At 45.1% G+C, this 144,179-nt stretch overlaps 2 protein-coding genes and 1 long non-coding RNA gene across 6 annotated transcripts in view; 1 reads left to right on the top strand and 2 right to left on the bottom strand.

Moving 5' to 3' along the window:
• Positions 1 to 24,266: 24,266 nt before the first annotated feature.
• On the bottom strand, positions 24,267 to 64,191 carry DRAM1 (DNA damage regulated autophagy modulator 1). Its single transcript, XM_041738517.1, has 7 exons — positions 63,744 to 64,191; positions 49,062 to 49,129; positions 45,521 to 45,663; positions 39,778 to 39,955; positions 35,534 to 35,592; positions 25,764 to 25,856; positions 24,267 to 25,010 (listed from the first exon to the last, which is right to left on the bottom strand). The coding sequence occupies exons 1-7, from the start codon at positions 63,872 to 63,874 to the stop codon at positions 24,966 to 24,968; spliced, it is 717 nt and encodes a 238-aa protein (XP_041594451.1). The 5' UTR covers positions 63,875 to 64,191; the 3' UTR covers positions 24,267 to 24,965.
• Positions 64,192 to 81,939: 17,748 nt separating this feature from the next.
• Positions 81,940 to 98,942, bottom strand: LOC121481193. Of its 2 annotated transcripts, XR_005985216.1 has the most exons (5): positions 98,533 to 98,942; positions 92,609 to 94,268; positions 90,644 to 90,738; positions 83,188 to 83,280; positions 81,940 to 82,055 (listed from the first exon to the last, which is right to left on the bottom strand). It is a non-coding gene; the product is annotated as an uncharacterized LOC121481193 (long non-coding RNA). The 2 variants fall into 2 exon arrangements; XR_005985215.1 differs by lacking the exon at positions 98,533 to 98,942 and having other exon boundaries at positions 92,609 to 94,484.
• A 3-nt stretch (positions 98,943 to 98,945) lies between these two features.
• GNPTAB (N-acetylglucosamine-1-phosphate transferase subunits alpha and beta) overlaps positions 98,946 to 144,179 on the top strand; it is a 66,277-nt gene continuing 21,043 nt past the window's right edge. Inside the window, exons 1-8 of one of the 3 annotated variants that reach the window (XM_041738351.1) lie at positions 98,946 to 99,315; positions 120,457 to 120,542; positions 128,519 to 128,638; positions 129,694 to 129,735; positions 132,122 to 132,327; positions 136,927 to 136,991; positions 137,195 to 137,329; positions 143,964 to 144,125. In XM_041738351.1, the coding sequence (XP_041594285.1) occupies positions 99,199 to 99,315; positions 120,457 to 120,542; positions 128,519 to 128,638; positions 129,694 to 129,735; positions 132,122 to 132,327; positions 136,927 to 136,991; positions 137,195 to 137,329; positions 143,964 to 144,125 (933 nt within the window). In that variant the 5' untranslated portion in view covers positions 98,946 to 99,198. The remainder of the gene's footprint in view (positions 99,316 to 120,456; positions 120,543 to 128,518; positions 128,639 to 129,693; positions 129,736 to 132,121; positions 132,328 to 136,926; positions 136,992 to 137,194; positions 137,330 to 143,963; positions 144,126 to 144,179) is intronic. The other 2 variants (XM_041738350.1, XM_041738352.1) reach the window with 2 other exon arrangements.

A 144,179-nucleotide genomic window follows, 5' to 3' on the forward strand; every position in this document is an offset into this window, starting at 1 on the left:
TTGCTATTTACTGGTTTATTATAAAATGACTATGATAAGGACCCAGGTGAACATTCGGATAGAAGAGACAGATAAGGCAAGGTATGGGAAGCGGGCATGGAGCTTCCACGCTTTCTCTGAGCACGCTACTGTCACAGTACCTCCAAGCATTCACTAATCCAGAAGCACTCTGAACCCCCGTATTTTTGAGATTTTTTATGGAAGCCTCATCATCTAGGCATAATCAATCATTAACTCCACTTTTAGTCCCTCTCCCTTCCTCCAAGCTTCTAATCATGGCTTGGTCTTTCTGGTGATCAGCCCCCAACTAAGAGTCACCTTATAGAACAGAGATATTGCTGTCACCCAGGAAATTCCAAGGGATTTAGGAACTCTGTGTCAGAAATGGGGGTTGAAGACCAAATGTTGGAACAAAAGATGCTGCTACTGCTTTGATCACTTTGGATATCATAAGAGTTTTGGTGTTCTTTGCCAGGAACCAGAGTCAGAGATGAATATATATGTAAATATGTATATATATATGTATATATATTTTTATTATCTCATACCCTGGGCTCTGCTCTCTCTTCTCATTTCAGGACCCAGGCTAAGAGAGCAGTCCCTACATGGGACATAACTGGGAAAGGGCAGAAACCTCAAGACGAGTCTTAAACCTGCTCCAATATGATGAATGCCATATTTACCCACATTTAATTGGCCAAAGCACATCACATGGCCAAACCCAAATCCAGTGAGGTAAGGACATAAACTTTTCCTATAGGAGGTACAGTAAATCACCTGACCATGAGCAAGGAGGAGTGACCAGTGATTGAAAAAAATAATATTATCTAGCGTGATAATATACATTGATTATAAACAAATTGGAAAATGCAGAAAAGAAAATAAAAATTACCTGTAATTCCACTGTTAACACTCTGATGCATTTCCTTCAAGGCTCTGTGTCTGTGTGTTTGCTTGTTTTGACAAATTTAGTATTACATAACATACACAAGTTTACACCTGCTTTATAACCTGTTGGTTGATATAAAATTATATAATGAACACTTTCCCACATTAAAAAAATCGTTCTTTTAAAATATGACTTTAATTCCTGCACAATTTTTGTATTAGTTTGGATAGACTAGGTTTGTAACAATAACCAATAAAACTCAACTTTGTTACATGGCTTTGAACCACAAAGGTTTATTTCTTATTCAAGCCACAGGTCCAGTGCAGTTTGGCATGGTGGTTCTCCTTATCTTGATCATTCTGGAAATAAGCCAGATAGATTAGTTACCATCTCCAGTGTATCTGGCTATTATATAAGAAGGAAAGGAGAAAATAGGAAAGCATGCATTTGTTGTTAAAGCTTCTGCACCCAAGGTTTTCACATTTTATTAGCCAAATTAAGTCACGTGGTGTGACTTTTTTTCTTTTTAATGGATACAATATTTTTGCAGATCCTCCAATCAAGAGGTTGACTCTATTTCTCTACTCCTTGACTCAGCTTGGTCATATGACTTTGGCTAATGGGACAGTCACAAATGTAATATAAGTAGAGGTTTAAAACGTCCTTGTGTGTTGAGGCTTGTTTCTCTTAATGCTCTTAGAACAACCCAAGGTTAACATAGAGGATGACAGATCACATGGAAAGGGGAGCCATGCTGTCCCAGCTGTTTCAGCTACTGCACATAGGTAGGAGAGGTCATTCTCAACCATCAAGCTCCACCCAGCTTAGACCCCAGAAGAACCATCCAACCAATTCACAGATTTTGAGAACATTTAAAGCCACTAAATTTTGAAGTGGTATATCATGCAATAAGAGCTGACATGTAGGGATCCCTGGGTGGCGCAGTGGTTTAGCGCCTGCCTTTGGCCCAGGGCGCGATCCTGGAGACCTGGGATCGAATCCCACGTCGGGCTCCCGGTGCATGGAGCCTGCTTCTCCCTCCGCCTGTGTCTCTGCCTCTCTCTCTCTCTGTGACTATCATAAATAAATTAAAAATTAAAAAAAAAAAAAAAAAAGAGCTGACATGTAGGGATCCCTGGGTGGCGCAGTGGTTTAGCGCCTGCCTTTGGCCCAGGGCGCGATCCTGGAGACCTGGGATCGAATCCCACGTCGGGCTCCCGGTGCATGGAGCCTGCTTCTCCCTCTGCCTGTGTCTCTGCCTCTCTCTCTCTCTGTGTGACTATCATAAATGAATAAAAATTAAAAAAAAGAGCTGATATATATATATAGTGTGTGTGGTGTATTATGCAATAAGATATATATATATATATATATATATATATATATATATATATATACACACACACACAACTAATTTCATCTGAGAGGGAGCCATGATATTTTTAAAAAGTCTCCATGACCACCTCAGTAAGAAATCTTATGGATGTGCCATCATTTATTTAACCATTTTCTTTTTTTTTAAGATTTTATTTATTTATTCATGAGAGACAGAGAGAGAGAGAGAGAGACAGGCAGAGGGAGAAGCAGACTCCATGCAGGAAACCCGACGTGGGACTCGATCCCGGGGCTCCAGGATCACCCCGTAGGCCGAAGGTGGTGCTAAACCGCTGAGCCACCAAGGCTGCCCTACTTAACCATTTTCTTATCATTACAATCATATTGTTACCTAATGCATTATATCACCGTCATTATAACTGTAAATAACACTACCACGGACATCTCTGTGTATAAATTTTACCCATTTCTGATTGTTTCATTATAACAGATTGGTAGAAGAATAATTGCTGTCAAAACTTAAGCCTCATAATAGTGACCAAATACTAATTTATAAATCCAATAAAAGTACATAAGAATACCCATTTCTCTTCACTCTCATTCAGCACCTATGTGTGAGCTTTGACAAGCATCTTTTCTAATTTTCTTTTTAATATTTTATTTATTTATTCATGAGAGACACAGAAAGAGAGGCAGAGACACAGGCAGAGGGAGAAGCAGGCTCCTTGTGAGGAGCCCGATGTAGGACTAGATCCCAGGACCACGACCTGAGCCAAAGGCAGATGCTCAACCACCAAGCCACCCAGGCACCCCTATCTTTTCTAATCTAATGAGAGAAAAGTCTCATTTAAATTTTAATTTCTTTGCAAATTGGGGTTCACTTTGTTTTCCATATATTGTTAACAGTCAGTAGTTCTTATGTAACACTCTGAGTGTATATGATAACATTTCCTTATTTTTCTATATTAAATTAAACCCAACTTCGGTGCCCCACGGGACAACATTGGCAGAAAGTGCAACACCAGGTTTTTCCAAGTTTCTTTTCCCTCTCTTCGATGGTGGGGAACCTGAATGGGCATTAGAAAGGGGTAGGGCTCTGTGCTGGTACAGGGGAGAATTTATGAATGGGTGAGACCATCTGGGTTCCCCACAGCCTTGAAGGTAATGTTCAGTTTTCACATTTAGACATGCCTGTAATGTAGACATACATTCATCTACTCAGAGAGATTAGAGTGGGTCCCTCCTGCTCACATCTTTAAGGACCTTTTGCTTGCCCAACATCACTTTCTGTCAGCATCACAAAAGGCAAGATGCAGATCCTCAGTTGCCTTTATTTGGCAAAGATATAATTTGAGAAAGCTTGTGTGGCATGTGGGGGTGGGGAGGTGAAGGAAGGTGGCTGGAATGACAAGAGGTAATGTGTACACATTGCATAATGCTTTCCCCAAAGGAATGAGCAGATATCTCAGGAGACAAACAATGTAACTGTTAGAAGCATAATATAAATGTCAAAAGTCTAGGAAATCACACATAGAAGTATTGAAACATAAGTCATCATATTTCTTCTATAAATAAGAAAAAAATCACAATATTTTTAGTGAGTTAGAAAAGAACTGCAAAATCAGACTCTGAACCTCATAGACAGACTTACTATAAAGGCCCTCTCCCTATAACCACACCTCCCATCCCCACTATTTTTTTAGACCTTGCTCTTTGAAAAAGCTTCCTTTCCACTGGATGTTATGGGACATAGCTTCTGTCAGCCAATGAATCAACAACCATTCTCATCCCTTGGGGTGGTGGGGTGGATCCCCAAACCCAGTCACAGTCACTTGCCTCCAAGTAGCATATGTTTCTGTCTCCAACTCATTTTCAGGTAAAGCAGCTAAGTGACAAAACAAAGTCCTCATGAGACCCACTAAGTAACCACCTGTTGAGCCATGTGCTCCAATGTTATGGTGGTAGGTGGTACAAGGACATTGCCTGCATCTAAGACAAGTGAGGAACTTGCAAGAAAACACAAAAAAAGCTTGCTGATGCCAAACACACTATGAGGCAACATTCGCCTGTGCAGTCTGTGTGTTGTGTCTTCTGTAAAAGAATGTCAACAAAGGAAGGAAATGGAAACCATTCCCCAATTTGGGCAACCTCTCCTCACTCACATGCGAAAGCTGGAACAGTGGATACAATAGACAGAGGAGTGAGGGGGCCCCTGAAAAGGCAGATGGGAAAAAGGGTCAGCTCTCATACTTCAAACTTGCTGCTATAAAACAGAAGAGCTGTTAGGCTCCCCACAGAGCTGTTTTCCTCCTCTAAGTCTAACTAGAGTTTCTTGATGTAGCTATTCGCCTATAAAATTTCCTATCTCCTTAAGATTTAACTTCAGCTGAAGACCCTGAAGAAACAATGTCTCCTTTGAAAGAACTGAAGAGTCCAGAAGCTTCTAGTTTCAACCAGCCACTGTCTAAACAGACAGCCTGCTCTCCAGCCTGAGGGATGATAAAACTTCACAGCCTTGGAGAGAAATCCATGTCAAGAATGTCTGCATCTGGGGATCCCTGGATGGCTCAGCGGTTTAGGGCCTGCCTTCAGCCCAGGTCATGATCCTGGAGTCTCGGGATTGAGCCCCGTATCGGGCTCCCAGCATGGAGCCTGCTTCTCCCTCTGCCTGTGTCTCTGTCTCTGTCTCTCTCTCTCTCTCTCTCTCTCTCTCTGTGTGTGTGTGTGTGTGTGTGTCTCATGAATAAATAAATAAAATCTTTCAAAAAAAAAAAAAAGAATGTCTGCTTCTGAGAGCTAGCTCTGATTGCCCTCATCTCCATTAAAAAAACAGATGTGTGCTCATGAGCAAAGTAAAAATTCAAGGTCAATATACGTTCCTCTCCATCAATCTAGTTTGGCACTTGAATATGAGCAAATAGTCTATGGAGCAGAGTGGAACTTTTCTATAACATTGGTGTCAAGTGACAAGACTCACTTTTGTGTATTAGGTTAACTATTATATTAATTGTCTACGAGATAGACTTTTTCTGTTTCATGGGGAATGACTCGAGTTATGATAAATCTCCTGACATGGACGAGGGTATGATATCTGAGAGCTTGAGTCTGGATCCTGGTTCTGTTGCTTACTCTCTATGTAACCTCGGGCAAGTCATTTAACTTCAGTTTCTGTCTCTAAGATGGAGGTTCTAATAGCATGTATCTCCTACCTTGTCAGCACCAACCATGAAGCATGTGAGCTCATTCTAGGATTATTCCATGGCACCAGAGAAAGTAGGATCCAAGAAGTCTGGATACCTAAACTTGTCTTCATTCATTCTTTCATGGAATTTTTTACTGAGTACCTACAATGTGCTGCTAGAGACACAGCAGTGATGATGAAAGACGTACCTCAAGGCCCTCATTGAGTTTATGGTCTCCTCGTTTGTCGGCCACCTAGATGTGACCCTTCCATATCACCCTGTGCCCTGAGCATAGTGTTTCTCAAAGTAATGTAAACATAAGAATTACCTGGCATCCTCATGAAAAGACAGATTCTAGGACCTCGTCCTGCTAGATATCATGGGAGATCCTGACTTCCTTTCCCTTAGTGGCAAAATAGGGAGCAAAGCAACGCCTACCACAATCTTATTATTCATTCCAAGGGAAAGAGCATATGGAAAAGGGCTTTGGAAACCATTAAATGATTTTTCAGTGTGTGGCATCCAGGCTCTCTCTGGAGGTTCAGAGAAGCCAGCCAAGGGCCACTCAATCTGTGGTCTATCCCAGTGTCTTCTTACCTCACCTCCTCTTTCTGGGCTCTCTGGAGATGTGAATTAGAAGACATCCATCACCATTTTAACCTAATGAGCTAAAGGATCTCAGACTGAAACCAGACTCAAGTCCACCACCAAGGTGGACACCCGTATTATATTCCAGGAGTACCCATTACAGGGCTTCAGTGGCCATAATGGGTGGTTTTCAGGGGACTGCCCTGCCTTCCCTTGTCACCTGCTGAAAGTGGGGATTAACCCAAAGATTGGAGTGGTGAACTGTAGGGTCTTTGTAAGTTCTTGCTACTCAACTCCTGTCCACCTCCTCAGCTTCCTCTCCTCCTTCTCCTCCTCCTCCTCTTTTATGTATCCATCTGATCTCTGACTACCTCTTCCCTTATTTCAGTAATAAAATCCTCTAGTTTTTAACTGGCCCAGAGACATCTAGAATAATGACTATACTTTCCAGCCCCCTTGCTACTGTGATCAATGGAAAGTAAGCAGAAATGTCATAGGGCCACAACTGGGAACAGTTCTCAATAAATAACTGGCATCTGTTTCAACCCCTTTCTATCCTGTCCTGTCCTCCATTTGCTGCCTGGAACGTACGTGTAATAGCTAAAGCTCTGGCATCTATTTTGGATGTCGGTAACAAGACTACCCACAGGAGAACTGGAATAGAGAAGCAGCCTGGAGGCCGGAGCCCTGGGCAAAGCCTCTAATCTGGTCTTGAATTATCAACCTCTGGACTTTTACATGAGAGAGGAACACACTTCTGTCTATTTGAAGCCACTGTTATATTATGTTTCTGCTATTTATACATCCAAAATGAGTCCTGGGATCCCTGGGTGGCGCAGCGGTTTGGCGCCTGCCTTTGGCCCAGGGCGCGATCCTGGAGACCCGGGATCGAATCCCACGTCGGGCTCCCGGTGCATGGAGCCTGCTTCTCCCTCTGCCTGTGTCTCTGCCTCTCTCTCTCTCTGTGACTATCATAAATAAATAAATAAATAAATAAAAATAAAAATGAGTCCTAACTGATAAAGTGCTCAGGAGCTGGATTCTGGAATTAGACTGCCTAGGTTCCATCACTTATAAGTGCACAGACAATGGCAATTGGCTTCACTTCCCCTCCCCAGTTGTACAATGGGAATGTCAAAGAGAGCATCTACCTTCTAGGTGAGAATGAGCTACTACACATGAGGCGTGAAGTACGTAAAGCCTGGCACCTAGTAAACATTTAGAATAAAGGTATGCCTCACGGTAGCAAGACCAAAGGTTATTCTTCTCTTCAATGAGGTGTGGGTTTTTTTTTTAATGCTGCAGCAATGGCGATAACGCTAATAATAATATCTTTAAAACATTTATAAAGCACTTTACAAGAATTTTTGCAACATCTCTGTGACTTACATATTATTACTTTCATTTCACAGGGAAGGAAATGGAAGTCCAGAGAGGTTTACTAACATATGAAGATCACATAGCCACTAAGGGATTGTGATAGGGTTCCTTTCACTGTCCACAAAGCTTAAGTGCAAGTTTTGCTGCTGTGTCCTAAACACATAATTTTTGCGAAGGTATGCTCAAATTTTTCTATTTGTGAAGAATCAAAAAAAAAAAAAAAAAGTGCCCAAATCCCCTGTGTAAGAGACTGTATTCTGGGCCCTGACAGCCCTAGGTCCTGGTATGAGATCTCAAAAATGTTAACCCCAGATCATACTTTTAAAAAAGGGATCCAACTAGAGCTCAGCTTAGCCATGGGAGTAGAGGAAAAGCCTGGATCCACCTCAATTGCAATCTGGGTAACAAAGCCTGATTCTGAGTGATATTTTGGGCTCACCCTAAAAGGTCCTGGAGAAGAATCAAGCATCTGAGGCAGGGGTGAGGTTTCATGACAGTGCATGTGTTTTAAATTGGAGATTCTTTTAACAGAAGCAATTTGTTTTTTTTTAAATTAATTAATTTTTATTGGTGTTCAATTTACCAACATACAGAAAAACACCCAGTGCTCATCCCGTCAAGTGTCCACCTCAGTGCCTGTCACCCATTCCCCTCCAACACCCGCCCTCCTCCCCTTCCACCACCCCTAGTTCGTTTCCCCGAGTTAGGAGTCTTTATGTTCTGTCTCCCTTCCTGATATTTCCCAACATTTCTTTTCCCTTCCTTTATATTCCCTTTCACTATTATTTATATTCCCCAAATGAATGAGAACATACACTGTTTGTCCTTAACAGAAGCAATTTGGAGGCAGAACTGGAAGCTGCTGGTAACTGGAAGGTCATGGCCATTTTTCTACATTCCCTGTGGGCAAGGCTGGTAGCTCTTACTGCATTTGGGGGCATTTAAATTCGATGCTAGGAGGAACTTGCTCACTCTAACAAGTGTGAAAGGCAGACACAAATGCAGCTGTAGAATATCATTGTGCAAATTTGAAAAAGGTATAGAAATAAAATATTTGACACATGGAGGATACGGACTGAGTCTCACCCTAGTAGAAACTCAGCAGGTGAGTGTGCAGTAAAGGTACAATGGTTCTGAGCAGTGAACACAGAGCTGGGTTCAAATCCTAGCTTATAAGTGCAGTCAGAAATTTGGGCCCACCTCCTCATCCACTCGCATCCTTGTCCTCCACCCTCTACAAAAAGGCCACCCCAAGATGCCTACCTCTAAGAGTGACCATAAGGTTGAGACAAGGACAGGGACAGGGAGAGAGATAGGGACAGAGACAGATACAGGGACCAACAATATGGGAGCTGTTCTATACACATTTGCTTCATTCTTTTCTCGTGAATCTTGTCCTCTTCTGTGACTTTATGATCCCATACTTCCTGGAATTCTTGGGCACTAGAAATTTTCCAAAGAGATTCAACTGCTTAATTAGCTCTGGCCCAGCAGTAGAGCCAGAGTAGAAGTCAGACCAGCCTGGCCTGGCCAGCCCAGCCGCACCCCCATGCCACTTTGTTCCCTGTTCTCCTAGGGCCACGGTGGGATTGTCACAAATGGACAATGCTCTATGGAGCATGGATGCTCCACAGAGCTTCGGGAATCCACGGGTGCAAGGCCCTGGCTCCTCGGTGAGCCGCCTGTGGATGTGGGCGTCCGAAGTCTCCTAAATGGTTGAGACTGGGACCTGACCAGGGGCCTCAGAAAGGGCAGGCTCCAGGAGGGAAGTGCCAGGGAAGGACGAGGTGGGCTGGAGGCTGAGGACTCTCGGACGTGGACAGAGTGTCCTGTGCCAGGTGGCTGTCTCACCCTTCGCCCTCGTCCATGGGCTGTCCTCCCCAGTCGGGTGTGTACTTTCCCTTGAAGAAAAGGTCTTGTAGGTCTATATCAAGTCTCCTTTCTAGGTTGGGGCTCCCTGTAGGGCAGTGGGAGGGTGTGGGGAGTGAATGAGGGAGGGGGACAAGTGACAGTGCCATCCTGGAACAGGCCGCCCTGCTCTGTGTCTGCCCGGAAGGGAGCATACGGGCCCCTCAGGCCTCACAGGAAGATGACAGCAGTGAGTGGGGACGAGCCACGAGCCTCCACTGTGCCACATCATTAAAGGTCTGGGTGAGCCTTCTGCCCAAAGGTCACAGAAAAAGTATGAATTAAAAGAGAATCTACAGCCTAACACAGTTTATTCTTTTCTCCACCTATGTATTTTTTTTTATTTTAAAGTAAGAGACTTGATGAGGAATTCCTTGTTTGCCTCTGAGACCCTGTAAAGTTTCATCCAGTAACTTCCACTGTCAAGTGAGCTGCCCCACAGTGAGCACAAGCCTGATGAGCAGCTGACAGGACCTGCCTTATAGAATCTGTGTCTGTAGAGCACGAGCGCTCGGTGCTGTCTGTCCTGATACACTTCAGCTCTTCCTCCAGGGGGAGAGACAGAGACAGGGACAGAGACAGGGTCAGGGACTGAGACAGGGACAGGGAGAGACAGATACAGGGACAGGGGCAGGGAGAGGGATAGGGACAGGGAGGGAGACAAGGACAGAGATAGAGACAGGGACACAGGGACAGGGACAGAGACAGGGACAGGGAGAGGGATAGGGTCAGGGAGAGAGACAGGGACAGAGACAGGGAGAGAGATAGGGACAGGGATAGAGACAGGGACAGGGATAGATACAGGAACAGAGACAGAGACAGGGACAGGGACAGAGACAGAAAGACCTCAAGGGAGAGGGGCTGGCTCTCAGTACTTTCCATTCAGCTGGAGGTAGGATTAGGCAACTGTATACCGCACTTGGCCATTTCCAGGTGTTGGTGGACAGGGGCCGGTAGCGCAGTCCACCAGTGCCCCCTGTTGCCCATGTCAGAAAGATCACGGAGCAGCCTGAACCCCTAAACCTGCTCTAGGTTATCTCAACAGCCTTTCAACTTTTCTGACGAAGAAACCTCAAAAACCTGAAACTATAATTCCACCTTTTTATTTCACTGAGGGCAGTTTATGTCAATTACATTATTACTTTTGTTTTGTTTTGTGTTTTAAAGGATTTTATTTATTTATTTGTGAGAGACACACAGAGAGGCAGAGACACAGGCAGAGGGAGAAGCAGGCTCCCTGTGGGGAACCCAATGTGGGACTCGATCCCGGGACTCCAGGACCCCGCCCTGGGCCACGAAGGCAGACACTAAACGGCTGAGCCACTCAGGGATCCCCACATTATTATTTTAGAGGCTTAGACGATGTTAGGAAGGATCTTTAGACAACATATGGCCAACTCTTTTTTTTGTTTGTTTTACCTAAGGGTATCAGTTCTGAGGGCTATTGGCCACTATTGTGTGAAATCAAAGAGGGCCAGGAAATGCAGAGTTCAACCTCAGGTGAACTCTAAGTAAGCAGGCTCTTCTCTGCTGGCCGGCGCAGTCCTTTACTGCGGATGGTGTCCCCCCGGGGAAATGCAGTTGCCCATTAGCACTGGACCTATATGGGTTTCCTATAGGGCCCACACTCCAGGAAACACACATGGCTGGTGCCAAGTGAGTCTAAATGAATTATTCTACACACTTGGAAACTGAGTCCTTGGGAGGGGCCAGCAACTGAGTGGTGGCAGAGCCACCATGGGGACCCACTGGGAGGGAGGCTCTCGAGCTTCCATGCCTGCGTCTTCACCAGGGCACCCCTCTCCCTACAGGTGACCGTTCCCATTTCTGTCTGCATAAAGTGTGTCTGACGGTGGAAGGGGGAATGGCCCTGCCCTCAGCCAAGGGTACTGGGGAAGTGAAGTAGGCTCCGTTCAAGGATGCTCCAACTCTTTGTAGAGAATTTGTTTCTGGAATTTTCTATTCAATTCCTGTCTCTTGTGAAGAACTTTATTGTCTTATATAAAACTCCTATATTCCAAGACACCCCTTCTAGTCAACAAGTACTTATGCACACAGCTGTGTGCTAGTGGGATGCTGCAGAGCAGGGCAACGTAATACACCACACCAAGAACAAAGGTTTGGAAATCAGGTTCTGTGCTGCCATATTCTGGCTGTGTACATTTGGACAAGTTACTCATTATCTTTAAGACTCACAATATGGAAACAATCTAAGTGTCCATCAACACATGGATGGACTAAGAAACCGTACACACACACACACACACACACACACACACACACAGTAGCTCAGTTGGAGAAAGGAAAAAGGCATAACCAAAAACTTTAAATAACAATAAGGAAATGGAACAGAGATAGACTAGGTTTCGTGCCACCTACCAACACCAGTGGGCCTTCACTGGCTGCCTCAGAGTCTATGTTGAGGGGAATTCTTAAGTTCTTGCCAGCCTTGCAGGGAAGGAGCACCAATGTCAACTAGTGTTGCTTTTCATGAGAAGGGGACCGTGGACATGAAGTTATACTTGCCATTCTTAGAATAAACGATAAAATGTCACAAGTGACAGATTAGATGGAACAGCCACTTCCAGAGGAGATGGGAGAACTGCACTTGGGGGGTGGGTTTAGTATAAATGGAAGGAGATGAAGGAAAGCAGGAAGATGTAGCCGGCACCAGGAGCTTTCTGAGAAAATGTGCTAAGGATAAAATGCACGTGGCCCCGTGGGTGGCAATAAGCAGACCAGCCTGTCTAGAGAAAGGTCTCATGCTACAGATTAGCTCTACAAATATGGCAACCAGATACCGAGCCAGGGATCCAACATCAAATAAGCTGCCCCATTGTTCCCATAAATTTCCCTCAGATGCACTGGGACATGTGCCTAAATTTGAAGCTCAGAAAATGTGGACACCAGGACATCTCTACTACCATCTTGTCTATCAGGGAGCTACTCAAAGACTCCTCCCTTTGCTCAGGAGGACCATCCTTTCATGTTCAGTTCATGGCTGAGGCTCAAAACCCATCACTCCATGTACACTTTACAAACGTCTTCCATCATGTATAGCTGGCACTGACGCCCCAGGCCTCTGGGGTTCTCAGTCGATACACACACAGGTTAAAAAGTCTCTGAAAATGAAAAATGAATAATTAACTTACCAGAAACTGTAGCTGCCATGTATACCATGCACCTCCTCTATGCTCAGCACTATGCTACCTCTGGGGTGGGGGGGTTGGGGGGGATGGGAGGTATCAAAGAGATATTTTTTAAAACCACAAATAAGAATGGGAAGTTTTGAAAAATTCCTGTTTGTAAAATTTCATAATTTGGCCTAGTGCGATTTTATTCATCCATTCCTTTTTATGGAGTGTCTACCACTAAGCAGGGACTTCTGTCTTAGTTAGGACTTCTGTGGTTACCAGTGACAGAGAGACCTAACTCAAACTCATTTAAGCAAAGTTCAGGGTTATTGTAAAGGATAATGTGATGTCTGTGAAACCCAAAGATAGGAATGTGCCCAGGGCATGAGAACAATGGAAACCAGGAGCTCAAATCACCAAGGTTCTACTTTCTTCCTCTGGTCTTTGCACTTCATTCACTCTCTCCATTAGCTTCATTCTTCATTCCAGCTACTGATCAGCTTTCTTCATGGGGATCCCATGAAAAACATGGAGGCCAATAGCTCCCTCACTTAACAGTACATTTAATAGCTTTGGTCACTACAGAAAACAAAACAACACACACAAAAAAACAAAAACCTATGTTCATATTCTTTCTGGTTCCAAGTTGATAAGTCCCAGGGAGGGGCTCACTGAAGCAGCTGGAGTCAGGTAAACTCCAGAGAGTCAGGAAACAACATGGCAGGTCCTGTGGGAACCACAAAGATGGGGATAAGGGAGAGGAAGCTTCTGGAAGAAGGGGGGTGGGGTGAGGTGCTGGGCAAACAAAGCAGGAAACACCTGTGACACCTTCCCTGATGAATTTTTTCACGCCAAGTCCACATAGCTGTCAATCAACTCCATCCACGTCATAAGCACCTACTTACCCCCTTGCTGAGTATCCGCTCCATGCCAGACGCTGTGCTAGATTTTAAGGATGAAAAGATGGCCTTGATGCCTCTCAAGAGTGCTAGGTGTTCGGAGAATAGATTAGGTTTCAGACTACTCTAGGGGCTCCCTGTATAACTAGGGAGGGAAGACTGTGTATTTGGAAAACAACCAAGTGTCAAGCTGTGCGCTATGGATGATGAAAATAAAGGAAGGTAAGTGGGGTCAGGGAAGCCTGGATAGTGCGGGGGAGGTGGCTTGGAGAGAGGGATACATCTGATACATCTGCAGGGTCTTTAAAGGGTGAGGACGATTTTGTTTGTGGCTTCATGTGTTTCCAGTGCAGGATTTTCACAACATCAGACTAAGTGAGGCCCTCTGCTCATGGCTGTGCACATCTGGAGGCCTTCTGGAATGCAGCCATCCACAGTGGCCCAGTTCCTCTCTCACAGACGGGACTACCACCCATAGCTTTTTTGATAACCTTGTTTTTTTTTATTGCCATGGCTCATTGGATCAAAGCCTCAGAGTTTGATGCAAGTTCAGAATAATTCAAGGCTTAACTCATCTTTCGGTGCTTGGGGAACTGCACAAGCAACATCTGGTATGGCCTGCAGAGGGATTCTTCACCCAAAGAGTCTCAGATTTCAACATGTGAGCCATCCGGCTGAATAACATCATAGACGGGAAACAGCACTCAGAGACCTCATCTTGTAACAAGAGCTCAGTGTAACACCCCGTGGTCATGTTTTGCACACAATTATAATAAATGGTGCAAATTGTAGTAGGTTCTTTATCATCTCATTTCTTGCCAAAGGGACTGAATTCCATATCAATGGGGTTGAAATTCCCTTGTGGATTTCTTCTGGGACCAATCCACAGCACATCCCAGCACCATTACTAACTCCCTTCCTGTGCATGGACTAGCCCATAGGCTCACAGTTTAATGTTGTCACGGGGAAGCTCTCGGCCATTCCTTTGGTTAAATCCCATCTGTCACCTCCTTATCTTCCTGGGTTGGGACCATTCCTTATCTCTTGGTAAATCCTATTTTGGAAATCCCTGGCTCCGCCCTCTGTAGCCCATGCGGTAGTCCCACCACTCCTAGAGTTCTCTTCAAGGTTTTACCAGGTTCTTAAAGGTGAGATACTATAATAACTAACAGTTGGGTCGTTATGTGCCAGGGATGGATTATTACAGAGGCGCTGTTATCATTACCCATGACTCACCAGCAAGAAAAATGAGGCTCGGAGTTCCAGCAAATTGCCCAAGTACAAGATATGAACCCACATCTGTCTCATTTCCAAGACTGTGTTCTTCTTAAGAGATAAACATAGGAACCCAAGTATGCGGTAATGGGAGTCTTTCACGTGGATCCCTACTCCCAGGCTGAGGAGGGCAAAGGAAAGAAGAAAACACAGAGCATGACCCTGAATTCAAAGAATTCTGAGGCACGGTGAATTATGTCTAAAGCCAGAAAGGGTTGGTGAATATCGAGAGCGCTGGCATGAAAAGGGTCACTGGCAAGTTTTCAAGAAACGCTTCAATAGTGTAATGGACCTGGAGGAGGCTGAGAGCGGGCAGAATGATATGGACCGCACATAAAAGGAAGGGGCCACCAACAGGTGGTGGGATAGGTGGGGCGTTGGGCCGTACCTACTAAACTTGGACCCCCGGGGGTGGAGCTCAGGAACTGTTTTAACACACCGTCTGCGTGATCCCAGCACATGCTCAAGTTGTGACCCACCGCTCATGCAGTTTCTCAGCCTTGGCTGCACATTGGGATCCCCTGGATTCATGGTGGTCCTGCCCTGTTCCCAGGCAGTGGATTTGACAATGCTCTCCAGCTGATCCTAATGTGCAGCCAGAGTTGAGGAACCCCCGCCCCAGTCCAAGTGCAGAGGGAAGGGGTCATCCCAGCTGCCTCACAGAGCTCAGGTATCCCAGGCATTAGCTTAAGAACATGCTTTTCAAGGCCTTTCAAGGGCAGAAAGACAACGCAACAAGCCCACAGTGCTTCACAGGCATTGCCCCAGTGGCTCCTCATGACCTGTCCATGAGGCACCATCATTAGTTCCATTTTATAAATGACGACACCGAGTTCCCAAAAAGGTACCTGATTTGCCGGCCATGTCATGGCAAAAGTATGGCACAGCTAGAACTAGATAATTAAGTCTTCTTTGCCTCCAAAGTACTCTTTTTTTTTTAATTGCGATAAACCCACATGGCACAAAAGTTGCCACATTTACCTTTTGCAGGCATACAATTCAGTGGCACTGAGTGGAGTGGTATGATGTCATACCACTATCACCACCATCCACTTCCAGAACTTTTTCATCTTTTCAGATAGAAAGTCTGGAAAACTGTGTGGAGGTTCCTCAAAGAGTTAAAAATAGACCTGCCCTACGACCCAGCAATTGCACTGCTGGGGATTTACCCCAAAGATACAGATGCAGTGAAACGCCGGGACACCTGCACCCCGATGTTTCTAGCAGCAATGTCCACAATAGCCAAAGTGTGGAAGGAGCCTCGGTGTCCACTGAAAGATGAATGGATAAAGGAGATGTGGTCTATGTATACAATGGAATATTACTCAGCAATTAGAAATGACAAATACCCACCATTTGCTTCAACGTGTATGTAACTGGAGGGTATTATGCTGAGTGAAGTAAGTCAATCGGAGAAGGACAAACATTGTATGTTCTCATTCATTTGGGGAATATAAATAATAGTGACAGGGAATATAAGGTAAGGGAGAAGAAATGTGTGGGAAATATCAGAAAGGGAGACAGAACATGAAGACTCCTAACTCTGGGAAATGAACTAGGGGTGGTGGAAGGGGAGGAGGGCAGGGGGTGGGGGTAAATAGGTGATGGGCACTGAGGGGGGCACTTGACAGGATGAGCACTGGGTGTTATTCTGTATGTTGGCAAATTGAACACCAATAAAAAATAAATTTATTATAAAAAAAAAAGTCTGTACCGAGTAACAGTAACTCCCCATTCTCCTCTCCCTCAAGCTCCTGGTAACCACCATTCTGCTGTCCCCACGAATCGAAGTATTTCTTCTAAACCCCCATGTTTCTAGAGGGGCTCGAAGGAGAATCAGAGGGACTGAAGTTGGTCAGTTTGGCTCCCACCTGCGACCTGGGTTCTCAAACTCCTGACCAGCTTGTAATCCCCTCCGAACAGCACATCTCTCTTGCCTCTCTGCCACACGCGGGCAAATCCCTCCCCTGGGTGCTTTTCCCACCTTGCCTTTGTTTAGCACACCATCTCCCCCTCCGCGTCCCCCTCCTGGCCTGGGCCTGAACCAGGTGCTTCAGGGACCCCGCAGACCAGACCTCGCAGACTAGCATGTGTTCTGATCTCTCTGGCATTTTGGCACAACGTACGTTTGGATTTAGTGGGTTTGGGGTAGGGCCCGAAGTCAGGCCTCGGGGTGATGCTTGTGCACCGGTCTCCGAAGCTCATGTGGAGGGATGAGATCCGAGAGCGCCGTGCTTTGCTGCTGCCTGCTTTAGCGTAGTGTCGCCCCGGCTGTTCCTCCACCCACTGCAAATACCCGCAAACAGAAACCCGTCTTATGTACTATGATGTTCCAGAGGCTGGCATTGTGCCAGGCCACAGTAAGTCTCAAGAAACACTGGCAAATGGGTAAATAAGTGAACGTGCTAGAAAAATTAAAAGGAGCCAGATCTATAAAGAGCCTCACAAGCCAATCTAAGGAATTTGAAATGTACCCTAAAGCTATGGGGGAGCCGCTGAAGGATTTTAAGAGGGTGATACATCAGATGTGTATGTGCAACGTCTGCTAAAGGCCCAAGACAGAAATCAAGGAAATAGTGAACTACTGCACTAGTCCAAGCAAGTGATCGTGAAGGCCTGCACCAAGGTGGTGATGGAGGCAGTGGAGACAAGGAAGAAGATTGAAGACCATGGAAATGGGTTGACCCCACCTTCAGGGGTCAGGCACATCCAGTTCATTCTAGGTACACTGACCAAGAGTGTCCCTCTCATGCTCCAAAATGCCCTGGTTTTGGTGAACTATCTGCTCACCATGTAGCCAGGAGATCCAGTTAATGGGACATGGGGTGGTGTGGGGTGGGTGGCAGAGGGAGCAGCCCAGGACACGGCTCTCGGGTTTCTGCCCTTGGCAATGCAGAGGGTGTTAACACCGCTTGCCACCCTAGGCAGTCCAGGAGGACAGGCAGCGGGAGAAGCGTCTCCTTAAAATACTTGAGTCACAGAGCAAGTCACTGAAGCATGGTGAGTGCGGTGCCATCCAGCACAGTGAGAGTTACACAGGAGATACAGAATGGGCTGAAATTTTGGGGACGCCCATCAAAAGTGTTCCCACATGGAGAACATCCTCCCTTCTGAATTGTTAGTGTCAGAACAGTTTGTTGGGATGCTGCCCCCGTCTGCCCTTCAGACCAGTGGCAGGTGGGAGGAGGTCCCCCCTCTATGGTCCTCCATGGACCTCCTCCATGGTCAGGTAATTCCAGGTCCTCTTTCTCCCCATTTTCTTTCCTCCAAGTCACCACTGTGTCTGCTCTCGCCAGCAGGATTCACTGGGTCACCGTGACCATGGTCATTTACTCAGTCAAAACAGCGATGTACCCCAGGAAGGCCGACCGACGCAGTCAGAAGAACACATTCTCTGGTTCAGCCTGAGCCAAAGTCCAGGGAACACAGAAATGTCCCACCGCATTTATAAGCCACATGACCTAACTTCCTCCCTGACCTCTGGTCACACATGCCAACCCCTCGGCTTTCTCCTCCTCCCCCAAAATGTCAACGAGTAGGTAATTATTCAATAAAGCTCAGAACATACCTTTGCTTCTTCTCTTGGCCAGAGAAACCTGGGATTTTCCCAGTTTCGATTTCAAGGTGGCTCTTGCTTCAGGGTTCCAAGTGCAGTGACGCAGAAGAACAACCTTGCCTGCTGGAGCCCTGGAGGGAACTTCCAGACAAAACAGTGGCTTTTTGGGTATTAAGAGGAAATGACAGATTGGACTGCGTTCCATATTCATTTCAGTACATGCGTTAAGAGCTAGGGTAGCAGCTGCCAGCTGATCGGCCAACTCTAAAGGCCTCAGTCTTTGCCTTAAATCAGATGTCTTGGGCAGTACCTGGGACTTGCCACCCTGGGCCGATGTGTGCACAAGGAGAGTTCAAGGAGGCCAGGTTTGTCTTCCAGGCGTTCCTGTCACTAGTGCTAAGATCAGCCTGGTGGGCCAGACCTGGAACCCAGGGCACCCAGGCCTGAGACCGTCACTGCTTCCTGCTGCTGTGGGGACTGGAGGACTCTCTTGGGTGCTCAAGTCAGACCCCACACCCAGTGTCCGATAAGTAGGACCACTAAGGACTTCTTTTCCCAGCCTGACAGAAGCCCCTGGATCCCACCATGATTTCTTCCTTGGGAAGTAGAGCGATGATTCCAAACAGAAGACCACTCCAAGTCTACATTATGGCACCAATCAGAAGCAAAAGATACGAAGAGTTCAAAGTTCTAAGAAAACACACCTTCCCAAACCCCTGAATCATCCTGAAAGCCCCTTCACAAACCCCACAGTCCAAGGGAATCCTTGGCCATTTCCATCCTCCTCTAGGATTGTGGACATGTGCAGAAGAGCTCATTTCACACTCCCACCAAAAACTGGAGATGGCCTGCAAGTCTCCCTGCCCATGTTTCTACTTCTGATTCTAGTGCCCTACCCCCTGCCTCACCCCCTGCCTCCCAAGGCTTATACACATAGTTCAACTGGGATCCACCCTTTCAAAGCAACGCAGACATTTGATACATTTTTCTGAACTCTCCAGTTGAGAGTTTTGATTCCTCCAGGCAGTGGGTATTATATGACTGGAAAAGCTGACAAATTCACTCAGAATCACATGGTGATAGTTGATGATCACGTTGTCCTGATGGAAAAGGTTGACTTCGGAGTTACAGCCCGGGGTTGGGTCCTAACCCCATTGCTTGGTACCCAGTGACAATCTAACTGCAATAATATCCTCAGTAGTAAAATGGGGCTGACTGGGGCCCAGTTCCTGGCTCTCAGCACCTTCTGTGTGGTCAGATACTCAGCCAGTGTCAGCGGAATCTGAGTGATAGCAGATGGGCGAAACGGGTCCCTAGTGGGTAAGCAGCAGTCCCTAAGGCCAGTAACTAAGAACAGTCACGCACTATCCAGGTAGGTAATTCCAAGTAAGATTCTCTTTTTCAAAATGACAAATGGGCTTTTAGGACAGTGACACTTGGCGGATGGTGCTACCATAGTAGACACATGCATCTATGCCTTTGTCCAGACTCCCAGAATGCACCCCCAGAGTGAAGCCCATGCAAACCATGACTGGGGTGATGATGAAGTACTGCTGTAGGTCCATCGGTTGTAGAAGGAGGGGGAGCCATGCGCCTGGAGTGGAGCACTGTACTTCCTGCTCAATTTTGCTGTGAACCTAACCTGCTCTAAAAAGTGAAGTTTATGAATTTTTTAAATGGCATAAAAGATACATTTAAGCAAAATTAAAGCCTATTATTTCCAAATAAGTTTTTTTAAAGTTTCTCAAAGCTGGAATTTTCTCCCTCCCTTTCTCTTCCCTGTATTGCTGGTGTCCCCCACTCACTGGGTTACCCACCCCACAGCCACCACTGAGCCACCGGCTAAGGGAGGGCTGGGGCCATCTGAGTTGCCCCTGGTGTTTGTTGTCTTGGGTCAGTTTGCCTGGGCAGGGCAGGGGTGTTGAGGTTGGTGACCAAGGACCACAAGAGTACTAGGCCCTCAAGAAAGTGCAGGCGAAGCTGGTGGCCCCTCAAAGAGACACGGAGAGAAGGAAGTGGCTAGAAAGGACTGGATCAGATGAGGTGAGGACAAAGGGGCCACATCACAGGGAAAACCTGAGTGAGACAGAGAGGCTTCCGACCGCTGAAGGAGAAGAGCCAGAGCTGGGGCGGGAGGCGGGCCCGGGGCGGGGTGGGGGAGCTCTGCCGCGAGCGGGGGGCACCCAGGGCCCCAGGAGGACGCACGGGGAGCACGGGGGCGCTGGCAGGGCCCACCGGGATGCCCACGGGCGCCAGTCGGCTCGCGAGACCCGCCAGGAGGTGAACCGAGGGTGGCCCCCAGGTTGGGGGAGCTGGTGGCCGGGGAGGGTCGCCGACGGGAAGGAGCGAGTACACCTGCTCAGAGTAGAGGGCAGGGTGACAGGACTTGTCAGGTCGCAGCCCGTAGCCACTCATCCCCGCGTCACCGCCACGGGAACTGCTCCCAGAGCCCCTGCTCGGGGCGCGGTGAGGCCCAGGGCCACCCACGAGGCGGGGACCAAGGCGGGATCCAGCCGGGGGCTGCGCAAGGAACGGGGGCAGCGGGACACCGCGCCGGCAGGTGCTGACGCGGAGGCGCCCCCAGGACGCACGGCCTGGTTCCAGGGAAGCCCAAGGCCGTCCTACGTGGGGGGGGGGGGGGGCGTGTGGGGCAGAGGGCAAAAGGACATGTTTAACTGTGTTTCTGCTCGCATTTGCGTGAGAAGCGGGCGTCCGCGGAGGGAGGCACGTCCTGAGTGCGCGTGGGCCAAGGAGGAGCGCGGAGGCTTTGCGCCAAGGACCTTTCTAGACAGGTTTGATTTTTGAACCCCATGAACACGCTCACTGATTCCAGAACTTTAGAGTAAGAACAAATGGTCCGGAGAGTAAGCGCTGTGAGTGGGAGCGGGCGAATCCCCACTTATCTAGAAATTCCCTCCCGGTCCTGGCAGGGGGAGGCGGGGGAGATGGGGGGAGGCGGGGGGAGGCAGGGTAACAGCCGTATTTGCCTGTTGGGGGAACCTGGGTGACACTTATGAGGCAGGGCTCCCAGGGGTATGCCTCTGAAACCCTCCCCGACCCCATCAAAGGTAAGCCAGGTGCGTGCAGGGCGCGGGGGTGCAGCTGGCTCTGGGGAGCGGGGTACAGAGGGTGCTCCCGGCTGAGGGACCGCGGGCTGGGCACACCGGGCACCCCGGCTCTGAGCACACAGCTGGGGGGTCCGCCCGCCTCTTCTAAGCATTGGCTTTGGAGGTCAGCGCCACCCCCACCCATGGGGTCTGGCACTCTGCCGCCCTTCGTTTTAGAAGATAAGTCCCCTGGGGGCGGCAGCGGTCCACGGCTGCCCCTCCAGACCCCGAGGCTGTGGCTCGCCCTCTTATGCAACCGACAGGACGCAAATGCATGACAGCCTGGCCTCGAGAATGCGGGGCGTTCAGAGCCAGACCAAGAGTATGTGTGTGGGGAGACGCTGGGCCTGCCAGCCTGCCAGGCCCAGGGAGCCGGCGACAGGGGGCGACCACTGACCTCCCCCGCAGTCGGCCTTCCTCATTCCAGGGCCTACACACCAGACCAGCGTGTCTCCAGCTGAGCAAAAAGTGGGAACGTGGGACAGTGCCACATGCGAGGGATGTCAGGAAACCCAAACACAGCACAACACTGATGTACTTAATTTGGCTCATGAAATGCAGTTTCTGTGGAATTCTGTTAGTGTTTCAAAAGAGAGAGAGAGAGAGAGAGAGGGAAAGAAAGAAGAAAGAAAGAAAGAAAGAAAGAAAGAAAGAAAGAAAGAAAGAAAAGAAAGAAGAAAGAAAGAAAGAAAGAAAGAAAGAAAGAAAGAAAGAAAGAAAGAAAGAAAGAAAGAAAGAAAGAAAGAAAGAAGAAAGAAGACCCACTTGATCAGCAATCAGGAGAACTCGAGTCCCCCGAGCCCGCCCCAGCCCACAGCACCCCGCGGTTCCTCCCCCGCACCAGGTGGTAGTACCTGCCGGACCACCGCCGGGGCTCAGACAGGACACAGCCGCCGGGGGAAGCGGGACTCTGGAGGCACCTACACGGTTGCGTCCTCCTCACCCGAGGGGGCCGGGGCGAGCGTGATCCGGTGCCCCGGGTGGCACAGGTCGGCGGGGTCGGCGCCCTGCTCCCAGTCGCGTTGTCTCAGGAACAACTTTCGACAGCCGTCAGCCCTGCACTTCGGACCGTGTTGACCTCCCTCCCCCCGTGGGCGGCAGGTGACACAGGGCTCCCTACCTCCCTGACTCCCGGGGTGGGGCGGTTTGGACATGTGAACCGAGCCAGCCGGAGACAATGAGCTTCCCCTCCTGGGCCAATGTCCCAGCCGAGGGGCGAGACCCCCTGTCCTGGACAGGTTGTAGCCCTCAGGCTTCCAGAAGCCATCTCAGCCCCTCCAGGGGCAAACCTGCCTGAGGAGGAGGCCAACAGGGGGAAAGTAGAGCCTGGAGAAGGACAGGCGCTGGGGCCCCGTTTGGGCTCAGCCGCCCCTGCAGCCGCCCCACCGCCGCCCGGGTTAGTGGCTCAGAAGGCGCCCCCTCCTCCCTGCGGTGGAGCTGCATGTGGGGCGCCTGCAGCTCCCAGGGCGGAGCCGGATGCCAACTCCTGATACGAATGGTTGAGTCTCCACAGAAACGGACCACAGTGCCACATGCGAGGCTACACGGACAGAGGGGTTCAAGGCGCCCTGTACGGGTCCCAGCTGCACACACTTCACAGTGGGGCCTCGTCCACAGGTCGTGACAGCACTGAGACAAGAATTGCTAAAACACAGAAATATTCCATTTTATTTTACTCTTTCCCCGTGAGGCCCAAGGAGAAGCAAAAGCATGGAACTGAGCAATGATAGGGACGCGTGGATCGGAGCAGCTTTGAAGGTTCAGGGAGTCAGCAGAGTGGCGCGACCGAGGGACCGGGGCGTCCTCAGCCTGTCAAGCCAGGGGCACCGCCGTGTGGAGCCCGTCGAATGATTCCAGGCTGGAGAGACCCGTCGCCGAGCGATGGAGCCCGAGCGTGCAATGTCCACGGTGCACAAAGCACAACAGTGAGAGCGATGAGGTCACACACACTACACATCGTCGCCCCCCGCGGAGCCAGGGTGAACCTCCGGCCGCAGTCCTGCAGCGCCCCTGCCCCTCCTTCCTCCGCTCACGCAGGCGTCCATGCATTCAGCACCCATGTGCACCCGGAGGCACCCCGGTGAACGCCGGGGTACGAAGGTGACAATTACGACCCATACTGCACCCTCACGGAGGCCCCGGGCCCTGTCGCAGCGGTGCGGGAAAGAAGTACGATGGGGCCTGCCGTGAAGTGCAGGTACGGAGGGTCCGTGTGACAGGAGACGGAGCGCGCAGTCACCCTCCCGTGGTTCCACGGCGGGTACGTGCCATCGCGCATCTTGGCAGTAAGGAGGCTATTGGTTCGCTGTCATCGCCAGTGTGGCTGGGGCCGCAGGCTGAGCGTGCTACGGGCTTCCCGCCGCGGAGGCCGCGGGGCACGCGGTGGGTCGGGCGGCGCTCGGGCTGCTGGCTGCTTCGTCCCGGTCCCCGACAGCGCGATCCGCCGGCGGCGTCCGCTTCCCCTGCCGCCGGCGCAGGTCCCCAGGGGCCGGGCCCTTCGCTCTGCGCTCTGCGGGGTCCCCGAAGGAAGGCCTTCTCTCCCGCCTGCACGCTCCAGGCCCCTCGGTGCCCTGCAAGGCCGCCTTCCTGGGTCCCTGCAGCGCGGGCGGGAAGCACAGGCGGCTGACGGAGGAGCCGCGAACGGCCGCGCGCACCGCCTCCTCCCCGCCTCGGGCCGACGCTCCTGTCCGCAGCTTCAGCGGCGTGAACGGACTTCAAGACGCGAGTGTGCGCCCGGACTCAGACCCGGCGCGATCACCGAAGGCCGCCAACGGCGCGTGGTGGCGTCACACGTGGCCTTTCGAAGGCTTCCCGCAGAGTGGCTTTCGAGGAGGTTGGGGCAGCCGGAGGCCTCCGCCCACACCCCGCCTTCCACACGGGGTCCCTGGGATACTTCCCGCCTTGCCCACCCGGCCACGACGACACGCAGCCCCCAGTGGGGTTTCCCTTGTCAGGGGCGTCCCTTCGCCTCATTGCTGGAATCTGGCCAGCCGAAGCCACCCCGCCCCCCGGACCTGGCCCACTGCGGAGTGCCCCCTGGTACCCGGGGCAACAGTTGCGGCTCCTTAGCAGGGAGGCCCGCGGGCCCGAGTCTAGAACCTGAGGTCTTCTGGTTCGCTTAGAGCCGGTGTGTACGGAGAACCGGAGACTGAAAGGCATTTCGGTAGAAGCACCGTGCTGAGTCCGCTTAAAAATCAGAGTATCCTTGTTAGTGTTGATTTGTGAACTAAATCTTTACAATCATTAAAAATCAACCTTCATAAATGTTCTCATGGTATAAAATCAGATGGTCCATTTTCTAAAAATAAAATGTAAAAAACAAATATGCCCTGATTTGACTTGTTAGTGAACCCCTCAGTGTATTTCCGTGAATCACTCACACACAAAGAGAACACAAGACAGAATCTGTGCAAAAATAAGAGCTCTCCGTTTTCTGTAACACCTTATCTCTTCTGTAATGAATTTGTTAAAGGTAAAAAAAAGTGTCTACTTAGAAAATTATAAAAACATTGCTACAATGTCATAAATGCATTCTCTAGGAAAACATACCTTTGGAAATAGTACAACTATTGGGAATCCTTAAAGAAATTCAAGTCCTGGATGTACCTCAGGTACATGCCACTCAGGGCAACATTAACACCCTGTCTGTCCTCCCTACCACTTCCAGAAATTGTCTGCAACGCTCACTGACTGACATAGGATTCTTCTTTCTTCAAATGTCATCATTGATCTCTGTGGATATCCTGAGGGTGACACCCTGTTAAAGACAGAAGAAAAAGGTTTCAGAGGAGGTGAGGTGGTGCCAGCCAAGGAACGTCCACCAGCAGTGCACCCGCCCTCCACAGATGACCTCACGGTGGGTTCTGCACACTCTAAGTTGGGTCTTAGAGAATTTTCTTGACTTCTTATCTCCTTTTAGCTAAGAATTCACTTGTTTCGAAATGGAAGGTTTTTCTCTGTTGTCAAACTCTCTGCCTTGGGGAAGATTTTTCAACAACAGACTTTTGTTTGATAAAAGGACATATTTCCTATTATGTGGAACTAGTCAGCAGGGCCTCCTCAGAAAGCTAATAATAAAGGGTGTGGGACTATGAGCATCCCATAGCAGAGGATGTATGAAAATTTTGCTGTTTGGGAGAGCTAGGGAAGATGTTTCCCTTATGGGGGGTGCCTGGGGGGCTCTGCGAGTGAGCGTCTGCCTTTGGCTCAGGCTGTGACCCCGGGGGGCCTGGGGCCAAGTCCCACATCTGGCTCCCCACAGGGAGCCTGCTTCTCCCTCTGCCTGTGTCTCTGCCTCTCTCTGTGTCTCTCATGAATAAATAAAATCTTTTTTAAAAGATGCTTCCCTTGTGGAATAAACTGAACTGTAATATTTACGTATTTTTTCCCAAACATAAGAGTAAAAGGAAAGATAGTGCTCTTACTTTTCTTAAGTGACAGAAATGTTCTCTGGAGTTCCCCTAACCCTAATTGTCAGCGGTTCATGACCGTTGAATCGGTAAACACCTACCTGGAAATCGTGGATGAATGTTAGGAAGTAGAATATAAAACCAAAGGCCACTGTCCACTCACAGATCGCACTCACCACATGATACACATAATCCTACAAGCAACAATAAGACACAGGATTTAGCCTAAATCCATCCCCTGCAGGGTAGGTACCCAAATCAAGGGCTGGTCAGAGCGGAGAGAAAGTGGTGGCTGAGGCCTTGGGAAAGCGCAGTGAGCAAGGCCGAGGGCTGACCACCAGGGCACCTGCCCAGTGGAAGCACGAAGGCCCCTGGCCCGGGGGTTGCGCAGGCCCCCGCCGGCACCGGGCTGCAGACCCGCTCTACACACTCCAGGAAGGCAGAAGAGGAGCCGCTAAGCTGCTGAGGCGGGGAAGCCGATTCAGACTCCAGAGAAGAAAGAACCTTCGCTCAAGGCGTGACTAAGCATCCCAGAGCTGAGGTGCACACCTGGAAAACGTCTCCTGGGCATCCAGGCCTCATTAACTAGACACAGTGCTGGGCCGGGGGCGGGCCTCTCCGCAGCCCCGGGGGATGGTGGCGAGCGCAGCTCTGCTGCCCTGGGACCCAGACGCAGCGCAGAGCGAAAGCCAGGGGCGCAGGGACAGGTCAGGGTCCCTGGGCGCGGGGGTGACACGGGGGTGACACGGGAGGCCACGCGGGCAGCGGTCCCTCCTGCGGAGGCGGGAGCCTTCGTATCAACAACGGAAGTGACCGGGAACCCAGGCCTCATCCGCTCAATCCCACTTTCACCAAACGGGTCGCTGCAAAAGATTAAGAAGAAAGCCTGCGTGTGCGTGTGCATGTGTGTGCGTGTGCGAGACGCGGTCTCCTGATTTTTACATGCGGTCAATTACTTTAAAAGCATCTTTAGGGGATCCCTGGGTGGCGCAGCGGTTTGGCGCCTGCCTTTGGCCCAGGGCGCGATCCTGGAGACCCGGGATCGAATCCCACGTCGGGCTCCCGGTGCATGGAGCCTGCTTCTCCCTCTGCCTGTGTCTCTGCCTCTCTCTCTTTCTCTCTCTGTGACTATCATAAATTAAATAAATAAATAAATAAATAAATAAATAAATAAATAAATAAATAAATAAAAAGCATCTTTAAACACCATCTGAAGGGCCCTCGGGGGCGCAGGCGGGACGTGTCTGGACACGTCTAGATCCCAGCTCACGTCCGAGTCTCGGGTAGGAGCGTAAACCCCGTGCTGGGCTCCACACTGGGTGTGGAACCGACTTAAATGTAATAAAATAAACAATGTCTGAGTCAAAAGGACGCGTCTGCATCGTGCCTGGAGCCCAGGGGCCAGGCTAGGCCGGCGGCGGCTTCCACCCGCCTCTGCTCCCAGGGCGGCCTGTCCCGCTCCCCTCCGCTCGGCCACAGGCTCCCGGGAAACGAACACACGCGGGGCTGCGGGTTCTGCGGGGGCGTCAGGTCCTCTGATGCAGTTTCAGCCGCGGAGATTTCGGGGAGGTGCAGGCGCCCGAACGCTCGCGGACCCCACTTTGCTCCCGCTTGCTCGCCACCCACCCCGTGCGTCCTCGTGCAGCCTGCGGACGGCGTCAGGGCCTCGGTGCGCGTCCACCGCCACCAGGAACGGAGGCGGGCACCGGAGCCGCGCGGGCTGAGCGCAGGCCGAGGAACCTCTCCGTAAGGCACGAAAGGGCCTGGAAACCGCGGGGTGCTGGGCCGCGCGGCGGAGGGCAGCCCCCAGCGCCGCCCCGGGCTGATTCGCGGTGCAAGGGCTCCCCCCGGCGGCGCCACCGCACGGCGCAGCTGCAGCCGCCGGCCGGGGCTCCTTCCCCGACGACTCTCCTCCAAGAGTTGGGTCTGGCCCCTGTGTCCCCAGCCCCTCCAGCCTCCCGCGGGCTCCTGCAGGCCCGGCACCCGCGGCCCCTCCGCCTGGGACGGCAATGGTCCCGCTGCGCTCTCGGCACCCGCGCATGGCTCTTCCTCTCCCCCCGGCACGGTTCCCGGGAGCTGCGGGCCCCACCATTCGCTGGATTCTCCGCCTGCCTGCAGGTGGCCGCAAACGCCAGCCTTTTACCCAAACTGCCTTTTGAAAAACATCCTTAAAAAAGAAAAAAAGAAAAAGAAAAATACCCTTAACTCCCCTGTCACTTGAAACACAAGCTGCTGCTCTCACACTAAGTCTGCTGGAGCATCTCGAGCAGGTGTGCCTGGAGCATCTCTGAATGAGTCCCTGAGCACCTCTGCAGGAGTCCCTGAGCACCTCTGCAGGAGTCCATGGAGCACCTCTTGCAGGAGTCCCTGGAGCACCCGAGCATGAGTCCCCCACAATTCCAAACATTTGATCCAGGTGTTCTAAGGTTTGACTAGAAGTCCCGGTCAATCCACCCTAGGCCTGGTGGCTCCCAGTGCCCTGAACAAGGGTCTAGTGCCACGACAGACATTTCTCCTTATGTGTCACTCCCGCCTCATATTCAACAATCCTACCACCAGATCCCCCCACCGGCCCTCATCCGGACCCTGCTTCTGTTCATGGGGCAGAGTCTCTGCTTCCCCCAACAGGACACTTGGAATTTCTCTTTGGTGCATGTCCTTCTGTTGTCGTGTTTGTCACTTGCCAGTGCCCATTAAACATTTCCCCTTCTTATATCCACCTGAGGCTATCTTATTTTTTTTTTAAGTTTTAAATTTTAATTTCTGTATAGTTCACACACAGGCATATGCATTTCAGGAGTAGAATGTAGTAGTAGTTCAGCACTTCCTTGTATGACTCCGAGCTCCTCCTGGTTAAGGGCCCTCTTAATCCCCTCTCTTCTGTTTCACCCCGCCTCCACTTTGAGAGCCAGCATTTTGTTGTCTGTAGTTGAGTCTGTTTCTTGGTTTGTCTCTCTCTCTTTTCCCCCTTGTCCATTTGTTTTGTTTATTAAATTCCACATAGGAGTGAAATCGAGTTTTTTTGTCTTCCTCTGACTTATGTGGCTTATCTCTAGCTCCAACCATGTTGCTGCAAATGGTTGGAAGTCATCGTCTTTACGGCCGAGCAGCATCACACTGTGTATACACACCGCAGCTTTACCTGCTCACCTACGCAGGGGTCTGTGCTCCACTCCCTTGCCATGGCTCCTGGAAACCACGCTGCTCTACATGTACGGTTGCATGTAGCTCTTTGAATTAGTGCTTTTGTATTTTTTGACTACTCAGGCCTGTGATTACTGAATCATATGACAGCTCTAGTTTTGACTCTTTGAGGAATCTCCGTACTGGTTTCCACAGTGACTGCACCAGTTTGCCTTTCTACCAACAGAGCACGAAGGTTCCATTCTCTTCACATCCTCACCAACACTTGTTGTTCCTTGTGTTGTTGTTTTAGCCACTGTGGTGGGGGGTGAGGTGGGAGCTCATGGTGGTTGGGATGTGATCTCCCTGATGAGGAACACGCTGAACTCCCCAGGTGCATCCAGACTTGAGATCTAAACCTGAGAACTGCCTTCTCTGGCCACCCTAACCCCAGGCTCTGTCCTCACCCATTCATCCAGGGGTTACTTCTGACTAATATTCTTCCAATGTACTTGCCTTTGAAGGAAGGCTCTGTTCAAAGCTTATTCAGGCCCCCTGAATAGGAGGCTCTCTGCCTCCCCCCTCACAGCTCCGCATGCACTCCTCGCCCACACATGTTGCCCTGACTGCACCGATGCTCCAGTTCATCCTGAAACAAACTGCCCTCCATGCTGGAGCTCACCCCATCCTCTGATTCACAACCCCTGCTCTGACTTCCATACCCCTAACCCACATCGCCCCACCACCCATCAATCTGTCCTCTTGATTAGGAAATTCCATTAGGAATTTAAAATTTTGCAAATAATTTTGAGAATAATCCCCAAGAACCGGGTTCGACAATCATACTGAAGACAGGTTAAATGTTACCTTTTCTTTCGGATTCCACTCCAGCTTGGTTATAGAAATTAGTGAAGCACAGGCGATCACTAAGAAACGGAAATTGTTAAGGAAGCTCAAAAAAAAAAAAAAAAAACAAACCACCCTAGGTCTTTTAATGTTAAGACTATTCTAATAATCATCACACAGTGTTAAAATGTTAATACCAACATTTCTGCAATCAGATCGGCTATATTAGCTTCTTTAACCTCAAACCTTCAGCTCGATTGTGATAGCATTTCAGTTATAGCACAGACATACAGCCACTCCTCAGTAACATCTTTTCAGTCAGGTATAAAATTTTAATCTGTGGCTACATTTTGCTCCACTCTGCTTTTTAAATTTGGTCAAATGACTGACACAGCCATCTAGATGGCTTTTGAGTACTTTCCCCCTAAAATACGATTTTCCCTAAATTAAGGTATTGAATAAAAATACTATTCCCCTAGAATCCTAGTTACAAGGCAACAGCTTTAAGGAAAACATAACATTTCAAAGTACCAAAGCATCACAAATAACCAAGATTCATCTACAAAAACCAGCTACAGTTCATCTTTAAAAAAGAGACTTATTCTATCAAGTCACGGGGTAAGCAGAGCCCTTCCTTCCAGGCTCAAGGGTTTACAAATCAGAGCCATACATAGTATTGTGTATAATACTATTGGGGGTGCCCAGACAGGCCAAACAGTGCCTGGGACTAAGGCTAGAGCCTCCACGACCATCTGCACAAAGGCCGTGGCAGTCATTCCAATGGAGCTTATAAAGGCACAGGAAAAGCTGGGGATGAACTGAGATGCTCTTAAAATGCTTTTGCAAACAATTATGAATTCAAAGCTTTGAGTCAGTGTCAAGTTTAGAACTTCCTCTGAAAGCTAAGTCAGCGTCCTCCTCTCCCTGCCCTCCCTAAGCTCCGGTATTTTGCAATTCTTAACACTTCTCCATTTCTCAAAATGAAAGATTCTCTGATCCTGTTATTACCATATTTCTGTTTCTAAAGTTTAAAAGCCTCTGAATTCTTGAGTCTCATCTTCTGCGCATCAGGTACCACGCTGGTAGTGAGGAAGGGGGAGACAGAAAACTCTGGCAAAACAGACTTGGTGTCCGCTCTGAGAAACATCATGGCCTAGTGGGATGAAGCCCAGGGAAGGAGCTGCACTAAGACAGGAAAGAAGCTTAACTGGGCACGAGGAAGGGCACGAGGTGTGATGAGCACCGGGTGTTATGGGCAACTGAGGAGTCACTGGCCTCGGTCTCTAAAACCAGTGATGGACTCTGTGTTGGCTAACTGAATTTAAATTTTAAAAAAAGGGCACAATGATGACTTGGAGGGAAAATTATGAATTCAGAGTGGAATGGGGTTTGAGGGGTCAGCAAAGGCTTCCTGAGTTAAGCTAATGTAAGCTGAGGCTTGAGGAGCCATCTGGAGCAGCGTCGCCCCAGAAAGTAATGCCAGCCACATGCGTAATTTAAAATATTCTCCTATAGGCAGACAGCTTCTGCTCTGCCATCCTACCCAACTCTCCCTTGGGGTGTATTCAACAAACTTCTACCTCCTTACAAAAAAAAACAAAAAACAAAAAACACCCTAAAAAGAACCAAATGAGGAGCACCTGGCTGGCTCAGTCAGTAGAGCACGTGACTCCTGATGTCCAGGTTGTGAGATGGGCCCCATGATGGGTGGAGAGATGACTTAAAAATAAAATCTTGGGGGATCCCTAGGTGGCTCAGTGGTTTGGCGCCTGACTTTGGCTGGGGGGCGTGATCCTGGAGTTCTGGGATCGAGCTCCATATCAGGCTCCCTGCTTAGAGCCTGCTTCTACCTCTGCCTGTGTCTCTGCCTCTCTTTCTCTCTCTCTCTCTCTCTGTGTGTGTGTGTGTGTGTGTCTCTCATGAATAAATAAAACTAATATTAATATATTTTTTCAAACCAAAGATATCCAAATGAAAATAATTTTATTTTCTTAAGTTAAAAAATATTCTCATTCCCTAACTAATATAAAGAATGAGTAATTAACACCTACCTGGAATCTTGATTAAATGGATAGGAAGTAGAATATAAAACCAAAGGCCACTGTCCACTCACAGATCGCACTCACCACATGATACACATAATCCTACAAGCAACAATAAGACACAGGATTTAGCCTAAATCCATCCCCTGCAGGGTAGGTACCCAAATCAAGGGCTGGTCAGAGCGGAGAGAAAGTGGTGGCTGAGGCCTTGGGAAAGCGCAGTGAGCAAGGCCGGGGGCTGACCACCAGGGCACCTGCCCAGTGGAAGCACGAAGGCCCCTGGCCCGGGGGTTGCGCAGGCCCCCGCCGGCACCGGGCTGCAGACCCGCTCTACACACTCCAGGAAGGCAGAAGAGGAGCCGCTAAGCTGCTGAGGCGGGGAAGCCGATTCAGACTCCAGAGAAGAAAGAACCTTCGCTCAAGGCGTGACTAAGCATCCCAGAGCTGAGGTGCACACCTGGAAAACGTCTCCTGGGCATCCAGGCCTCATTAACTAGACACAGTGCTGGGCCGGGGGCGGGCCTCTCCGCAGCCCCGGGGGATGGTGGCGAGCGCAGCTCTGCTGCCCTGGGACCCAGACGCAGCGCAGAGCGAAAGCCAGGGGCGCAGGGACAGGTCAGGGTCCCTGGGCGCGGGGGTGACACGGGGGTGACACGGGAGGCCACGCGGGCAGCGGTCCCTCCTGCGGAGGCGGGAGCCTTCGTATCAACAACGGAAGTGACCGGGAACCCAGGCCTCATCCGCTCAATCCCACTTTCACCAAACGGGTCGCTGCAAAAGATTAAGAAGAAAGCCTGCGTGTGCGTGTGCATGTGTGTGCGTGTGCGAGACGCGGTCTCCTGATTTTTACATGCGGTCAATTACTTTAAAAGCATCTTTAGGGGATCCCTGGGTGGCGCAGCGGTTTGGCGCCTGCCTTTGGCCCAGGGCGCGATCCTGGAGACCCGGGATCGAATCCCACGTCGGGCTCCCGGTGCATGGAGCCTGCTTCTCCCTCTGCCTGTGTCTCTGCCTCTCTCTCTTTCTCTCTCTGTGACTATCATAAATTAAATAAATAAATAAATAAATAAATAAATAAATAAAAAGCATCTTTAAACACCATCTGAAGGGCCCTCGGGGGCGCAGGCGGGACGTGTCTGGACACGTCTAGATCCCAGCTCACGTCCGAGTCTCGGGTAGGAGCGTAAACCCCGTGCTGGGCTCCACACTGGGTGTGGAACCGACTTAAATGTAATAAAATAAACAATGTCTGAGTCAAAAGGACGCGTCTGCATCGTGCCTGGAGCCCAGGGGCCAGGCTAGGCCGGCGGCGGCTTCCACCCGCCTCTGCTCCCAGGGCGGCCTGTCCCGCTCCCCTCCGCTCGGCCACAGGCTCCCCGGGAACGAACACACGCGGGGCTGCGGGTTCTGCGGGGGCGTCAGGTCCTCTGATGCAGTTTCAGCCGCGGAGATTTCGGGGAGGTGCAGGCGCCCGAACGCTCGCGGACCCCACTTTGCTCCCGCTTGCTCGCCACCCACCCCGTGCGTCCTCGTGCAGCCTGCGGACGGCGTCAGGGCCTCGGTGCGCGTCCACCGCCACCAGGAACGGAGGCGGGCACCGGAGCCGCGCGGGCTGAGCGCAGGCCGAGGAACCTCTCCGTAAGGCACGAAAGGGCCTGGAAACCGCGGGGTGCTGGGCCGCGCGGCGGAGGGCAGCCCCCAGCGCCGCCCCGGGCTGATTCGCGGTGCAAGGGCTCCCCCCGGCGGCGCCACCGCACGGCGCAGCTGCAGCCGCCGGCCGGGGCTCCTTCCCCGACGACTCTCCTCCAAGAGTTGGGTCTGGCCCCTGTGTCCCCAGCCCCTCCAGCCTCCCGCGGGCTCCTGCAGGCCCGGCACCCGCGGCCCCTCCGCCTGGGACGGCAATGGTCCCGCTGCGCTCTCGGCACCCGCGCATGGCTCTTCCTCTCCCCCCGGCACGGTTCCCGGGAGCTGCGGGCCCCACCATTCGCTGGATTCTCCGCCTGCCTGCAGGTGGCCGCAAACGCCAGCCTTTTACCCAAACTGCTTTTTGAAAAACATCCTTAAAAAAGAAAAAAAGAAAAAGAAAAATACCCTTAACTCCCCTGTCACTTGAAACACAAGCTGCTGCTCTCACACTAAGTCTGCTGGAGCATCTCGAGCAGGTGTGCCTGGAGCATCTCTGAATGAGTCCCTGAGCACCTCTGCAGGAGTCCATGGAGCACCTCTTGCAGGAGTCCCTGGAGCACCCGAGCATGAGTCCCCCACAATTCCAAACATTTGATCCAGGTGTTCTAAGGTTTGACTAGAAGTCCCGGTCAATCCACCCTAGGCCTGGTGGCTCCCAGTGCCCTGAACAAGGGTCTAGTGCCACGACAGACATTTCTCCTTATGTGTCACTCCCGCCTCATATTCAACAATCCTACCACCAGATCCCCCCACCGGCCCTCATCCGGACCCTGCTTCTGTTCATGGGGCAGAGTCTCTGCTTCCCCCAACAGGACACTTGGAATTTCTCTTTGGTGCATGTCGTTCTGTTGTCGTGTTTGTCACTTGCCAGTGCCCATTAAACATTTCCCCTTCTTATATCCACCTGAGGCTATCTTATTTTTTTTTTAAGTTTTAAATTTTAATTTCTGTATAGTTCACACACAGGCATATGCATTTCAGGAGTAGAATGTAGTAGTAGTTCAGCACTTCCTTGTATGACTCCGAGCTCCTCCTGGTTAAGGGCCCTCTTAATCCCCTCTCTTCTGTTTCACCCCGCCTCCACTTTGAGAGCCAGCATTTTGTTGTCTGTAGTTGAGTCTGTTTCTTGGTTTGTCTCTCTCTCTTTTCCCCCTTGTCCATTTGTTTTGTTTATTAAATTCCACATAGGAGTGAAATCGAGTTTTTTTGTCTTCCTCTGACTTATGTGGCTTATCTCTAGCTCCAACCATGTTGCTGCAAATGGTTGGAAGTCATCGTCTTTACGGCCGAGCAGCATCACACTGTGTATACACACCGCAGCTTTACCTGCTCACCTACGCAGGGGTCTGTGCTCCACTCCCTTGCCATGGCTCCTGGAAACCACGCTGCTCTACATGTACGGTTGCATGTAGCTCTTTGAATTAGTGCTTTTGTATTTTTTGACTACTCAGGCCTGTGATTACTGAATCATATGACAGCTCTAGTTTTGACTCTTTGAGGAATCTCCGTACTGGTTTCCACAGTGACTGCACCAGTTTGCCTTTCTACCAACAGAGCACGAAGGTTCCATTCTCTTCACATCCTCACCAACACTTGTTGTTCCTTGTGTTGTTGTTTTAGCCACTGTGGTGGGGGGTGAGGTGGGAGCTCATGGTGGTTGGGATGTGATCTCCCTGATGAGGAACACGCTGAACTCCCCAGGTGCATCCAGACTTGAGATCTAAACCTGAGAACTGCCTTCTCTGGCCACCCTAACCCCAGGCTCTGTCCTCACCCATTCATCCAGGGGTTACTTCTGACTAATATTCTTCCAATGTACTTGCCTTTGAAGGAAGGCTCTGTTCAAAGCTTATTCAGGCCCCCTGAATAGGAGGCTCTCTGCCTCCCCCCTCACAGCTCCGCATGCACTCCTCGCCCACACATGTTGCCCTGACTGCACCGATGCTCCAGTTCATCCTGAAACAAACTGCCCTCCATGCTGGAGCTCACCCCATCCTCTGATTCACAACCCCTGCTCTGACTTCCATACCCCTAACCCACATCGCCCCACCACCCATCAATCTGTCCTCTTGATTAGGAAATTCCATTAGGAATTTAAAATTTTGCAAATAATTTTGAGAATAATCCCCAAGAACCGGGTTCGACAATCATACTGAAGACAGGTTAAATGTTACCTTTTCTTTCGGATTCCACTCCAGCTTGGTTATAGAAATTAGTGAAGCACAGGCGATCACTAAGAAACGGAAATTGTTAAGGAAGCTCAAAAAAAAAAAAAAAAACAAACCACCCTAGGTCTTTTAATGTTAAGACTATTCTAATAATCATCACACAGTGTTAAAATGTTAATACCAACATTTCTGCAATCAGATCGGCTATATTAGCTTCTTTAACCTCAAACCTTCAGCTCGATTGTGATAGCATTTCAGTTATAGCACAGACATACAGCCACTCCTCAGTAACATCTTTTCAGTCAGGTATAAAATTTTAATCTGTGGCTACATTTTGCTCCACTCTGCTTTTTAAATTTGGTCAAATGACTGACACAGCCATCTAGATTGCTTTTGAGTACTTTCCCCCTAAAATACGATTTTCCCTAAATTAAGGTATTGAATAAAAATACTATTCCCCTAGAATCCTAGTTACAAGGCAACAGCTTTAAGGAAAACATAACATTTCAAAGTACCAAAGCATCACAAATAACCAAGATTCATCTACAAAAACCAGCTACAGTTCATCTTTAAAAAAGAGACTTATTCTATCAAGTCACGGGGTAAGCAGAGCCCTTCCTTCCAGGCTCAAGGGTTTACAAATCAGAGCCATACATAGTATTGTGTATAATACTATTGGGGGTGCCCAGACAGGCCAAACAGTGCCTGGGACTAAGGCTAGAGCCTCCACGACCATCTGCACAAAGGCCGTGGCAGTCATTCCAATAGAGCTTATAAAGGCACAGGAAAAGCTGGGGATGAACTGAGATGCTCTTAAAATGCTTTTGCAAACAATTATGAATTCAAAGCTTTGAGTCAGTGTCAAGTTTAGAACTTCCTCTGAAAGCTAAGTCAGCGTCCTCCTCTCCCTGCCCTCCCTAAGCTCCGGTATTTTGCAATTCTTAACACTTCTCCATTTCTCAAAATGAAAGATTCTCTGATCCTGTTATTACCATATTTCTGTTTCTAAAGTTTAAAAGCCTCTGAATTCTTGAGTCTCATCTTCTGCGCATCAGGTACCACGCTGGTAGTGAGGAAGGGGGAGACAGAGAAAACTCTGGCAAAACAGACTTGGTGTCCGCTCTGAGAAACATCATGGCCTAGTGGGATGAAGCCCAGGGAAGGAGCTGCACTAAGACAGGAAAGAAGCTTAACTGGGCACGAGGAAGGGCACGAGGTGTGATGAGCACCGGGTGCTATGGGCAACTGAGGAGTCACTGGCCTCGGTCTCTAAAACCAGTGATGGACTCTGTGTTGGCTAACTGAATTTAAATTTTAAAAAAAAGGGCACAATGATGACTTGGAGGGAAAATTATGAATTCAGAGTGGAATGGGGTTTGAGGGGTCAGCAAAGGCTTCCTGAGTTAAGCTAATGTAAGCTGAGGCTTGAGGAGCCATCTGGAGCAGCGTCGCCCCAGAAAGTAATGCCAGCCACATGCGTAATTTAAAATATTCTCCTATAGGCAGACAGCTTCTGCTCTGCCATCCTACCCAACTCTCCCTTGGGGTGTATTCAACAAACTTCTACCTCCTTACAAAAAAAACAAAAAACAAAAAACACCCTAAAAAGAACCAAATGAGGAGCACCTGGCTGGCTCAGTCAGTAGAGCACGTGACTCCTGATGTCCAGGTTGTGAGATGGGCCCCATGATGGGTGGAGAGATGACTTAAAAATAAAATCTTGGGGGATCCCTAGGTGGCTCAGTGGTTTGGCGCCTGACTTTGGCTGGGGGGCGTGATCCTGGAGTTCTGGGATCGAGCTCCATATCAGGCTCCCTGCTTAGAGCCTGCTTCTACCTCTGCCTGTGTCTCTGCCTCTCTTTCTCTCTCTCTCTCTCTCTGTGTGTGTGTGTGTGTGTGTCTCTCATGAATAAATAAATAAATTAATTAAATAAATTAAATTAAATCAAATCTCAAAGATAAATCCAAATGAAATTAATTTTAATAATATATCTTATCTAACCCAGCATATAAAAAATATTATCATTTCAACATATACTAATATAAAGAATGAGTAATTAGATATTTAACATTCGCTTTCTCTTTCTTCTTAAATCTTTGAGATCAGTGTGGTTTTAGACTTAACTGCATATCTCCACGTGGACCAGCCATGTTTCACATGCTCAGCAGCCTCCTGGGGGCTAGTGGCTACCAGAAGGGGCCGCTTGGTTTTGGAGAAGGCAGTGGAGGAGGATAATCCAGGCAGGGAGAGGACAGTGGATGGAGGCAGAGGGCAGGCAAGGGGAGTCCTGGGCAAACTGTGTAACGTGGGGTCAACCACAGGCAGTTTCATGGGGCACCTGGATAGTCAGTCGGATCAGGGTCCGGCTCCTGGATTCAGCTCAGGTCATGACCTCAGGGTGGTAGGGTCAAGTCCCACATGGGGCTCCGTGCACAGCGTGGAGTCTGCTTGAGATTCTCTCTCTCTCAAATAAATAAATAATAATAATAATAAATATTTCTTAAAAACCTAAAAAGATAGTCTCAGACTATGTGTCTCAGGCACAAGGACCTGGGTTTTACGCTGTCAGTGATGTTGAAGGGTCAGAAGCTGGTTGTGGGACGGGTGGTCCTGCAGGGAAGCCTCAGGGATGCTAGCAAACGCCTCCCTCTGTGTTTCAGTTTCTTCCTTAGTGAAGTGAGGATGATGTTCCATGGACATGTTGCAGTTAGAAGAGACAAGTACATTTTAAAGATGTCTCAAAATCTTTGTAAAGAAATATAAATACCATGCTAAGGTGTCAGCCAAAACACCTTTCCATTCGGATGATCTCGTTCTAGTCAATCTAGCACAGGGACATGCCCGTTTCTGTTTGGGGTGCTGTCCCTCAGCACTGATCCCAAGAACTGCCAAAAAACGGGACCTGTTTGTATGTGAAACTCTAGGGCTTGAAATGCTTATCCTTGCTAAAATTCTCTCCGATTTTAACATATAGAGATGTTGTCTCTCAAGCTGGAAGCAAGGAAAGGTTTCCTACACCAAACTTTGGCTTTAACACCACAAATGCTCCTACTATGAATTTTACAACTAACACAAGCTAAAGGTTTCAAGTAGGTATATTTGAGAGAAACATGAGTGTCTTCAATACATGAATAGGACAAGGAAATTGCGAAGGAATTATCTCTATACTGAGAGTATGCATTTTGCTTAAATTTCTCAACACTAGTATTTGCTTCCTCTGAGCTTGGAAATTTTGTAACTAAAAATTTCCCTCCCTAAGATGAAAAAAAAACAAAACCCAAAGCCTTAGATTTCACATTTTGTGCAGCTTCTGTTTCAAAAGAGAAAGGCAAAACTTGGTATTTAGAAGCACATGGTGCATTTTCAGTCAAGCTCGCCCACGTTATGCCCCAACTCCATCCAGACCACCAAAGTTTCTGCTAATAAAAGAGTTGCTATTTTCCTACTGTCTGACAGAAATCACCATCTTTTGATGGCTCTGCAGTTTTTCTCTGATAAAACTGCACATGGTATTTCAAAAGATGTGGAACCTTCCAGCTTTTAAAGACACAGCTTTTTTTCCTGTTAAATACCTCTAGAAAGAAGAGAGAGAAAGGTCAAGCTCTCACTTCCTTTAACCCAGAATGCACAAGCCTAAAAATTCCTATTTTCTTTTCACGCTGTTGAATTAGAAAGTAGGGTGAGATTTCATCCTGAAACTAGAATCAGTGATAACGAGAGAAGGCTGTCTTTCAACTGACTTAGAAGTAAATGATGGAGAGGGCTTTTTCAAACCACTTAATTTGGATGAGTAAATGGCACCATCTACTACTGAACCACCGACTGCAGGGCGAGGGCAGAGGACGGGCCTGGGCCCTCACACAGCTGTTATCTTAAGTGCAGTATCAATATTTGGGGTTTTTGACCAAGCACTACAAAGAAAAATAAATATTTTCACATGGCTTATGAAATGTTCCCTGTTGGAAGGAAAGTAAACAGCCTAAAGTGTTCCGACAGGTTTCTATTCTCCTTGCACACATTCCCAATTCTTTTTTTTCACATTCCCAATTCTGACCTAACCAGACAATGTTGGAATATGTTCTTTATGGTTTTCTTAACAATTTCTCCCAATTGTTCTCCCAAAACCTGTGAAAACCGGGCTGTTAAGCTTTGCTGTTTTTCCATGCTCTTGGGTGGTGGTTGGGCGGGGGGGCGGCTGGGGGACAGAGGGTCGGGCCCACGGAGACACTGACAAGTGTGCAAAGGATACTGGGGACGACGGCCGCACAGGACACAGCGGAGATGGCCATCCGCACATGGCATGTGGACATGCTGTTCCACTGGGGACACGATTTATAAGAGATGATGGACTGCAGGAGCGTGTAGCCCACACCACAGACGAAGGCCAGGAGGGCGCCGCCGTCGTGCACCACCGGGACAGCCAGCTCCTGGAGAGAGAGTCACAACAGCCATCACCTTGCAGCGGCGCCCACGCCGGGCTCCCGGAGGCCACTGGCCCCACTGGCGCACCTGCCGAGGCCTGGAGGACGTGGGCCCCCAATAGCAGAGGGGCATGGCCTCCCAGGCCCTCACGTCATGCCCTGGGTACACCCCACCCCCCACCCCCCGCCAATGTGGGCACCCTGACCCAGACCCAGCTGTGGGCACCACCCCCCCGCAGGAGGGCAGGGTCACAGGTCCTACAGTCGGGCAGAGCTGGGTAAAAGTCCCCACCCTGCATTTCCCCATCCCTGAAATGGGCACCCTAACCCCTGCCGTGCAGGGCTGCAGGGAGGTGTCCCGGGAATTCCTTTTAAAATTATACAACCAGTTGCATGAAGGTGCCAAGCGTGGCCGGGGCTTTTCAGGCTCCCCTCCCCGGTGACCTCATGCTCCTTCCCCTGGCTCCCCACGCACAAGCCTCAGCAACTGTCGCCAGGCAAAGGCCGATTCCCATGGAGGCTCCTTCCCCCACCGTTCAACCAGCTGTTGCACCGGAGGGCACCCCCACGACCAGTCCACACAGAGACCTGGGCTTGGGCCACGGAAATGCTCACGATGGACCCTTCACAGAGCTTGCTTTTGGCTCCTTTCAAATATGCAGGGGGCACTGACCTTCAGATGTAACAGTGACGTCGGGCTGAACTGTGGGGTCTCTGCTTGAATTTGAAAATGTGAGCTTTGCAAAGGCACAAGTAAAAGTATTGTCCACACAGGAAAGGAAGATTTTAAAAAAATGACTTTCAAACTTATTTTCTAAGGAAATTTTACTTCCTGGCATCAAACCTAGTAATATAGGGGAAACCCCACTCTCTGATTTATGTCACAATAAAACAGGGCTGCTTAACATTCTGACACATGGCCTATTAGGCACTCACGTATTAGGTATAGACCCTGTATTCCTAGGTTACCCAACACAGGAATATAGAGGTGGGAAAATCAAATATGAAAAATAAAATACATTCTATGTCTTTAAAATATTTATATACCTTTAAGTAAAAAATTTTTTAAAAAAACAATTGAACTGTACACTTAAAAATGGTGAAGATGGTCAATTTTCAAAACATTTTATTTATTTGAGAGAGAGAGAGAGCATGAACATGGGGAGGGGCAGAGGAAGGGGGAGAAGCAGGCAATGAGTGCCCCACACAGGGCTCCATCCCAGGACCCTGAGATCACAACCCAAGCGGTAGGCAGATGCTTAACCTACTGAGCCACCCTGGGGCCTCTAAAGTGGCCAATTCTATGTTATTTGTATTTTGCTACAATGACAAATAGCAATAATTCAGAGGAAATGCAATCAGTCTCTCAAAAAATAACCACACCCCCACGTTCACTGCAGCATTATTTGCAACAGGCAAGACAAAGAAGCAACCTCAGCATCCATCAAAGGATGAACGGATAATGAAAACACCACACACACACACACACAATTATTCATCCATGGAAAAGAAAGGAATCTTGCCACTGCGACAACGTGGATGGACACAAGGGCATCATGCTAAGTGAAATGAGTCAGACAAAGACAAATCCTGTGTGATCTCACTTATGTGTGTAATCTTAAAAAAAAAAAAATTAAATCTGAACTTATTGATACAGAAAACAGATCAATGGTTGCCAGAGGTGAGGGGTGGGGGTGGAGATGGAGGATGGGGGAGGGGGGATCAGAAGATAGCAGCTTCCAGATATAAGGCCCAAGGATGTAATGTACAGCCTGGTGACCATAGTTATTAATGCTGTATTATTATATGTTCAAAAATTGGTAAGAGAGTCAATCTTAAGAGAAAAAAATTGTAACTATGTGAGGTGATGTCTGTTAATGAATTTATTATGATCCTTTTGCAATATGCACATGTATCAAATCACCATGCTACACACCTTACACTAATACCAGGCTATGTGTCAATGAAAACTCAGTAAAAAACCAGTATTAAACCAAAAACAATATTCAACCAAATATAAAACCAATACTAAACTGATAAAATAAAAGAATGAAGAGAAACAGATATTTTTTCCCCTTGGAATGTCAGGCACATTCAGACAAAGGAAAGTAAGCAACAGGCTGGACTTGCACTGCTAATGAGTCATTTTCAGGAATAACAGTCTGAGAGCCCCGAGTCCTTCCATGCTCAATTTTTTTTTTCTTTTTTTACGTGAAGTAAATCAACATCCTGGATTTACAGAATGTTTCCTCCAATGGCTACCAGGGAATTTGCCTCCTCACCCCTGCCCCGCTCCCAATTCAACCCATCCTTTGGGACCCACCTCTGCACACTGGGTGCCCCCCCCACCCCACATTGACCCGGACCCGACCAGACCCAAAGGGCCAGGAGTCAGCAGGAGCGGGACTGGGGTGTGCTTTCCCCTGTGACGTATACACTCTCCCATCAATGACGACTTTTAGAAGGGACAGGATTCTTAGTTCGGAGGTGAACTAGGGATAGATGCTAAAATGAAAACCCAGCAGCCTTCGGGATCTCTTTTTCGAAACTCTGTTGCTACTTTAAAAGGTGGTTAAAAAGAAGAAGAAGAAGAAGAAGAAGAAGAAGAAGAAGAAGAAGAAGAAGAAGAAGAAGAAGGAGAAGAAGAAAGAAGAAAGAAGAAGAAAGAAGAAGAAGAGGAAGAAGAAGAAGAAGAAGAAGAAGAAGAAGAAGAAGAAGAAGAAGAAGAAGAAGAAGAAGAAGAAGAAGAAGAAGAAGAAGAAAGAAAGAAAGAAAGAAAGAAAGAAAGAAAGAAAGAAAGAAAGAAAGAAAGAAAGAAAGAAAGTTGAAAGGGTTCAAAACCTTGGCAACTTGACTCTCCCAAGAAGGAAATTTCTGGAAGCGAAGTCAAGCATGGAGAGCGGCTGGTGAGGACACGGAACAGCAGCCACGGCCCCCAACCAGCTCAGGACGCAGCCCCTGGAACTCCTGCCCAGGCGACGTGGGAGGAGAAGCGCCGACAGGCCCAGGGCTCTGTGGCTCACGCCCCCAGGCCCCCCGGGAGGGAAAGCTCAGCTTGGTCTGTTCATAGCTTGTGGAGAAGGAAGCAGAGGCTATGGAACAAGGAAGTCATAAGGGTTATTTACGGGAACAAGGACAAAGCAAATACTTTGCTTCCGGGGACGTGTGATATTCTATTCCCGGTTTTTGTGAAGATGTCATGGCCTCGCGAAACCTTAGAGAACCACAAGTTTGGTTGTCGGCCGTGAGTTCTCTTTGTGAAACCGGCCCTTCTGCTTTGAAAGGCGACAGCTGTCGTGCTCCCCCTGCAAGTTATTTGGAGAAGAAAGTGACAGGCCGTGGGACACGCCACCTGCGCCCGGAACAATTCAGGTCCGCCGTCCCCAGGCTCCCCCTTGCCCCACATCTCAACCCTTCTCCCCAGCACACGCTGCCGGGGCTGGACTGTGAACTCTGGCCAGACTTTCTCCCCACAGGGATCTCCCCACTTCTGGCTGGAAGGTAACCGGTTCGTACTGCTGCTGGCCGGTGGCTTCCATCCCCACGGCGGCTGCCCTGCCATGCTTGACCGATCCAGGACACAGAGTGACCCGTCAAGCCCACGTGTCCCCTGGCAACCAGGACCAGGACACCACCTGTCTCCTGAGGCTGTTATGGGGATGACAGAAGTTAAAGCACGGGAAGGTTTTCATAAATTCTGTCACATAGGAAATTTTCAATAAATCAGTTGTCATGAAAAACCAAGTGCACACGATCATGAAAAAGTCTCTCCATGTGACCAAAGTCACCTGAAACCGTGTGCTATAGCCTTTGGTCTTATTTCACCATAAAAGCACAACGAGGGTAGGAAAGTCAAATGGAGCAAGAGGCAAATCTACTTGCACAGTGCGCTCCACCGAGCCCTGTGCACTTGCCTGGGGAGGTACAACCTGTCTCTCCCCTTTGCACCTTTCAGTGTCAACGAGGAAACAATGATTGGGGCTTTAGAACATTCAAGAATGAGACCTCGTGGGACGCCTGGGTGGCTCCATTGGTAAAGTGTCTGACTCTTCATTTCAGCTTGGGTCCTGACCTCAGGGTACGGGAGGGAGCCCTGCCTGGAGCTCTGGGCTGAGCGTGGAGCCTGCTTGGGATTCCCTCTCTCGCTCTGCACACACACACCCCTCCCTAGAAAGCAAAGCAAAGCAAACTCGTGAGCCCTGAGACCCAAGAGATTATCTGCCCTGCAGAGCGCCCAGGAGCAGCTGCGCGGTCAGGAAGGGTGTCCGCACCCCTCACCCCTCACAGCGCGGTGCTGAGTTTCCCACAGCACTGTGCTGTCCCCACCCTCCCGCAGCCAGCGCCCCCCCTGCAGCCGGTGGTCCCCCACAGGCGGCACCCCCGCGGGCAGTGAGAACACGCGTGAAGGTGGGACGGGCTGCCCGACAGTGACGCTCCTGACATTGTGCAGCAGGAGCACCAGCAGGTGCACGGAGAGCGGACAGTGGATGGAACAGGTGCAGCGCCCGGCCTGGCTCTGGCGAGGGACAGCGGTGGCCAGGGGCCAAGGCCAACACCTCTTTAGAAAACAAGCCTCACGCAAGACTGGAAAATTCTGTAAGGCGGTGCCCATGGGCAGGAGCATGAGCCCTCCGGAGTTCCGGCCTCTGTGCTGCCGCAAAGACACCACAGTGGGGAGCGGAGCCCGCCAAGCAGTGCTAGCCTGTGCCGGCGACTGCCGCGGTGGCCCCTGCTCAGCCTGCTGGGCCCCGAGCGTGGCGCGGAACCCTCCCCACCCCCCTTGCAAATCCGATATACAATGAGCATTTTTAAAACATGAAATGTTGTCTCCATGGACAAGCAGCTTCCACGCTTCCAGAACGAGGCTGGGAGGAGCCAGGGGCCACAGGCTGGACAGACCCGGGACTGCCCCCCACCTGCTGTGGGAGGAACGGACTGCAGAGTACATACAGGCCGCCCCGAGGCCTGGGCTCCCAGGTGAGGGCACTGAGTAACCCGGGCAGGCCAGCCCGTCTGCGTGGACCTGGGCCGCAGCGGCCCAGGGACAGGGCAGAGGCCGCTCTGCGAACCTGCGCACACACGCTCATGCACACAAATATCTTCATACTCTTTTTTAAAAAGATTTAATTTATTGACTTGAGAGAGAGAGAGTGAGTGAGCCCAGGCGGGGGGAGGTGCAGAGGGACAGGGACAAGCTCCATCCCAGGCCCCCCAGGCCCCTGGGATCACCACCTGAGTGGAAATCAGGACTTGGAGGCTCAAGCAACAGAGCTCCCGGGCACCCCCAATATTTCCACACTTAACGGAGCTGTCCCAGTGACCCGAGGCCTCTCCCACCATCAACCTGGCTGATCACTGCTGAGTGCAACGGGCTCCCCACGCCCCCCACGCCGCCCGCCCTGCCCAGTCTCCCCTGCAGGGACCCTCAGATGATAAAGACCTGTTTCTAGGAAGCAACCTACCCCACTTAAATGCTTGCCCCCCCACCCCGCCACACAGGCAGCCTCTACCTGCACTGTTGCCCTCCACGTGCCCCCTCAGCCGCTAGGGCGCCAACAACCGAGGACGTACCTGGAAATTGGCCACGATGCCCATTCCGATACAGCCCACCAAGCCGAGCACTAGCGACACCAAGTTAAAAACAGGAGTGCTGAAATAGCTGGTTTGATTTTGCTTCTCCACTATTTTATATCTCGTGTACATCGTGGCTGCACCTGGAAGGATAAAAGGCACTTTGCTGAATTGTGACTATTTGACCTTTCAGAACGAAAACCACAGGGACAGTTTGCATTGCTTTTTTTGAGTCTCTACTTCAGTCTCCTAATTGCTGTCATTTCCCACTCACCCCCTATTCCGCCTCCGTGTGACAGACAGACAAACACACACACCAGCTTGCCATGTAAAAGCCACTTTGCACGTATCCTGTGACTTGCTTTCTCTCTCACATAAAGTACACCACTGTGGAGCTCGCCCTGCATCGCTGGCTCACTGCGTTTACAGGTCTCATCGCCCTATTGATTTAGTCTGTTGCCCCCTCATGTCGGGCTCCTACATCGCCAGTGTTTTCCCTGTTACCGGCAATGCTCAGTGAGAAGCCTTGTACACAAGGCTTCAGCACACTTTCAGTGCTTCTGAAAGACGAGTTCCTAGGAGTAGTATTACTGGAGCTAAAAGTGTGCACTAGTAAAATACCGAGAAGTATCCACAAATCGCCCCAACATGGTTTTGTGGCACTTATACTCTCACAGTAGAGCTGGAAAGCAGGTCTGCATGTTCTTGCTTTCTTAATTATCGCCAATCTAATGAAGGAGAAATCGCAACCTGTTGATTTAATCTGCATTTCTCTGGTGATTAGTGAGATGGAAAACTTTCAGTATGTCTACTGGTCACCTGCATTTCTTCTTCTGAAAATCACATTCAATTTTTTTTTCTGATTTTTCTCTTGACTTTGTCTGTTTGTTTTTAATTTGCTGTTGCTTTTCACACATTATGTACTTTAGTGGATTATCTGCTATAAATATTACAAATTTTCTTCTAGTCCTTCTTTAACTTTGTTTTCTGTATCTTTCATCACTTTGAAGTTTTAATTTCTTTATCTTCTATATCCATCAGTCCTTTCCTGTTTAGCTTCTGAGTTTTGTGTAAGCTTAGATAAGAGTTTCCACCCTCAGGTTTTAAGAGCACTTTCCTATTCTTTATTATCTCACAGTTTTGCTTTGCATGGTTAATCCTTTCATTGCTGTTGATTTTTGTGAATGGTGTCAGGAGAGTACTTAAAGGTTTTTTTTTTTTTTTTTTTGAAGAGCTCATCAATTAACCAAATACCACTTACTGGTTTGGAGAGTAAAGTCACAAACTATAATCTCCGCAACTGCAGGGTCCTTGTCTTTCTGCAGCTGGGTCCCTAGCACTAAGAATAAACACACAGCCTACCACACCCTAGGCACCTACAAACTGAATGTTGACTACATGGATGGCTATCACAGTTTTAGATATGTATGAACTCTTACTCAGCAAATGTACCTTATAGGGGAACTTACATCAATATGCAAAGATATATTTAAAAGAATATTCACCAAAAAATAAAGAATATTCACATGAGCATGGAAAATTGCAAAAATCAGAAATAGCCTCCAGGCTTCACATAGGGGACTGATTAAATAAATTATAATGAGATGGGTACCATGCATATGTTAAAAGAGCAGAGTAGATTTTTATGTCCTGACACTGTGTGATGGTCATGTTTTGCTGAATTTTAAAAAGCAAGCTAAGACCTAATCATTTCTCAGAGACTATTTGAAGTGAAGATGCTGGTGACAGTCTGCCTTGCCTGGAAGCAAAAAGCCATATTTATCGCCTCCCAGTGAGGAAGTAATCTCTGCGTTCTAAATCTGGATTCTGGACAAGGATGGCATGCAAGGACACCCTGGGATTGAACACCCATGTCTACTTCCCCTTGCCCACCTCCAAAGCCTTGGGATGAGAAGACCACAGAGTGCGGCAGCATGAAACTTTCTCTTTACCCAGTAAGATGGACAAATTCGAAAAATGCCAAGTCTCCACTTAAGGCTTCCTGCCCCTCTGTCCTGCCCCCTTCCCTTCTGTCCTTCCCCCTGTGCCTCTGCCCTAACCCCTCTCCTTCTGCCCCTCCCCTTGCACCAGTAGAGAGGCCAGAATGCGCAGATTACAGGATAGGCCCTGGCAAACAGCTGATTGTCCCAGGGGCTCTGGGGCTCAGGGCCTCCGAAGGACCAGGAGAGAGGGCCCACATCTTTTGTCCCTACATCTGGGTCACCCCACAGTAGACTGTGTTTTTCAGTCATTATATTAGCTGGCTAATGAGAGGGCTGTGACCATCTATCCACTGCACTGTGTCCTATATCAGGGTGTATTGAGGAGTTGAAAAGAAAAATCATCCCTGAGGTGGAGACAAATTGCTGCCTGCTTCACCTTTCCCGGTCAGCATAGGCCAGGCAGCCCCCCTGTCAGGGACGCCCAGGAGACAGCGAGGACCTGAGGCCCCTAGAGCACGTGGCCATCAGCTGATTGCTGGGCCCACTGCCCAGGTTCCAACTGAGCAGACCTGTGGTGTGCCCTGGGGACACGCATGTGACCTGACACCCCGGACAACGTTCACGTGCGTGGCTTTCGGTACACACGCCGAGAAACATTAGCTTGTACATTAGGTGCTTTGACTTTCACCAATGCACTGGATACAAATCACAAACTTAAAAGTCAAATTACATCTAAAATTCATTTCCAAATCCTGTGACGTGTGACCAGATGAAGTGAAGAACAGTTCTACGACAAGGCCATAAATTACTGGATTTCCAGTAATCTTAAGTTTCTCAAAGTGGAGCAAAATTATAGTTGCGAAGGTTGTATTAAAAAAAAAAATTAGGGCAGCCCCTGTGGCTCAGCAGTTTAGTGTTGTCTTCAGTCCAGGGCGCGATCCTGGAGACCCTGGATTGAGTCCCACATCGAGCTCCATGCATGGAGCTTGCTCCTCCCTCTTGCTGTGTCTCTGCCCCCTCTCTCTCTCTCTCTCTCTCTCTCTCTCTCTCTGTCTCTCATGAATAAATAAATAAAATCTTTAAAAATAAAAAATAAATTATATGCATGAGAGGCCTGGATAGCTCAGTTGGTTGAGCATCCAACTCAATTTTGGCTCAGGTCATGATGTCCTGGGTGGTGAGTGGGAGCCCAGAGCCCTAGTCTTAAAGGTTCTCTCCCTCTGCCCCTCCTCTCACTAGTGCTTCTCTCTCTCTCTCTCCCAAATAAATAAATCTTAAAAAAATTATACACACCAAGAGTGAACCCTAAAGCATACTATGGACATTGAGTGATAATGATAAGTCAGTGTAATCTTGTCAACTGTAACAAATGCACGACTCTGCTGGGGGATGGTGATAGTGGGGGAGACATTGGCTGGGGGGCAGGCATGTCTGAGAAATCTCTACCTTTTGCTCAATTTTGCCGTGAACCTAGAAGTGTCCTGAAAAATAAAGTCTGCTAAAAACCAGCAAAAAATTATATACAAACTGTCAACAACACATTTTGCTTCACTTGAGACTATGAATTTTTCATTTATTTATAATTATTGTGTACTTACCAAGAAATGCAGAGAAGTTTATCATAAATCCAAAAATCCCACTCTCTGGAGGTGTTGTTCCCGTATCACTAATAAAAAGAAATTTCAAATTATTAAAAAGGACTTCTGTTCAGCCCTCTGTGGGAGGGATGTGACTGGCAGGTTTCATAGAATGTTTCTTTCAGGGGTTCAGCCACTTTGAATTCCAAAGACTTAGTCTGATTTTGCTAAGATATTTCTATTTTGGCTCTGAAAAATCTAAAACTTATTATTTTACCACGAGAGATTACATTTAATTTTCTCCCATTGTAAAAGGCTAGGAAATATTTAAAGTAAATGGTAGTGGTGTTTCTAAAATGATCAAGCCTAATAAACTTGATGTATGTTCATTCTCAGCAAGAAGTGAATGTGACTATCTTGGGGGGGGAAACGTCTAAAATCAATTTTGAAAAATCTACCATTTGGATTTTAAATACACATAAGCACATCATTTAAATTTTTTGAATAATTTGATTTATACATAAGAGTTTATGCTGCTGAAAATAGAATGGTGGGAAGCTGAGCAATATTTTTGAGGCCTATTAGAACTTTATGGAAGCAACAGGGTATCAAGGATATATTAATTGTGATAAAGTATTTTAACAAAAAGTAGTTTCTATAAGACATCTTTCTGGTGTAGTCAATTAAATGAGCTGGAAAGTAGTATTTAAAGTGTTGTTTTCTATTCATTCACGTGGAGGTTTACATTTTTACATCATCTCTCTGCTCCCAAAAGGCAACAGTTTAAAACTGATGGCCAAAGAGTTCCCTATATGAAACAATTCTTCAAATCCATCTTGAGTATTTCTCCATTTTAAAACAGCTCCGAATTCAAGTACTGAAAAACTGATCGCGTTGAAAAGGCGCACTTCAAATTATCTGAGGAATTCCACAAGAAGCCCATGTGTGTAGAAGGCAGCAGGAGTCTAAGTTTTGTGCACACTTAATATTTGAAGAGTATAAAGAAGTTAATACGCCCCCTTACAATACACACTTCTATTACTATTTCAGTATCAGTGGCACCTACTCCTGCAGGAATCTGGAGGGTTGAGAATACATTGCCATGTTTCCTACAAATAACCATTGTGCTCCCACAAAGGAAATGCTGAGGGTGGAAAGGCTGCATTACATGCAGGATGTCCCTCTGGGCATGACGTAGAAAGGGTACAGGCTGGAACGAGCATCAGAAAAAGGCAGAGACAGCTTATACCCTTGGGTGGCACTTTTGCCCAAAGATTAAATCTCACATAGAAATTAAACCTTCTGTTCTTGGCCTCAGGATATAAAAAGGCAGCTTTCAATGGAGTCACGCAAGAGTACGCATGATCACAGGCCTGACGGTAACCAGCCACATGCCAGGAAGATTGTTTGCTTATTTCCAGAAAAAGGAAGGAAATGGAAGCAAGAGGATATTTATGGAGATAGGAAGGTAGTTACGGGGAAGAAGGTGCCCTGGCAGGAGATCAGTCGAGCAGACCCTGGAACTATCTGCCCATGGATAGCAAACCAAGGCACAGGTCAAGGGCCCGTATGTATGGTCCCCATGACATCAGATCTGTGATCTGAAAGCTCTGAATTTCAGGGTGGTACTTTATTCTTGTTTATCTGCACATTTAAAACCATACGGGGCACCTGGGTAGCTCAGCTGGAAAAGTGTCTGCCTTTGGCTCAGGTCATGATCTTGGGGTACTGCGTTGGACCCCCACCCCCACTCCCTGCTCAACAGGGAATCTCCTAGTCTCCCTCTCCCTCTGCCCCTCCCCATGCTCATGCTCTCTCTGTCTCTCTCTCTCTCAAATACATAAAATCTTAAAACATAATAATAAAAAATAAAATAAATACAAAACCATACAGGAGAATCAAAAGTTCTTGGTAAACAGCCATTTGTGTGTACTTGTGGAATGAATGAATGAATATCAGTACTAGTGATTAAAAAAAAAAACTATTAAATACCACTTATTGAGTATTTACTATGTACCAGGCACTGTTAGGTATTTACCATACATCATTTCATTTTACCTTCACAACCTTGTGGTGAATCTTATTTCTGCCCCAGTTTACTGAAGGAAGAAAGTGGTGTTAGGGAGGTTCTAATTTGTTCATGGTCACAGAGTTATTAAGGAGAGGAACCTACATTCCAGTTATTAAACACAACACACCCAAACTAGAGTTGCTTATGCCAAGCCCCAAGTCACCAAACTGACACTTAGAGTTTCACTCTCCTGGAAATAGCATCTCAAACCAGTCATTCAGGAATCACCTGATCAGCATCAGATACATTGTCTGCTGATGACACCCCTGCCTTTCCCTGTAGGGAAAGTGACCTTACCATAATCAATTGGCTTTTTGCCTAGTATAACTTCCTTGTTCCTGCTCCCTTCTGCCTATACTAGTCTTCTATTTTGTGTAGCTCTTCAGAGCTCCTCCCTAGCTGCTAGACTAGATGCTGTATAACTCATGAATCCATGAATAAAGCCCCTAAGACCTTTTTAAAAAATATTTATTTATTTGAGAAAGAGAGAGATAGTGAGAGAGAGCATGAGTAGGAAGAAGGAGAGGGAGAAGCAGGCTCCCCTGGGACCTGAGATCATGACCTGAGCCACAGGCCGATGTTTAACCGACTGAGCCACGCAGGTGCCTCAGTAAGATCCATAAAATTGTACTCAGTTAAATTTGTTGTTAATACAATCCAGATATCTGGCAAGGAACGAAGCAGTTAGAATGACTCGGGGTGATGGTAGAGAATGAACACTGATGTGCCGCTAAATGTTTAACAGGTAGCTCGGGAGGGAGCCCAATGTGTAGCATAGGTCAATTTCCATGGTGTAAATGCTCCAAAATGACATCGAAAATCAAGCTGCCAAAATGTAGATCGCTGAACATTGAATTGGGCAGAAATGTACACATTTGGCTCTCAGGAGCTCATATGAGCTGGCTCTAGCACACTGTGGGGATGAACCATGATGGTAATAGAAAGAGATCATCATGCCTCTCTTGGATACCAGGAAAGTGTAAACCAGGCAAGACCTCATAACTCCTCAAATGCTATAACTGAACTCTAAAACATTCTTGACACATATTTACTACCATAATAAATATGATTTTCATTCAGGATTACTGAGTCTACACCTACCATCAGTGCATGAGTACCAACGGGCTTACGTTCCTACACTTGGCACTACAACATAAGCAGTGACCATACTACAAAATTGGAGGAAATATTATTGCACTGCATTCATAACCAGTTGTTTGATTAAATGCAACCATCTTTAAAAATTTTTTTATTCAGCTCCACAAATACCATGAAATTTATTGACTCATCAATAAAATATTTAAGAGATAGCTACCATGTGTTAAAAACAATCTGAGTAACACATTACCCAATCTATCTGGTAAGAATGGTCAGTTTGTGATTTATTTCCAGTAAGTGATTTATTTCCATTAATGGTACCTAACTACATATGGTGAAATTTCACTCAAGAATATTTCACAAAAATTTTCCAAGCAGCAAATGAAAATGTGACACTTCTAAGAACTTTTAAGAATAAAAGCAAAATTAAACTACTTGAGGCTACCCCAAAATAAAAAAGCATTTGCACAGCAAAGGAAACCATCAATAAATAACAAGGCAACCTACTAAATAGAATATATTTGCCATATATATATATATGGGATATATCCCATAAGGGATTAATATTCCAAAATACATAAACAGCTTATACAACTCTGTGCCAAAAAATAATAATCATCATCTGGTTAAAAATGGGCAGAGGACCTGAATAGACACTTTTCCAAAGACGACATACAAATGGCCAACAGATATGTGAAAAGATGTTCAACGTCACTGATCATCAGGGAAATGCAAATCAAAACCATGAGATACCACCTTACACCTGTCAGAACGACTAGAATTAAAAAGACGAGAAATAACAAGTTGTTGGTGAGGATGTGGAAGAGGCGACCCTCATGTACTATAGGTGGAAATAAAATTGGTACAGCCACTGTAGAAAACAGTATGGAGGTTCCTTTAAAAATTAAAAACAGATTTGTCGTATAATCCAGTAATTCCACTACTTGGTATTGACCCAAAGAAAGTGAAAACCTAATCTGAAAAAATATATGCACCCTTATATTTATTGCAGCATTATTTACGATAGCTAAAATATGGGAGCAGCCCAAGTATCTACTGATCGATGAATGGATACACACGATCACACACACACACACACACACACACACACACACACACACAATGGAATATTATTCAGCCATAAAAAAGAACAGGTCTTGCTATCTGCAATAATACAGATGGACCTAGAAGGTATAATGCTAAGTGAAATAAATAAGACAGAAAAATACAAATACCATATTCGTATTTCATCCATATGCAGAATCTAAGAAGCAAAGCAAATGAACAAATAAAGAGACAAACAAACAAAAAAGACTCTTAAATACAGAGAGCAAACTAGTGGTTGCCAGAGGGGAGGTGTGTTTGGGGGGGGGGAATGAGTGAGATAGATTAAGAGTACACTTATTTTGAATTTTTTTTTTTAATTTTTTATTTATTTATGATAGTCACAGAGAGAGAGAGAGAGAGGCAGAGACACAGGCGGAGGGAGAAGCAGGCTCCATGCACCGGGAGCCTGATGTGGGATTCGATCCCGGGTCTACAGAATGCTGAATCATTATATCGTACACCTGAAACTACTATGACACTGTGTTATTTATACTTCAATTAAAAAAAAAAAAAGAATAGTACAGGGCCCCTGGGTGGCTCAGAGAGGTTGAGCATCTGCCTTTGGCTCAGGGCATGATCCCAGGGTCCTGGGATCTAATCTCGCATTAGGCTTCTCGCAGAGAGCCTGCTTCACTCTCTGCCTGTGTCTCTGCCTCTCTCACTCTGTGTCTTTCATGAATAAATAAATAAAATCTTAAAAAAAAGAATAGTAGTGGTTACCCATTATCATCAATAAAAATGAAAGACTCTTTTACCTTAACATATTTTTAAGTCTCTCAGTCTCTGAACTAATGTCACATCATTAATAAATACCACATCACATCTGCCTGACATTAGAATCCAGATGAGCGTAACACCAACAGGGTACCAAAAGAACTGGGTTTCTTTTTATTTTTATTTTTCTAAGCTCAAACTAAATCATCTCACTGTGCAAAGGCAGAGGCAGTAGTATTTGGTTGGCATAGCTACACTTGGGTGCTGACTCAGGAAACTGGGAGAATGAGTAAGAGGAGAAACCAAGTGCCTCCCGATGGTGCAGCAGTGAAGCATCATCTCCCCAGCCAACTCTCACCACGTGATTCTGTACCATGTGGTTCTCGCCCTGCCCCCTTCCAGCTATCTCCTCACCAGCCTCCTGGTAAACGACACACTTTCTGGAAACTGCAACAGAGATAGAAAGTAGTTGTTCATTTGCATGCAGCCTAGAAGCTATGGAGGCTTTATGCATGGACAGTAGTTTCTAGGGTAGGGTTGTGTCTAGGGAATCAGCTTATGACTACATTTCCTGTATTTGCATGTCTGCAAATTAAGTTCACCGTGGAAAATTCCAAGTTGTCTAACCTCCTTCTCCAAACTAATTTATGATTTTACACCAGTGTATGATCAAAAAGGATTGAAAACAATGCAAGGAAGACCTACGTGATAATATAAGCTTGATGCTCAAAAAGGATTGAAAACAATGCAAGGAAGACCTACGTGATAATATAAGCTTGGTGGAATACTGTTCTCAAAATCTCTGGATACAAGTAATTCTGTCATTCCGAAGCCTAGAGTCATGGTTTATGGGGAAGAAGAGAACTGACAAGCTGACGATATGCAAAATTATCTGCTTACGCAGACTGAGGCCTATTAGATTGCCCTAAAATTCTAGGACCATTGCTTGGAAAAATTAATTAGGACTTAGGACCTGAAGACTCTGAATGCATCAATAAAAGGAGACCACTACTTCCTTTATCTTCACAATATTTAAACAGAATATGTGAAGGGAAGAAGGATGATAATAAAAAATCATTACATTTTATTAGATACTTTTAATTATTATGGCTAACTTTTTAGCAGCTTCATTTGCTGATTATTCTGGAGTGGGAGGCACCACCTAGCCATTTCAACCATTTTTAACTTAAACAGAATTTCCTACTCATAAATGGAAACAAGTCACTCTTTTCTCACCCCACCCACATGCAAATTTCCCCCCTTTCTATCAGTCCAAGTTTCCTCTTTGTTCACAAAAAAAAAAAAAAAAAGGGGCTGCGCGGGGCAGAGGGAGAGAGAGAATTTTAAGCAGGCTCCACATCTGGCAGGGAGCCTGATGCTGAGCTAGGTCCCACAACCCCAAGATCATGACCTGAGCCAAAATCAAGAGTCAGACTCTTCACTGAGCCATCCAGGCGCCCCCTCTCCTAAGTTTTTAAAAATTGTTAAGTATCTCCTAAGTGTGGGGAGCTGTGCCAGGTGATAGGGATACGAAGATGAAGAGACATCTCACTAACCTTCAAAAAGTTTAACATCCAACACAAAATTCAAGGATTTGTTGATTCGATACGTTGTTACTGATTGCCTTCAACCTAATGGGTGGATTCTGTGGCATGGTGACCATGGGGACACAACAGGGAAGGCCACTCCTCTGTGGAACTTATGAACTGCAGAGAACCATCCAAGGGGTCCAGGGGGTCCAGGGTGCTGAATGCCATGAAGACAGGACCCAGGGGGGTGAGGTGCCCCCCGAGACTGGCCTGCAGGGAAGGGCAGCTGAAGAGTGAAGGGGAGGGAGGGGAATGTTCGGGCCAGACACTCATGGGCCAAGGAACAGCAAAGGCCAAGGCCTCGCAGGGGGACGGTGTGGGAGGGACAGCAAGGAAGGGTGGCTTGAGAGGAGCAGGAAAGGGCGACGGGGATGGGGCTTGGGCAGCCCGTGGGCAGCCCGGGGGAGGGGGGCGGCCTGAAGGGCTGAGCTCAGGGATGGGCCACATCGCTGGCGGTACTTTTACAGGGTGTTGACTACGAAGAGACTGTGGAGAGGCGGCCTGGACCAATGAGACCCGGAGGAGGCCACTTCATTTTAGTTTGTCAGGAGGTGATGGTGCTCAGGCCGTGTGGGAACGGAGCTGGAGGTGATCAGAGGTCAGATCTGGGGAGTTTCCTGACAGGGGTCTCTAGAATCCATCCCTGCTTCACTACAGCTGCTAACAGAAGAAATTTTAAAATTTAACATTTCCTCGGCACTCTCGCATCTTACTTGGCCTTCACAACTTCATAAGGCAAGTACTTATCATCTCCATCTTGAAGAGGAGGAAATTGCATCTTAATAAAGTAATCTGCTCAAGGTCATGGATAGGACATGGGAAAGCAGGCCCGGGGAAGTGGGAGCTGTCGGATTTCAACGGACACAACTTAGGAACTTGGCCCTGCGGTGCTCTCTTACATTTCTTTTTGTGAAAACATCATTTTCATGTGAGTTTATAGTCTTGTTTAACTATAGCCAGGGAGTACTGCCTACAACGTGGGGAACCGATGGCCTGAAATGCACTGACTGTCATGTAAGGAAGACTGTTCAGTAGAGCACTTTTTTTTTTAAGTCGAAATGGAGTCCTTATTTTTAAAAATTGCCACCCTTGCACCAGTCAGACTTTTGAGCAAAACTCTACTACCTTTTTAGAAGTAGGAATAACAGGGACACCCGGGTGGCTCAGTGGTGAAGCATCTGCCTTCGACTCAGGGCATGCTCCCGGGGTCCTGGAATTGAGTCCCACATCTGGCTCCCCGCAGGTAGCCTACTTCTCCCTCTGCCTCTGCCTATTCCTGCCCCTCCTCCTGCTTGTGCTCTTTCTCTGTGTCAAAATAAATTAACAAAATTTTCAACAACAAAAAAGTTTCTTTTGGTTTCCTTCTCTCCTTTTTTCTCCCCCCCCCCCATATTTTCATCTGTTTTCTTTCTCAGATGCCACATATGAGTGAGATCATGTGGTATATTTGCCTTATTTCACTTAGTATAATACACGCTAGCTCTATCCATGTTGTTGCAAAAGGCAAGATTTCATTCTTCCGGATGGTTGAGTGATATTCTGTTGTGTGTCCACACTACATCATCCTTATCCATTCATCAGTCAATAGGCAGTTGGGCTCCCTCCATAGTATGGCTATTGTTCACAATGCAGCTATAAATATTTGGATTGCACTGTTGTGGTTGAAATGGAAGCAAATGTCACCACTGCCTGAAATGCAATGTAGTCAGTAATCAAAAAAGTTGGTTAGGCAGAAGTCATCAAAAATTATGTAGATACAAAAAAAAAATACGTGCACCACCAGCAAATAAATGTACGCACATTCGTCTGCTTATCTGTTGACATAGGCCAAAGACATTATGTAAGTCCCAGCCCGTTGTATCTCCCTGACATCTACTCTGACCTATCTCATTTCTAGTTTGGGGTTCTTTAAAGTGGAAGGAAATCTTAAAGCAATTTGAGTGCAAAATCCTTTTAGTTTTTACACTTGTCATAAACACTACTAAATAGACTGTAGTTTTTTTTCTGAACAATGTCTCTTTTGAATCTTCCCAAAGCATTCAACAGAGTTTTTTTTAAAATTACAATTTTTTTTTGTATTTACAGATCAACAGTTTATGCACAGTGAGTTAAATCACATAATTACAATAAAAAATACAACTGGCATAAATGCTTTTGGGAACAAAGACAGATGGCATTGGTGAAACATACAAAGATAGAGGTGAGAGAAGACGGAATGCAGCCCAGAGAGCAGCCAGTGCTGGGAGAAGCTTTCAGAGACCACTGGCTTCAGGGTATTTTTCAGAGAATGAGGTTATCAATTAACCCAGCAAGTTAACTGAGGTTGGTTAAGAAAACTTTTACTGGACAGCCCAGATGGCTCAGCAGTTTAGCGCAGCCTTCAGCCCAGGGCGTGATCCTGGAGACCTGGGATCGAGTCCCATATCGGGCTCCCTGCATGGAGCCTGCTTCTCCCTCTGCCTGTGTCTCGGCCTCTCTCTCTCTGTGTCTGTTATGACTAAATAAATAAAAATATTTAAAAGAAAAAAAAAAAAAGAAAACTTTTCCATAGGGAATAGAGGATGCAACTCCTGATCTTGGGGTTGTGTGTTCAAGCCCTATATTGAATGGAGAGATTACTTAAAAAATAAAACTAAGAAAACTTCTTCCATCATCACAAATAAACCAATGACTTATAAAATTAGCCCTCAAACAAATGTCCTTTCCTATTTAATACTAGCATCTATCCAGTCTCTAGACCAAGGTGGACTAGACCCTTGATAATACAAACAGCAAATGCTTACAGAGAACTTGCATTCTTGGACCAGAGTGTTAATGAATTCTAAGTGAGTTCACACGTTAATTCATGAGGGAGGTGCTATTACCACTAACCAACAGAAAAGCAGAGGGATGTAACCTGTCCAAGGTCCGAGAGCTGGGGCACACAGCGGAGCTGGAGTCTAACCAGAGTTGCCTGCTCCAGAGTTGTTCCTTTAGGCCCTGTGGTGGGTAATCAGAGGCTATAAATATTCAACAATGTAAGTCAAACTGGCTACACAGCGAGGTTGCTAATCTTATGAAACATGGAGACTTTCATGAAGTCGACAGAAGTGGTATTGGAGAAAAGGCTGGACCAGCCGCCCAAGTTAGTGGACAGGGAGCACCAGCAGAGCCGGGGGCGGCCGGAGGAAAGTTGTCAAGATTAACTGCACAGGTGTGACTAGCGCAGGCCTGTCCCGCACAATCATCTCAGCACTCAACCCATATTGATACAGCATCTGGCACCGTCACAAACACAAGGGATGCAGCACGGAACAGACCCTCAGTCTCTACCCTCACGAAACTTACATTTTGTGTGAGAAATAGACAATGATCAAAATCAATATCTTTACACACAGGTTAAGAATGGTCAGGGGAAAAAGTGAAGTCATTTCTGCAAAAATGAGCCTCTTCATATCTCCCTTCAAAAGACACCTGTGAAATCAAGGACTTTACACGACACAATCAAAAAACTGTGTTGGGAGAAAGATATACCCTTCCCTTAAAAAATCCACACCTGAAAAAGAATCCACACCTGAAAAAAAAAATCCACACCTGAATTATTTTAAGATTTTTGTTTATTATATAAAAATTTTTATCTTTTCCTTTTTTTTGTTCATTACAAGATGGGTTCATTATAATGAACATTGTTCATTGTTAGAACTAGCACCTAACTGGGATGATAACCTACGTTTTGTGATTGTTAACCAAGTGAAAGATAAAATAACTTCCCTAATTTTTAGTTTCATTTTTGGAATTAAAGATCCAACCTCTTTTATTTTGTTTATGACGCCAATTTGGTCTTCGTTTTAAGGTCTTAACTCTAGGTGACCCGGTTTTCTGCCACCAACCACTCAGCAGGTTTGTGGTCAAGAGGAGGAACAAGAGGAGTGGCAGACGACCACAATCTACCCAGCAAACCGTACTTGCACAAAAAATTGAGTCTAGGTCAATAAAAGCAACCAGGATGCAGAACTGACAAAACCTTAAAAATAAAGGGCCACAGAATAAACAGAAGCACAAGACACAGGCCAAAAAAGAAGATATAAGAGAGAGCGGCTGATCAGCTGGAAGCAGTTGATAAGTACAACTGATTCAAGATAGCTTGAGAGATTCCGTCACAGAGGGAACGTCAGAAACTATAACAAATTAAGGATGATTGTGCTCAAGAATGTGGGTGTGGCCTTGTAAACAGTTACACTAATCCTCTGAGTTTGACTTTTACTTGTTTTGACATCCTTGCATTAGTGGCTTTGTAATGCAGAAACATTGCACTATGCTATTCCAGCTTGTTTAGTGGCTGTTTGAATCTCATGTTTCTAATTTAATTTTTGATAGGAAACCAGTCTGCATGCCTAAGGATATATACATACAATAAGGCATCCAGGCTCGGAAATGTTGTCTTTGGGAGGGACTGGGTGAAAGGCACATCAGCCCTTTCTGCATTATTGTTTTATTCCTATATGTAAATCCACAATTATCTCAAAATAAAAAAACTAATTTTAAAAAGTATAGCATACGGCACAAAGTCTTATTCCCACCCTCTTGTCCATCTGCTAAAGCCCTGTTGACCATGAGCTCCTTCCTCGATCATACGCAAACCACTTTTATTCATTTCCTTACAAGCAAAGACAGGAATACACTGTTACTCCCTGTACCTTTCACCTCCACGTCATTCCCCCCACTAACGGTAGCATGTTTTGTTCTGCATCTTGCTCTTTTCCTTTTAACAACATATTGGAGAATTTTCCATACTGATGTGTTAATTTTAAAAGTATTCTATGTATAGAGAGCTTTCCTTTGACCTATTCTTTGGATAAACCACATTTATTTAGCCAGTCCTCTTTGATGGAAATCTGCATTGCTTCCAGCCTTTTGTTATTAAAAGCAATGCTATAAGTAACCTTGCAGGTATATTTTTGTCATTTTGATAGATGCCAAAGTCCCTCCATAGAGACTGAATCTATTTACATTCCCACCAGGAACATAAGAAAGCCTGTTTCCCCAATAGTCCCACCATAAAGTGTGTTATCAAACATTTACGTTCCTGCCAATCCATCAGTGAGGCTTTTTTTTAAAGATTTTATTTATTTATTCAAGAGAGACACAGAGAGAAAGGGAGAGGGAGAAGCAGGCTCTCCGTGGGGAGCCCGATGTGGTACTCGATCCCAGGACCCCGGGATCATGACCAAGCCAAAGGCAGACACTCAACCACTGAGCCACCCAGGGGTCCCAGCATCAATGAGTTTTAATTTGAATTTTCATTTCATTCATGAAGTTGAGCATCTTTCTACGTCTAAGAGCTCTTTGCCCATTTCTCCAATGTGCTACAGAGCAACAACGTTATAAGAAGATAATGTGATGAGGAAGCGGAATTTGAATGTTACATTGGAAAGACGTCCTCCCAGGATTAGTTATTTAAAATGCAATGACTCAAAAAATAAATAAATAAATAAATAAATAAATAAATAAATAAATTGCAATGACTCTTAATGGAAGTGTTCAACATTGTTGGGGTGCCTGGGTGGCTCAGTCGGCTAAGAGGCTCTTACTTTTGGCTCAAGTCACAGTCTCAGGGTCATAGGACTGAGCACCTCAGAGGGCTTTCCACTCAGCAGGGAGCTCCACTCTCTCCCGCTGTCCCTCCCTGCCCCTTGCACGCGTGAGCACTTGCTCTCTCTCAAATAAATCTTAAAAAAATGAAGTTTTCAACGTTATTAAAAAATAAATTGTTTAAAATTAAGAAATGCCAGAATATCAGATTGGTTGAACAATGTCATCATATAAAAAGGGGAGCATTACACATTACACATTACAGTCACAGATCAATGACCAATGATCTTATGAAGTCCTCCCTAAAGGAAGAGCGGCCCAGAGGGAAGAAATATCAAAGATGAATGCCTAAGAAATATAAAATCAACCAATATTGAAAGCCCTCATGAGGGACACCTGGGGGGCTCAGCAGTTGAGCATCTGCCTTCGGCTCAGGGCATGATCCTGGAGTCCCAGGATCGAGTCCCACATCGGGCTCCCCACAAGAAGCCAGCTTCTCCCTCTGCCTGTGTCTCCGCCTCTCTGTATCTTTCATGAATAAATAAATAAAATCTTAAAAGGAAAAAAAAGAAAGAAAGCCCTCATGAATCTTATATTCTAGTGAAGGAAGACATAATCTGAGGAAATCATATAGTTTCTTAGAAGACGACAGAGCCATGGTAAATGGACTAGATATGGGGCACCAAGGGGGCGAGCATGCACTTTAGCAGGGCAGTAGGGTCCCCAGGGTTTGGAGGGGGTGTAAGGGAGGAAGCCGGCTGCCACCGGGAGGAAGAGCTCTCTGGCAGAGATCAGGAGGCAGTGGGCACCCAACAGCTCCCGATACAAGGAGGAGGCCAGTGCCCCGGGAGGGAGGGCGTGAGGTCGGGGGCACTGGGACACACCGTTGGTGGAGACGAGTTATAGGAGGACAAGCTCAACCCTCCTGCCAGCAAGACTCCCATCACTCCCCATCCAAGTCCTGTCTTTGCCGCAATGCCTGGGTTGGGCAGGCGGTGCAGACAGTACCTAATGCTCCAGCTGGACCAGGGGTCATGGGGGGGTTGGGGGTTTGGAGGTGATGGAGGGGTGGGGGGGCTAGGGGGTAGGGGGGCTGGGGTGCCCATGCCCTAAGAGCCCCCACCATGGGGGCAGGGGCAAGCAGAACATGTGTCCACTGTTTGCAGGCTGCTGGCCCCTGGCATCGAGGTGACAACTCTGGCCTTTCTCTCCTAGAATCCCTGCTTTTCCAAAGGCCGCCTCGCCTTGTGAAGTTTAACACCAATTCTTAGGCCAGCCTGTGATGTGAGCATCTCCCCAGAGGGTTGTCTTGTCAGCTTCACATCTCCATTTCTGAATGTCTTCCATTTTAGGACCACCTTGGGGTGCTCTTCATCACAACTGGTGGGACATCTCCACAAAGACTGGAGCCCTGCTGCTGACCCTCTCCTCCCCCTCCCCTGCCGATGACTATCGGATACTCTCTGATCCTGACCTGGAGATCTGAGACAGCCACAGCTACCATTTCCCCAGTAAAGAGCATCGTAGGGAGACAGAGAGTCCTCCGGTTTCCAGGAGCTGAAGAGGATCTGTCAGCTTCAGAATCAAGAGAAGAGAGGCAACGCCAGGCGGGACTGAGATGAGTGTCTGAGAAAGCAAGTCTGGGTTTCTGCAAGGAAGTCTCCTGGGCGCGAGGACACCCCCGGAAGGGGGCCAAACGGCCACCTGACCTGCTGCCGCGCTGCTCTCCTCCTTGCCTCACACTCTAGTGTCCCGTTGCCTCACTCCCCTTCCCCCTCCTCGCCCACGGCCCACGGCTCCCGGCTCCCGGCTCGGCTGCACCCCTGAGGAAGCCCTGCCGGCTCTACAGTCACCAGATGACATCCAACCCTGGTTGTCACCTCCTTTCTCATCTCAGCAACCAGCGCAGGTCGCAGGGCTTGGGTAAGGCTGGAGGGCGCCAGTGCTTCAGGGATGCCCACCGCACCCCCACCCCACCGCACCACGGAGCTGGGAGCCCACTGAAGGGGCCCGGGCCGCCTGGGCCCTGATGAGGTGACCTCTGGGACGGCAGAGGCTGAAACTCGTGAAAAAAGAAGCGGGACGACGACGACGCAAGAGCGGTCGGGAAGCTGCGGCCCTTGTGCGGCTCTGCCTCGGGGGGCGCGGTCCAAGCAGGAGCCCCCGCCGGGCGCCCAAAGCCCCGGGGTGACACGGCTGGGACGGAGGTGGCTGTGAACCGGCTTCCCCGACCCTGCTGCTGACATGGGAGTCACAGCGGCGAGCTCCACATCTGCTGATACTGTTTCTTCGCAGGAAAAAGAAGCCGGCGTCGCCAGGGGCTGGCAGTGCACGCGGGAGGCGCGCGCCCAGCGCACCCCGCCCCGCGGCCCACCCCGAGCCAGCCCGCCCGGGAGCGCCTCCGTCCGACGCTCCAGGCGGCCCGAGCCCCCGCGGGCGCCGGTTCCGGGCTGGCGCTCGGGGCAAGTCAGCACCGCGGGGCTCTGCGCCTCCGCCTCCCGGGCCGGGCCGGGCCGTCGCGGCCGCCCTGCTCCCCCCGCCCGGCCGCCTCACCTGATGTACGGCAGGAAGGGGTTCACGTGCCCCGACAGCACCGCCACCACGTAGGAGATGATGAAGGCGGCGGACGACCAGGTCACCAGCAGGAAGGGCACGAAGGCCATTCCCCTCAGGAAGCACAGCATCGCGCGGCCGCCAGGGGGGCGCGGGGCCGGGGCCGGGGGCGCGGGGGGCGCGGGGGGCGCGGGGAGCCGGGGAGCCCCGGGGAGCCGGGCGGGGACCGGGGCGGGGACCGGGGCGGGGCGCGGGAGCCGCGCTCGGGCTGGCCCGCAGACGGCGGCGGGACGCGAGGCTCCGCGACGGCGGGGAGGCCCGGCCCCGGGGGAAGCGCCGAGAGCCCAGCGGGCGCGGAGGCGGGCGGCCGGCGTGGGTGGGGCGCGGGCGGCCCCGGCTTGTTGCGAAACCCGTGAAGTCACAAAGCGGCGGCCCCGCGACCTCCCCGCGGACGCGACGTGGGGGCGGCGGGGGCGCGGGCCCGGCTCCTTTCGCTTTTGGTTCGGACTCGGCCGGGGTCGGCGCCGGCGGGGGGAGGTGTGCCCGAGGGGTGTGCCCGAGGGGGGTGCCCGAGGGGTGTGCCCGGGGGGTGTGCCCGACGCGGTGTGCCCGAGGGGGTGCCCGAGGGGATGCGATGATCGAGGCCGCCCGGCCCTTGCGCAACTCTGGAGAAACCGAAGGCTCCTTGGCTCGGCTCCTCCAGGGCCTCCTCCCCTGGGGCTCTCGGTTCCGGCCTCCAGCCCCGGGGGCTTCCCTTCCGCGGTCCCACCGCTGCCCGTCGCGGGTGGAGAGTGTGGCCACCGCTCGGTGACATCCACGGCTGCCGGGGTGCGGACACGGGTGTAGGGTGACGTCCGCCAACGCAGGGGGCGCCGAAGGCCCACCCCACCCACCTGTGTGGCACGCACAGGGACCCCGCCCGGGCGTGCAGCAGCCAGGCAGAAGGGCTGGGGCCGGGGACCCCGTCACTAGAGCAGGGTGGCAGCAGCCCCTAGACAGGGGCCGCCCGCCACGGCAGGGGAATGACCCTAACCTCAGGCACCTCGAACGCCCCGCAAAAAAGGCTTCCTGTTCCGGAGGCGCTTGTGAACCCAGTGAGCCGGCGGGTCCTTTACAGGTCGGAGCCCAGGGTATGCTTCCGCGGAGGTCACTGGGTCACCGGGGACCAAACGTGGGTTCTTTCCAGTCACATAGACATTTCTTGGGTGCACACCCTGCAAGCAGCCGGGGGGCAAACACTAAAGAGCGCCATGGGGCCTAAAAAACTGACATGTCAGAATTCAATTCAATTATATGGAATATTAGATAGAAGATAAATGAAAGAATTGGCAGGCAGGGACCAGTGCTCAGAAAAAGGATCAGGGAAGTTTTCCTGCCAGACGATAGTAGAGTTTTGGAAAGTAGGTGATCCCTACCCAGGCAGAGAAAGGGGATACTGGCTTCCCGAGCAAGGATGAAGCAAGAGAAAATGCACAGACCTGTGGACTTGCTTGTGTTTCTAGAACTAGAAAAAGCACTCAGGTGTAAGGCCGAGAAAATAGAGGTGGGCAAAGAGGCCATCCCACAGCAGTCCTGGTCATTATGTTTTACTTGTTTGCTTTTTGGTAGTGAGGAAATTATAGGAATATGGACACATATATATCACACAGATCGTTGTGGCTGTAGTGGGAGTGACTAACATACTGAATAAAGCAGAGGCTTTATATTAAAGCTTTTAAAAAAAAGCAGGGGCGCTTGGGTGGCCCAGTTAGTTAAGCACCTGACTTTGGCGCAGGTCATGGTGTCAGGGTCCTGAGATGCCACCCTGCATCGGGCACCCTGCTCAGTAAGGAGGTTGCTTCTCCCTCTTCCTCTGCCTGCTGCTCCACCTGCTTGTTCTCTCTCTCTGTCAAATAAATAAAATCTTAAAAAAAAAAAAAATTCAGAAGATCTGTCATTCATGGTGGTCCACCTTACATCTGAACCTTGGTTTCTGAGTTCTGAAAACTACTCCTTTGCCTATTCTTCCTTCTCTTTCCCTATGCCCTCCTTTTTTTCCCCCTTCTCTACTAATGATTCATCTGATTTAAAAAAAAAAAAAAAACCCTCCGAGGCAGAGAAATTATAACATCAAATGGAACTCACCTGATCACCTTATCCTTTTAAGTTGCTTATGTAATTCTCCTAAGAAACTCAACTGGCTAGTAACTGTCAACACAAACATAGTAAGAGTTGTCTGACTATCATGAAAAATAGGTATTTCATTGTTTAAAATAAGTGTGTATGCATGTATATATTTAAAATAGATATATAACTATAACTGACTATATAAACTACATATGGGGCCATAGTGTTGGTTTTCCCCTCTAAAAGCCTTCCATAGCATAGGCCACCTAATACCCTCTCCTTGAAACAGTCAAGTTTTCGGTGGTAAGAAATGCAAAAATCCTGGGAAACAACCTTATATCAAAATATGCCTCTTTGACATAGAAGTATGTTGAGCTGAAGGTAATAAAGCAACAATTAAGAGCAGGAAAAATTCTCTACCCTCCTCCTTTCTGTCTAAAGGAAGGCTATAAATTCCCTTTGCTGCAGACAGCTCTAAACTCAGCTCAGAGATAGCACCGGAGGAATCGCAAACAAACTTTGCTCTGTTGGTTCCCCCATGTATTCACCTTTCCTTGGAAGCCTAAGACCCTCTCCCTCTGTCCTGTCATTACAAGTCGATCTTTCCCTTGTTAAGATACAGTAGGGTTCTAACTTTCACTTGGAGTTACTTATCCCAGAGTTTTTCCCACGTATACAGTTGACCCTGGAGTAACACAGCTTTGAGCTGCAGATGTCAGCTTATATGCTGATTTTTACTTTGATAAATAGAGTATGGTGCTTTCTCTTGGGATTTTCCTGACAGTTTCTTTTTTCTAGTTTACTTTCTTGTAAAGAATACAGCACAGGATACCTTATACATCCAAAATATGTGTTCATTGACTGTGACTGTGTAATCGGTAAGGCTTCCAGTCGATGGTAGGCTGTTAGTAGTTAAGTTTTTGGACAGTCAAAAGTTATATGTGGATTTTCTTTTTTTTTTTTTTTAAAGATTTTATTTATTTTGAGAGAGAGAGAGAGAGAGAGAGAGAGCATGCATGTTCGTGCACAAGTGAGGGGGAAGGGGAAAGGGAGAGGGAGAGGCAGACTCCCCACTGAATGGGGAACCCATGCTGGGCTCCATCTCAGGACCACAGGATCCCAACCTGAGCCAAAGGCAGGGCCTTAACCTACTAAGCCGCCCAGGCACCCCTCTACATGGATTTTCAACTGCATCGGGTTTAGCACCTCAACCCCCATGTTGTTCAAGGGTCAATTGTGTATGAGATATGCCTATGAATAAAATTTGAGTTTTTCCCTTAATAATCTGTCTTTTGTTATAGAGACCTAGCCAAGAACCTAGAGGAGTAGAAAAAATATTTTCCTCCTCTGCACTGAGTATCTTTTAGGATTTTTAATAAAAGTTGTGCTTTCCCCTTGAATTAACTCCTGATTTTCTCTCTGTCAAAGTCATGCTGACTCAAAGTAAGGGTCTGGTTGGGACTGTCCTTTTGAAGATGAAGGCATTCTTCCTTGATGACCACCATTTATTTAAAGGCAGCATGCTTCCTGATCTAAATAACATCCATGCCAGTGCTTGAGTATCTCCTTTTTACGGCCTAGGGAATAAGGTTCAACATCATGCAGCTAGTGAATGGAGATGCAGAATTTGAATCCAGGTCTATGTGGCTCAGATGCCTGTAACCCTAAGCATTGTGAGGAGCTGTCTTGCTCTTCAAATTCCAAAACTCCAGAATTTCAGAAGGAAACTCCTTGAAATATATGCAGTTATCTTTTATTTTTATGTATGTATTTATGATTACATTAGACATAAAAAATTGCAAAAAAGTACACAGTATTATCTAATAATAAAAACAATGGAGAAGCATCTATGATTCTCTGTCAAGTCAGCTTTCTCAATTTCCTAATTTCTATTTGGTTCTTACTCATAGAAATATTCAAAATAAAATTGCAATTACAATTTTGTAGCTTTATTATTCTTTTTTTAAGATTGTTTTATATATTTGAGAAAGAGAGCATGAGCAGGGGACGGGCAGAGGGACAACCAGAGCTTGGAGCCTGACTTGGAGCTCTATCCCAGGACCCCAAAATCATGACCTGAACTGAAATCAAAAGTCAGACTCTTAACCCACTGAGCCACCCAGGCGCCCTGCTTTAATTATTTTTATTTATGTATTAAATATCTACTCCATGTTATGATCTTTGAGCTACTGCTTTTCATTACTCTATATTTGTCCATTGAAATAATGAGCTGCGATTTACTTCACTGTGCCCAGTGCTAATATTTATGTTAATCCAGGTCTTTCCCTATTTTAAGGAACATCTCAGTTGTTCTTGTGTTTTCTTTTTTCCTTTAGGTAAATTTCCATGAGTAGGATTGTGTGCCAAAGGGCAACGTGAACATTTTAAAATCTGTCAACATCCTAAATTATTTGAAAGCATTGTATCAATTTCATTGCTTCTAATAACCTGAGTGTTTCAGTTTCATTATATATCACCTCTATGTCTGCATGCTTTTTTTAAAAAGATATTTATGTATTTATTTAAAGTAATCTCAGTTGAATAGATACTCAACTGAGAGTTGTGGGGCTTGAACTCATAACCCCAATATCAAGAGTCATGTGCTCTACTGACTGAGCCAGCTGGATGTATTTTTAATGTTCTATGTATTTTTAATGTTGTATTTTTAATGTTCTATTATAGCTATGAAAATACTGCTTGAGATTTTAGCATACTTCCTTTTAAAGTTATTGATCCCTTAGTTTCATTGTTATGATATAGACCACGAGCTACCCAGTGCAGCATCCACTTTTTTTTCCTTTCTCCTTAGTAATAAATCCTCACTTTAGAATGGACATATTTTGCCCCACACAGAAGCGTTAGATTCCTCAGCTTCCCTTGCAGCTAGGGGTGGCCATGTGACTTGGCTCGGTCCTAGGGCATGTAATAAGTGTTATGTGATATAAGGACGTTGCTTAAAGGAAGCTGACTTGCAACATAATGGGATAGCTGGACTCCAGCAGCCATCGGGGACTATGAAGTCATCAACCTTGAGGAGAGAAGCCCTAAGTGAAAACGATTGAGCAAAAAGATGGGTGCCATAGTCCCTGCCGACAGTATGGAGCTGCTGAGGTGGCCCTGGGTCGTCTAGCCCAGGGCTGCATTTATGTGAAAGAGAAACTTCCATCTTACTTAAACACTATTATTTGGGGCATTTTCTCTTACAGGTAGCCACAACTAATACTTCCTATATGGGTTGTCACATCCCCTTTACGAGGTCTCTAAGTCTCAGGTACCCAGTTCTTTGATGGGCCATATTCCTAGAAAACTGAGCATAAGTATTCATTTTCTACATACCACCTTTGAAATACTTATAATGAATCCTCTTGTAAATTACTATCCATAATGTATCTCTTTTGTAAATCTGGATTTGCATATGCTAATTTGCTTAAGCCACTAGTTTATTTCTTCTACAAGGTACTGATAATTTACAAACTCAATCCACAGTCTTTGTTTCCCTCGTAAAGGGTGCTTTCACATTCCTGCAGTTCTTTAGGCACCATATTAAGTTATCCTGGTTGAATATTAGATATATTTTTATTGAAAAGTTACTCTTAGAAATAATTTTAGAAATAATTCTAGGTCTTCAATGATACTGGCTTTCTCCAGTGAATGTTTCATTTACTTCTTGCCTACAACAGGAACACCTGTTATTCAGCATTTCTGAACCCCATTTTAGGGCTTAAGGTTTTCTATCCACCCAGATATATTGAAGTGAGACTTAGCAGTGTAAGTGAAGGCTGGTTGTTTGTTTACCCTCCCATCAGCCTCACAGCCCTGGCCTCCAAGACTTACTATCCTATGTAGTAACCTATGAGGTAGTTGAGAGCCCTGCTCTGTGACCTCTCCTGACTAGCAGATGCCCCTACTCAAACAGCCCCAGAGCTGGGCTCACTCTTCTGCTTTTCTATTCTTTTGGTGGATCTTGACCCCCAAAACTCCCCATAATTTGGTTAAATCTTTGATGCTTTTAGGGATGTTTTTATACTTCCCCACATTTTTCAATCTGTCTGAAGTTTCTAGTCCATCATTATTTGAAGCAGAAGTTAGGGCACCACATTAAGGCCATTTGTTTTATTAAGAATACATGGAACTTAAAAAAAATTCAATTTAAAAAAAATTCATAGTTCAGCAGTTTGGTCACTTGTCATTACTTGGCTCTTTAATACTAGATCAAAGAGTATAATAATTAGCACTGGTAATTCTGTTTCCTTCATCGTGCTTCTCTTAATATATATATATATATATGTATATATATATATATATATATTTATTTATTTATTTATCTGAGACAGTAAAAACTTGAATTATTTCTCCATTCTAAAAGTTGCAGTATCCCCTCTCCTTGAACGTGGACTAAACTTAGGGATGTGCTTTTTTGAAGCCTAGAGTATGGAAGGGAAGTGAAGTATCTCAATAGGAGAGAAATCTGGCAGACGCCACCTTAACCAGATTAAAGGTTAATATCACCAGTGATAAATTAATACTCTATATATTCATAAAATAAGATACAATAATACAATGTAATAAGAAGGTACAGCACCTCTGTGGTATTTTCCCCAAAACCTATACCTGCACTGTGGTCTAATCATTGAAGGCCATTCTATAAAATACCTCATGAGTACTTTTAAAGCATCAAGGTCATCAAAACCAATAAGAGGTTGAAAAACTGTCAACAGATTTAAGAGGACAAAGGAGACATGATAACTAAGTGCAGTATGGTATCCCAAATGGATCCTGGAACAGAAAACCTCAGTGGAGCCTTATGGGAAAAACTGGTGATGTCTAGACAAAGCCTGTAGCTTTGCTGGTGCTAATGTGAGACCTTACCGTTAGGGGCAACTGGGTCATGTTATCTCCATTTCTGTGACATCTTTGCAACTTTTCTATAAATCAAATTATTTCAAAATAAGTTTACTTTTAAAAGTTATCAGGAGCTTATTCAGCACTAGCTCAATGTTAAGATCTCATATTTAAAATCTCATATTTCACGAGTCACCTTATAATGACCACAGTACTTTTCTAAATGATACTGTAGAAACAGAAAGCATGGCATTGTGGCAGAAATGATTAGACATACACCTGGAATGAAGGTTCCTGCTCCTTTTCCATTGTGAGCTCTTGCAGGGAAGGAACTTCTCAGACAGGGACTTACTTTACTTCCTCCTGGTGGGGTCATACTAGTGCTAGCCCAGGGACCATGTGAGTCACTCTGCAGGGCAGGTGGTGAAATAGCCGGTAAGCCTTCTCTACTTTCTCTCCTCCCCTGTCAGCTGGCCGGACACCAGCGCCCATGATGACCCTGGAAGCTACATGTTATGGGGAGACTGTCAACCCAGGTCCCGGAACAACTTTGTGAAGCAATGGACTCCACCCAGTCCCCATCACCACCACCATTAGGAAATCCTCCTTTGGGTCTTCATATAAATGAGAAACTTAAGCCTTTATGATTTCTGGGTCTCTCTCCCACAGAAGTTCACAGTACCACACCTAGTACATACATCGAATTCCCTTGAGTCTCCTGCCTTCCCTAACTCATCTGAACTGGGTTGACATGACACAGTTGCAGAGTCAGGCAGAGGTTAGCAAACACTGTTCTGAACAACATACACATACAGGGGAACTCATGTGAATAGAGGTTATTACAATTCAATATACTTAGAATTAAAATAGTATGTTTTTTCAATGAATGGCAGGGTCACAGGGATCTTCCCACCCAAGTAGCATGTCACCATCTTCTTCCAAAAGTCCTTTGATAAAGTCAAGTAAATTTCTTTGTGTGTCACCATAGCTCTGAAAAAAAAAAAAAAAAAGCATACATACGAATGTGGACCATCTCTTTTAAATGCAATGTGTGGGATCCCTGGGTGGCGCAGCGGTTTGGTGCCTGCCTTTGGCCCAGGGCACGATCCTGGAGACCCGGGATTGAGTCCCACGTTGGGCTCCCGGTGCATGGAGCCTGCTTCTCCCTCTGCCTGAGTCTCTGCCTCTCTCTCTCTCTCTCTCTCTATCATGAATAAATAATAAAAAAAATTAAAAAAAATAAATGCAATGTGTGCAAGTTCTCTCCTTTTTATGAAAACTTAAAATATGGGAGTTGGGAGTTGAGGTTAGGTGGAATCCCTTCGTTGTCTTTCTGCATCTGGCAAAGGAACATTGTTCCATGGGGATGTCATGATGCAGGATGCTGGTCATTGTTGAACGGCCCACCCTGTGTGTGTATTCATTGTGGCAGGGACCGTGGAGTCGTGAATGGATTTGAGCCCTGTTCTCAGGTGTAGAAAGCAGTTACCTCTCTGTGGACAAAGGCAGGAAATGTCAACACATTCTCAGCACGTTTTGAACAGGACAGAGATTACAAAGTGAGCCAGATTTTTCTGGTGCCTTAACTATACTCACTTATACATAATTATCCTTTAAAGACATATCGTTCTTTTTTTTTTTTTTTTACATTATCCATCTGGAAAACTTACTTCAGGGTATTCTCCCAACATGTAAATTCCACCAGGACAGGACTTTCTGCTTTATTTTCTCTGCTATAGTCCCGGGCTTGGAGCAGCTTGACATAGGTAGCTTAATATCTGGTGGATGCATTCACATCAGCAATGATCTGCTTTAGGAAGTCTTCCCTAACGCTCCCAATGTCCGACTTCTGTGGCACACTTCTGTGCCCCAGAGCATCCTGGGCTATTCCTCCTCTATATTCTATTATATGCTCATAGTGTTAACTTGTCAGCCTACCCACTAGTCTCTAAACTCTTTGTGAGCAGGAGATACCTGTATCTCCATTGCCAAGCACTGGCACAAAATACGTGGCTAATAAATGTTTATTAAAAAAAATATGTAGGTAAATGCTTACTACTAGGTTACTAGTATTACCTAGAGAACTCATTCTTTATACAATGGTATAAACCATCAGCATATTCACATCTCTTAAGAGGCAGTATTGATCCCATATCACTGAGCACAGAAATCAAAGATGCAGCAAAGGTTTAGAAATTTCAGTTACTCAAAGGGAAAGAAACCAGAGCCCATCGTGGGAGTGATACTTGTTAGTGAAGATAAACTGATCATGACAAGTTACTACACATTTGGGCAATGGTACCAGATACTTCTTCAGTTTCATAATATTTTCTGGCAGATGTTCTTATGCTACCGGACATAAAGAAGAAAGAATACATTTGAGAAATTTGGGAATTTCCGTTTTGACAAGTGAGAGTATTTCTTGTAAATTTTAAGAGGTTTTTTTTTTTCCTCCTTCCCCTTATGCTACTTTCTAAATTAACTTGCAAATATAGGAACTTATATGATCTGACTTTCTCAGTTTAACTAATCTTAAGTCTCTATTTATGGCAACAGTCTTATGTAGGGGTTTATCATGATGTGTAGTTCATGCATTAGTGACCGTTATCTATGGAAAAACAGGTTTGATGTTCATGTTTCTAATGATCTCATGAATACATTTCTCTACCCAATGAGGATATTACAGAAGGGTGGGGAAGGTTTTGTCAGCTGCTCTTCTCTTGATAGTCTGGCATAAATTAGACAAGATTTGTAGAAGACTAGAATAATGACAGAAACATCAGAACACCAGGCAATTATTTGCCTCCCCATCTGAAAAAAAAAGTAATTTCTTTGAAGGAGGCATTTCTTTTATAATCATTTTACTTACTTAATAATTAAAATCTTATTGAAGAACCAACCATCCATGATTTGTGCTTAATTCATTCAACACACATTGATCTGAGGATATATAATTTCTCAGATGTTGTGCTTTGGGATGAAGGATAAAGAGAACACTCCATGCCTGAAGTCTGAGTCACAGGGTTCAAATGAACTTGGTTTGCTTAGGGGAGGAGATGAGGTTCACTGTGGTGACTGGAACACATGAAGATGAGCCTGGGGAGATTGTGGTGATGACATTGTTAAGGGCCTTCCATCAATATGCTGAGGTGTTGGACACAACCTGGAAGCAACCTTTGAGGAGAATGGTGTAAGTTCACAAGTAAGGTGGTATCATTATCAGATCTGTTTTCTCTGGTGAAAACTCCAACAGGCTTTGGGTGCATGGACCAGAGATAGCACCTAGGATTAATGACAGTTGGGCCTTTCTAAGAAATGCAAAAAGTGAGTGTAAGGCAGTGGATTATGGATGGAGAAAAGGGAGTTGATGGACAATTGGATGAATGGAATAAGAGAGAAGAATTGAAGATGAAATGGGGCTGGCTTCCTGCTAGAGAGGCTTGGTTTACTGATCCTCACTTGATCCAGGGAACATAAGAAGTACAGAGGATTATGAGTTCAGTTTTAGATACATAACAGTTTAACGAATTAGATGCTTGCAGGAGACCTAGGTGGAGACAACTTATAGGCAGTTGTGAGGCGTCAGTAGACGGGGGTGGTACATCACCAAAATATGTGAGAACATCAAGGGAGTATATTCTGCAGTTGAAAGCCAGCATGAGAAGAGAAGAGATTGGCTTGGGCAGATAATGATTGACGATTAAAAATTTTTCACGACAGTGGTATGAATAAAAGTTGGATTGCATTGGACTGAGGAGTAAAAGCAGTAGGTTCAGACTTCTGTTCCAAGATGATAGGTAAAGAATTACACAAATACAAAACGGGGAAATGCTCATTAGTATAGGTTAGGACAGAATCCTATCCAAGGGAGAATCTGAAGACTTCCTAGCAGAGGAAGTAAGTGGTGAAACAGGGTGGTGGAGGGAGAGGCAGAGGAGTACCAGGGAATATCGGTAAGCCCTCTTGCTCAACTCTGAACCCCAACAGTTAAAACTATAAACAGGCAAGACTGCTTAACTCATGCTCTACCTAAAACCCATTGTGCTCAATACCACACTTTCTTGAGACATTGATAAAGACGTTTTGCAATGACCAGAACATTCCAAACACCAGACCAAAAAAGCCCTGATAGCACTGGAGTGTCTAGAAGACTGCATCCTCTGTGTCCCCTTCCCTGCTCATGATCGTCGGCTCAACACATACTGACTCCCCACCCATGATCACATGCTGTCTGCGTACTCTCTCACACTCTGATTCCTGTCAATCCAGTCTTCTGTGTTTCTGCTTAACTCTATCATTATTACTGATGTGGAAAACAAAGGCAGAAAAAAAATATTGATTTCCTTACTGTCTACAGCCTATTGGCCAGTCCTTGTAATAGGGAGTGACCTTCCTCCAGGGACTCAGCTACCTCAATGTTAGTACCTTGCTGAGGGCAAAGGCGATCTCAGCCCAACCCCCAGGACCTGGTAAGTCTGCTTTGACATAGGAAACTTCCTTTGGAAACTTCCTTTATTTCTATCTCTACAAGAGACATGTTGGCGATCTTCCCCCAAGCACATGATATACATACATCTGAAGGGTCTCAGGACTCAGGGTTTATTAGACAATAATAAGTGGCCCCTTCCCAACAACAGCTAGCCCCTTCAAGGTCCTAGAAACCTTGCTTTCAAAATTCCTTACAGATTTAGGCTCTCCCTAACTCCCTCCTCCCAATGTGAAAGGCTATACTGGGCCCCTCCTCAAGATCCCGGGGCATTCATTCTATCCTCAGGTCCTATGTTCATGCTTTAATAAAACCACATTTTTGCACCAAAGAAGACTCAAGAATTTTTTCTTGGGCATTGGCTTTGAATCCTAACACCTTTCTTCAGTTATTGCCATCATTATCACCATTATTATCCTCACTAATATTGAGCTCTAATGTTTACGGTTAAAATTTTAAACTTTATATCCCAACTGTATAAAAAGGTATAGCTTCTTGATTTTCTATAATTAATCTAAAAAAGGTAGGCAGGAGTGAGGCGGGTGAACACCCATATTTTCTAGTTAAAGGATGATGTAACTGGTCTAATCTTACAGAAGTACCTCCCCAAAATAGCTTTTTTTTCCTCTGGAGTCTGTTTCCTTCTCTTACAAAGGTTCTTAACTTCAAGGCTAAGGGTGTTTTGTTGGCTCAGAGAAGGGGAGAAGAACTAGCTTTAGATTAAGGAATATAAGGGAGGAAAAATAACACGTTTTCCTCTCCCCATTTTAGGTTCTCTGGTTGGGGCCTTGTACATGAGACTGGCAAAAGACAGATTAATAAGAGACAAACCAACAAGTTTGTGAACATGTTCATCACATGCATGGGAGCACTCACGGATGAACATGCCAAGCTGGTACTTAGACTATGGGGTTTATATACCATGTTAGGCTAAACAAAGGAACCAGCGTTTGGGCCTTTTGGGTGGGAGGAGGTGAGGAAAACCGTGTATTATGGGAAGATGACCTGATGAAGCATGGTAAAGGAGGGTTGTTGAGTCAGATTTGTTAGGCAGATATAATGAATGGTTGGTAAGAGTCTTTCTTGTTCTGGTTCCTTTTACAAATGGAAATTCCCTTTATAAATGTACATTTCTTTACAAAAGGAAAATCTACACTGCTTTGTTGGAGGTTTTACCCTATCTGCTGTTTCTCAATAGATTTTAGCTCAAAATAATCCCTATGGGGTGGCATATTCTGGTGCTGAATCTTCAGAAAGAAGGTACTCAGGGGTGCCTGGGTGGGGCTCAGTGGTTGAACATCTGCCTTTGGCTCAGGTCGTGATCCTGGGGTCCTGGGATCCAGTCCCTCATCGGGCTCCCCATAGGGAGCCTGCTTCTCCCTCAGCCTGTGTCTTTGCCTCTTTCTGTGTCTCTCATAAATAAATAAATAAAATCTTAAAAAAAAGAAAAGAAAAAGAAGAAAGAATACCTTCTTTCTCAGGGCGGCCTTCCTGTGGTCTAGTGCTGCAGGTTGTGGACTGTGGGGGAAGAGATTAGACACCAAAACCCCTCTGTGGCACATAGCTCAAGCTCCCTGCTGAAACTCCAAGGTGCTATAGCGTCACCAGATTTCTCTTCCTTCAGTGCCTAAAGTTCTTGGCCACGCTGCTTTGAAGGATGAAGGAAGTAGACCAAGCCAAGGGGTGGGCAGAAAAGGGAAGTGTATTGGATGATAGTAACGTGACAGTACAAAGCTCCCGAAGAGGTGAGGGACCCAAGAGGGTTGCCGCCAGAGTTTCTAAGTCTAGGGGTTCTTATAGGCTTGTTGGCGGGCTGTTTCCATCTGATTAACTCTCTGCATGCATGTCATCCAATCTGGTTTTTGTCATCTATCGCATAGGAGAGGGTGGAGGGTTCCCTCCAGGGTGGTATAAAATCCTTTTAAGTGTGGCTTCCTCTTAGGGTAGGGTGGCCCCTAGTCCCTGCCTGCCTTTTTCTCAACTATCCTTTATCAGTAGTTGATTAGAAAAGTATTGAAAAGAAAAATCACAGGCCCAAGATTGTGTCACTTAGGCTAAATAATCAAACTGGGGCTTAACACCTAATGGAATAGTGTTTCAATCTCTCCCAGAAATAACTAGTCAGTCAGGAATTTTCTGATATCATCCATTAGGTAACTTGCACATAGGCCCTCTTCATTCTCAAAAGGAAGACTGAGGTAATCTACTTAATATGACCCCTGCCCTTTCCCCTGATGGAAGGTGAGACCTTGCTTGAAACAATCCTTCTTTTCTTTTGCTAATATCTTTCTTATCCCACCCTCCCTTCTATAAAAGTCTTCCATTTTGGGATGCTGGCTCAGTGGTTGAGCATCTATCTGCCTTAAGCTCAGGGAGTGGTCCCAAGGTCCTGGGATGGAGTCTCACATTGGGGTCCCCACAGGGAGTCTGCTTCTCCCGCTGCCTGTGTCAGTGCCTCTCTCTCTGTGTCTCTCATGAATAAATAAATAAAATATTTAAAAAGAAAAACAAAAAACAAACCGTTCCATTTTGTATGGCTCCTTGGACTCCCCTCTCCTTGCTACATGGGATGGTTCCCCATTCATGAATCACTTAATAAAGCTACTTAATCTTCAGATTTACTCAGGTTAATTTTTGTTCTTTAACAAGAAGGAAACCACCATTTGTAGTGAGATAAATCAAATGCAAAGGGAGCCTGGCTATTGTTTTGGGAAGAGAAAATGGAGCTCAGTAGTGTGCCCCAGGCCTACTCAGAGTGGCTACAGCTAAGCAAGGAGCTGGAGACACAAGAAGGAGCCTCTCCCTTGAGGGCTTGGATGGAGCCAAATTCCCCCTCTCACATATACTTTCAGGAGTGGCAGATAATCAGTGGCATCCTACTTTGGGGTCACATGAGGAAGGAGGTGGAGCAGGAAGTGACTTGGCAGCTTCTGCCACCAGTCTGGTAGAGATAACACCGAGTTCTCTAAGTTAGGGCCAAGAGGCCAAGGCAGCATTTGTGGATCACTGGGCCCCAGCCTGGCCAGGAGTGTAGGCCAATAGTCTCAATCCCGCCCATTCCAGCAGTAAGTGTCCCCAAGGTCCCCATGACAGGCATTTCTGGGACATTAGTACTAAGTTGAGGAGGGTGCCTGAGGCCTGCAACGGTTTCAAAACCTAACAGATAAAGAGGCACTTTTGGATATAAGAACTCCCTCTTCTCGCCAGGAGGGCACGTGGCTTCTCCTGTGGAACCCAGACACCTTGAAGAGTAAGACAGGGGAGGATGATGAACTGGCTGCAATGTGGAGTCACAGATTGGATTCTCGGGTATTTACCCAGCAAGAGACAGTTTCAAAAAGCACACACAAAGACACCCACCAAGATACCTTTCCCTAGCAAGTGTGACTCTCACAGCATCCCATTTTATGGCTTCCCTTCTCCCTTCAGCTGAGCGGAGTGGAGATTAGTGAGAATGTTTAGATCGATTAAAAATGAAAAGGACCTACTATAATGGGTTGTGGTATTGAAATGTTTAGCCTCATACTTCTATGATGAGCTTTATGTGAATTATCTCATTTAATCTTCACAGCAGCCTTAGAAAAACAGAGGGTTATTATTATACCTATTTTACAGGTGAGAAAACAAGGCTTAAAGATAGTAAGAGGGGACCAGTTATTGAGTCTACACTGATTGATTCCAGAGACTGTTCGCTTGAGCAGTTTTCTGTTTTCTCCCTGTAAGTCAAATAGGATACTTAATGAAAGTTTAAAGTTTCAGTAATCAATTGATTAATTGAGGTTATGTATATCACCCTGAACCTTTATATCTGGGAAATCCCAAGCATTATTCATTCATATACCAAATATGTTTTGAGGGCTTACTATGTGTCAATCCCTGTGCTTACTGATCAAGAAACTGTATCTGATAAAATTGGGTGGTCACCCCATAGGAGGTCAGGATCTCTTGCTCTGTACTTGAGCCTGAGTCTGTTTTCAGATTTCATACAGGGTGACTGGAGAGGTGACTGGGTCACGAGGCAGAGGAACCTGGAAACTCCATCACAGTCCTTCCTCAAGGAGACATATGGCCATCTACCATGGCGACTGTGTCCTGGAGAAAGAGGAATTCTGAAAGGTATTCGAGGACTACCAAATACAGGGGTTGAGTTGATACTGATATTTGGAGACCTAAAGCATCGCAATAGGACATTTTTTTCTCTGTATGGTAGGCTTTAATTTAATAATAGGTGTAGGACACATTTAACATATGACTTGCAAATATTTGTTCTTAGAATCTAGATTTTCTTTTATGTTATATGATGTATCATATGTCAGAGTAAGGTTTTAATTGGTGTTAGAGTTCCTTGAGGAGGTCAACTTGGTTACAAGTTGACTACATTGAGCATAGTAGAAGATAACACTTCAAAAGTATTAACCTTCATAAGGGAAACAGCTGACACAATGACACAATAGCTAGAGTAGTTTGGGTGCTGGATTTGTATAAAATTTCAAGATAACTAATTCTTTAAAGAAGAGAAATAGGGGATCCCTGGGTGGCTCGGCAGTTTGGCGCTTGCCTTTGGCCCAGGGCGCAATCCTGGAGTCCCAGGATTGAGTCCCGCGGCGGGCTCCCAGCATGGAGCCTGCTTCTCCCTCTGTGTCTCTGCCTCTGTGTGTGTGTGTGTGTGTGTGTGTCTATCATAAATAAATAAATAAATAAATAAATCTTTAAAAAAATAAAGAAGAGACATGAATACACAGAAGAACTTGCTATGTTGCTGCATGAGAATACTAAATGCCTTCGAGATGTCATAGTCAGCAATGGACTTGCAGAACACCAAAAAAGAAGGAAACAACCTAAAAGCAGCCAGAGAGACAAGACAGATCACCTGTAATTAACTACTGATGTTTCAACAATGATGGAAACTAGATGTGTGTGGAATGATAGAGCCAAAGTCTTCACAGAAAACTACCTTCCAAGAATGAGGGCACATCTGAGATGTTTCAGATAAACAATAACTGAGAATCTTTACTACCAATAGACCTTCTCTCTACACCAATATCTAAAGAATATATTTTAGGAAGAATATATTACAGAAAAAAGATACAAGAGTCAAAAAGAATGGACGGGCAGCCCGGGTGGCTCAGCGCGGTTTAGCGCCGCCTTCCGCCCAGGGTGTGATCCTCGAGACCCAGGATGGAGTCCCACATCGGGCTCCCTGCATGGAGCCTGCTTCTCCCTCTGCCTGTGTCTCTGCCTCTCTCTCTCTCTCTCTCTCTCTCTGTGCCTCTCATGAATAAATGAATAAAATCTTTTTTAAAAAAAAAAAGAATGGAGAAGATGGAAATTGTATAACATGTATATAACTCAAAACAAGTCTGTATAACTGGGGAAAAATATCATGTGTGTGAATTGGAAGATTCACGAGTATCCAGGTATAATTCTCCCCAAATGGATTTAAGGATTTAATGCAATCTCAACCAAAATCTCAATGATCTTTTTTTTTTTTGTAGGAACCAACAGATTGATAAAATTTATGGAAAATCAAAAGATGGAAACAGTCAAAACAGTTTTTAAAAGAAAAAAATACTGGGAGACTCAAATCATCAAATTTCAAGACTTTGTATAAAGATACTGTAATCAAGGTAGAGTGGTATCAGTGTCAGGAAAAGACATGAAGAATTTTGTTGGAATTGATGAGAGAATCCAGAAATAGACCCACATGTAAAAGTTGATTTTTGAAAAGATGTCAGTTCAATGAACAAAGCAAAGTCTTTTCTGCAAAATGTGCTGTACTGATACACACTGTCCCTCAAAAATAAGAGAGAAGAAACTGTGCTTTACACCATATACAAAACTTAGCTCAGAATTATCACAGACTTAAAAATAAGAGCTAAAATGAAAAATATTTCTAGAAAATATTTATGATTTTGGAAGTGACCAATAGCTTTTAATTGCCAAACACTTGGCAATGTCTGGAGACATTTTTGGTAATTACAACTTTGTGTTACTGTTGTTTTTTAAAGATTTTATTTATTTATTCATGAGAGACACAGAGAGAGGCAGAGACATAGGCAGAGGGAGAAGCAGGCTCCCTGCGGGGAAGCCTGATGTGGGACTGGATCCTGGGCCCTGGAGGTCACGCCCTGAGGCCAAGGCAGACCGCTGAACCCCACCACCGCCTCCGCTGCCCCCCCCCTCCGGCGTCCAGGTCATTACAACTCTGGATGGGGAGTTGCTACTAGCATCTAATGAGCAGAGGCCAGGAATGCTGGTAAGCCTTGCACAACACACAGGGTGCCCCTCAGACACAACAAAATTACCCCTCACAGAATGTTAATGAGTATGGAGGTTGAGAGAACCCTGGGTGGGCAAAGGTTTCTTAAGACAGACACAGAAATAGGAACCACGAAAGAAAAAAAAAATAAAAAAAAAAGCCAAAAAAAATTGGGCTTCACCAAAACTTTTCCTTTTTGTGAGACCCCGTTAGGAAATGAAAAGACAAGCCACACACTCGAAGGTAACATTTGTAAAACACATGTACGTGAATGTTCACAAACTGGTGAGTGGAGAAACAACTTGTGGTACAAGCACACAGTGGAAAGCTACTTAGCAAGAAGCATAACTACCGAGAGACGAAGCAACATGCAAGGACCTTAAAAGCACACAAAGACACACACACACAAATATTTACCATCGGAATCCATTTATAGGACAACTTAGAAAAGGTAAGACTACAGGTACAAAAAAGCAGATGGGTGATGTCCACAGGCTGGAGGTACAAGCAGGAGCTGACCTCAAAGGGGCCCGAGGGAACTCTTCCGGGCGATGGAGCATCTTCCATCCTAATTGCGCTGATGGCCACGCAAATGCACACTTTGTCAAAATCCACTGAACTGCACATTTTAAAAGAGTGAGTTTTATTATATTATACTTCAATAGGCCTGACTTAAAAAAAGAAAAAGAAAAACGCCCTGACCGTTAATTCAAAAGCATTGCACATACTAAAGTCACAGACTAACACTGAGCAATCGCAGGCAGTTTGCAAGTCTACGAACTGGCCACACTTGTATATATTTTATAGGCTAGGTGCCAGAAGGGAGGGGTTTGCTCCTTCCCCACCGTAACTACAGAAGCACAAATTAAAAAACCAGTGAGGTTTCTCAGAGGCACCAAGTTCCCACCTCAGGGCTTTTGCACCTGCTGCCTAAAATGGCCTTTCTCCAGATTTTCATGGGGCTGCTTTCACTTTGTTCACATCTGTGCTTAAAAGTCACCTCCCTGCAGCCCTTTCCAAATGATGCTAACCCCTTAATGCCATCGTTCTCTAGTTCCTTATTGTGCTCTATTTTTCTTCATCACATTTATCACCACCTAACACTGCATTATATATTAACTTGTACATTTCTTTATTGCCTGCCTGCCCTTGGTGATTATGTGCCCATGAGGGAATTTTGCCTTATTGCTTTTGGATTGTCCTTCTGGCCTAACACAGGGATTGGAACGTTGCAGGTTCTCAATGAGTATTTGTTAAATAATTTAAAAAATGAATACATGAGAAATGGTTTTATATATTATTTTATAACAAAATTATTTTATAACAAATGCAATGAAATGTTCTTTCACCGGACATGTAAAACTTAAAAAAAAAAGAAAGAGTGTTATGAGAGATGTAAGAAATCTGATCCTGATATTCTGTTGAGGGGTATTGATTGGTGTAGCATTTTTTTCATGGTAGTTAGCCAATATCTATTAAAATATGCATACCTTTTGACTCAGCCAGTCTACTTCTAGAACATATTTGTCAGAAATATTCATACAGATACACACAAATTTAAGAATAAGGATATTCGCTGTGTCATTTAATAGTCAAAAATTATTTTGAAAGTAAAGGACTCATTGAATATATTACATTAAATTTATCTGTGGAATATTATGCACCTGTAAAAAGAATGGGGTAGATCATATACTATCAACATGGTGAAGACACAGGAGAGAGGCAGTGGTATAGTGGTGTAGCCTACGGACCCTGGAGTTAGTCTGCCTGGGCTCATGCTCCAGCTCTGTCATTTTCTGGCTTTGTGATCCTGGCCAGAACTTAATTTCTCTCAGTCCCAGCATCTGCAAAGTGAAGATTATAATTGTTCTTACTTTACAGGGTTCAGCTAGTTAATATATTTAAAATATTTATTTATTTATTTATTTTATTTTTTTTTTTTTTGTATTTATTTATGATAGTCACAGAGAGATAGAGAGAGAGGCAGAGACACAGGCAGAGGGAGAAGCAGGCTCCATGCACCCGGAGCCCGACGTGGGATTCGATCCCGGGTCTCCAGGATCGCGCCCTGGGCCAAAGGCAGGCGCTAAACCGCTGCGCCACCCAGGGATCCCTATTTAAAATATTTAAAGCAATGTCAAGAACATAGTAGGCACAACAAATATTAGATTTGATTGTTACTGATAATGATAATTATTTTGTTATGTTGTTGTTACGCATTATTGTTATACTACTACATATTATTATCACTACTACTACTATGTTCTTTTCTTTTTGTATATTTTTTATTGGAGTTCGATTTGCCAACATACAACACCCAGTGCTCATCTCATCAAGTGCCCACTTCAGTGCCCATCACCCAGTCACCCCATCCACCCCCCCACTTCCACTGCCCCTTGTTCATTTCCCAGAGTTAGAAGTCTCTCATGTTTTGTCACTCTCTCTGATTTTTCCCACTCATTTTCTCTCCTTTCCCCTATAATTCCTTTCACTATTTTTTATATTCCTCCTATGAATGAAACCATATAATGTTTGTCCTTCTCTGATTGACTTACTTCACTCAGCATAATACCCTTCAGTTCCATTCACATTGAAGCAAATGGTGGGTATTTGTCGTTTCTTTTTCTTTTTTTTAATAACAAATTTATTTTTTATTGGTGTTCAATTTGCCAACATACAGAATAACACCCAGTGCTCATCCCGTCAAGTGCCCCCCTCAGTGCCCATCACCCATTCACCCCCACCCTCTGCCCTCCTCCCCTTCCACCACCCCTAGTTCTTTTCCCAGAGTTAGGAGTCTTCATGTTCTGTATCCCTTTCTGATATTTCCTACCCATTTCTTCTAATGGCTGAGTAATACTCCATTGTATACATAAACCACATCTTCTTTATCCATTCGCTTTTCGATGGACACCGAGGCTCCTTCCACAGTTTGGCTATTGTGGACATTGCTGCTATAAACATTGGGGTGCAGGTGTCCCAGTCTTTCACTGCATCTGTATCTTTGGGGTAAATCCCCAGCAGTGCAATTGTTGGGTCATAAGGCAGTTCTATTTTTAACTCTTTGAGGAACCTCCACAGTTTTCCAGAGTGGCTGCACAGTTCACATTCCCACCAACAGTGCAAGAGGGTTCCCCTTTCTCCACATCTTTTCCAACATTTGTTGTTTCCTGTCTTGTTAATTTTCACCATTCTCATTGGTGTGAGGTGGTATCTCATTGTGGTTTTGATTTGTATTTTCGTGATGGCGAGTGATGCGGAACATTTTCTCAGGTGCTTGGCCATGTGTATGTCTTCTTTGGTGAAATTTCTGTTCATGTCTTTTGCCCATTTCACGATTGGATTGTTTGTTTCTTGGCTGTTGAGTTTAATGAGTTCTTTATAGATCTTGGATACTAGCCCTTTATCTGATGTGTCATTTGCAAGTATCTTCTCCCATTCTGTAGGTTGTCATTTAGTTCTGTTGACTGTTTCTTTTGCTGTGCAGAAGCTTTTAATCTTGATGAAATCCCAATAGTTCATTTTTGCTTTTGTTTCCCTTGCCTTCAAAGATGTATCTTGCAAGAAGTTGCTGTGGCCAAGTTCAAAAAGGGTGTTGCCTGTGTTCTCCTCTAGGACGTTGATGGATTCTTGTCTCACATTTAGATCTTTCATCCATTTTATCTTTGTGTATGGTGTAAGAGAATGGTCATTTCATTCTTCTGCACGTGGCTGTCCGATTTTCCCAGCACCATTTATTGAAGGGATTGTCCTTTTTCCAGGAGGTAGTCTTTCCTGCTTTGTCGAATATTAGTTGACCATAGAGTTGAAGGCCCATTTCTGGGTTCTCTATTCTGTTGCATTGATCTATGTGTCTGTTTTTGTGCCAGTGCCACACTGTCTTAATGATTACAGCTTATAGTACAATTTGAAATCTGGCATTGTGATGTCCCCGGCTCTGGTTTTCTTTTTCAATATTCCCCTGGTTATTTGGGGTCTTTTCTGATTCCACACAAACCCTTAAGATGATTTGTTCCAACTCTCTGAAGAAAGTCCATGGTATTTTGATAGGGATTGCACGGAACGTGTCACTACTACTTCTATGGAAAGAGTTTCAAAATTTCTGTTAGAGTAAGCTCCACAATTCAGAGACTGCGTTTGCTTTGCTTATCAGTATAAACGTAGGGCCTAGCAAAGTTATCTGGTACATAGTTGAGCCTCGATGAAAAATATTGACGTGTTGAATGAATGATGATAGATTTATAGAGCAAGATGTAGACCAACATGTACAAGACATTTTTGAAAGGCAATTTATTAATGTAACATAATGTGTCAACCAAATTTCAATTAAAAAAAGATAAAAGGCAATGTAATGGTGAAGTGTTTGTAATGTAAACAATGTAAACAATGTAAACAATGTAATGTAAACAATGGTTGTAATGTAAAAGTGAATGTAATGGATGATGTGTACTGATCTCTGCAACTTATTTTGAAATACTTATTTTTTTTTAAAGATGGATAGTTGAATGGTAACTGGCATAGATATTGGCCCATATTTGAATAGATATGTGGAAAAACAATGAAGGTAACACACTAATAGTAGAACGTAGGGGGTAGGTAAGTGTTTCAATGTACAATTCTTACAGCTTTTCTGTTGAATGAAGAAACGCTAAGTGGATGTGTTTATACTCGGTATGGAAGAGATCTTCAGGGCTTCTAAGGGGGGCGGTATTCCAAGTGAAATAATGTTTTATCTTGGGGGACCTATCTAGCCTTTTCAGAGGTCTGAACATCTGAGCACTCTGCCCCTGAGGGCCACAGAACTTCCTAATTACTCTGACAACCACAAAGGTCCTCACCTATTTACAAATACTTCCATGTTGAGAAGGAGAATCTGTATCAAACTGGTAACAATGATTATGTCTCTGCAATTTCATTTAAAAGGGGGATGGAGTGAGAGACACAGATAGGAAATATTATTTGTATTGTAATTTCAATAAAATATGCCTAAACTTAAAAAAAACTAATTAAATCTGCAAAAAATAATTGTCTGGAAGAATATGCATCACTATGTAAACAATGGTTAACCCTGGGAATAGCCGCAGGACCTGGGAGACGATGACATCTTTAACTTTTTACTATATATGCTTTGATTGTTTTTATTTTTATAAACATGAATTATTTTGTAGCAATAAAAATGTAAAGGTCAATTTGTAAAAGAAGAAAGCTAAATGAAACATTCACCGAGGAAAAAAAAAACAACAGGAAGAGCTATCAGAGATTTTGTCTCCTTTGGCCTATTTTATGCTAAGAATATAATAAGACTTTCATGATAAGAAAACTGAACTTCAGTTAAAACAAAAGAGAATATTAAAATTCATAGGAAAATGCATGAACATAAATATTTGTGAAACAGACGGACACTTTTGGTTTTTAACTCTATTTGTTAGATATTATCTGCACAGACAATGATTCATCGGTAATTTTTCACCAGAAAGAGAATAGTTTGACTAACAGGTTGCCTTGTCATACTCCTGTTATGACCATTGAAGTCTCAGTGACAGGCTCGCTGAAATTGGGCCATTTTGGAAATTATCACTGTGGATGCTGCCACGTAGTGGTGAAACGTGTTGACTATCTGTTGTCAGAAAGAAATCTGGAATTTCTTTTTTTTCTTAAGAGTTTATTTATTTGTTCACAAGAGACACACAGAGAGAGGCAGAGACACAGGCAGAGGGAAAAGCAGGCTCCCTGTGGGGAGCCCGATGCAAGACTCGATCCCAGGACCCCGGGGTCATGCCCTAAGCCGAAGGCAGATCCTCAACCCCTGAGCCCCCCAAGTATCCCAAAAATCTGGAATTTAGACAAGGAACTTAGACGAGTTTTAGGACCATGTCTGAATCATTCATTTGTTCATTTTACAAACATCTGCTTCCAAAGTCTCTAAGTCCATAGAACATTGAGAAGCATGGAGAGGATTTGAAGGAGTATGGAGAACAGACTGCCCTAAAATGCTTATAAGCTCATTCAAGACACAAATGCATACTTGAGGATTTCAAGAAAATCATGACGCAGTGTCGAGAACCATAAAGCCATAGAGGAGGATCTTAACAGCCATCTGTTCCAACCAGTGAGATAATTAATGCCAAATAAGGGACAGAAAATTTATGAGCAGAGGAGATCCTTGACTGAGGCTCGTAGTGTATCCTGAGTTCCCCCAAGAGCCCGGGCAGTGATGCAGACACTACGACGGTGACATCTATTTCAGACTCTGAACGTGAAGGAAACAACATACATACTCTCCATTTGCTCACAGATTCATGCCCTGCCCTTTGCTGACCCCAAGGACGGCTTTACCCAGCCTCTCCTCCCCTCTGGCTTCGAGCAGTGGGAGGCAGCAGTGTGAGATCAAGGGGGGAAGCAGATGGAGTAGGGGCTGTGGGGGGCACTTCCTTCTGGCTCCCTCACTGCCTGGCCGCATCCTTTCTCACAGTGGCTGTGTTTCTGATTAATCTACAAGGATATCTCCTGGCGGGCAGCCCCCACCCCAGCTTCAGCCCTCACAGATTCTGATAAACCCCGTTCCCTTAAAGACATTGTCAAATATCTAATTTCCTTCTAGATATTTCCTTAAAGATATTATAATTTGCCATGGAATAAAATGTAGAAGAAGAGCAGAGGGAATAGGGCTCATCTACATGGACTAGACCACTCAGGGACGGCAGGAGGAGGACTGTCATCCAAGAGAGTTCTCAAATGAATCAGGAAAATATTCTGTCCTGAACACCAAAGCAAGACATTTCAAGACGGTTTTTTTTTTTTTTAAGATTTTATTTATTTATTCATGAGAGACACAGAGAGAGTGGCAGAGACACAGGCAGAGGGAGAAGCAGGCTCCCTGCAGGGAGCCCAATGTGGGACTCGATCCCAGGAACCCAGGGAAGGGGTTAATCCCAAGAAGGGGTTAATAGGGGCATCCCGGTGGCTCAGTTGCTTAAACACCCGACTCGAGGTTTCATCTCAGGTCATGATCTAATGGTTGTGGGACTGAGCCCCGAGTCAGGCTCCATGCTCAGCCAGGAGTCTGCTTGTAAGATTCTCCCCTCCCCAAATAAATAAATCTTAACAAAAGGGAGGGGTGGTTAATGAAGACACTATCAAATATTCCAGTCGGGTCAAGGAGAAGGCGAATTTAAAAACACTACTGGATCTGTTACGACTCATTATTTCAGTGGTATTTCATTATTTCAGAGGGCAGTTTTAATAGGAGTAACAATAGAAATCAGGTTGTCAAAGGTTAAAGGGGGACCCCATTTTAAAAATAGGCAAAAGGGGGCACCAGACTGGCTCAGTTGCTAGAGCATGTGACTCTCAATATGAGGGTCATGAGTTCAAGCCCCACATTGGGCAGGAGAGCTTACTTTAAAAAATAATAATAAAATAAAAATGGGCAAAGGGCTTAAGTAGAAATTTCACCAAAGAGGGTTGCTTGGCTGGCTTAGTTGTCAGTGGGTGAGACTTGATCTCAGGATCATGAGTTTTTTCAAAGATTTATTTGAGATAGAGAGAGAAGAGGAATGGGGGGAGGGACAGAGGGAGGGAGAGAATCTTGAGCAGACTGCACCCTGAGCGTGGAGCCCAACGCGGAGCTTGATCTTACGACCCTGAGATCATGACCTGAGCTGAAACCAAGAGTTTGATGCTTAACTTGCTGAGCTACCCAGGTGCCCCAACACTGAGGCTTTGACTGTGACTTGTTGTTTGAGAAAAAGCTGTCTTCATACAAATGCATGCTTCTAGCTTAACTAGAGGAAACTTCTCAAAGTTAAGTGACAGTGAATCTGCATGTTGTGTAGTGAAAAGAAAGCCAGGAGAATGCACCTGTGGAACCTAGACCAATATAAAGTGAGATGGGAAACATGACACATCCTCATCTGAATTGCAATTTTAGTGTCATTGCTTTCAATATCTTAAGTATTTATTTATTCATTTATTTACTTATTTATTTTAAAGTAGGCTCCCCACCCAATGTGGGGATCAAGAGCCCCAGGATCAAGGGTCACATGCTCTACCAACTGAGCCAGCTAGGCACTCCTAATGCCATTGCTTTAAATTAAGAACTCCAAGAGTTCTCTGAGCCCTAGAGAGGAAGAGGACTGTCCACACTGCCAGGGAACTTCATATGTAGCTTTTAGAGTTTGTTCAGTTTCGTGAGCACTGAGCAGTGCAGCAATTGGGAGAAACCTGCAGCTGGCTTGGACTTGAAGAGATATCTCATTTTTCTTTTCCTTGCGCTTCCCTCTGTTCATTCTACTCTAATAACTACCAGCCCTTTACCTTGGTATCCTTCAGAGATTCATACCATGGCCATTGCCTCATTCAGCCTGATGTGTCAGAGCCATCAGTTAACCAGTCTTCTACTATGACATTCACATTATAGGTAAACCCTGGAATTTGGTGCCACTATGTTAGTTGACACTACTTGGATTCATGCAGTTTCCTTAAGATTGTTTACAATGACTGTACTAAATTCAGAGCATTGCCAAAGCACTGCAGCAAAATGTCAGAGTAGCCCTGATGGTCTTCTAGAAGGCATGTGATGCAAAGGGTTGCAGAAAGGGAGGTGGAAAGGGGGATGAGGTAACTGGGTGATGGGCACTGGGGAGGGCACGTGATGGGATAGGCACTGGGTGTTAATACTGTATGTTGGCAAATTGAACTTAAAAACAAATGTAAAAAAAATAGATGGTATGTGGTGTGAGATGCAAAAATCTCCCCATCTAAATATGCAGTTGACATTGTAATGAGTTAGATAATCAGTGCTTACAGATAATTAAATATAGTTGTGGAGTGCTTACTACATTGGATCTGAGGAGCACAAAACTAAGAACCAGTAAGAAAAATCATGGATATCAGAAAATCCCAAAGGCTTGGAAATCAGGAAATGGATATAACTTTCAATCATAAGGGTAAGATGTAGCTTTTGCAAATAGGTAGACTGCAGAGTATATCATGGGAGGTCCAATATTAATCCAGGGAAATACCTGGAACCTACTGCTACATGGATGGCTTGTGAGAACTTAAATACGGAGGTAATTAGGAGCTAGGCGAGCGAGGGGATTTTTGAGCAAACCTGAAACCTTTGCAAAAACTGCTCATGTGTTAGGCAAGGAAGGAGGCCTCAATGAATCCCAAAGAGTCAGTATCACACGAAGCCCATTCTCTTACCTTGTTTTGGTCAGATTATTCATAGACTAGAGAAACCACTCGTTGTCTTACGCAGAGAGGGATTCAGTTGGTTCACCCACCAACCAGTAGGAGAGCTGAACAAAGAGATTTTAGGTTGGATTTGTAGGAAGGGCTCCCCAAACCTCAGCCCAACTGAACTGCCCAGGTTACCAACACTGCCCCAGTCATGAAGAACAGGGGCAGGGTGACACCTGCTGAGGCAGGAAGTCAGTTCACAGCCCCATTACCAAAAATGGGTACCCTCTGCCCTGCCCCTCTCTCCCGTGTCCCTCTCAGATGAAATCCTTCTGTGACTCCATCTGCTCAGGAGGATCTGTTTTTAGGGATGTGCAGGTATCAGGTGTTGCCTCTCAGCTTCAGGTTTCCCCCCCCAACCCCAGCTCTCTGGTCACTGCCTGCACCCAGTCTCTCTCTCTCTCTCTCTTCAGCCTTTGCCAGCACAGGGTGGTGGACAGACTTTGCAGGGAGAAGCAGGCTCTTGCATTTTCTTCTACCCACTGTACCATGGACTGTTAGCCCATGAATATGTGAGGCCATCAGTGATGGTCTGCCCAGCCCTGCACTGCCGGGAGTGCAGGTACTGCCCAGGCCCCTACTGGAGCCACCCAACCATGGTCTTCCCAAGATGGATGCTATGTCCAGGTCCGTGCCCACCGAGGAGCCCCAACTCCCAGTGTGCACCTGCATTCCGTGCCAACACTTACAGGATGCAATGTAACTAGTGCTTACAGGTAAGTTTATAGTCTTGAAGTATTAAATAAAAAATAATAAAGACTGAAAAAAGTTGAGCTAAGTATTAAAGTTGAGAAACTAGTGCAAGAGCAACAAAACAAATTCAGAGAACAAGAGGAAAAGAAATGACACAGATAAAGACATAAATCAATAAAAGAGGGGCGCCTGGGTGGCTCAGTCAGTTAAGCAGCTAGCAGCCTTTGGCTCAAGTCATGAACCTGGGGTCCTGGGATGGAGCCCCACCTCGAGCTCCCTGGTCCGCGGGGAGTCTGCTTCTCCTTCTCCCTCTCCCCTAACCCCTTGCACTCTTCATCATTCTCTCTCAAAAAGATAAATAAAATCTTTAAAAATATAAAATAAACCAATACAATAGAAAAAAAACAAAGAAAAATAGGATGATCCAAAGAGTAAGTGAAAAAAATTAGGAAAAAATGGAGAAAATACAAAAAGAAGTAATGCATGAGATGAAATGAAGAAACAGAGAGTAAATCATAGTAAACATTAACAGAGATTTTAAAACCTAGATGATTTGAGTACATTTCTGGAAATCTCCCATACAACATCACCCAGGTCCAAATAGTTTTTCAAAGTGAGTTCCATCTCAAAATTTAGGTTTGTTCTTCATAACATTCTAGTTTCATTTAATTCATCAAAATTTTAAGCTCTATGAGGGGCTTAAACTCCCCACCCTGGGATCAAGAGAGTCCCATGCTCTACTGACTGAGCTAGCCAGGTGCCCCCAAATAACCAAAACTTTAATAGTTGCCAACTCTATACTTGACACTTATTTCCAAGCAAAACATATTGACCCATTTGATAGATAAATTATCTAATTGGCTAATATCAGCAAAGCACGATGCTATGGTGGGGATGCAGTTATGAATAAGATAGGAAAGTCTCTTGCCTTTATAATGCCTGTAACCCGTGGATGGAACATACAACCCCCCATAAGTAAATATCAAATAAATGGAATAAAGTCTGGTCACACATGAGAAAATTATACTTCTATATACATGATGTATTTGAATTAATGAAACAGTAAACAGGCCATTTTATGTCTTGGCTCTTGAGATTCTCTCAGAAACGTTTAATGATTTTCTTTTCTTTTCTATTTTTCAAAAAAATTAAAAACTGCCCTGGATTTCTTTTTAAGGACAAAGACAGAGAGGGATGAGGTCATTTATAATAGGCCTCCATTTTATGAACACATACCATATATCCTGGAAGGAGGAAGAAGACCAAAGTTAAGATACACTTTCTGGCAAGAAGCAAGGTTTTCAAGGCTGAAGCTTGAAAGTGAAAGCATTTCACTGTCTTAACATTTTATCCTTTTTTACCTGGAATAAGGCAAAGACGGAACTAAATCCAGATTTATCAGGAGTTATTTCAATGTAGCTTATCTGCCAGTTAAGGCTCTTTGCTTAGAGACCTTCCCAATTCTCCACATTTACTTAAATACAACACATCTGTTTTGTGGGTCTGGGCAAGAGGTTCCTTTTCGTGCATGACCGTTCACTTCTACTGTTCATTTTTCACCCAGGCCAAGCCAAAGACGACTCAAGCATGGAGTTGAGTTGAGGTTTTAGGTTGAGTTGAGGTTTTAGGGCCCAGTATGCAGAAGCGTTCTCCTTGTCTCTTGAGCTTGGGACCAGATGAGAAAGCCATGTGAGAATCAGGCAGCTAGAGATCCAAGTGTCAGCTCCAGTCCTGGGTAAGTTGGACAGTTAAGCTTCACCTGTGCAGACAAGTGGGCAGGCCGCATTTCACCCCCCAAATGAGACAGAGTTTCTAGGTCCTGGCTCAGCCCGGAGCAGATACTCCCACGTGGGGCAGACAGTAGATGAGGACGCGAGTCTGCGGCAGATAGTTTTAATTCCTTTCTGCCTCAATCAGGCACACCCCTCCTCTCCTGGGATGAGGGCAGGAAGGGACTCCAGGACTAGGGGATGATGGGGAATGTGTCTTAAAATGAAAGAAAGTCACTGCAAACCCCCTGAGACCTAAGCTGTCCTGTTTTATTCTATCATATGGTCTGGTCCAAACTCCCTTTCCTAGAAAAGGCCCTGAAGAATCTTTGTCTCAAGTGAACGATTAATTAGCATTTCTGACGATCTCTTGTATCATTCTAATGGATTTTGTAAGACTCTGCGCACCCCAGGATTTAATCCCCCAGGAGCAGGGCTCGAATAAGTACGCAGGGAGGGGCGAGGTGAGGATAAATGTCCCCTTGCTTTCAATCTTAACAAAATCCAAACTATTAGCCAACAGTCTGACCGGTGGCTGCAATTTGGGCCTCGTTTCCAGGTCTCATCAAGGCAGATGACACATACAGGGAACTCAGGCTCATATGTTTGTTTCTACACATCACACACACAAACACACCCCAACCCCCTAGCCTTTTGATTAGAATCACGTGGTTCTCTCTGCCATCTGTGTACCACTTTTGATAAAGACGTGTGTGCAAAGAAATCTTTCTTACCTGTACACTAAGTTGTAGTGCAAGTGCTACAATACCTGTCACAGGACCTTGGGCCTCAGGGGTGTGAGGGCCACGCAGCCATGGTGAGCAGAGGCCCTACACAAAGGCGGTAGGCAGGCTCTACTGAACCCCGTGGATCGCCGCTAGGCAAACCCATGGCCGCAGTCATTCCAAGCGAACTAGGCATTAGGATTAGGGTTTGTCAGTGGAATCTCAGTTTAAAAAGTATCTTTAACAACCTGCCAATCAAGTAAAACTCATCTGCACACCATAGGTTGATCATGTGCGACGTGCTTAAATTACTTTCTTGTGCCCTCGAAAAAGGTCAGCTGGTCGGTTTTTTTTGTTTGTTTTTTAATTCAGAGAGGCTTTTATGATGTTTGAAGTTTTCATCTGAATGTTAAAAAAAAAAACTATTGGGAAAAGATTAAAAAAAAAAAACTATTGGGAAAAGAACCTATGGAAAAGAAAAAATAAGGGCGCCTGGGAGCTCAGTCTGTTAAGCGCTGACCCTTGGTTGTGGCTCTGGCCAGAATCTCAGGGTCCTGAGACTGAGCCCCCGGTTGGGTTCCCTGCTCTGCACGGAGTCTGCTTGAGATTCTCTCCCTCTCCCTTGCTCCTCTTCACTACTTGCCCTCTCTCTCTCTCTCAGATAGATAGATAGATAGATAGATAGATAGATAGATAAAATCTTTGAAAAAAGAGAACATACTTTTTTTTTTTTATTGATTTTGTGATGGATCTTGTTAGAAAACTGGAAAAGTGCACCAGTGAAAAGAATGGAGTGATGATTTATCAAGCATTTTGGGAATAAATTGATCCATTTATGTAAATGTCATAGTTTACCAGAGCCTAAGATACTAAACCTCTGGTTTTTCTTATTATCAGTAATTGATCCATTTTGGAAATATATTTAAAATATGGATTGCACTGAAAATGTGATTTCACTGAAATAAAATATTTATTAGGATGGTGGGAGGGTAAATTTTACTTTTAAACCTGGGCAGCTCAGTGGCTGAGTATCTGCCTTTGGCTCAGGTTGAAATGCTGGGGTCCTGGGATCCAGTCCCACATTTGGCTCCCTGCAGGGAGCCTGCTTCTCCCTCTGCCTATGTCTCTGCCTCTCTCTCTTTCTATGTCTGTCTCTCATGAATAAATAAATGAATCTTAAAAAAATAAATAAAATAAAATATGGATTGCATGCCCACTCTTCCTCTGGTGTCCCCAGCCCGGAGAACCAGCACTCTACCACATGCAATCAACCCCTTACCCCTTAGTAAGTTTCCTTTACTAAGTATACCCAGGATTCTTTCCCCCTGACACTGTTCTGACCCCCTCCAAGCCACTCGTGCCCCTTGCCTGGACCCTCCAGGAGTCTCTCACCTAGGGCTGCCAGGATTGACATATAAAAATACAGGATGCCCAGTTAAATTTGAATTTCAGATAAACAACATATAATACTTTAGTATAAGCCAGTCCCAGATGTTGAATAGGATATGATTACGGCTAAAATATTATTCACTGCCAATCTGAAGTCAAAGTTAATGAGGTGTTCTACATTTTATTTGACACTCTCTTCCCACTGGTCTCATGTCAACTCCTTGGGTCACCTCCTATACATGTTTTTTTTTTTTTTTTAAGATTTAATTTATTTATTCACAAGAGACACACAGAGAGAAGCAGAGACACAGGCAGAGGGAGAAGCAGGCTCCCTGTGGGGAGCTGGATGTGGGACTTGACCCCAGGACCCCGGGAGCATGCCCTGAGCTAAAGGGAGATGCTCAACCACTGGGCTACCCAGGTCTCCTTCCCTATACATTTTCCACACCACAGTTATGATTCTTAAAATTCCTACCTGAACATGTCACTTTTTGATTTTTATTAACATTCTTTGCTATGTTTAAGCCTTTGCTCTTTTAAATGATTTTATTTTTTAAATAATCTCTACACCCAACGTGGGGCTTGGACTCATACGATCCCAAGACGAAGAGACACACGTTCTTCCGACTAAGCCAGCTGAGTGCCCCAGGTCTGTTGTTCTTAATATAGTCCTCAAGTCCCTGCCAACCTCTCCAGCCTCTTCAGCTTTACATGAGAGCCCTCAGTCTGCAAGTCCTGCCTGGCATGCACTTCCTTTCCCACCCTCCCATCTGTAGTCCTTAAGCCTTGCTGTCAGTACCTCCTCCAGGAAGCCTTCCCTGATCTTCCAAGCGAAGTTAGCTCCCCTCACAATGCTAACTTAATACCTGTTTGTCCTTCTGGAATGTAAATTCCAAGAGTCTCTACTAGGTAGCTTCAGGGCCTGCTAAAATGTCCAGCACAGTGTTCACTGATAAACGATGAATAAACACTAAATATGTCTTGAACTTTTCTCAAAGATTGGGTTTGTCACTATATCACCTACTGTGCCGGGAGATACTGGTGCCTCCATCATGTCTCTGTTCTTGCCTCTATTTACATTATTGGCCCCAAGATGGTTATATTTTTGAACCAGTTTGACTTCTTTTTTTAAAAAATATTTTTTCTCTCATTTTTCCTTAATATCATTTGTTTTAGTCACTTCTTGCTTAGGAGAAGAACAGGAGATGGAGCTTTAACCCCCCCCCCCCCCCCCCCCGATCTGTCAGGACTGAAAACCCAGACAACAAAAATCTCTCAGGATTTTATCTATTAGATTTTAAGAGGACTGAAGGGTTTGCCTAAAAGCAAAACTCATGGATTTCAGTGGTTTCCTGGCAGTCTTTTTGCTCTCTTGTTTTTTCAAAAGGCCTTTCTAGGTTGCCAGATAAAAGATTTGGAGATAAATGAGATGCCACTGTGTATTTTTTCCCACTGTTCAGAAGCTGACAGTTTAAAATCATCTCCATAAATTTTGTGCTGCTAGATTAATCTTCTGAAAGAACATATTTAATCAGATCATTCTCACACTGAAAAGCCTCACTGCTTATTAGAACAAGGCTACATAGTCTTTTCTTAACTTTCCTTACTTTATAACTTTTTAACTATTTCTTAACTTTTATTGATATTCTTAGCTTAAAATATCCCAGACACTTAAATGCTTTCCTGCATTATCTTATTTAATCTCCCTCATACCTCTCTAAAGTAGCTAGCTACTAGAGATGTGCCATTTTATACCCACATTTATTTTATTCCCTCCTGGCTCAGGAGGAAGAGAGCAAGCAAGAGTGAGTTCTCTAGAAGAAAGGGCTTTGACAAAACTGACACCCCTGAAGTTCTCTGGTTGGAGCATAAAGAGAGAGAGGGAAAAAAAGCAAACAACAAAGCAAACTTTCTAGGATGCATAGTTTTAGGTCGGAGGGGACTAGCAGAGGGAGGCACTTTTTAGGTGCAAATTTAAAGAGAAAGCCCAAAACTCACTAAACAAGGTGAATAATATTATAATGCTCTTATTTAAAAAGATCAACATTAATACAAAATATCCATCAAGAGCAAAATATCAAAATTTTAAACAAGGACAGAATCTGTCTTGGTCTTGCACTTGCAGGCCTCCCCTCCCTCTGCCCCAGCTCGGTTTTAGAGACTAAGTACACTCTTCCAATCTCAATCCTGCCATTTCTGGGTTGTGTGATGTTAGACAGTTATTTAACCTCACTGTACCTCAGTTTCTTCATCTGTACAATGGGGATAATAAAGCTATAGCCCTTGTAAGGCTGTTGGAGGACTGGCTGAACCCTGCCTACAGTAGCTTCTAAGTAGATGCTGGCCATTATCATTGTGGAAACAATGTAATGCAGTCCTGTTGAGTGTTCATGGTCTTATACCTGCCACCATGCCTGAAAAGCCCTCAGAACTGCGTGTCTCACACAACTGCCATAGTGTTTGTCATGTACATGCTTACATGTGATCAGCACTTCCTAAAGAAGGATTGAGAGTTGGCTAAAGGGGCATCTGGGGGGCTCAGCGGTTGAGCATCTTCCTTTGGTTCAGGGTGTGACCCCAGGGTGCTGGAATCGAGTCCCGCATCCGGCTCCCTGTGAGGCACCTGCTTCTCCCTTTGCCGATGTCTCTGCCTCTCTCTGTCTCTCTCATGAATAAAAGAGTAAAATCTTTATTAAAAAAAAAAAAAAAGGAATTGACTAAGAAGTGTCAATCCTGGGGCTCCTGGGTGGCTCAGTCCTTAAGCTTCTGCCTCTGGCTAGGGTCATGATCCTGGCTCCCTGCTCCTGGGAAGTCTGCTTCTCCTTCTCCTTCTCCCTCCCCCTCCGCCACCCCCGTCTTGATTTCTGTCAAATAAGTTAATCTTTTTTAAGCAGTGTAAATAAATGCCTGAGCTTGGATCCGAGTGATCCACTCGTGCCATGTGACCATTCAATTAAGGGCATATTGTGAGTATTTCCTTGAGCTGCTTCTGAAGATAATTCTAAACCTGCTATCAATGACGGCAACGGCGGCTACGCGCGCTGTTTCCCGGGGCGACTGGGTCAGGACGAAAGTCGTATTAACCAGGGTGTACCGGGAGAAACTGAAATTCCTCTCCAAGAAGAGGCGCCAGGGGAGGCCGTGCGCGCAATCACCGACCCGGGAGCCCCAGGGGCCGCCGCCCCGCCCTCCGCTGAGCCCGGGGTGAGCGCGGCCCCCAGCCCCGCCGTGCGGCCCCCAGCCCCGCCGTGCGGCCCCGCCGGGGTCATTCGCTCACGCTCGCGGCCACCGCCGGGCGGCGGGCACTGCCGACGCCCGCAGTCACCGCATCGCCGAGCTGAAGCTGGGGTTCGGGCGTTCGGAGCCCAGAGCTTTCCTCTGGCCACGCGGTTAGGGACGCAGAGGCGAAGGAGCCTCAGACCGCCGCTCGCAGCGCCCGGAAGACGGTCTACCGTAACTGCCGCGCTACCGTAAGTGCAGGAAGTCACTGCGCACGCAGGGTGTCGTGACGCGGGCGGCGGTACCGACACCCCGCGGGCTCCAGTCCTCGGGCCCCGCCGTCCCGCGGACCCGCCGCTCGGAGAGGCCGCCGCGCACGCGCCGATGGGAAGGGCGCCCGCCCCTCCGCCCGCCAGGGGGCGCTGGCTGTCCCGCCGCCACCACCGCTGCCGCCGCCGCCGCCGCCTCTCTCCCGGCCAGACCCGGGCGGCGCCGGCCCCCTCGCGGGCCGCGGGTCCGCCTCCGCCGCGCGGAGGGCGTGGGCTGCCGCCTCCCGGAAGCGGCGGTGGCGGCGGCGCGGAGCCCAGCGGGCGTGGGTCCCCGGGGCAGCAATGCGTGGCGGCCTCTTGTGACTTGACAGCGGCGGCCGGGCCGGGGCCGCTGAATGGCGGCTCGCTGAGGCGGCAGCGGGGCTGCTCGGGGCGGGGCGGGGCGCGGCGGCCTGATGCTGCTCAAGCTCCTGCAGAGACAGACCTATACCTGCCTGTCCCACAGGTATGGGCTCTACGTCTGCTTCGTGGGCGTCGTTGTCACCATCGTCTCCGCCTTCCAGTTTGGAGAGGTGAGTAGCGGCGCGGGCGCCCGGGCTGGGAGCCCAGGACCTGCGCGACCCCGCGGCCCCCCAAGCCCAGCCCCTGCCCACGCCCCCCGCCTCCCCATCCTCCTGCAGCCGCCGAGACGCAGGAGCCTCCCGGAGGAGGCTCCCGGCGGTCGGGTGGCCCGAGCGCGCTGTCAGCGTCTGGGACCCAGGGCCCGTCGCCCCGACGCTCTGCGGGAGGCGCCCGCGCCGCCGGCAGCGTCCCCTGCAGGGGCTTCCTCCCGGACTCTCAGGTCGCCGCGTCGGCTCGCTCAGGCCCGCGCTCCCCGAAGCCCCCTCCGGGACCCGGAGCCGATGTCGTTTCGCTTTCCTGGACTCTCCCGAATCCTGGTTCTTTGCCCCTCCCGCGGCTGTCCTCTGCGGACACCCTTCTGATCTTTCCCCTTCGACAAAGGCACTTTGTCTTCTGTAATCTCGTTTCTTGCCGGATCTCAGAACTTTCTCCGAGGGCTGTGTGTACGCGAATTTGCAGTGAGGACGGGGTACTGGACCCGAATTTAAAGACTTAACTTGCGAAAGAGGTTTTTTTTTTTTTTTTTTTTCCGCTTTTGTTCTGTTCTGGGAGCACCAGTTATCCTGCGGAGTCTCTATGTGCGCACGAGATGTCCGAGAGCTCTTGGCGGCCCCAACATGCGTCCCTATCCCGAGATCAGCGGAGGCCTGGGCTCCTGACCTGACCGGGAAGCCGTGTCCTGGACCCCGGCGCCCAGCGTCTCGGGAGCCAGCACAAGCCCTTGGGTCATGGGATATGCTGATGATTTAGACTCTGGATAACACAAGTCGGATCTTTCTTGATCTGCTCCTGGTTAATGTGCAATAGTTTGCTTAGACCCTGTAAACTCTTTAGAGGTCCAAACAACAGGTTTGGGGAGGTGGAAACACACAGGTTTAGTAGATTTTATGCCTGTTTGGATAGTAGATTAAACATTTGCTTGAATGAAACAACCCTTTGGTTTAGGTTGGATAGCTGTTAGATTCCCGACAGTCTAACATGGTGTTCTTGATCATAAACACGCGGTGTACAGAGATTGGGCAGCTCAGAAGTGGAAGAGTACACGGATGTGACTTTAGAGAACACATTTACAAATAAGTATAGCTCCTGGGAGAAAAATTGTATTGTCAAATTGTTGGAAATATGTCTTTGTTTTAATGTTTTCTTTCTTTCTTTCTTTCTTTCTTTCTTTCTTTCTTTCTTTCTTTCTTTCTTTCTTTCTTTCTTTTGTAGGAGGGCTGCAGAAGGTTTTCAAATTAAGAGAATGGTTTTTAGAAATGCCACAGTATACATTTACTTAAAGCCTCTCCCGGTGCTGGATTGTAAGCTTCATAAGAGAGGGTGCTGTTGACTGTAATCCTGATCCAAGCACTGTGCCAGGTCCTGCCAGCATAGGCAGTCTAAATATTTGTTTAATGAGTAAATAAATTAATTATGTGGCATGATTGCCAAGTGCACAGTTTTAGTAGTTCTTGTTCTAGAGGCAAATGAAAATAAGTCTTAAAAGTCAGGGTAAGAACGTGCCCAGACTTGGAAATATGGAATATGTTCTATCTTTGTTTCATGTACTGCAATCTAATATAGTGGATGTAGGTATTCACAGTGGACTGTCTTATTCTTGATAAAAGAGTTTTTTGGCCCTGAGTAATTTAATAATTTTTTAAGATTTTATTTATTTATTCATGAGAGACACACACAGAGAGGCAGAGACACAGGCAGAAGGAGAAGCAGGCTCCATTCAGGGAGCCCGACATGGGACTCAGTCTCAGGACCTGATCACGCCCTGAGCTGAAGGCAGAGGCTCAATAGCTGAGCCACCTACGGGTCCCTTAATTTAATTTTTTAAAAGATTCTGTTTATTTGAGAGAGAGAAAAGAGAAGGGGGTAGGGGCAGAGGGAGAGGGAGAAGCAGACTCCCCACAGAGCAGGGAAACCCTGTGGGGCTTCATCCCAGGACCCTGGGATCAAGACCTGAGCTGAAGGCAGATGCGTAACTGACTGAGCCCCCCAGGCACCCTGGACCCAAGTAATTTTAAGTTAGGTATTTACTAACACTCCTGCAGTGTGAAGGTGACTTAAAGGCGTCAGTTGCTAGAATTTTTCATTTTATATATTCCATGCTTGGTTATTTATTTACCAGAAGAAAGACATTTGTCAGCTTTGAAATGGCCACAAATCTTTAAGTTTGTAACAGATAAAAGAAGTAATAGGCAAAGAATGTCAGAATGTCAGCATGTGGCATGGAAGGTGGAGACAGCTGGCTCAGTGCCACTAATACATTGCCAAGGTACAATTTCTTTCTTCCTTTTTTCTTTTTCTTTTATATAGGCTCCACACCTATCATGGGGCTTGAACTGATGGCCTGGAGATCTGAGAGTCGCACAGTCTAACTGAGGTAGCCAGGGACCCCCTATAGTACAAATGCAGCACAGTGGAAAAGAGGAGCCTTGAGATTGGGCAGATCAGGGTTTGAATCCTGGTGCCAGTATTAATGATCATGATAAGAGCTGACGTATAGAGCTTACTGGGTACCAGGCATTCTCTCAACTGCTTTACATATATTAATTCATATAATCTTCACAACAGTGCCTCTGTGAAATGGGTACTATTATTATGTCCATTTTATAGGTGATGAAACTGAAGCACTTGCACAGACTAATCCAGCTAGTTCATGGTGGAGCCGGGCCTTAAACCAAGGCACTGTCTGGTTCCTTGCTGTCGCTCTTAAGCACGCATCTTCATGGTTTCACACAGTCTGGGCTGTCCTTTGTATGATCTTGGAAAACATATTTAACCTTTCTGAACCTCAGCTTCCTTATCTTTGAAATTGAGATAAGAGTACCTTCCTTGCAGAGTTGATAGGATTAAATAACACCTCTTCTGCAAGGCACCTTTCTCTTTTTAAAAAATATTTATTTATTCATGAGAGACACAGAGAAAGGCAGAGACAGAGGCAGAGGGAGAAGCAGATTCCCTGCAGGGAGCCTGATTCAGGACTCGATCCCAGGACCCCAGGATCACGATCTGAGCTGAGGGCAGACCAGACACTCAACCACTGAGCCACCCAAGAGTCCCAAGAGGGTCCTTCTTAACTGTGAATTCATTAATATTCCCCCCTGCCTCAGTATAAGTGGTACTGGCTGCTACCTTTTGATAAGCCATTTATATACTCATCTAAATTTTGAGGAAGAAAAATATAATGGAGAGAAGTATTAACACAATATTTTTTAAGGTTTCCCTTTATGTTGAGCCAGGTAGTTTCTGGAGAACTCTTGAGAACTCTGATCATACAAAAGCAAAGCTGGATCCAAACCCGCAGGGTAACCCTCAGGATGGAGACTAATAGCCACCAAAGTATACTACCTTGGGGTGAGGGTAGCAGATGGGAGCTCATATAATGCCAATGAGTCGATTGCCCAAGTCCTGTGGCCTCATTTCCTTCGTCTACAAATGCAGGCACTAGATTACTGTGCTCCTAAGATCATTTTTGGCTCAGAAACTTCTGATTTTAATTATTTGTCCTCTGTCAATATCATATAGACTTTAAAACGTGTGCTTTTGAAGTAGAATTTTATTACTTCATCATTATTTGGTTGAACCATTTATATACAAATCCACGATCCTGTATCTGAAAATTCTACTGAATTAACCTTATAATTAAACATCAGTAGCTTTTACAGTGAAACAGTATTCTTAGGAAAATAAAGACTATAAATAATTTCCAGTCAGTCATAGGCCAAGTTTTGCCGCCAGATGAGTTCAGGTGGTCAGGTTTTGTTTCCAAATAAGGTACAAAAGTCTTCAGTGTTGAGAACTTTCTGGATTTCAGGATTGTAACTAGAGGACTGTGTGTGCATATCTGCATGTGTGTGTAGTTAGTGTGTGTGTAAAATGTATCACTTCCTTAAGTACACTGAGTATGGACACAAGTAAGTACCCCAAAATTAACTTCCAGGAGGAGGCAGGTTTAGGTGGAATCTGCGTGTGGGGGTCCTAACTTTCCTGGCCTCCCTGCTCCCTTTGGCCCGCATGCTTTCTGCCACTGCAGAAATGAGATGTTACTGTTAATGAGATGTTACTGTTCAGTGAAAAAGAAGGTTGAAAACTGGGTCCAGCCCTTGGTGACTGGTTTTTCATCCTCCCTTATTTGAAGAAAGAAATTAATTCCTGTGTATTTGATTAGTTCATTCGTTAAACAGATATATTCTGAGTGTGTTCTTTTTTTTTTTTTTTTTTAAGATTGTATTTATTTATTCATGAGAGACGCAGAGATAGAGGCAGAGGGAGAAGCAGGCTCCATGCAGAGAGCCCAACATGGGACTGGATCCTGGCTAGGATCACACCCTGGGCTGAAGGCTGGCACTAAACCGCTGAGCCACCTGGGTTGTCCTCTGAGTGTGTTCTTGCCAAAGGCAACAGATAGGTGGAGGCAGGCACCTGGCCTGAGGACCAGTAGGCGGCCCTGCCCTGGATCTAGTTCCACCCGAGCTGTGACCCTCAGTGCTTTCCATCCTGTGTTACTCCTCCCAGCTGCCTCCTGGTTTGGGGCAGCTGCTCTCTCCTCTCTCCTCTGTTAGCTCTACCTCCTGTAGATTTCTTTTGGGGGTAAGGAAAGCTTTTGTTATTAAAAGTAATGTTTTAAAAAGACGAGATTCTAAGACTCCCATTTTAGCTTTAATGTTCTGTGAATATACATTTATTGAGTGCTTCATATGAGAAAGCATGAATTTTTTTCAAGATTGTATTTATTTATTCATGACAGACACAGAGAGAGGGGCAGACAAAGGCAGAGGGAGAAGCAGCAGGAGCCTGACTCAGGGGATTGGATCCTGGGACCTGCCCTGAGCCCTGAGGGGAAGGCAGATGTTCAACCAGGGAGCCACCTAGGCATCCCAGAAAACATGTATTGTAATGTAATGTCGTTTGCACTACAGAGAAAATGCCAGTGGCCACACAAGAGGCTTTTGAAATGGTCTTTTTCTTTTGTGGGGTTTGGGAAAGACACACAGCCCTGTTAACTGTCTCAGCAAGGACCTTGTCTTAGTCCCTGCTGTATTCTTAGCATTTAGAAAGTGCTTAGTACCCAGTTGGTGCCAAATAAATACCTGATGATGGATGAGTGAGTGAATTAGTTAGTTGGGGTGATCTTCACAAACATCCCTTTAAGCTCATTTCCAAAAAAATAATGCAGACCCTGACCGAGCTACCTTTGATACAGAGCCTGTTGCCGACCCGTCATTCTTAGCTACTGTTGATTTCTCAGACACTATTGGTCCAACTGTCCTGTGTTGGTGAGTGGCGCTAGCAGGTGTACAAAGACCATAGAGCTTACCACTGGCCGTCCTTGTGTAGTTGAGGTGAGGCTGTGCCGTGTGCACGAGCAACCGTACGAGGAAGTAGGTAATCGAGTGAGTGTGTGCACAGTAATTGCTTAGGCCATCAGAGGAAAGGAAGAAAATTCTGGGTTGAAACATCTTCGAGGACATTGAGGCTTTTAGGGGGAGGCAGAAACTTTTCCCTTTTGACCTGTTAGTGGTTTACAGTTGCTGCTGGCAGTAGTGGCACTTGGTTGCCCGTGACAGAACCCAGCTCGGACCTGCTGTAGGAAGGCAGGTGGCTCTATGGCCCCTGTAGTTGAGAACAGGGTGCAGAGCTCCTCATTAGTTTGGACAGAGGTGCTCACGTGACGTCGTGGAGAACCCCTTTTTGTCCCAACAGCTGCAGCTGTTGGTTGAGGACTCGGGCAGGTGCTGCCGGCGTGGGAGGGCATGGCCGCCAGTGCCCCGGCGGCTACTCTGTCAGGGTGGTGACCCTAGCAAGGGAGTTTCCTTCTCGTGCCTGCCCTGCCATGGCCTGGGTGCCCCTCCTGTGCCCTGGCAAGCCACCCGTGCCATCACGGAGCTGGGCTTGGGGCCGCGGCATTCCTGATCAGGAGCTGAGGGCTCCCCCCAGGAGGTGGGTAGGTGCTGAGGGCTCCTCCGGGCGTCACGAGGCTGTTCTGGAGAGCAGGGCCAAGCAGCAGGTGACCCACACACTGCCTGACGCTCAAGCCCGTTTCCTCCCCTGGGGCCTGACCATGCACGCTGTGACTGTGGTAGCGTTTACCCTTTACCTTCTTCTACAAGGTGTAAGAGTCACTTCTGTTTGGGCGTCCTAGTAAGTACCTTGTCTGGGAACTCGTATTCTTAGCTGGGCATAGGGTTTTAGCTGTGCTAATAACGCAGCCTGTGTGCCCTGACATCTTTCTGTGGCGACTCATTACATATCTTTAATATGGTCATTTGAGAGTTACATTTTTAGCATTGAGGTCTAAATATTGTTAATTTTGTTAGTGAAATTTAGCATGTTGTGAGAGAAAAAACTTGCCCTTTTTGTAGCTGTGTGCCTGGAAATTCTTATACCCTCTTTTGTCACAGAGAGCACCCTCCCTGTTCTCCTTGCCCACCCACTGCTCTCTTGGTCTTGAATATTGGGGTTCCCCAGTGTGGCTCCGTGGCTATCTCCTCCCACAGAGGATGTTGTGTTTCAGACCCCCATGCACACGTTCCTGTCCCCAGCTTCAGACAACAAGCTCCAATCCCACACGTCCTTCTACCTGCCTCCCTGTGCTCCTTACCACCCTGCCTCCCTCTACAGGCTGCGCTCATTCTTCCAGGTACTTTCTCTTTACCGCACCCGGACATAGCTCCAGAATAAGTCTTTAAAGTGTATGATTCCTCTGTTCCTGCAGGCTCTTCCAGAAAGTACAGGAGGAACTTGGCCCAAGATCTCAGCAGACTTTTCCTGGAATTGGCTGCAACTGGGTCATAGAGTGTTTCCTAAACCGCCCCCCCCCCTTTAAAGGAGGAGGATGTTGCTTTTTTTTTTTTTTTTTAAGATTTTATTTATTTATTCATGAGTGACTCAGAAAGGCAGAGGCAGAGACACAGGCTGAAGGAGAAGCAAGCTCCCTGCAGGGAGCCCAATGTGGGACTACATCCCATGACCCCGGAGATCACCACCTGAGCCAAAGGCAGACACTCAGCGGCTGAGCCACCCAGGCGTCCCAAGGATGTTGCTTTTTGGCCAGTCTGATCCATTACTGAATTTAGGGCCTGTCTCCTAAGCATATATGTTCCATGGGTGTGGAGTTCACTAGAACAGGACAGGGAAGTGGTGTTGGGTCGGCCACAGCGGTACGTGTCGTGTCCAGTAAGCACAATGGGGGGGATGTGTGGCACTTGCCACGTTAGATAAGCACCACAGATATGGAGTAAGTGTCTATCTCCTGCCCGCCTTTTATGTTAACTTACAGGGTTAGCTCTACGTCTCCCTCTGCATGAAGACTCAGGTGGACTCAAGCCTTCTCTTGTCACTCCCAGGTAATAAAAAGTCTGTGGTCAGTTCACATTATAAATCATAATGTCATTTCAGCAGCTTTGAGCCTGTTGAATTTGAAGCCTCTTCCCTCCCTAGCTCAGGGCTGCCTTAGGCAGAAAGCCTGCAAGTGAGGAAGGAGGGTTGGGCACAGTGGGCTACTTTTCTCTTTGCTCATCTGATGCTTCTCCTTCTCCTCCATAGCCCATTTCTGGCCCTTCCTTGGGCCAGCGCCTGGGAGGTTAGAGCACCTAGAAGAGGGGAAGGAAGTAAGAGCAGGAAAGCCCTTCCAAAACAGGTGCCGGAGCTCTCTAGAATTTGCAGGTGTCAAAGCTTATTCTCTCTTGAATGCTTCCAAAGCGTCTCCAGAGACCACACCCTGGGAGCCATGACTTGCTTTAACTCTGGTGAGAGCAGATGCCTCCTCATGTAGGCTGGTTGTGTACCCTTCCTTGGTCTTAGGGATCTGATGATACCATGGGCCTCTCATCTCAGTCTCTTTGCCTTTCTTTTCGGGGACCCTGGGCCTGATCTAAGAGCTGCAGGTATTCTCTTGTGCATGGCATACATCTGGTAAATGGGAGACCCATGCACTTTGCTTTGTAGGGGAGGAAGTATATCTCTTTCCTCTGTTCTTCTGAGTTCTCGGCTAGGGCCCCTGTGACAAGAGGCAGATTGATAAGAGAAAAGCATACATATTTATTTAATGTAAGTTTTACATGATGTGGGAGCCTTCACAAAGAAACAGAGACCCCCCCCCCCAGAGTAGTTAAACCTGAGCATTTTTACTGTAGGTTTGATGAAGAGGGGAGAATTTTGGAAAATTGTGATACAATAAAAAAGAGAATGAGCTAAGTAGAGTAAGCTGGGGAAACCATGGCCTGTTCATTCACATTCCTTTCAGCAATACTTGTTCTTCGGAGATAAGGATCCTCCTTTCCTGCTGGTTTAGAGTCTGCTGACCTGCTTTAGGGGAAGGTCAGGAAATTCTGCACCTGCTGTTTCTCAAATTCCTTCAGCTTAAAATATTCAATAAGGCAGGTGCTGTATTTGGGGATAGGATATCCTGAACCCTTTCAGCACAGAGACAGGGAGCATGGGCTGATTCTAGCACAGCAGCACCTCTCCTTTGTCCTCAGAGCAGTTAGCCAGCTAGCCCTTCTGTTTCTTGGGAGTGAGACAGATGTGGCATCTACCCAGCTGCACTGGCCTGTCGGTGGGCTGTCTTGGTGGGCTCCCACGGAGCCCTCTTCCTAGCTTGAGGAGAATGGAAGAGATTTCCACCCTTCCCTTTTAGATGAGGTGAAGTGGGTTTGCAGAATGCCAGTAGCTTCGTAGACCCTCCCCTGGACCTTTCTAGCATGAGATGGATGAGTTTTCAGCCATCTCCTGAGGAAACTTTGCTTCTTGTTTCAACTCTTCACTTTGGAATGTGACATCTGGTCGTTTGGTGCCTCAGAAGAAACTTAGGTTTACACGCACATTTTCTCAGTGCAGTTAGCTGAGTTTGCCCAGGATGTGAAACCTACTTGCCATTTTTGTACTCAGCATCTTGAGCACAAGACATTGCCTTTCTTACCTAAGGGTCCCTGTGCCCAGCATAATACTAAACTCATTCATTCTGTTAGCACATTGTGTGTTATGTGTTAGAGCATCATGCTGGGCCTTGGGCATAGAGCAGTGAGCAAAGCAGGCTGTTCCTACAGAGAAGGAGCTTATATTCTGGTCCTACCATTAGATGTTAAATGCTTCTTAATACAGTGGTAAGAAATGCTACAAAGGAGAGGGTGTTGTGGGAGAGACCAGCAATGTCCTGTGTGGTGCTTGGGTCAGGAGAGGCTTTCTTTCTTTCTTTCTTTTTTTTTTTTATGATAGTCATCAGAGAGAGAGAGAGAGGCAGAGACACAGGCGGAGGGAGAAGCAGGCTCCATGCACCGGGAGCCCGATGTGGGATTCGATCCCGGGTCTCCAGGATCGCGCCCTGGGCCAAAGGCAGGCGCCAAACCGCTGCGCCACCCAGGGATCCCCAGGAGAGGCTTTCTTGATGTTATTGGAGCTCAGCTCTGAAGGGTCAGAGTTGCTGAGGCAGAGGACAGAGCCTAGTGTGTTCTGTAGGCCACGGGTTCTCAACCAGGGGCAATTTTGCCCCAAAGGCATTTGGCAATGTTTGGAGACATTTTGGGTTGTCCCTGCTGGGGCACGGGGTAGGGTTGGTGCTACTGGTGTTTACTGTGTGAAGGCCAGAGGTTCTGTGAAACATCCTACAATGTACAGGACAGGACCCACAGCAAAGATTATCCAGTCCCAAGTGTCAGTAGTGCTCAGACTCTGGAACCACTGTGAAGGTCTTGAAATTGGGGTACATTTGAGAAGGTGAACAAGGACCCATGTGCTGGAGGTGGAGAGTGAGAAAGTGAGGATCTAGGGAAGACTGGTGTGGTTGGTGGTGCTTGCCTCCTAGCACTTAGTAGGTTAGAGTTTGGGTTTTTGTCCTGAGGATAGTGGGATGCCATTCAAAGTTGTCATGGACTGGCTTTTACTGAGTGAAAGCCAGGATGCTGATAAACCTTCTGTAACGCACAGGACAGCCCCCACAATAATGTGTTTTCAGTAGTGCCAAAGTGGAAGAAGCTGAATTAGAGAGCAAGAAGGCTGGGGGCGCTTAATCAGGAAACTTGGACTAGGCTGGTAGAAGGGCATATTAAAGGAAGTGGACAGATTTGAGATATTTCAGAGGCAAAATCCTCTGGTCTTTATGTTCTATTACAGAGTGCCAGACACTCTGCAGACATCGTGGGTTACAAAAGTGAGCAAGACAGACAAGTTCTTTTGCTCTGCCAGCTGCTAACTGTAGATGCTATGTGAATGAATAGGTGCTTTGCTGAATACTTACAAAAATCATTTTTATTCATTGATTGTGATTGAGCCCTAGTGAGGAAAGATGGTTTAAATGACGTGCCTGATGTATGCAAGGTACCTTGCATGATGCCCGGTGTAGGATGCTTACTGCATGCTAAGTCAGTGCCACGTGTCCCATCCCAGAACCGTTCTTCCCTTGGCCAGGATGCTGCATGGAGAGCAGCAGGAGACCAGCCTTCTGGTCTGGTGTCCAAGGTCACATCGAAGAGTACATTAATTTTTCCTTAGAGACAGAGCTGGAAGGTTTGCAGTGCTTTCTTTACCTGAGTGCACTTTATTATGGCTGATGTGAAAACAGCAGGGACATTAATTTAACACAGGCTGTGCTTTACAATAACATATGTTATTTGTTCCTTCTAAAATGTAACAGACCACTGTAATGTCATAAGTTCTGCACACTCACAGAGTATCTTGTAATACCTCTTAACTGTCCTTTAGATTGATTGTTCCAGTCTTGTGATCCACATTGCTGTATCTTTAGTAGGTGATTAGTCATCCTGTGTGTGATTCATACTCGCACTAAATTAAGCAGGGGAAAATCTTTGAAAAATGATCTTTGGAAAAATGTTACAGACTAAGTCACACTTGTGCAGGGAGAGCCAGTTGCATTCTACCGTGAGACTAAGAACCATACTGCCCACTTTACAATTGCTTCCTAAAATTATTTCTTCTTTTGGGTTCTAGATTTATCTTTCCCCCCAGATATATCTTTTATTCCCCCTTCACTACCTCATTCCATTAACTTCATTCCTATCTCTGATTCATTCCAAATTGGATAAAACTTCTTTACCAAATTCTCAGAAGCCATTTATTTGACAGTTTTACAGAGGTGCTCTGCTGCCTACTGGAGACACAGAGGGTTCAGTTTATGCTTTTGAGGTGCTCACTCTAGATAGGGAGATGGACAAGCAAATAGACAAAATGCATTGTGATAAATTAAGTTGAAGGAATAGACATGGGTGTTTCTCAGACATAAGAGTGACATCTGAACTTGATCTTGAAGGAGCTAGGATAGATGGCTCAAGGGAAGGAAAAGGAACTCCCACTTGGTTGTGGTGTATAATGCTTTCTATACATTGTTGGATACAATGTTGTAGATAACATCTTATTGAGGATTTTCATATCTATGTTCATGAGAAACATTGCTTATAATACTTTTCTTCATAGAATGAATTAGGAAGTTGGTTTTCTGGAAGGAGTTGTAGAGAATTGGTATAGTTTCTTCCTTAAATGTTTGTTAGAAATCACTAGTGAACCCATCAGGGCCAGGTGCTTTCTGTTTCGGAGTTTATTAATGAGTCACATTCTTTAATAGGTCTTTGCCTCTTCGGCCTACTTGTTTCTTGTTTGAGCTTTGGTAGATTGTGTCTCTCAAGGAATTGGTCCATCTCATTTAAGCTGTCAGATCTGTAGTCAGGGTTGTTCACAGTTCCTTTACTACTCTTTTCAGAGGAGTATTGTAGTCACTCCTCTTTTGAATAATTGTTACAAAACACAAATAACATAAACTTTACCATTTTAATAATTTTTTAAGTATACAATTCAGTGACATCAATTGCATTTTCATCATGCAACCATTACCACTATTTCTAAAACTTCCATCACCCTAAACAGAAGTTCTGTAACTTTTAAGCAATAACTCCATTTACCCCTTGGGGCCTTGTAGGCTCTAATTTCTGTCTGTACGGATTTGCCTATTCTGACTATTTTATATCAAGGGCATTTCATATAATACTTCTTTACTTGTTCTGGAAGTTTCTGCGTGTTTTACAGTGTTTCTGGGGTGAGCGAGGGGATGAGACATTGGAGTTGCTTACTCTGCCATTTTGCCAACATCATGCTTCAGCCTGATAAGTTTTGATTATTGCTTTCTGCACATAATATTTTACCAAATACTTGATCCTTTGACAGGTCTGTATGTTTCACAAAGGAAGATACTTAGTTTTGGCCTTTGCTATGTCCTTAGAGTCTAGAATGGTACCATATAACATTTACTGAGTTATTGAATTAAGTTACTAATTTTTAATAATTATTTGAAAAGATTTTAAAAAAAGATTTTATTTATTTATTTGATAGTGAGAACGAGACTATGCATGCATGCACATGCACTAGCAGGGGGAGAAGCAGAGGGAAAAGGAGAGGCAAGCAGGCTCTCCACTGAGCAGGGAGCCTGATGAAGGGGGCTCGATCCGAGGACCCTGGGATTACGACCTAAGCCAAAGACAGACACTTAACTGACTGAGCCACCCAGGCACCCTGAAAATAAGTTTTTTTTTTTTAATAGCTTCATAATGTTTGTGGGACTATATTTTCCTGTTCACCTATTGTTTAATTATTAAAATACTATTTTCAGGTTTTATTTTTATAAGTACTAATGGCCATTATCATATTTGTACAGACCTTTGGGTACATCTGTGATGATTTCCACGGCTTGTATATATTAGAATTAGAGTTAGCCAGAACAAAAGACATTTTGTTTGGTCCTTTCATACATAATGCTTATTGCCTCTCAGGAAAGGGGTAATTTTTAAAAATGACTTGGCAGCTATTTAAAGATATATAACATATTTTTCAACTAACTTATGAGTTTTATGCACTTCAGACTCATAAAAAGAGATATCTTCTTGATATATTTAAACAATGTTTTTAACTAGCTGATAGAATGAGATAACATTCGTTTGTTGATGGAAAGCAAGTGCAATATTACAAGCAGATATTTTGTAAAACTTTATCTCATTTCACTAGTTTTTTATTTAAATTAAATTTTGCCAAAATAAAGTAAAAAAAGAAACCTAATTTATTAGTTTTAGTTTCTGGTTTAATAGTTACAATGGAAATATCTACAAAGTTCAACTATACTTTCATTCATATTTTGGTTATATTTTTCACATGCTATATTGTAGTTATTTGTCTCATATTTATCTCCCCAGCAGGCTGTGAGCCCCTTGAGGGGCTAAATAAAGTTAGTCTTAATAACTTATGTTTTCTGTAGTATTTTGTAGTTGTCAGAATATATGGATATATATCTGCTTACTTGTTTTTTGTATCCCTTGTAGGATAAGATATTATTTAAATTTTATACTTGGCATTTAGAGAAGTTTAAGTGACGTTCCTAAAATCACAAGACTGGGGCCTTCTTGTGTGACTCTTGCTTAACTTTAAGGATTGAATAGTCACCATACTGCCCAGTGGAACTTTGTGCAATGATGGAAGTATTCTGTGATCCTGAGCTATCCGGTACAGTGGCCACTAACACTAAGAGTACTTGAGATGTGGCTGATGTGACTAAGGTACTGAGCTTTTTATTAAGTTTTATTTAGTCTTCATTTAGATACTCATATGTGGCTAGTGCATACCATATTGGACAGCGCAGGTCTACACTCATAGTGGAGTAATTGTTTGCCAGCACATGATAGCAGAGACTCAGACATTGGCTTGCTGAGTGGAGCACTGGATTTCAAGTCCATCCTATACAATTCTGTGATTCTATAAACTGACCAGTAAAACAAGTAGACCCACTACACGCAGAAAGTCCATTTGAATACATTTTGAAAGTATCTTTGGTAGGTTTTTTTTTCTTTTACTTTTTATAAGTGTGGTTGCAGGAGGTTCTTTTTCCCCTTTAGATAAAAATTTTTTACAATGAACTGTCAAAGTTTTAATGTTTTTTCTTTTTTTTTTAAGATTTTATTTATTTTATTCATGAGAGAGAGGCAGAGACACAGGCAGAGGGACAAGCAGGCTCCATGCAGGGAGCCCAATGTGGGACTCGATCCCAAGACTCCAGGATCACGCTCTGAGCCAAAGGCAGATGCTCAACCACTGAGCCACCCAGGCGACCCAGTTTAATGTTTTTTAATTCCACTTTTTGATATGATTTCCTTAATTATTTTGTTCCCCACTTCCTATCCCTGTGGCAAACAGTCCTCCACCTCTCTCTGCTCCTTCATGTCCTTCGAAATCTGTTTTCTGTCCTAGGACAAGGGGAGAGATTTTGTTAAGCTGTCATCATTAACTCTGTCCTTGATTTTTTTTTTCTGTCAGTCACCTGTTTCACTCTGTACTTACTTACTTACTTATTTATTTATTTTTAAGATTTTATTTTATTTACTCATGAGAGACACAGAGCGAGAGAGAGAGAGGCAGAGACACAGGCAGAGGGAGAAGCAGGCTCCATGCAGGGAGCCCGACGTGGGACTCGATCCCGGGTCTCCGGGATCACACCGTGGGCTACAGGCAGCACTAAACCACTGCGCCACCGGGGCTGCCCCTCTGTACTCATTTAAAAGCTGAACAGTAAATATTCCTTAATCATTTCATGCAAGTAAATAGTAACAGAGGTGTCAGCTCCTTAAGACAGAGGCCTAATTTCCATTTTGTGCTTCTTCAAATGTTCAACAAATGTATGTTGTGTGTCTAATTTTGCGAAGGATTCAAGGAAGGTAGAAATGGTCTAGAAAAGTGTTTTTGAATTTAATTAATGTTTGAGTAAATAGTGGTCATGCATCTTGGATTTGGATCATTCCTTTTATGTGAAATAGGGGAAATCATCCAGTTTTAATAACCGTTCAGCTCTTAGTAAGAAATGGGTTAATTTCTTATTTTAGTCACTTTGCATTGGGAAATGCTACAGACTGTATGACTATGTCCTCTCAAAATTCATCTGTTGAAATTTTATCTCCAGTGTGATAGTATTAGCACGTGGGGCCTTTGGGAGCTGATTGAGTCATGAGGATGGACATTAATGACCTTATGAAGAGACTTCAGAGAGATTATTAACCCCTCCTGCTGTATAAGGTGACACAAGGAGAAGGCAGTCTGAATCAGGAGGCGGGCTTTCAGCAGACACCCAGTCTCCGTGCCTTGATCTTAGTCTTCCCAGTCTCCAGAGTTGTGAGAAATACATTTCTGATGTTGATAAGCTACCCCGTCCATGGTAGTTTGTCATAGCAGCCCAGATGGTGATGAGCAGATTGACTTCCTGATTGGTATCAAGGAAGAGAGTTAGTAGAAAAGAATATCTTTAAGACATCTTGGTCGCTTGTAGTGCCTCTTAATGAAAAATTTTGTTTTCAGAGACTGAGGAACATGTTCTAATCTAGGAATATTATAAACTTTTTTGGAATATTATAAACTTTGAATATCATTATTGGTGTGTGAAAAGCTCTGTCATTGTTACTTTGGGTTCTTAATGCTTGAGGCTGGAGAGCCCCAATATTTTAAGTTTTATAAGGTAAGCACTAAGCACACCACATTCTTTTTTTTTTTTAATCTAATTCTTGTTTGTTTTTAAGTAGGCTCCACACCTAGCATGGAGCCCACTGTGGGGGCTTGAACTCACAGCCCTGAGATCATGAGTCAGTCACTAAACTGACTGAGCCATCCAGGCATTCCGCATGTCACACACTTCTATCCTTGAAAAATTGAGAAAGAGACATTTGCTTTTACAAAGAGTTTTAGACCCGTGTGTGTCTAGCCTGCCATTGTCTCTTCATTAACTCTAGCCTGTAGCTTTTACCTCGAGTATCCTGGAATTAATCTGAAAGCACAAAGTCCTGGAGGGAAACTATGTCATGTAAGCTGTTCCAAGATGTTTGCCTTATAAAACTAGTAGCCATTTTTATTCATCCTTAGAATGTTCATTGGTTTTTGTGCAAGGCACTATGCAAGGTTCTGGGAATAAAATTTAGAAAGAGAACAAGTTCTTGACTTTGAGTTACTCACAGAAGTTTAGACAAATATTTAAACAGGTAGATTGTATGCATGAACACATGAACACTTTTAGTGGAAGTATTATACAGCCCTGTGTGATATGCACATCTCATTTACTCATGAGAACAATCATGTGAAATAGGTGGTGTTCATACCTTAATTCCACAAGAGAAGAAATTAAGAATAGACAAATGCCATAGATCATTTATTGATAAATGTCAGATTGAAACTCATGTCTTCTGTTTGTAAATCTTATTATCATTGCACTGTATACCAGTTGTCTTCTGGATAATTACCTTTCTCTTTTCCTAACTGGGAAATCCCTCTAATAGGATTATGGAGCTTGTGTCTCAGTAACTATTATTCTTTTACAGGCAGGCATTTGAACTTGTTCAAGAATTACAAAAATCTTCAACCAAAGCATGTACCAGTTTTATAACTTTAAAAAGTTGATCATCCAAAAATTTTAGTATTTGTATGCACAAGCCAGCTAAAGGACTATTAGGCATTCTAAAAATACTGGGGGAGAAACATAAATTTATTATGGACTATGGTCATTTATAAACATGCCAGGGTCATTGAATTGAGGATGAGAGGCATACAAGTTTTGGAATTGGTTGAATGACCACATTTATAAGTGTATGTTTTACAAAGTTAGTTGTGTGTAAAGGAAGCATCGGAGGAGACCTCCTGCTGAAGCTGAGAGAGCCTGGGCAAAGCTGAACAGGAACATTGGCTTGGGAGTTGGGCTGATTCACATCTCAGCTCCATACACACAGCTGTGTGGCCTGGAGCTGCTCTTTGGGCAATGACCCATTGAAGGGCCTACCTCACAGCTAGCACCTTGTTGCCGGGGTGCAGTGTGTAGGAGAGGAGCACCTGGCAGGATGGTGTTGGGCAGTGTGTGATGTGCCCCTTCTCTGCGAGCAACACATTAAGGCTGACTTTGGCTGCAATGTGTACACAGTGACCAGTAATTGACCTTGAATACCCTGAATGCCATGAGCATTACAATGGAGTCTTGAAAGTGGTAAATATTTTAAACTCGTAGAATAAACTACCTTAAATCATTTAAAAAATTCTTTATTAATAATACATTGTTTATGTGGTATTTCAGAGCTCCTGTAGTATTCTAATAAATAGTATTTTACTTCATTATATCTTAAGTCTTACCAACAAACTACTTTTAATGGCAGAAAATGTAAATACTCTGAAAAGAATCGTGTAGAAAGGAAGTGTGTGTGTGGGGGGGTGGTGGTTGGATAGCACAAAATAGCAAGAAGGAAATTTTTTGAAGGCCAACATTATGTCTGTAAAATTCACATCAGTTTTCTGTTTTTTTCCATAAAAATTTTGCATTACTACCAATATAATATTTTAAATGTGTTGCCATTATACAAATGATGGTTCAGGAAGAGATGTTTCATTTACCCGTGACTTCTAACATGCCTGGTACCTTCCTCAGACCTTTTATTTATGCATGTCAAGAGGGAATCCGTCTTGTGCTGAAGCAACACAACAGACTGATGAAATACGTTTGGTACTTAGTTCATAGTTGAGGAAACTGAGTACCCACAGTTAGCTACTAAATAGAAGAACTGGGAGGTTCTCCCCCAGAGGTGTTCCAAGTCCCCAAATCCAGTCTTTTTTTTCCTAAGATTTTATGTATTTGGGGGAGAGAGTACACATGTAGAAGCGGGGGCAGGTGTAGAGAGAGAGGGAAAGGGGGACTCCACCCACGCTGAGCAGGGAGCCAGATGTGGAGCTCCATCCCAGGGCCCCGGGTCATGAACTGAGCCCAAGGCAGAAGCTTAACCCCCTGAGCTACCCTTGCATCCCCAAATCTGGTCTTATGCTACTTCTGCCATAACCAGATAATATTTATGACAAGAAGATGCTATATAATGAATTGTGCTGGGTATGAGTTGACGATACATAGAATTGAAAGCATTTCTGTACCCTCAAGCAGTTTATAACTTAATTGGTCTGGCCAGATGCTACATGAGGGGGAAGGTAAATAACAATGAAAAAGCCAAGGGATGCAAGGCAAGAAATGTTAGAGGGTAGTGAGTCATTGATTTCCAAATAAGCAGTAGAGAGCAAAGTTAAAGCCCTACAGAGGAAGCATTGAAGTGGGCCAAAGAATACGGAAAGGCTTTGTGGATGGAAAGGGACTTGGTTTTATAGTAGTTAGTGTTTCTCTGACCTTGTCCTCTGGTCTTTTGTTTATTGCTATTAATGTCTGGAAACAAGATCTGATTGCAAGCCTAGGTCTATTTTTGCTTCTTTGTTATTTGAAAGGTATTTATATTTGTATAGTTTACCCCAGAATAAATAATTTGTTAATTGTCCATTCAGATTTCTGTTCTCTTCTACACCATCCTTGATTAGTGTAAGAAAACGATCTGACACTAAGGTCTCCTAAAAGTGACAGCTGGCATAAAACTCCATGTCCCCTGAGTCATAACCCAGTATTCCTACTATATTCCCTGAGATTGAGGTGTGCACAATTCTGGGCTGATAGGAACACTCCTAAATGTGATTGATAAGGACTCTTTGCTGCTGCTGTGCTTTTTAATACACCAAAGTGGTTTGGAGATGGTGAGATAATTTATCAGATAAAGGAAGGCACGTCATGTCAACATACAGCACATAAGCATTTCTCAGCCATTTGTGAAGTGTGCCCTTCCTGATATTATCTCCCTGTCTTCTGGGTAGCACCAGGAGCCAAGAACAGTGATATTGAGCTTCATCTTTTGTGGTTTGTTTTATAAAAATAATGTACTAGTTGTCCTTTAGCAGCAATATAGGGATATTGATGGAGAGTTGCTTCTGTTTGATCTCGATACATTGATCCAAATCAATATAATTATGTTATTAAAAATAGATATATATTCCATATTTAGCAAAGAAGATGGCATTTTATAGCTATATGGCTGCCCTTGGGTTTGGTGTTATGTGTGATACTACCATAGAGCTCATTCCCCTTCCTTTTGGAATTTCCAGTCCAGATGGAAAGGCCAGTTGTATGCATACACAGCCTCAAATCTACCATGGCTAACATGGGGATCCCACCAGCTCTCATCCTCGCTACACCTGTCCCTCCTCTGTCATTAAGTGGCCCCACTGTCTCTTTAGCCACTCATACTAGAAATTCTGGAAACCTAGCCACACCTTGTTTCTCTTCCCCTTCATCACTCCCTCATCCAGTCTGGTGGTAGGTCCCTCCAACACACCCTTCATACCCCAGCTGCTGACAGACTCCTGCTTATCCTTTACAACTGCTAACATTGCTTCTTCAGGGAAGTCTTCCTAGACAGAGGTGCTCCTTCTCCAGTGCAGTTGCAGCTGGCAATAAACTTCTCTATTCATCATTGGCTATAGTTCCTTCAAGCCAGGGTATTTACTTTTCTCTTGGTAAACCCAGTACAAGGCACATTAGACCCTCAGTTTTTAAATCAGTACATTCAGTGATGGGAGGATTATTAGTTGAATTTGTGGTGTTTGTGAAGCATCCCACTGAAGTAAGATTGTGCAGAGGTCAGATATTGAAAACTTGAATGTCATGTAAAGAAGTGAGCAGTTACAGCTGGGCACATGGGTCCAGATGGCCTCCCCAGTAGCCACATGTCATCATGCGACTGCGTTCAGGCCAGCGAAAACAGAAGTGGTAGGTGCCCCTTTTAAGAAGTTTCCTTAATGGAGGGGCATGTCATTCCCTATCTCTCCTTTCTGCTGGCTGGATTGAAATCTGAATGATTTGGGCTCCCATGGTCATCTAAGTGTAGCAGGGCCACACATCCTAGGGTTTGCACTATAGGAAACTGGCAGAAAACCTGGCAGGGAGGGGGGCATTCCAGGAAGAGTAGTGGAATGAAAGGACATATTTAAGGTCAGATAGAAGAAGATGACCTGGCAAAGGATACTGAAAAAGGAGTCACGATAGTGTTAGGAGAAAAACTAGGGAAGTGTTCACTAAGGAGGAACTGGGTAACTCCTACCAGTTAAATAAAATAGAGATGGGGAAAATGTCACTGAGTTCCACAACATGGAGGCCTTGGCAAGACCACTGACATGGTAAGGGCCAACATGATATTAGGGAGGCTGAAAGGTAGATAGTGTAGGGGAGGCTCCTCCAAAGGTATTTGCCCTTGAAAGAGAGAATTTGGAATAGAGGGACCAACCGGCAGAGGATATAGGGTGAAGGAAAGGTTTTGATTATTGAGATTACTGGAATGTGCTGATAGAAGTAATCCTATTGAGGGGAAAAGAGAGCAGACAAGGTCTTGAGACAAATTGATGAGATCCAGAGCAGATGGACACAGAGTTAGCAAGGAGGAGAATCCCTTCCTTTGTGGTAAAGGGCATGAAGAAGAACATGGGCACATATGTGGGTGCTTGTAGATTCGGGGTGCAGACGTGAGGGAGCTCCTCTCTGAAGCTTTCTACTGTCTCCTGATATAGCAAGGTCATTGGCTCAAACGTCGGAGACAGTAAGGCCTTCACCTTGTCTCGTGTCCTTCTTCCCGGGACAGCTTTGTTGCCCTGTGTTGTGAGGAGAGCCTCCAAGTATTGGGTGGATCCAAGTGTTGGGTGGATCCAAGTGTTGGCTGCCTGCAGCTCCTTGGGTGCCTCTGCCTCCCAAGGCAGGTGGCACCTGCAGTTGAGCCCAGCTTCCCATCCAGGCCATGCTGCCCGCTTACTAGCTGTGCCCTGGCAAGAGCCAGCCATCCTGGACCTGGAGTCCACCCAGCCCGGCTGCTCTTTGGCTCTGAGTGTGGTCCTGTTCCACCGGCTCTTTCTCCCCTCCCTGTGAGCTCACCCTAAGATCCCGTTCTCATGTAGCATCCTTTGACATCTCTTCCATTCTCCCCTGTGCCCCCAGGCCAGTTACTACAGCTTCTGTCTGTCTGTATAACTGTTCTTCGGTTGTAGTTTTTTAATCTGGATTGAGCACGCTGTATGGTTTACATGTGGTAGGCACTGGGCAAATGGATGAATTCTGATTGAGTTACCTGTTCCTTTAGTGATTCTTAATGACATTGAAATGAAATGAAAGTTATATGCTCTTAGTATTTGATGCAAGGAAAACATTTTTCTTTCTTTCCTTTTTTTTTTTTTCCTAGGTGGTTCTGGAATGGAGCCGGGATCAATACCATGTTTTGTTTGATTCCTACAGAGACAATATTGCTGGAAAGTCCTTCCAGAATCGGTAAGAAGAGATCAGTTTTGGAGAGTAGCTTATTTGGACTTAAGAGATGAGTCATGAGATTACTCTTACTTTAAATAGAACAGTTGAAGTTGAAGGGGTTTTTCCAGGTGTAGATACGGTTTAACTTACTCGAGACCATTCCTATCTGAAGGAACTTTGTGGTCCTTCCTCAGGTTTTATGATTGAAAAATCTGATTCCCTAAGAGTAATCCTGCCTTGCAGAGTTATGTGATCATCTTATCATCACCCCAGTTCTGTGAGGTAATTCCATCAGGTAATTCCATCCCTCTGTAGAATGAGGTGGTTACTCTGGCCAGTATTCTTCTTTTCCAAGCCTGGCCCATATTCTTCTGTGGACATCACTCTGTTAACCAGGGGGAGTCCCATGGAAGTCACCAGGACTGACCCCCCTCCTGCCCCGCAGACGCTACATCTCTGCTGTCCCGCTGTGAGGAGGAGCAAACAGCCTCACAGCTTGGATCTTTTCCTCTATAAGGCCAAACTTCCTGGTACAGCCACTCTTGGAGGCTACCGTCAACCATTGTTTTCCTTGGAATTTTTTTTCCGCCCTCATTAAGGTAGGCTTCAGAGTAGAATCAGCCTTTTCCCACATCCTCCTTTTCTTCCTGAAGCTATAATGAATTATACAGTCTGCTTTTAAATTTTGTCTATGAAATTATTACTTATTGTTTTATATCATAAAAGTAGTTTATGTCTGTGGTTGAAAAGCATCGGTGGCTCAGTCAATTAGACATCTCCTTCGGCTCAGGTCATGATCCCAGAGTCCTGGGATCAGCCCCATATCGGGCTTCCTCAGCAGGGAGTCTGCTTCTCCCTCTGCCCCTTCTCTTTTATTTATTTTTATTTTTTTTTTATTTTTATTTACTTATGATAGTCACAGAGAGAGAGAGAGGCAGAGACACAGGCAGAGGGAGAAGCAGGCTCCATGCACCAGGAGCCCGATGTGGGATTCGATCGCGGGTCTCCAGGATCGCGCCCTGGGCCAAAGGCAGGCGCCAAACCGCTGCGCCACCCAGGGATCCCTGCCCCTTCTCTTTGCTCGTGCTTGTGCACACTCACTCACTTGCTCTTCGCTCTCATAAATAAATAGATAAATAAATAAATAAGTAAATAAATAAATAAATACATAAATAAATAAATAAATAAATAAATAAAAACAGTTCAAATAGCATAGACAAAAAATTATGCCTCTCTGTTCCATTTTGGATTTTCCCTCATCCAGAGGAAGCATTATTAAATTTTTATTTTGGATTTTTCTGGTAATCATCATTCTAACTTTAAAAAATAGATGGAGTTCTCTCCTTTTTTTATTTATCCATTTTATGTAGTATTTACTTATTGACTCTTCCGTTGTCACAGTGCACAGCTAATCATTACAGGGCAAGGAACAGTAGGTGACCAGAACAAATGTAGGGCAGCTAACAAATGTAGTTACCCCCACAAAAGTCTATATGTCAGAGGCCATAACTAAAAACCTCCCTGGATCCTGACTGTCCATTTCCCCCTGAGGATAGTTCTCATAAATCTTTCCCTCTCTTCTCACTGAACCAGAAAACCTAATGGAACTATGAGTAACCACAGTTGGTATCAGTCGGCACACCTGGACAGTTTTCTCAGAACCTCTAGGCTGCATTACCAATCACTCTGGAGCCCTTGCTCTCTGCTTAAAAGCATTTCCTTATCCCTCTGTTCACTTTTTTATGAGTGCCCATGTGATTTCTATCAAATCAGTGGTTTTTAAATTACTGTACTCCTTGAATGTAAGCACTGTTAGAGTCATGAACGTCTCAGGGAGGGAGGGCTCAGGGATTCTTTGAATTGACATAAAGCTTTACTCTGCTTCGTGCTCTATGTGTGAATGACATCCCTGAATCTGCTCCCTTAACAAAAATAAGTCTTTGAGTCTTCCTCTGTTTTAGACACTGAGATATTACAGCGGTAAAGAATCACATAGTCTAGTAGGGAGAATAATAGCATGTAAGCAAATAATTTGTGAAGTAAGGAAACTCTAGGTTTTTTCTTAGGATCTCTCTCTCTTTTTTAAAGATTTTATTCACTTGGGGGGGGGGAAGAAAGAAAGAAAGAAAGAGAAAGAAAGAAAGAAAGAAAGAAAGAAAGAAAGAAAGAAAGAAAGCAAGCAGAAGGAGGCAGAGGGAGAGGAAGACCACACTGAGCAGGGAGCCCGACTTAGGGCTCAGTCCCAGGACCCAGAGATCATTATTTGAGCCAAAGGCAGATGCTTAACTATTTGAACCACCCAGGCACCCCTCTTAGGATTTCTTATAAACAGTTTTCAAAGCCCCTAGGGGTCTCTAAAATCAAAACTATTTCTTATAACAATACTAAGGTGTTATTTGCCTTTTTTACTCTGTTGATATTTGTACTGATGGTGTAAAAGCATTGATGGGTAAAACTGCCACACCTTAGCATGAGTCATTGTAGTCTTCACCACCCCATATTGCAGTGGTAAGATAAAAGCTAGTTTCACTTAAAAATGTTCATGATGAAGCAGTAAAAGTTAATAATTTGATTATATCTTGGCCCTTTGACCCCACATCTTTTTAATGTTCTGTGTGATGAAATGTACCTGACTGTTGGTGACTTGAGGAAAAGTGCCATGTGATTGTTAGAGCTGCAGCCTAGACTAGCCCTTCTGTTCTGTGGATCACTGTTGTCATAACTTGAAAGGACAGATGACAGTATTATTACTCAGACTTGGTCATTTGGCAGATGTTTCTTGACAGTGAACAAAGCAATTGTCTTTCTCTAAGATTTTATTTATTTACTTGACAGAGGGCACAAACTGAGTAGCAGAGGGAGAGGGAGAGGGAGAAGCAGCTGAGCAGAGAGCCCGACATGGGGCTCCATCCCAGGACCCTGGGATCATGACCTGAGCCGAAGGCAGACACTTAACCCACTGAGCCACCCAGGAACCCTGTATCTCTTGAAGGAAAAAAGAATAGTATTCGTTGCCAGTGATAAAATTTGAGCTTTCAGGTGAAAATAAGAACTTGGGAAAACTTGTTTCTGTCACTGTGAGCTTAACAGCTTCACAGTATAAGACTTCTCTGTTTAGATCTATGACATTGTCCAAAAATCAAATTTGCTGGTATTATATAAGAAAATGAAGGAAATAGGGCACCATTTGGCAGATCTGCCTTAACTCAATAAGCTATTATTTTCCAGACATTGTTATGGGATCATTGTTACAGACGTTACAGAATCTTGCATGGGGAAGAAAGCCATTCAAAGCACAAGAGGGACCAATGGATTTCAGTGGAAAAGCACAAAAAGTTCATTAATGTGGCTTCATATTCCACACTGCAACTAATTTTTAAGCAGCTACCATTTACTTTGGTGTAGGATCAGAGAGGAAAATCCACTACTACTGGCAAAGGCTATGAAAATACACCTCTCCTTTCCCACTCCATATCTGGGAGTTGTATGAGCCTGGGTTTTCTTCATATACCACCACCAGAACAACCTGTGGGAAAAGATTGAATGCACAAGTTCTGAAGTGCTTTGCTCTCTTCTACTAAGTCATTAAAGAGATTGATAGAAATGTAAAACAATGCTGCTCTTCTCACTAAATTTTGTTGTTTTGGAAAATATTGTTATTTTCACTTAAAAAGTTATGTTAACATGAAGAGTTTTTTGTTTTGAAATGAATATTTTTAAAGTGCTGGTTTTAATTTTAAATATGGCAAATGTGAATAGTTACAACCTATAAACAAAAGCTTTTTGGGGTCCTTAATAATTATTAAGTGTGAAGGGTCTAGAGAAAGTTGGTAAGAACCATTTCTTTAACATAGCAGTTCTTTGGGCACCTGGGCGGCTCAGGCAGTTAGGTATCTGTCTTGGACTCAGGTCATGATCTTAGAGCCCTGCAGCCGGTTCCCTGCTTCTCCCTCTGCCATTCCCCCTGCTTATGTGCATGCTCTGTCAAATGAATAAACTTTTTTTTTTTTTTAAAGAAGAAACCATAGCAATTCTCAAAACCTTAGTGTGCAGCAGAATCACATGGAAGGTTTGAAAAAAATGCATTTTCTCACCATGCCCAGAGTTTCTGAGTCTGAAGGTCTCAGAAGGGCTCAGAATTTTCATTTCTAACAAGTTCACTGGGGATACTGATGCTGCCAGTCTGGTGACTACACTTTGAGAACAATTCATTCTTGGATTCTTAATGAAATAGTTTTCCTACTTCATTTTCATTATAGCTGATTTTCCTAAGAAAACCTCAAAATGAATTGTCTTTTTTTTTTTCTTTTAAAGACTTTATTTATTCATGAGAGACACAGAGAGAATGGCAGAGACACAGGCAGAGGGAGAAGCAGGCTTCCTGCAGGGAGCCTGATGTGGGACTCCATCCCAGGACCCTGGTGTCATGGCCTGAGCCGAAGGCAGCCGCTCACCTGCTGAGCCACCCAGGTGCCCCTGGATGGTCTTTTTTTAAATCACATATTTATCAAGCACCAACACAACCTACTGTGCCTTATGCTGTGCTAAATGCTGATGGTGCATGCACATTTGCAGAAAAGCCTGCCCTAAAGGAACTTTAAAACTTTAGAAGAAAAAGTAGCTTTAGAAAATCCAGATATTGAGGTCAGCAGTTTTAATCAAACATTCTTGTTCTTTTTCTGAAAAATTTTGTGTATGTGTTAAATATTTTTCCCCCTAATTTTAGATTGCATTAAAATATAGTTTGATTTTTATATAAGGATATTTCAAACTTGCCTAATTTTGAAGATGACAAGTAAATGGATCGTATATAACATATCACATGTTCTGATATATTTTTAAATATCATAGTATTTATAGGAAGTTTTCATTATTTTGCTAGTTTCTCTCCAAGTCTTTTTAATGTTATTTGAAATGTTTAAAACAAAGTTTTGTTCTGTTTGTCATTAAGAAGTGAATATGTAAATTATTTATTGCTCTTAATTGTGAGGCATTAAGTCAGTCTGAGGACTAGTCCTTCATTTCTAAAATGTAGGTATTAGATTAAGGGTAAAATCTCTTCCAACTCTTTGATTTTAAGATACCATTTAAGTTTTCAGTGTTCTTACCTATTTTATGGAATGTAGAATCAAGGGACTACATTCATAGCATCCTTTATATGTGATAGTGCCTTGTATATTCACTTTAAACTGATTAAAATAAAAGCTATATGACTGTCACTGTGGCTTTGGTTCTGAGTCATAGATGACATTTAGTCTCTAAGATAAAGGCTTTCTTCTCATCTGGAAACTAAGATCTAGTGGTCTCGTGGTTAGAAAGACTCAAACTCGCTGTGGCCATGTCTAATAGTAGAAAAACAACTGACTCACTGACCTTGAGCAGATCATATGGTCTCCTTAGTTTGTTAGTTTAACACTGGAGAATTAAATTGATCATCTAATATAACCTTATTAGAATAGCCAGTACATAATAAACCCATTATATACTTAATGTTTTCCCCAATTGAACATGTATAGATATCTGCTGATTCTATTAAAAAATTCTAATAGCAGATAATTACTTGTATGAGATTGCTTTGGAAACGTGTCATTTTTTTTAACCTTAAAAAACTTGAAGCAGTTTTTTCAAATTAATTTTGGTCTGAGAAACTGGGAGTGAGATGACCTTGGACAATTTAGTTATAGGTAATGCAAGGCAAAGATTGATGTATATGTTGATGGAATGAACTTAAGAGTTAATTTAGCAAATAGGTATATGTTAAACCCCACTCATATAAGCCCTATTCCTAGGTGTCTTGTGATGACCAAGAGGAACTCATTGACCTCGTATAGACTTGGCATTTTAGTGGGGGGAGCTGTTTCTTTTCTTTCTTTTTTTTTTTTTAACTTAAGAATGTGAACAACTTAAATCATTAGTTCTCAATGTGAATTTCTGGGTTGGCAGCATTAACATTACCTGGAAACCTGTTAGAAATGCACATTCTGGGGCCCCACTCCAGACCTCATGAATCAGAAACTCTGGGGATGGAGCCCAGCAATCTGTTTTACAAGCCCTAACATGATTCTGATGCCTGTTTATGTTTGAGAACTATTGGTATAGTAAATGCATTTTAAAACCTAGCTGAGGAAGCTGTCACATGCTGTTACATTGAGGAGAGAGCCTGAAGATCTAGAAAAGAGAGGAAGTCACTAACGCAGCAGGGCACAGATTGTATGGCACCACATGGCCCTAGAGATGCTGCATCTAGTGGAAGACACACATGCATAAAAGCTAGCACAACACAGTGTGCTAGGATCCTTTGAGTACAGGGCACAGCGGAAGCTGCATCATAAGTGGTACCTTCTCTTTGGGGGAGGTGAGGGGAAAGGGCGACTAGGGAAGGAGGAAGTGGTTCAACAAAGCATGAAAGAAAGGATAGTTGGGCACAGGGAGAGACATGTTCAAAGGCACAAAAGCTTGCAAGTCTTCCCCTGTTGGGATAAGTGACTGGAGTGTCTAGAGCACAAGGTGCAGATTTTGACACGGTTTAGATGTTACTCTCAGACAGTGGTGACCGTTGTCAGGAGGGTTGGTAGATGTCCAGCTTTCCCAGGTGCCTGAATATGAGGTGATTGCTCATTTTTCACATGAAGCTCTGGGTCCCTGGTTCTCTTTGACCTTCATCTTCTCTTATGCTCTTCCCTTTTCTTCCCAGTCTCTGCCACCCTGGCCTCTAGCTCCTTGACCATGACAGTTATGTTCTGCTTCAGAGCATTTGCACTTGGTGGTCCCATTCTCTGACCCAGTCTTCCCCCAGTTACCCACATGGCTTGCTTCCTCCCTTCACATCTTTGCTGAAATGTGTGAGTCACGATGAACTCCTATATCATAGATCTGAAGCCGACCTGAAAGATGGGGGGGATTTTGGTCAAGCTGGTAAAAGAAAGGAGAAGAGAGCTTTCAGCAGGAGTGAAACCTGAACAAAACATGAACATGAGGCTTAGGCGAGATATGAACTAGAGGCCTGCCTGACTCCTTATTTTGAGGAACAGATAATAAGGAAAAAATCGGACAGTTTCAGGAAGGTGTGTGCTAGTGGCTCATACATATCATGGACTCATTCAACAAGTACTGAGCTCCTGTGTGCTGGGGACTTTTCTAATTGGTTGGGTACTTTAGGGAACAAAATAAGGAGGTTTCCTGCCTTCTTGGAGCTATGTTCTGGGGGAGGGACATGTACAATTAACAATATAGGTAACAAGTTAATTATTTAATATGGTAGAAATGAGGTAAGTGCTATGAAGACAAGGAAAAGCAGGGCAGGGTGAGGAGGGCTGGGAGGGGTTGGGCTTGGGGCAGAAGGGAATAAGGAAGGCTGCAGCATTAAGGAGGGCTGGATCTTCTTTCTGGACTTAGTTTTGGTAATTTTGTTTAGCTTCTCATTTCTTTTTTTTTTTTTTTTAAGATTTTATTTATTTATTCATGAGAGACAGAGAGAGGCAGAGACACAGGTAGAGGGAGAAGCAGGTTCCCTGCGGGGAGCCCAACATGGGACTCAATCCCAGGACGCCAGGATCACACCCTGAGCTGAAGGCAGACGCTCAACCACTGAGCCACCCAGGCGCCCCTAGCCTTTCATTTCTTTTCTAGGTTTGGCTGCATATGCCTTGCAGCACCCTGTTTGCTGAGTGCACGTGTACGAGTGTAAACTGAGCTTCCAAGACCTCCTGACAATCCTAAAAGCAGAACGATGGCAGCCTCTTTTCAGGGTGCTTGTGGGGAGGAAATGGTGCAGACCTGCATAAAGATCTGCGTGTATCTTGCAGAGAAAGTTCTCAACAAATAGTCTCCCAGTGCCAGTTAGAAAACATGCAATTCTCTGATATAGTTGGCTGGTTGGATTACCTTTTCATTGATTTTTTTTTCATAACCTTGGAGCTCGAACCCTGTTATACTCTTATTCCCAAATACTGGCAAAAAGCATGTAAGTAAGCTGGAGGACTTGTGATTTGCCTTAGGCTCTGTCTGCCCATGCCAATCGATGTGGTTTATACCTGGGTGAATGGCACAGATCTTGAACTACTGAAGGAACTACAGCAAGTAAGAGAACAGATGCAGGAGGAGCAGAAAGCAATGAGGTAAAACTGATGTTTAAAAAAAGAATATACACAGTTCTGTGAGTGCAAGTAACAGTGCATTTCAGATGGGTGGGGTGATGTTCACAGTGCTCTCCCAACAAAAATCTGCATCTCAAATTCGTGCTGTTAGAAGATGTTGTCAGTCATGTGTCTGACTCTTGTTTCTTGGTGCCCGAGGAGAATTCAGCCACTTTAGTGACACCCTGGCCTCCCTTGGTTAGATGGCCATTTATGACCATGCCCCTCTAGGGATGCCTTGCTCTTGAGATCCCTAAAGGCAAAGGGGCCTCCCAAGAGAGCCCTTGTCCCAGGTGTAATAGCTCCATGAAACAAGGTGTTTGTTATGCAACGTAGCCTCATGGTAAGGCCCATTATTCCCTTGAAAAATAAAGCAGGCCTACAGACTTGATTTTTTTCCCATTTGATAAAGACATTAGAAAATACAGTCCCTTTATCCTTTTCAATATCAAATCATATAATATAGAATTAGAATCATTGCTAATTTTTTTATATATGGAATTTTGATCATTTTATTTATTTTATCTGAGAAAGGTACAGTGCCCTTGAATGAAGAGCTGTTGGAGCTAGGGATCTGACTGATGTAACTTCCTCTCGGATTCCTTAGCAGTGTTTGTTGAGAATTTCTCCCTTCATTGCTTTGTAAATGTTATGGGTGCTCCCCGTTGCAGGTCACCAACCAAGTTATATAAGCAGCAAATTGTCTCTTTCTTTGTCTTAGAGAATATGATTCCTTCCCAGTGCATGAAAATGACTTTGGCGGCCTGGTACCATGTTTTCCTAGTAAAATGTAAAAGCTTATGTTTTAAGTCAATTTATTTTGGTCACTGTGGGAAGTATGTGATGATAATAACTGTTGAGCATATTTCATTGAAACTTTAAATTTATTATGCATCTTAAATGTAAGCATTATATTTCCTAACCTACTGGTTAGTTCCAGGGGAGTAACCAAGAAAATCAATGCTGCAGTTACTTGTTCACGTTTAGGGCTGGTGCTAGCCCATGCATATGTAATAAAATATATTTGCTTTTGTTAGGGAAATCCTTGGGAAGAACACAACGGAACCAACTAAGAAGAGGTAAGTGTTTTGAATCTCCTCTCAGGAATCAAAGTTTAAGTACTGAAGTAAAACTTCCAGGTTCTCACTTGGTTTGGTTGGATACACAGTATCTTGTATTTATTGTTCCTCTTCAGTCAGTACTTCATCAGCTAGTTGTTGAAGTGAGAACTCTTACTCAGGTTGTATCTAACAAAGCTTTACTGTTCCTGATGTGTTAGGCTTCTGGACAGTAAGGTTTTTCTTCCCTGTTGTTTTTATTAATCTGTCTTGGTATTTTGTTCTTTTGGTCCTCTTAATGTATGACTTACACCCAGTGTTTCCAATTCTTGAATTTATTTCCACCATTCAGTTGTGTGTTATTATATATTTCCTTATCTTTAGAAAGCTGTCATAGTTGTGTGTCTTGTATTTAAGGACTTGGGAAGGGGATTTAGCCCAGTGCCAAGAATCCGACGTACCTATTGCAATTTAAACCATAACTGACTCTGATAGGCCCTTCCAACAAGACTGCCTCACTGACTAGTGGAAGTCTCTGCTAACTGTACTCCCCCACTTAGCCATTAGACTTTACATAAAAGAGTTATTTTATATAAATGAACCTGAGGAATTTTGAGATCTGAAAGTGCCTTCTAGATCATTTCTTTATGTTATATATGTTTACTTATAAATATACTACTGTTAATACTGTTTTTATTTATTTTTAACTTTTATACTGTTATTCTTAAATAACATAAATAAAATTTTAAATTATTCAAAGTAGTGATGCCATGTTGCAGAAAGGTTGAGAGGACAGTGAAAAGAACAGGATTAAAAAAAAAAAAAAAAGAACAGGCTCATAAGGAGCGCCCGGGAGGCTCAGTTGGTTAAATGTCTGCCTTTAGCTCCCGTCATGATCCCTAGGTCCTGGGATGGAGCCCCACATTTGGTTCCCTCTCCCTCTACCTGCCATTCCCCCTGCTTGTGCTCTCTCTCTCTCTGCCAAATAAAATCTTTAAAAAAAAAAAAAAACAGAGTCACATAATTCTATGGCCTCATTCAACAGCTGTTATTTTATTATTCGCTTTTCATGCATGTATTTCTAGTTGTAATTTATAATCTATGTGCAATTTTATATCCCTTTAAGATTTTATATAATGTACACATCTCTGTTGATAAATTATCTTCATGCTTTTTCTCAGTTCTAATAGTTGTTATAATATTCCATAAAGTAACTGTACTGTAATTTACTAAATGTTGGGCACCTCTGTATTTTCACTGTTGTAAAAATTTTGTGATCTTATATTTGGATCTACCATATTTTCTGTGTGTGGGTTTGTTTTTCCTGTTTTGTTTCTCTTCTACTACTTGGACTAGATTCCTGGAAGTAAACTACTGAGGAAGAAGCATATGTATAAGTTTTTATGGGTCTGAATAAGGACACAACCACAGGCCCTAAAATTGCTTCTTCAGAGAAGAAATGAGGAACACTCATCTGCAGTGACACCAGCAGTGTTCGAGAGGAATAGGTGTACTGTGCTTACACTAACCTTGAGTCCATTTTTTGAGGGATACTAATTTAGTAAACAAAATGTGTTACCCCATTGTTTTCTTTTGCATCTCTTTTTTTTTCTTTTAGATTCTATTTATTTTTTATGACAGAGAATGAGCAGTGGGGAGGTTTAGAGAGAGACAGAAGCAGACTCCCTGCTGAGCAGGAAGACCTATGTGGGGCTCGATCCGGGACCTGGGGATCATGACCTGAGCCGAAGGCAGACGCTTAACCAACTGAGCCACCCAGGCGCCCCTTCTTTTGCATGTCTTTAAATATTAGTGAGGTTGGACAATATTATATATTGTTTAACTAGGCCTAGGTCCCACTTTGTGAATTCTCCAGCCGTGTTTTGTCCATTGTTTATGTAGGTAATATGTTTATTTTAGGTATTCCTTATGTTTAGATAGAAATACCTCATGCATTCATCTTAGAACCTTGTCACATTTGCTTTGGTTTACATCAGTGTTGTATCTATTTAATTGTGAATTGGTAAATTGTATCTGGTAGGATGATGCTCTGCTAAACAGAATTTACTCACTTCCTACTCTGCCTAATGATAGGCTTCACTGGAATTATGAAAAATCTTTAAAATGGTAGGAATGAAACACTTAATTTCTTGTGCATCTTTGAGTTAGTAAATTTTGGTGGAAATCATTAATACGAATTTGAAAGTGCTTTCTTAAGGACTCCACTTGTTTCGTAATTTTATATCATATTGGCTATCTTTTTACATTCTTGAGATAAGATTCTTTATTAAATATGATTTTTATTGGATATAGAAAACTATCTAAAAAATTTAGTAATACCAACAAGCTTTTCAATGTTGATTAATTTTTCAAGAACACTTGTGACCATGTTGGTGTCCCTTTCCAGTGAGAAGCAGTTGGAATGTTTGCTGACACACTGCATCAAGGTGCCAATGCTTGTCCTGGACCCAGCTCTGCCAGCCAACGTCACACTGAAGGACCTGCCCTCTCTTTATCCGTCTTTTCATTCTGCCAGTGACATATTCAACGTTGCAAAACCAAAAAACCCTTCCACTAATGTCTCAGTTGTTGTTTTCGACAGTGCTAAGAATGGTAAGATCGCCTGTGGGTATTTTAAAATCATGTCATCATTGGTTGTTTGAATAACCAAATTCTGAATGGAGCAGACATGATTCAGTTTTAAACAAGTACCTGATAAATTAAAAAATTAAAAAGAGAAGCAAAAGAGCTGCCACTGTATTTCAGCCCTAACTTCAGAAAGGAGTTGCATATGTCATACTCTTACATACTATACTCGCCTTTCTGTGCTATGGCCAGGACCTTGAATTTGGTATGTCCATTTACCTTATTCTCTTGGCTCTGAGTTATTGTAGAGACTTATATTAGTATTATTATTTTTTACCATATAACTCTTCAGCAAGGTTGTTTTCTATAATTTGAACAGAACATACCTGGAACATTCTTACTTTACATTCTGAAACATCTGATTTTACAGTTTATTTGGTCAGATAATAGAACTGAAACTGTAGTTTCTGGCATAGAACAAACTTGCATGTAGAAATCCCATCTCCCACTTGGCCCCTGCGCTGTTGAACCTATGGCCTGTGTCTCTTCTGGCCTTTGTCTCTCATGCTTCCTCTGCCCTGAGCCTCTGTCCTTAGAGGCTGTGTGTGTTTCACTTGTGTAAAATGAAAACTGTCATGTTTCCTTTACAACATTGAGTCCTGTTCTGAAGTTCCCATTTTTTCAGTGCCATCCTTCCCAGCTTAAATCTTTGGAAGTATCTTGGATGTGTTCTTACTTTTTACCTTCATCACTAATAGATTAACCTCATTCTATTACATGCTTTTGTTTTTTGCACACAAATCTCTCTCCTTGCTCATCTCACTTCGTCTGCACCAGACTGAATTCGTTCACACAGGCTCCAGTAATCACCACCTAGCTGCTCTGTCTGCCTGTGAAGTTCCTCTCCAGTCTGTCTGGCACATGATCTAAATAAATCCGAAAGCTTTGGTTTTGTTGGTTCACTTCCCTTTTGAAGACAGCAATACAGTAGTGTGTATTTGTTTTCCCCATGGATAGAAATTGCTCTTTCTGGTGTTCAGGACGCAGTCTTGCTATTGCCGTTTGTTCCCCACATCTCTGTCCTCCAGGATCTCCTTGAGGCTGCCAGTGTCTTCACACATGTGGTGCTACCCACTTGGTCCTCTTCCTCTCTCAGCCCACAGCCTGTTCATTCTGGCCCCACCTCAAATTCTGTCTCCATGAAGATCCTGATGGTACATTCACAGTGATTCTAATTATCTGTACTTTTCTGTATCCCTATAGTATTTGTAACCTGACTCACAACTTAGTTTTGTTCTGTTTTGTTTTGTTTTTGTCTATAATTTTTAGAGTGGGGGAGGGGCAGAGAGCGAATCTCAAGCAGACTCCCTGCTGAATGTGGAGCCTGATGCACAGCTTGATCTCACAATCCTGAGATCATGACCTCAGCCAAAACAAAGAGTCAGATGCTTAACTGATTGTGCCACTCAGGTGCCCCCCAACTTAGTTTTTGATTATGCAGGAGTTTATGGTGTTATCATCTTTTTTTTTTTTTTTTTAAAGTGGCTGGTTTAGTCTGCAACTCAAATGATTGTTGTAAGTGCTTTTTCTCTAGATAACCATTTTCTTCAGTGTATCAGATAGCTTCAGGCTTTGATGCTTTTTTTTTTTATATATATTTTTTAATTTTTATTCATTTATGATAGTCACACACACAGAGAGAGAGAGAGGCAGAGACACAGGCAGAGGGAGAAGCAGGCTCCATGCACCGGGAGCCCAACGTGGGACTCGATCCCGGGTCTCCAGGATCGCGCCCTGGGCCAAAGGCAGGCGCCAAACCGCTGCGCCACCCAGGGATCCCGCATCTATTTTTTTTTTAAAGATTCTATTCATTTGAGAGAGAGGGAGGGTGCATGTCCACCATTGTGGGGTGGGGCAGAGGGAGAAGGAGAAGCAGGCTCCCTGCTGAGCAGGGAGCCCGATGTGGGGCTCCATTCCAGGACCCCGAGATCATGACCTGAGCTGAAGTCAGATGCCCAGTGACTGAGCCACCCAGGCGCCCCCTCATCTAATTTCTTAATCAAGCAGAGACCTTTATCCCTCATGAATGTGTGTTCTGAATAATGTCTAACTAACATCGTGCTATCTTCTTGGTTCTTAATAGGTTTGTAATTTAAAAGAAAATTGTAATCTTTCTAAGTATAGATACTTCCCCCTTTATACTATAGATTTGTTTCTGAATTATTTTGTGTAACGTTTTTTGTATTTAAGTTAAAATTTATATAGGGATAGTGAAGGGATAACCCTTGACAAGTTATAACAGATTACCTTGGTTTCTTGTTTGGCTAAATCTAGCTTCATTTTTTAAATTAGTTAAGGTGCTCTGATAATGCTTTACGTGAAGAGAAAAAGGAATGACATTATGTTAAGAATTATCACTCGATTACAACATCTATGGAGAGAATCTTAGATTTTTCCTCTGCTGATTTTATAACATAGTAAAGACTTAAGAGGCTGTCAGTTTTGATATAAATAATAATCTGTATTAAACTATAGTCTTCGAAACATTGTTTTTGAATTCTCACTTGGGTTTCTGTGTACCTGCCCTACTTACCCATTTATGTAGTAAAGGTTTGTTGAGCCTCTGCTCTGTGTTGGTTGTTATTTCAGGTAACAGGAAAGCAAAGCAGAGAACAACAAAAATGACACATTCCTGCCTTCACAGAGCTTACATTTCTAGTGGGCCACAGATTCCCTTCATCCTCCTCAGTCATCTAGATTAGGGATTGCCAAATTCTTTCTTAAAGGACCAGATAATAAATATTTTAGGCTTTGTGGGTCAGGAGGCCACATGGAGGATATTATGTAGGTATTTTATATAACTATTTAACATTAGCTGTTTTAATATGTCAAACTGTTCTTAGTATAGTATATACTTAGTATAGTATATATAGTATATATAGTATATATGTTCTTAGTATAGTATAGCTTGAGGCCATACTATACCTGGCCGTGGCTAACTTTTGGCCATGGAATGCCAGCCCCTGATCTTGATGAAACATTGGTATCTACATTCGATACTCCATTTCTCTCATTTAACCTCTTTCCAGTTAATCATCAAGGTCTGTTGATTTTTTTTTCTCCTCTGAAATGTGTCATTTCTGCCCCTTCGATGACTCTGCCACTGTTCATAGTGAGGCTCTATCACGTGGACTGTGCTTCACAGTCACACCGTCCAGCCCTGCAGCCTGGGCCTGGATTTCCTCAGCAAAGTGGAAACTGACCTTCACAAGGAATTATAAAGTGCTTCCCTACAGCTTTCTGACACTGGTTAAATTTGTACCCGTTGGGATCTTCCAGAACGAATATAATTTCTTTCCCATGTGACATTTCTTCTCACTCCTGTTCTTTTAGCCTTCTCTTGGGGTCTCTCTGTCCTAGTTTGTTTTTCTCACAATGAGCTTTGGTTTCCATTGCTTTTATTTATTATTTATCTTTGAATATTTATTTGAGGGAGAGTGTGCACACACATGTGCACATGGCAGGGGGGCAGAGGGAGAGAGAGAGAGAGTCTAAAACAGACCCTATACCCAGCACGGAGCCTGATGTGGGGCTCCATGTCACCACCCCAAAATCACAACCTGATCTGAAACCAGCAATCAAACACTTTTAACCAATGGCACCACCGAGGCACCTGTAGTTTCTGTTAAAGTGTCAGCTAGACGACAGCATTGTTCTCAGGTGGTTTGTCTTCCAAGAGAGCGGGACTGTCCCTAAAGTGTTATGGAGTGTGTACCCTGTGCCAGGTAGTGATCCCAGTGCTGAGGAAGCAGCGATGTGGACATGGACTGAGTCTCTGCCCCCATTGAGTTCACGCCTTGGCAGAGGGAGACAAGAACTACAGCATACAAGTACAGTATATAGTTTGTGGAACACAAGTAGTGTAGAGAAGGGAAGGGAGTTGAAGAAGGAAAGTGGGGTTATAGGGGCAGACTCACCAAGAAAGTGACTTGGGAGTGAAAACTCAAGGAAGGTGAGCAGGCCAGCAACATGGACATACAGAGAAGGAGCAGACCGGCCAGTGCAAAATCCCTGAGGCAAGAATGTGTCTGGCCTGTTTGAAAAAGAGTCTACACATGCTTCAAGCATCCCTCCATCCAAAACTTAGTTCTTCCAAAACCCTGATAGATTGTTGAACAAGACAATCTACAGCAGATCCCTAAACCCTCCTGGTATGTTGACAGCAGCTTTATGATTTTGTTCTTCTGTCAGAATTGGTTACAATCCGCCAATGTGGAGACCTCAACCACGTCTGTTTTATCCATGAGGATGACAGGAGATGTCAGTGGTCAGCTTGCTGAGATGATGTGCAGATAGATACATACACCACATCTATTGGGATTCTATGCTAGTGGACCCGATCTCTACTTCAGTGCTGTAAAATTTAGCATTTAATCGTATACTGGTGTTACATCATCTCCCTTTTGCTGGATGGGGGGTTAATTTTGTCTCCCCCAACTACTTGCTTTTGAGACCAGGTATTGAACTGCTACAACAGCTCTCAGAATGCTTTGGAGTGTCCTGACAGATGTCATATACTTAAGTATTCATTAAAAAGATGCTTGCTTATTGTATTCTTTATTGTAGTTGAAGATGCCCAGAGTGGAATGTTGAAAGGAAACAGCAAACAGACAGTTTGGAGGGGCTACTTGGTATGTTATTTTAAATTAATTGTATTTATGCAATAGATTAGGATAAAAGTATATAAGTAATAAAGCTGTTTTACCTTGAGAGGCTTTTTAAATGTGCACTTTCTTCTAAGCCAAGCTTACAAGAATTAATGATTTAAGTAATTTTAACATTCTAAGTTTTTTACAATGCAGAGAGTGAGTTGTAGTTTCATCTCTCATTTCAGACCACAGATAAAGAAGTTCCTGGGTTAGTGCTGATGCAGGATTTGGCTTTCCTAAGTGGATTTCCACTGTCATTCAAGGAAACAAATCAACTAAAAACAAAATTGCCAGAAAATCTTTCTTCTAAAATAAAACTGGTAAGAGCACAGGACACAGCAATGAGGATGGCACACATCATTGAATGCATGACCCTTCTCTGTGGTCCATTTCGCTGTAGCATATAGGACAGTCATGAGCAAAGACGATCCGTGTTCTGCCCCAGTGTTATCATGAAGATGGTCAAGATGGCCCTTGATAGAACATCCTTACCCTTTTTATTATTTGGGCAAAAATTTCAGAGCCTTATTTGGTTTGCCGGTTTCCCAGACAGACACATGATTTCATTTAGTTAATAAATGAGCTCCTACTATGTGTCAGGGGCTGTCGCACCTGCTGAGAAGATAGCAGTGGACCGAACAGACAAAAGCCCTGATGGCATGTAGGGTGGAAGGAGATGGAAGCACACAAAGAGGGAGGGAGTGGTCCTACATACAGTAAAGATACAGGCTGCAACCTGGGTGTTTGTTAGGAGCCTCCCCCACAAAGGAGTATGCTTCAGATATCTGCAATGTTTAATAATGTGAATCCTTTACTCATAAATAGGGATTCCTACCTATTAACTCCTCACATTTTGTTGCCATTTGTTAGAGTTGACTCTGGAGGCTGCCCTGACACATGTCTTTTCCTTAACATTTACTGTCTTCAGGCCCTTTGGCCTATTGTGTGGGTGGAAGTTCTTCTCTTTGACTTTTTGTCAAGACGCCCATGGTTCTGTCAGAAACATTCCAAGTTGTAAAACGTGAATGCTTTTCTCTTAGAACAAAAAGGGATAAAATCCTGGGCTCAGAATTTTTTAGGGTCTGGTTTTCTTGATTTTACAAGGAAATGTCCTTTAAATTCTGCCACAGTGTTCAGGTTCCTGTTGGTGTCATGTAACAATATGGAGGTGGAAGGATGGGGAACGGAGGTGGGGTGCTGTTGGCGGACAGCAGTGCTTGGCCAGTTCTTACTTAGTTCCTGTCTTGACCATGTTTTTATACCCTGCCTTCCCCCCAAAGTCCCCTTTATCTTGTTTTCTTTCCATCAATGTTTCACTGTTTTAAGCTTCACTCTGTGACCTTTTGTGATGGTAATATGAGTGACATTTATATTCTTTCTTTTTTTCCATATTTTTCCAAGTTCTTTTTATGGTACTTGGAAATTTGATTGTGTACAGCTAGATTGTGGTTGAATTATTTATATTTAGTTATTTAATAGATATTCTTCCTTCCTCTAAGGAAGAGGAATTTGAAAAAATGCGACATATAACTCTAAATTTAAGTTTATAACATGTAACTTTAAACACATTAATGGCTAGTAATATGACTGCCATCGCAGCAGTATTTATCATGTCACACAATTACAGCACAGTAGTATCTATACTCGTTATATGGTGTATTCCATCTCTGTGGCTTACATGCTACTCATTGCAAAGTCTGTGTTTTTAAAACATCAGTCTTATTCTCCAATCCCCATCCCCTGGTAAATACCATTTTACTTTATGGTTTTTATAAGTTTGACCTTTCTGGATTCCACACGTAAGTGATAAACAGTATTTATCTTTCTCTGTCTGACTTAGCTCACTTAGCATGATATGCTAAGCGGAAGATCCATTTGTGTTGTAGCAAATGATAGGATATCCTCCTTTCTCACGGCTGAATAATATTCCGTTGCATACATATACTACATCTTTTTTGTCTGTTCACCCGTTGTTGGGCATTTAGGTTGTTTCCATGTCTTGGCTGTCATGAATGATGCTGCAGTAAACATGGGAGTGCAGCCATTACTTTGAAATCCTATTTTTATTTCCTTTCGGTATATACTCAGAAGTGGAATTGCTGGATCGTATAGTAGATTTACTTTTAATTTTTTGAGGACCCTCCATATTGTTGTCCATAGTGGCCAGACCAGTTTGCATCCCCACCAGCTTGTACAAGAGTTCCATTTTCTCCACAGCCATTGGTTATTTAGCTTCTTACTTCGAAACTATTGGCTTTGGAATCACAGGCCTGTGTATCCATACCTCGTTGGCTAAAACTGCTCATGCAGAAAGAATAACATTCTTGGATCTGTTCCAACTATAATGTGTTTTTAGAGGACACATCTCCATTCTCCAGTCAGGTTTGACGGCTCTCTGCTTGCTGTGGCTGCTTACCAGTGCCAACTGCTTTTGGTGCATCCACCAGTGCATGGGTGTGTGCTGCCGAAGAATGCCAGTCCACACAGTGGTTGACCCTCCAGCAAACTGTTTCTGGGTGGTGTGGAGTGTGTGGGGGGTGGGTAGGTCAAGGTCGGGGGGTAGTAACTTGATTCGGACAGGGAGCACCAGCAGGCTGTGCTCACAACAACACCTGTCTTGTTCCTTCACTGGGCTGCAGGTTTATTTGGATCCCCAGACTTAACTTTTGTGGAGGCCCGCACCTCCCTAGAGGGTCAAGCTAATTCCTGTAACGTTCATGGCAGGTCATTTTCATGATGCCAACACCTGCATCAACTTCGGGGATTAGAACTGGTGGTTTTTGGAGGCTAGAGAGAAAATGAGAAGTGGAAGGACAGAAGGAGTGTGTCAGCACATGAGGCTAATTCAAGTGATCATCTGTCTGTGGGTTCCTCTTCTGGTTTTATTATGACTACCCTGAGAATGAAGTTCCCGCCACTGGATTCCCAGCCTATTCAGAGTGTGAGCTCCTAGATGTCTGCTGCTCTATACCAGCGACTGTGTGAAGGATCACTGAGTGAATAAAGCATTGAGATAATTAGGGGGCATGATCACTTCCACATAAGTGTTGTAAGAACACCGGGGCCTTGGTGTCCTGGTGCAAGAAAGGCTTTGCAGAACAGAAGGCGTTTTCACAGGGCCCCAAACATGGCAGCTGTTCTCCCAGCACAGAAGAAGGTGGGAAAGACCATTCCAACAAGAGGGAGCAGCCTGAGCAAAGGGCTTCCAGAAACTCAGGCAGCTGTTCCTGGAGGACAGCAGCGAGGCAGAGATTTTGCTGATGCTGAGATCGGGAAAAGAGATTGAGGCCAGATTGAGAAAAGACCTTCTGTGGGGGAGCCTGGAGGCAGGGGGCATCCTGGGTGGGAGCACTTAACCCATATCTAGGGAACATAGTGGGTAGAGAGAAAGCAGGATGAGGCTGGGCAGAAAGCCAGTTCAGCCACTGCGGCCATAGCCCAGCAAGGTGTACAGGTTCGGCAGGTACCTTGGCAGTGGTGCTAGCAATGAGAATAGGTTCCAGGAACATCTGTGAGAAGTCCTCAGCATGACCCGTGACTTACTGGCTGTTGGTGGGATGGAAGGAGGAATGCAAGGGGAAGTTGGTGTTACTAGTGAAGGTGGAAGTGATGGCCTTCACCACATTCAGAGCCTCAGTGGGAGAAGCAGGGTTTTGGGGAAGGAAGCCCAGAGATCAGTTCGGGTATTATGTTAGAGGTGCTTTGGTGCACATGGAAAGGAAGGTCCGTTGGACGCTGGACTTCAGGACCTGAACAGGCAGGACTGTTTTGCCCTCTCCCCCCACCCTCCCCACCCCACCCTGCCGCAGGGTCCTCCAAGAGGCCTTGCCCTTGGCCTGTGGCTCCAAGGCACTTGGTGCTCAGTTCTGTCCTGGATGCCCTGCCCAGCGCAGGCAGCCCAGCACAGACGCTGCCGTGTACCTCTGGTGATTACCCTGGGGCCTGGCACTGTAACTCAACAGCCACCATGTCTGTGTCCTGGAACATGAAGGTGGATGTCTGCGCACTGTGATTATTTTAGGAAGTCATTTTGGGTTTTAGTACTAAGATCATAAATATACTAAACTTTGCATTTATCATTCTGTTTAGGGCAAAACCAGAATCCCCTCAGTGCCCAGGAGGGGAAGTAGGGGTTAAAAATAGTTTCATTTGCAAAATAATAGATTTGAATTCATAAAAACATTTCTGTGGACTATAGTCTTACAAATCAAAGTCTTCTATTGAAAGCTTTCTGGTTTGAGCTGATTAATAACCATTTCATTTATCTGTAGAATTTTTGATTGTGATGGACACAGAATTCACCTTTTGGGAAATTATATGATGTACTTATTGGTCTTTATTTACAGCTCACTCGAAATCATTCTGTATTTTCAGACATTTTCATTTGTTTTTTGATTTTTGTTTTTGCTCACTTCTTCTTTAACTATATGTTAGAGCACATGGAAAAATCTCCCCAAAGCTCTCAAGCCCATTCTCACATTTGGTTTAATTGAATACTACGGGTTGCTGTGTATGTGCAAGAGCAGAGCAGTAGCTTGTCCTCCAGCTACACAGAATCACATTTGGAGGCAGTATTGTGCACATGTGAAGCATTCAGGTGGCGGCATAAGCTCATATAAGGTGAGCTATCAGGGGGAGTCATATAGCCTTCCAGGTGGAGATCCTGAGGCAGGAAGGTCTGTGGATCCAAGACATGGGGACATCTTCAGAGAGAGAAAGAGGCTGATCAGGTCGTCTGTTATGGCAGGAAGGATAGCACTGGGGGATGGGAGCACCTTCCTGTCCTGCCTGAACGTGGTGGCCTGAGACCTCTGTTGAGGGCACGTTCATGGTAACAGTAAATTATCATAATAACTGTTTTCGTGTGCCCTTTCGCGATTCCCCTGAAACCATCTCAAGCACCTGCTCTTTTAAAGTATGGTACCCTTTGTGTTGGTTTTACTCCTACAATAGACACTTCAGTAGATTAAACTGATGTAAGTTTTAGAAAACTCTTGAGTTACTAAATTACTGGAATGAGTCTGTCTTCGGTTGTGTTCATTGGCAGGTGTTTTCCCTCACCCTGTGCTACCACGTATGGCTATCCCAGTCCGTCACCCTAGATGATGCTCTAGTAACAAACACCCGAAATCTCTGACCGAAAAAGAGCAAACCTTTATTTCTCAGTCATGGTGCAGGTCTGCTGTAGGCCTGCAGCGGGTGGGTGTATGAGTTGCTCTCTCTTTGAGAAACTTATAATTTAAAGAATCCAGGGAGGCTTATAATTCCATGTAGGAAGCTACATATGGAAGCAGTTGCTGGCAGCTGCCCAAGTAAGAGCTCCTGCCCTGGGTGCTTAGTACCCACCTTCTCCTTCCCACCGTCTCTAGGCACCAGAAACTGTGGTGTGCAGGGTGAGGGTGCCACCTGGTGGCTAGCAGGACATACGTGCCCCCCACCCCCCCTCGTGTCACCACGCACAACTTGGTGGATGATGGTGGCAGGAAAGCTTCTCCAACATATAAATATTCCCTTAAGCTCTTGACTTTTCAGTTCTCGAGTCAGGAAAATGTCTATTAAATTTCAAAAGTTTTGCAGATGAAAAGCAATTTGGGTAGAAGAGATTAAGATATAAAGGTATTTGCCCCATAAAATTTAAGTTAAATTAGGGTATCCAAATACTGTATTTATAAACATTTAGTGATTTTTAGATTTCAGGGAGCCTTTGGGGGTGCTGTGGGGGCCACTAAGGGAGGGAGGGAGCAGGGGAGGCCAGGGCAGGCAGCCTGACTAGCCAGAGGAAAGCGTGTCTGCCCTGCCTCCCCACCTGCCTCCCTAGTTCCGAAGCAGGGTGGCGACAGCAGTGAGAGGTGACCCTCAATGGGTACTTGGTATATGCCAGGTACTGTCAGGGGGAGAGGGTAATGATGCAGGAAGACAATCCACACCTGAGCACCCCACACGCCCACATGCACTTTGTGGTAAGAAGGGGACAGACATAAATGCAATTCTGACTTGAATCTCTCATCTTGGGCATAAACACAGGAAACTCCGAAAGATGAGCTAAATATAGTCCTGTAGCATATGAGAGCTCAGAATGAGCCCATAATAATTTGTATTTGCTCTGTCTTATAAATTAAGAAACTGGCCTTGTTAGGAGAGTCAGTTCAGCCAAAGGGTTTCATTGTCCTAGATGAGTAATTTTCAATCATCTCTCCCACCTTTTTAAGCGCTGAAAGCCTCTTTTCATAGGAAATTGAATGATACAGAGTTAGAACACGAACCAGATCAAGGGCAGTGTAGACTCTGCTGATTGTGGAAGCATGGTGATGTTTGTGCTCATCTGAGACTGATGATTTCTTTGAAGGCTTTGCCTCAAAAGGTGCTTTTCCTGTGGAAGTCCTTGAGGCAGCCCTGTCCAAAAATGTTCCTCTTAGTCAGGCGGGGGAAGGGGGGGTGTTGGGGTAGGAGTGGTGGTGGTGGGGCACAAAAGTTCTTTGGAGTCCCTGCGAGCAGGCTTGCTGCCTACCAATCCCAGCAAAGTTACACTGCAGGGTTTCCCCATGAGCAGACTGGTGATATTCTAGAACAAAGGTCACAGTTGCTGACCACTTGTGTTTTGTTTGAAAGCAGGACAACTGAAAACACCTGAGCCAGCACTGAAAATGGGGAGACTTCACAGAATATTTGGGGATCTGGCTGCACCTGTTGGTACTTGTGAGTAACAGCTGCAGCTTTTGGATGGGGCTGGAGATGACCTATCTGCCACAACTCCACGACCCCCTGGTCTCTAACATTCATCTGGGAAAATGTCTGGCCTGTCAGGTCTTCTTTTGGTGATTGTAGGCTTGCTAGTTCATAGCCTATAGACTATACACTATATACATTCAGAGATGAAAGGTCACACTGGGAACTTAGAGGTGTCTCCTCTTTGAGGCTCCATCTTTCAACACATAACCCTTGTGTTATTTACAGTTACAGCTGTACTCAGAGGCCAGTGTAGCCCTTCTAAAACTGAATAACCCCAAAGAGTTCCAAGAACTGAATAAGCAGACTAAGAAGAACATGACCATCGATGGAAAAGAACTGACTCTAAGTCCTGCATATTTATTATGGGACCTGAGTGCCATCAGTCAGGTAAGGGTGCATTCTTTCTTTCTTTTTTTTTTTTTTTAAGATTTATTTATTTAT

This window comes from Vulpes lagopus, chromosome 23 (genome assembly GCF_018345385.1).
Source record: "Vulpes lagopus strain Blue_001 chromosome 23, ASM1834538v1, whole genome shotgun sequence".
NCBI classification, from domain to species: Eukaryota; Metazoa; Chordata; class Mammalia; order Carnivora; family Canidae; genus Vulpes; species Vulpes lagopus.

Excerpts from the sequence above, each read along its gene's own strand:
- DRAM1 (XM_041738517.1), bottom strand. The coding sequence starts at position 63,874 with ATGCTGTGCTTCCTGAGGGGAATGGCCTTCGTGCCCTTCCTGCTGGTG. Across the intron at positions 45,664-49,061 it reads AAACTTCTCTGCATTTCTTG|GTGCAGCCACGATGTACACG; the intron begins GTAAGTACACAA and ends TTATCCTTCCAG. Across the intron at positions 39,956-45,520 it reads GCATCGTGGCCAATTTCCAG|GAGCTGGCTGTCCCGGTGGT; the intron begins GTACGTCCTCGG and ends CTCTCTCTCCAG.